We start from the raw sequence: 110,000 nt of genomic DNA, 5'->3' as shown, positions 1-110,000 counted from the left end.
TTACTTATGTGAATTATCCTTGCTAAAGGGTAATGTAACTCAAAAAAAAAAAAAGGGATAAAAATCATTTTCATACAACAACACCATCCAATTTAAGGCAACAGCTTTAAAAACTTAATAATGTCTAATCTAATCTTCAAAATCATAAGGATATAGGGTAAATGAAGTCAGCATTTCAAGCAATCCATTGATGGAAGGCTTACATGGTGGGCAAGAACAGATTGAGAAACTGAAGGGAATTCAACCTTGAATTGAGTTTCTCTCTCTTGGGTTTTTACCCCCATAGGGCTTTTGGAAGACGTTTAGTGGGAGATGAGCCAAAACCTCATGGGCATGTTTATAGTGTCCAGTCGAATGATGCCTACAAGTTCCTGGAGACCAGCCCAATCGTCTCTCACCCAGGAAGAGTGGCGGGAAATGTATGACGCTGTGAAAGTCAAGCTGCATTCCTTCTAGCCTGCCCTCAAGGCCAAGCGGGCCATTGAGGACCAGCAGGTCGCAGAGAGTAACTAATGTTTTGCATCCACTGTCACCAGGTTAACATTAAAGGAGGTTTTTTTTTTTTTGTTGGTCTTATATTGACAAGTAGGATTTGTGGGCATAATCAGTAGTTAACATGCTGTGATGAGTAACTTTACATTATTTTGTTGATCATTGTTGATTATTGTGTTGAACATCTACTATGCTAACAGTATAATGACAAACTGGCTATTGTTGACCTATCTTCTTGGAGTATACTGATGTTGTGGGTAGCAGGCAGGTTTTAAGGCTTCTGGTCTGCTCAAAGACTTCAATAGTTTAACTTTGTGCAGAGCTTGCAGGCACATGAGCTGATCTATATACATATGTATACGCTACAGTATTCATAAGTAATCATGTATAATCACAATGTGTGTTTTTGGTATGTCAGTTTCAGTATACTATCGCGTATAATTAGGTTAGAGCCATAGAGGAGGAGTTTAGAGCCATAGAGGAGGAGTTTAGAGCCATAGAGGAGGAGTTTAGAGCTATAGAGGAGGAGTTTAGAGCTATAGAGGAGGAGTTTAGAGCTATAGAGGAGGAGTTTAGAGCCATAGAGGAGGAGTTTAGAGCCATAGAGGAGGAGTTTAGAGCCATAGAGGAGGAGTTTAGAGCCATAGAGGAGGAGTTTAGAGCTATAGAGGAGGAGTTTAGAGCTATAGAGGAGGAGTTTAGAGCTATAGAGGAGGAGTTTAGAGCCATAGAGGAGGAGTTTAGAGCTATGGAGGAGGAGTTTCTAGCTATAGAGGAGTTTTAGAGCCATGAGGAGAGTTTCCAGGACCATAGCATTATTTGCTCATTTCACAGACATTTGTTTCCAGGACACAGACATTAGTTTATTCACAGATGAGAGCCCATTTCTCACAGATGATGAGCCTATTCACAGATATTTGTTTGGTATTCACTCGCATGGCTTATTTCCATCTCACAGATGATGAGCCCATATTCTCACAGATGATGGTTTATTCTCATGATGACACATGGTTTCATATTCATTGCATGATGGTTTGTATTCACAGACATTTATTTTAGAGCCATACCGATGAGCTTCTTAGATTACAGAGTGAGTGGAGCCAGAGTTCACAGAGGAGGAGCCTATCACAGAGAGCCGAGATTACAGAGTGAGGAGCCCAGGTTCTTATTTCATTTAGCTCCGCACCGTATTATTTTATCTTTCCATTCACTAGCATTATCTCCCGGTATTCACAAGATTACTATTCGCACCATATTTACGGCTCATCTCACGCATTTTTACTTATTCATTCCCATTGCATTATTTATCTTTCCATTACCATTCAACACATAATTCATTCCATATTCATATTCCACAGTATGATTTACTTGTCTATTCATGATGATGCTCAGGTGCATTATATTCAAGATCCGATGATGTAGCCCAGAGTTGCGTGATAGTTATTTGGCTATATTCACATATTTATTTCCATTCCACGTTTATATTCATTCTTTTTTATTTCCATGGAATATCTCATCAGATTATACTACCATATTCGCCATTATTTTATTCAGATTCGTTATTTATTTATTCATATTCACGTTATGACATTCCACCCAACCGCATGACATTATTCATTCCCATTGGCATATACGGCTCATGTTATCTACTCACAGATGCTTGATTGTCAGAGCCTATAGAGGAGGAGTTTAGAGCCATAGAGGAGGAGTTTAGAGCCTATAGAGGAGGAGTTTAGAGCTAAGTAGAGGAGGAGTTTAGAGCCATAGAGGAGGAGTTTAGAGCTATGGAGGAGGGGCTTAATGGCCATAGAGGAGGAGTTTAGAGCCAGAGGAGGAGTTTAGAGCTATGGAGGAGGGTCTTAATGGCTATAGAGGAGGAGTTTAGGAGCCATAGAGGAGGGTTTAGGGAGCTATGGGAGGAGGGTTGAAGTGGCCATAGAGGGAGGAGTTTAGAGCTATAGAGGAGGAGTTTGAGCCAAAGAGGAGGGAGTTTAGAGCTACGGGAGGAGAGTCTTAAGAGCCATAGAGGAGGAGTTTAGAGCAATATGGAGAGGAGGGTCTTAATGGCCATAGAGGAGGAGTTTAGAGCCATAGAGGAGGAGTTTAGAGCTATAGAGGAGGAGTCTTAGGAGCTATAGAGGAGGAGTTTAGAGCTATGGAGGAGTCTTCAATGGCTATAGAGGAGGAGTTTAGTTTCTTTATAGAGGAGGAGTTTAGAGCCATGGGATGGTTTCGGCTATTTTTAAGCCTATAGAGAACTTTGGCTATGCAGGAGTATTTTGACCGCGCTATAAGGAGGGGTTTAGAGCTATAGAGGGGGGGTTTGGAGAGCTATAGAGGAGGAGTTTAGAAACCATGAAGGAGAGATTGAAGGCTTGAGGAGGAGTTTAGAGCTATAGAGGAGGAGTTAAACTATGGGAGTGCTACCTAGAGGGAGGAGTTTAGAGACTATGGAGGAGGGGAGTTTAGAGCTATGGAGGAGGGTCTTAATGGCTATAGAGGGAGGAGTTTAGAAACTATAGTTTAGCTATGGAGGAGGGTTTTAATGGCCATAGAGGAGGAGTTTAGAGCCATAGAGGAGGAGTTTTAGAGCTATAGGGAGAGTTTAGAGCCATAGAGGAGGAGTTTAGAGCCATAGAGGAGGAGTTTAGAGCCATGGAGGAGGGTATGGCCATAGAGGAGGGTTTAGAGCTATGGAGGAGGGTCTTAATGGCTATAGAGGAGGAGTTTAGAGCTCATAGAGGAGGAGTCTTAGAGCATAGAGGAGGAGTTTAGAGGGAGGAGGAACAACAGAGGAGGGGATTTAGAGCCATAGAGGAGGAGTTTAGAGCTATAGAGGAGGAGTTTAGAGCCATGAGGAGGAGTTTAGAGCTATAGAGGAGGAGTTTAGAGCTATAGAGGAGGAGTTTAGAGCTATGGAGGAGGGTCTTAATGGCCATCAAGAGGAGGGAGTTTAGAGCTATGGAGGAGGGTCTTAATGGCCATAGAGGAGGGTTAGAGCCATAGAGGAGGAGTTTAGAAGCTATGGAGGAGGGTCTTAATGGCCATAGAGGAGGTTTAGGAGCTATGGAGGAGGGTCTTAATGGCTTAGAGGAGGGTTTAGAGCCAGAGAGGAGGAGTTTAGAAGCTATGGAGGAGGAGTTTAGAGCTATAGAGGAGGAGTTTAGAGCCATGGAGGAGGATTTAGAGCTATGGAGGAGGGTTTAAGGCTATAGAGGGAGGGTTTCGAGCCATAGGTTTACAGAGGAGGACTTTAGGCTGTTCTGGTTTAATTGGTCTATCCATTACATTTACTTATTCGCATTCCGCATTACTATTCATATTCATATTATCCGAGAATCTATATCCATTCCATCCCTCACCACTACTATTCATATCTCATCCACTACATATGGCTATATTCGAGATCTCACATTTACTATTCACATCCGCAAGATGCATTATCCATATTCACATTTACTATCTGCATTCACAAGATATTATATTCACTCACATGTCTTTATTCTGCTGACATTTCTTAGTTCATATTCCCTTAATTATTTGATCAGACCAGTTCACAGACATTTGTCTGTATATCTCCACAGACATGGATATTCATTCAAGATTATTGGTATTAGATGATGCATCCCAACCCACAAGATATTTCATATTCCAACCACAAGATGAGAACTATTCTATATTTTATTTATTCATTCCGCCAAGACATTATTCATATCGCCAAGATATTTATTTCAGATGTGCAGCATTATTTGCTGTATTGCATATTTGCTCATATGCCGCATACTTTTGATTCTCGATGCACCCCCAACCCACAAGATGACTTATTCACACTGCCAAGATGTGGTTTACATTCGCCGCATATTTGCCGCCGCAATATTATATTCACAGCCGGGCTATTATGATTATTCACCCGCAAATATACTATTCAAGACATTTATTACATTTGGTCATTACTTGCTTAATTAGTCTCATTCACATGACATACTCATTAAGATTTACTTATTCATACGCAAGAATTGGTTATCTCTCGCATATTACTATTCACAACATTATTCATTATTTGTTTCTATATTCATTATTCGTCAGCATTCGCAGATTCATTTCCGTCGCCGTTATTTACGTGGTTCTGGTATTCATCTGCCAGATGACTGTCTTATTCACTAGTTACTTGTCTGCTATTTCCAAAAACATTCACATTCTACATTATTTACAAGATTATTCTCGCAAGACATTATTATTCCCATTCGTATCCGTAAAATTTATTATTCGTATTCACAAGACACTATTCATTCACAAATATTTATTATTCATATGATATTTATTATCACATGCAATTATTTATTCCCATAGAGGATGATTTGCTTCAGAGAGGAGTTTAGAGCCATAGGGAGAGTTTAGTTTAGCTCATAGAGGAGGTTTAGTTGCCAGAGGAGAGAGTTTAGAGCTACAGAGGAGGAGTTTAGAGCTATGGAGGAGGGTCTTAATGGCTATAGAGGAGGAGTTTAGAGCCATAGAGGAGGAGTTTAGAGCTATAGAGGAGGGTTTTAGAGCCATAGAGGAGGAGTTTAGAGCTATAGAGGAGGGTTTAGAGCTATGGAGGAGGGTCTTAATGGCTATAGAGGAGGAGTTTAGAGCTATAGAGGAGGAGTTTAGAGCTATAGAGGAGGGGTTTAGAGCCATAGAGGAGGAGTTTAGAGCTATAGAGGAGGAGTTTAGAGCTATGGAGGAGGGTCTTAATGGCTATAGAGGAGGAGTTTAGAGCTATAGAGGAGGAGTTTAGAGCTATGGAGGAGGAGTTTAGAGCTATGGAGGAGGAGTTTAGAGCCATAGAGGAGGAGTTTAGAGCTATGGAGGAGGAGTTTAGAGCTATGGAGGAGGGTCTTATGTACTTCTGTTCTCTGCTGCTTATGAAAACTAACCTCAATCTAACAAAATGAAATTAAACTACAATGTTATACTAATGCATTGAGGAACCATGGTGTCTTAATATGTTCTCAAAGATAACCTAGGACTGACCTTGGCCCATTGTGTTCTACAAACTAAGGGTAAATGATAGTTAATAATACGTGAACCAGGGATTATCAGAGAAACTTCAGGAGAGAAATGTAGCTTGTGCTAAGGCTTACTGATGCTACGTCTGACCGAGAAATAGATGTTTATCCCTGGCTAGAAAAGCAAAATCAACATACTTGTTGAACCATGTGTCTGAGAATGGTGGGAATCCAGCTGCGTTCTGGGAAGGTAGTAGCATCTCTAAAACAACACTCCACCCTCTCATTACCCCCAGCAGGTTATGACAACTTCTGGTCCCATAACAGATAAGATGGACATTTGTGGTGTTTTTAATAACCACTTTGCCTAAGAGGGCAACCTATTTGATAAAAATAGCTTCTGAAAACTCTGATTAATGTAGAGCAGGTATTCCCAGACTGTGGTACCGGTGGTACTGGGGGTACGCACAATGCCGTTGGGGGTACGCCAAATAAAAATGTGATTCACATAAAAAAAAAAAATGAAAAAAAATTCAGACAGTACATTTATATTTTCCAACAGGGCTATATATTTGGGCAAGGTTTTTTTCTCGTCTGAGTCGGCCTCTTTTCACTGCCAAAAATAAAATTAAACCATCTAGTGTTCAGCTAAATAAAAACACAATGTCAAATACAGGTAGTCAAATAATTAACATCCAATCACATTAACCGTTACACTCTTGCGGGAATTCCACTAACGGTCTCCGTATGTAGCCAAATGTACAGTGGGGGAAAAAATGATTTGCATCTTAATGAGGGAAATAAGTATTTGACCCCCTCTGCAAAACATGACTTAGTACTTGGTGGCAAAACCCTTGTTGGCAATCAAAGAGGTCAGATGTTTCTTGTAGTTGGCCACCAGGTTTGCACACATTTTAGGAGGGATTTTGTCCCACTCCTCTGTGCAGATCTTCTCCAAGTCATTAAGGTTTCGAGGATGACGTTTGGCAACTCGAACCTTCAGCTCCCTCCACAGATTTTCTATGGGATTAAGGTCTGGAGACTGGCTAGGCCACTCCAGGACCTCAATGTGCTTCTTCTTGAGCCACTTCTTTGTTGCCTTGGCCGTGTGTTTTGGGTCATTGTCATGCTGGAATACCCATCCACGACCCATTTTCAATGCCCTGGCTGAGGGAAGGATGTTCTCACCCAAGATTTGACGGTACATGGCCCCGTCCATCGTCCCTTTGATGCGGTGAAAAACACCCCCAATAATGTTTCCACCTCCATGTTTGACGGTGGGGATGGTGTTCTTGGGGTCATAGGCAGCATTCCTCCTCCTCCAAACACGGCGAGTTGAGTTGATGCCAAAGAGCTCCATTTTGGTCTCATCTGACCACAACACTTTCACCAGTTGTCCTCTGAATCATTCAGATGTTCATTGGCAAACTTCAGACGGGCATGTATATGTATTATTGAGCAAGGGGACCTTGCGGGCGCTGCAGGATTTCAGTCCTTCACGGCGTAGTGTGTTACCAATTGTTTTCTTGGTAACTATGGTCCCAGCTGCCTTGAGATCATTGACAAGATCCTCCCGTATAGTTCTGGGCTGATTCCTCACCGTTCTCATGATCATTGCAACCCCACGATGTGAGATCTTGCATGGAGCACCAGGCCGAGGGATATTGACAGTTCTTTTGTGTTTCTTCCATTTGCAAATAATCGCACCAAATGTTGTCACCTTCTCACCAAGCTGCTTGGCGATGGTCTTGCAGCCCATTCCAGCCTTGTGTAGGTCTACAATCTTGTCCCTGACATCCTTGGAGAGCTCTTTGGTCTTGGCCATGGTGGAGAGTTTGGAATCTGATTGATTGATTGCTTCTGTGGACAGGTGTCTTTTTTTACAGGTAACAAGCTGCGGTTAAGGAGCACTCCCTTTAAGAGTGTGTTCCTAATCTCAGCTCGTTACCTGTATAAAAGACACCTGGGAGCCAGAAATCTTTCTGATTGAGAGGGGGTCAAATACTTATTTCCCTCATTAAAATGCAAATCATTTTATAACATTTTTGACATGTGTTTTTCTGGATATTTTAGTTGTTATTCTGTCTCTCACTGTTCAAATAAACCCACCATTAAAATTATAGACTGATCCTTTCTTTGTCAGTGGGCAAACGTACAAAATCAGCAGGGGCTGCTCAAATACTTCCCCCTTCCCCCCACTGTATACCATATGGCCAAAGGTAATAAGAGTACTGTATTGTATTTGCATTTTGGCCTACATGCAGTGGACAATTTTAGTATTTTTGGTCTGGAGACAAATAGGAGCTGGTCCAGGACGCAACGACAGGGGATGGACAGAACTTGGATTGGGCGCCTCCAAACGATAGATGCCTAAGGGCTTGAATGAAAAATATTAAACTTACTTTTGTTTATTTACCTGATGGGAGGCGCCATCTCGGGTGAGGTTAGATGAGTATCGTTTTTTTAGGGTGCTAGGAACGGGTGGGGGGGGCCGTGGGAGAGCCGCTCATGATAAATGTTTATTTATTTAATTATTTATGAATTCATTCTTATGTTTTTCAAGCACTTCCCGTTCATCCACCTCTGGCCTGCTGGCCTCCCTACCTCTGAGGAAGCACAGTTCCCGCTCAGCCCAGTCAAAACTGTTCGCTGCTCTGGCACCCCAATGGTGGAACAAGCTCCCTCACGACGCCAGGACAGCGGAGTCAATCACCACCTTCCGGAGACACCTGAAACCCCACCTCTTTAAGGAATACCTGGGATAGGATAAAGTAATCCTTCTAACCCCCCCCCCCCTTAAAAGATTTAGATGCACTATTGTAAAATGGTTGTTCCACTGGATATCATAAGGTGGACGCACCAATTTGTAAGTCGCTCTGGATAAGAGCGTCCGCTAAATGACTTAAATGTTAAATGTAAATGTAAATGTAAATGATGGCACTTATTTTATTGATATTTTTTTTTTTTTTATTCGTTAGTGTGGCTTTATGGTTTTACCTCATTTCTTGTATACTTTTATAGCCCTTATTTTGAGTTGAAAGCACTTATTTTTACAGTCAGCGTTGATTCGTCTACTGTGGATTTGTGTTTGGTTTAATATTATTATTGTTATTTTTATTTGTCTGTTGGGCGGTTCCCCTATTTGGTCCTCTCCTTTTCCCTTTATTTTTTCCTTGGATCCCGAATCTAACCCCTAGTTCCTAGTTCCTAATTCCCAATCCCAGTTCCTATACCTAAACCTAACCCCTAGACCTCAATACTCAACCCTAACCCCTAGTCCCTAAATCCTAGTCCCTATACCCTACTTTAACCCCTAGATCTGAATACTTAACTCCCAGTTCTCCAATCCTGATGCCCTATCCTAACCCCTAGACCCTTATACCTAACCCTAACCCCAGTTCCTAAAATCCTAATCCCCTACCCCAATCCCTAGATCCTCATGCCTAACCCTAACCCCATACCTAATCCTAATTTGACCCAACCCTGACGTTAACCCTAACTCTAACCCCAAGTTCCCAAATCCTAACCCTAATTTCCCACCCTAACCCCTACACCCCTTATCTAACCCTAACCCTAACCTCAACCCCTACACCCCCTTATCTAACCCTAACCTCAACCCCTACATCCCCTTATCTAACCCTAACCTTAACCCCTACATCCCCTTATCTAACCCTAACCTTAACCCTAACCCCCAGTTCCTAATTCCCCATCCTAACCTTAACCCTTATACCCCCTTATCTAACCTTAACCCTTGGAGCTCATTTACCTAACTCTAACCCCTAGACCCTCATACCCAACCCTAACTTCTGGACTATCGCTCTGACCTTGGCCCCTAATCCTTAGGATTGTATCCCTGGTTCTTAACCCAGGTTTTATTTTTCAATTATGATCCTGGTTCTCTTTTATCCCCCCCACCCCCCACCCTTTTTTTGTTGTCATTAAAGTATTTTTTATACAAAAGTGTTACCATTTATTTTAAAATGTTTTGCCAGTGCACATCAGATTCGTCTGTCATTATTAAACCTAACCCTAAACCCTTAACCCTGAAAGGTAAGTGTTTTATAGGTAAACATCCCTATGTGGATGGTTATGGTCAGGTACTTCTCTGAAGCTTTAACCATTAGCACTTGCTGATATGCGTGACTCATGTCCAATTTTGTGAACTGTTGCCACTTTGGGTTATGGGGTGATAACTCTATTTACAGTCAACTGGTAGTCACCGCAGAATCTGATGGATCTGGTTTGAGTATGGGAACAACTGGTGAATATGATGATCTGGTTTGAGTATGGGAACAACTGGTGAATCTGATGATCTGGTTTGAGTATGGGAACAACTGGTGAATCTGATGGATCTGGTTTGAGTATGGGAACAACTGGTGAATATGATGATCTGGTTTGAGTATGGGAACAACTGGTGAATCTGATGATCTGGTTTGAGTATGGGAACAACTGGTGAATCTGATGATCTGGTTTGAGTATGGGAACAACTGGTGAATCTGATGATCTGGTTTGAGTATGGGAACAACTGGTGAATCTGATGATCTGGTTTGAGTATGGGAACAACTGGTGAATCTGATGATCTGGTTTGAGTATGGGAACAACTGGTGAATCTGATGATCTGGTTTGAGTATGGGAGCAACTGGTGAATCTGATGATCTGGTTTGAGTATGGGAACAACTGGTGAATATGATGATCTGGTTTGAGTATGGGAACAACTGGTGAATCTGATGATCTGGTTTGAGTATGGGAACAACTGGTGAATCTGATGATCTGGTTTGAGTATGGGAGCAACTGGTGAATCTGATGATCTGGTTTGAGTATGGGAACAACTGGTGAATCTGATGATCTGGTTTGAGTATGGGAGCAACTGGTGAATCTGATGATCTGGTTTGAGTATGGGAACAACTGGTGAATCTGATGATCTGGTTTGAGTATGGGAACAACTGGTGAATCTGATGATCTGGTTTGAGTATGGGAACAACTGGTGAATCTGATGATCTGGTTTGAGTATGGGAACAACTGGTGAATATGATGATCTGGTTTGAGTATGGGAACAACTGGTGAATCTGATGATCTGGTTTGAGTATGGGAACAACTGGTGAATATGATGATCTGGTTTGAGTATGGGAACAACTGGTGAATATGATGATCTGGTTTGAGTATGGGAACAACTGGTGAATCTGATGATCTGGTTTGAGTATGGGAACAACTGGTGAATATGATGATCTGGTTTGAGTATGGGAGCAACTGGTGAATATGATGATCTGGTTTGAGTATGGGAACAACTGGTGAATCTGATGGATCTGGTTTGAGTATGGGAACAACTGGTGAATCTGATGATCTGGTTTGAGTATGGGAACAACTGGTGAATCTGATGATCTGGTTTGAGTATGGGAACAACTGGTGAATCTGATGATCTGGTTTGAGTATGGGAACAACTGGTGAATATGATGATCTGGTTTGAGTATGGGAACAACTGGTTAATCTGATGGATCTGGTTTGACTATGGGAACAACTGGTGAATCTGATGATCTGGTTTGAGTATGGGAACAACTGGTGAATCTGATGGATCTGGTTTGACTATGGGAACAACTGGTGAATCTGATGATCTGGTTTGAGTATGGGAACAACTGGTGAATCTGATGGATCCATCTGGTCTGAGTATGGGAACAACTGGTGCTGCCCACTCAGACATTAGCAGAGGATATTCCCGTCGAGCGTTTGTATATTTCCACTTCCACTTTAGGGCTTCATGGGACACGGAACTGACCTTGGCCCATTGAATCTGGGAGTAGCATCTGCAGCAACATGAATGGTAGCTTGGACAACCCTTTCATTCTCCCTAGCTCTTCTTTGAAAACACACTCACGCTTTGAAAGCACCTGCTGCAGTGTAAATGACATGTCTGATTTCATCCCAGTTAAATTGTATTTCCTCCAACCGCCCCCTCCTCTCCCTCGTAAACTGGGGGGCTGAGAGAGACAGACCTCTCTTTTGTCCTTTGATATTCCACTTGAACATCAGCGACTCCAATCCCAAGTGATCTTCTCACGCTGTGTACCTGTTGAGTCTAATGGGTGTGTTTTCCTATTATCCCACACGCGCATAACACTTTTCATGTTTGAATTTTCACAGTCAGAACTGAGACCGTGTTTTTTTTTCCCCTTCGCAACGACAACAGGCTCTGTTGACTGCTTCCACGCGGCTTTCCCTTTTCTTCCAAACTCGGCGAGCGCTCAGAGCCGCTCTGTTTCACTGTATGACACACAGTTGCACCCCTTGCCTGCTGATCCAGAGCATTTCTATGTGCGGACTCCATGGCCAGGGGACAGTAGGGTTGCATTCTTATTGAACGTGAGATTAGGCTCTTAATAACAACAAGCGTATTTGTATCCTGTCATCATTAATCCCACACACCAGCCGATCGCGTAGCATTTTGCGATAATGTATTCCCATAGTTACAGTCCAGTGCTAGTTTTCTCAACTCAGCCACGTTTGTTCCCCCCCCACCGATTCCCTAGGTTTTCTCAACTCAGCCACGTTTGTTCCCCCCCACCGATTCCCTAGGTTTTCTCATGCTGTGTAAGAGTTTTGCTTCCGTCCCACCTCCTCACCCATACCTGGGACCCGTCTGCACACATCAACAACTGACACCCTCGAAGCATCGTTACCCATCACTCCACAAAAGCCGCGGCCCTTTGCAGAGCAAAGGGAAACAACTACTTCAAGGCACTGTTGCCAACTTAGCGACTTTGTCGCTATATTTAGCGAGGACCACTCTAGCGACACATTTTCAAAAAAGCGACTTTGGAGACTCTGACGTGAAAGCACGGATCGTTCTTACTCTTCTCAACGAGCAGCGGGTGCTGTCATGGGCCCCAGCCCCGCCATGGGCCCCCCCAGCCCCGTCATGGGCCCCCCCAGCCCCGCCATGGGCCCCCCCAGCCCCGTCATGGGCCCCCCCAGCCCCGCCATGGGCCCCAGCCCCGCCATGGGCCCCCCCCAGCCCCGCCATGGGCCCCAGCCCCGCCATGGGCCCCCACAGCCCCGCCATGGGCCCCAGCCCCGCCATGGGCCCCCCCCAGCCCCGCCATGGGCCCCCCCCGGCCCCGCCATGGGCCCCCCTAGCCCCGCCATGGGCCCCCCCAGCCCCGCCATGGGCCCCAGCCCCGCCATGGGCCCCAGCCCCGCCATGGGCCCCCCAGCCCCGTCATGGGCCCCCCAGCCCCGCCATGGTCCCCAGCCCCGCCATGGGCCCCCCAGCCCCGCCATGGGCCCCAGCCCCGTCCCAAAGCACTCACAGGTGGCCCAGTCCTCGCGCTGCAGTCAGAGCAGGAGAAGTTCACCCCTCCGGCGTCCAGACTGCAAATGAATCGCGCCGCTGGCTGAGTAAACCCCGTATTGAATCAATACTGCCATCTATTGGTAAACATAATACTTAACATACATATATACCAGGTTACTACACTTTTGATATCATTATTTTTGTTTACGATTCTATACATTTTGTTTTCAACTGTTCGGTTTTTGATTTCAGCATCCATTATTTCCCTCTTTCTTCGAAAATATAATGTTTACATTTTCAACTTTATTTTTTTCGTGTTTACGATATATTATATTTAAAATTCAATACATACGGCGTGAAATTGTCCCCATAGAAAACGTTCCCATTCCTGGGTCAGATTGGGGTGGCAGGTGGTTAGTGTTGGGCCGGGAACTGAAAGGTTGCTGGATCGAATCCCTAAGCTGACAAGGTTCAAATCTGTCGTTCTGAACAAGGGTCAGACTGTTCCCCGGTAGGCCGTCATTGTAAATAAGTATTTGTTCTTTAACTTCATTGTCTAGATAAATAAATCAGAGAGGAAGAGCGTACCGACCTGGTGGAAGATCTGCCTCCAGCAGGTGGTGTAGTTTCGCTCACCAAGCAAGGAGTTTTTACACGGAGGTCAATTAGGGCACTCCGTTCATCCACCTCTGGCCTGCTCGCCTCCCTACCTCTGAGGAAGCACAGTTCCCGCTCAGCCCAGTCAAAACTGTTCGCTGCTCTGGCACCCCAATGGTGGAACAAGCTCCCTCACGACGCCAGTTACTCACGACGCCAGACAATTAGTGTCGAATTTGGTCAGCAAAAAAATAGATGGCTTGTTTGCTATGATCTTGTTTGCTGTGATCTTGTTTGCTGTGATCTTGTTTGCTGTGATCTTGTTTGCTATGATCTTGTTTGCTATGATCTTGTTTGCTATGATCTTGTTTGCTATGATCTTGTTTGCTGTGATCTTGTTTGCTATGATCTTGTTTGCTATGATCTTGTTTGCTATGATCTTGTTTGCTATGTTCTTGTTTGCTATGATCTTGTTTGCTGTGATCTTATTTGCTATGATCTTGTTTGCTGTGATCTTGTTTGCTGTGATCTTGTTTGCTATGATCTTGTTTGCTATGATCTTGTTTGCTATGATCTTGTTTGCTATGATCTTATTTGCTATGATCTTGTTTGCTATGATCTTGTTTGCTATGATCTTATTTGCTATGATCTTGTTTGCTATGATCTTGTTTGCTATGATCTTGTTTGCTATGATCTTGTTTGCTATGATCTTGTTTGCTGTGTTCTTGTTTGCTATGATCTTGTTTTCTATGATCTTGTTTGCTATGATCTTGTTTGCTATGATCTTGTTTGCTATGATCTTGTTTGCTATGATCTTATTTGCTATGATCTTGTTTGCTATGATCTTGTTTGCTATGATCTTGTTTGCTATGATCTTATTTGCTATGATCTTGTTTGCTATGATCTTGTTTGCTATGATCTTGTTTGCTGTGATCTTGTTTGCTATGATCTTGTTTGCTATGATCTTGTTTGCTGTGATCTTGTTTGCTATGATCTTGTTTGCTATGATCTTGTTTGCTATGTTCTTGTTTGCTATGATCTTGTTTGCTGTGATCTTGTTTGCTATGATCTTGTTTGCTGTGATCTTGTTTGCTGTGATCTTGTTTGCTGTGATCTTGTTTGCTGTGATCTTGTTTGCTATGATCTTATTTGCTATGATCTTGTTTGCTATGATCTTGTTTGCTGTGATCTTGTTTGCTATGATCTTGTTTGCTGTGATCTTGTTTGCTGTGATCTTGTTTGCTGTGATCTTGTTTGCTGTGATCTTGTTTGCTATGATCTTATTTGCTATGATCTTGTTTGCTATGATCTTGTTTGCTATGATCTTGTTTGCTATGATCTTGTTTGCTATGATCTTGTTTGCTATGTTCTTGTTTGCTATGATCTTGTTTGCTATGATCTTATTTGCTATGATCTTGTTTGCTATGATCTTGTTTGCTATGATCTTGTTTGCTATGTTCTTGTTTGCTATGATCTTGTTTGCTATGATCTTGTTTGCTATGTTCTTGTTTGCTATGATCTTGTTTGCTATGATCTTGTTTGCTATGATCTTGTTTGCTATGATCTTGTTTGCTATGTTCTTGTTTGCAATGATCTTGTTTGCTGTGATCTTGTTTGCTGTGATCTTGTTTGCTGTGATCTTGTTTGCTATGATCTTGTTTGCTATGATCTTGTTTGCTATGATCTTGTTTGCTGTGATCTTGTTTGCTGTGATCTTGTTTGCTGTGATCTTGTTTGCTGTGATCTTGTTTGCTGTGATCTTGTTTGCTGTGATCTTGTTTGCTATGATCTTGTTTGCTATGATCTTGTTTGCTATGATCTTGTTTGCTGTGATCTTGTTTGCTGTGATCTTGTTTGCTATGATCTTGTTTGCTATGATGCCAGTAGGACGCATCCCATCCCCTCAACTTCATCAACTCATCTTCCTCCACAGAATGAGGAGTACAGCATCTTCCTCCACAGAATGAGGAGTACAGCATCTTCCTCCACAGAATGAGGAGTACAGCATCTTCCTCCACAGAACGAGGTGAGGAGTACAGCATCTTCCTCCACAGAATGAGGAGTACAGCATCTTCCTCCACAGAATACAACAAATTATCATTTCAACATCCATTATTTCACCCTTCCTTGAAAATATATAATGTTTACATTTTCAACTTTATTTTACATGTTTATGATTTATTTTATTTTAAAATAAATACATATGGCATAGTTTTGATTCATCTCGCTCTGCAGAAACGGAGCACAAACTCTCGCGAGGTTTCCGCGCTTCGTGAACAGCCTTGTCGGTCTGGACGTAAATAAGCTGCTTGCGCATCTCAGCTGACGCGGCGGGAACGGGGAAGAAAGAGCTCGAGATCCCCGGCGGAGGTGAGTTGTGTCTCCGGTAATAGAGTTTGTAACGTGGTGATAGATCGGGTTAGAGTCCAGGGTACAGAGAGTTACAGCTCCGCTGGGAAACAGAGTGTGTGACAGGGCGGGGTGAGGAGAAGACACCGCAGGTCTGCAACTAAGTCACGGAGAATTGTCGTTCCTCTCTCCATCCCAGCCCGAGTCTCTTTTCCCTTAACGTGTGTATTGCATCTAACCCCCAACACCTTTAGAAGGATGTGTATTCATCAGTCGATCCGGTTCAGCTCCTGATGTAAAATAAAAGCCCGATTCTGTTCGCTCCTCGCCTCGCGCGGTGAAAGGCGACATTGTATTCGCGAGACCCAACCGGGCTGCTGCTGCTGCTGCTGCACGTGACTAAACCCCGCTGTAATATCGGTGTATCTGAACCCGTAACCCAACCATAATCTAACCCATCTGCTCTTATATCATCCGGCTGAAGATGAGACTGTCAGTCCCATGTTTCCTATGTGAGTGGTGTGGAACAGTGAGTAAAGGAATCCGACTAATAGTCTTATTTCATATTATTATTCTTCCTGGAGCATACAGACTCCTCCCATCTCATCTCTCCTCCCCTGTCGTCCTCTCCTCCCCTCCTCCCATCTCTCCTCCCCTCATCTCTCCTCCCCTCCTCCTTTCCTCCCCTCCCTCCTCCTCCCCTCCTCCCATCTCATCTCTCCTCCCCTGTCGTCCTCTCCTCCCCTCCTCCCATCTCTCCTCCCCTCCTCCTTTCCTCCCCTCCCTCCTCCTCCCCTCCTTCTCTCCTCCTCTCTTCCTCTCCTCTCTCCTGTCCTCTTCTCATCTCTCCTCCCCTCCTCCTCTCATCTCTCCTCCTCTCTATCTCTCCTGTCCTCATCTCTCCTCCTCTCCTCTCTCCTGTCCTCCTCTCCTCTCTCCTCCCCTCCTCCTCTCATCTCTCCTCCTCTCATCTTTCCTGTCCTCTCCCTCCTCCTCTCCCTCCTCCTCTCATCTCTCCTCCCCTCCTCTCTCCTGTCCTCCTCTCTCCTGTCCTCATCTCATCTCTCCTGTCCTCCTCTCCCTCCTCCTCTCATCTCTCCTGTACTCCTCTCCCCCCCTCCTCTCATCTCTCCTGTCCTCCTCTCCCTCCTCCTCTCATCTCTCCTCCTCTCCTGTCCTCCTCTCCTCTCTCCTCCCCTCCTCCTCTCATCTCTCCTCCTCTCATCTCTCCTGTCCTCTCCCTCCTCCTCTCCCTCCTCCTCTCATCTCTCCTCCCCTCCTCTCTCCTGTCCTCCTCTCTCCTGTCCTCATCTCATCTCTCCTGTCCTCCTCTCCCTCCTCCTCTCATCTCTCCTGTCCTCCTCTCCCTCCTCCTCCCATCTCATCTCTCCACTCTCTTCCTCTCCTCCCTCTTCTCTCCTCTGCTTCTAACTACAGAATAATGTGTGTGTGTACATCTCTACAGGAAGAGGAAGTGACTAGAGGTCGACCGATTATGATTTTTCAACGCCGATACCGATTATTGGAGGACCAAAAAAGCCGATACCGATTAATCCACCGATTTTTATTTTATTTATTTATTCATTTTTAATTGTATTTTATTTGTAATAATGACAATTACAACAATACTGAATGAACACTTTTATTTTAACTTAATATAATACATCAATAAAATCAATTTAGCCTCAAATAAATAATGAAACATGTTCAATTTGGTTTAAATAATGCAAAAAACAAAGTGTTGGAGAAGAAAGTAAAAGTGCAATATGAGCCATGTGAGAAAGCTAACGTTTAAGTTCCTCGCTCAGAACATGAGAACATATGAAAGCTGGTGGTTCCTTTTAACATGAGTCTTCAATATTCCCAGGTAAGAAGTTTTAGGTTGTAGTTATTATAGGAAATATAGGACTATTTCTCTATACCATTTTGTATTTCATATACCTTTGACTATTGGATGTTCTTATAGGCATTATAGTATTGCCAGCCTAATCTCGGGAGTTGACAGGCTTGAAGTCATAAACAGCGCAATGCTTGAAGCACAGCGAAGAGTTGCTGGCAAAACGCAGGAAAGTGCTGTTTGAATGAACGCTTAGTAGCCTGCTGCTGCCTACCACCGCTCAGTCATACTGCTCTATCAAATATCAAATCATAGACTTAATTATAATATAATAAACACACAGAAACACGAGCCTTAGGTCATTTAATATGGTCGAATCCGGAAACTATCATCTCGAAAACAAAACGTTTATTATTTTCAGTGAAATACGGAACCGTTCTGTATTTTATCTAACGGGTGGCATCCATAAGTCTAAATATTCCTGTTACATTAAACAACCTTCAATGTTATGTTATAATTACGTACAATTCTGGCAAATTAGTTTGCAACGAGCCAGGCGGCCCAAACTGCTGCATATACCCTGACTCTGCGTGCAATGAACGCAAGAGAACTGACACAATTTCACCTGGTTAATATCGCCTGCTAACCTGGATTTCTTTTAGTTAAATATGCAGGTTTAAAAATATATACTTCTGTGTATTGATTTGAAGAAAGGCGTTGATGTTTATGGTTAGGTACAGTCGTGCAACGATTGTGCTTTTTTAGCAAATGCGCTTTTGTTAAATCATCCCCGTTTGGCCGAAGTCGGCTGTCCTTTGTTAGGATGAAATAGTCTTCACACAGTTCGCTACGAGCCAGGCGGCTGACGAGGTAAAAATCTGTCGTTCTGCCCCTGAACAAGGCAGTTAACCCACCGTTCCAAGGCCGTCATTGAAAATAAGAATGTGTTCTTAATTAACTGACTTGCCTAATTAAATAAAGGTGTAAAAAAATAAAAAATAATAATAATAATAATCTAATAATAATAAAAATAATAATAAAATAAATAATAAAAATATATATATATATATATAAAAAAAAATAATAATCGGCCAAATCGGTGTCCAAAAATACCGATGACCGATTGTTATAAACTTGAAATCGGCCCTAATTAATCGGCCATTCTAGAAGGGACACACTATAGCTGCAGAGTTCAACACTTCCCCTCCTCCCCTCTCTCCTCCCCTTCTCCCTCTCTCCTCCCCTTCTCCCCTCTCTCCTCCCCTTCTCCCCTCTCTCCCCCCTCTCCTCCCCTTCTCCCCTCTCTCCTCCCCTTCTCCCCTCTCTCCTCCCCTTCTCCCCTCTCTCCTCCCTCTCCTCTCCTCCCCTTCTCCCCTCTCTCCTCCCCTTCTCTCCTCCCCTTCTCCCCTCTCTCCTCCCCTTCTCCCCTCTCTCCTCCCCTTCTCCCCTCTCTCCTGCCCTTCTCCCTCTCTCCTCCCTCTCCTCTCCTCCCCTTCTCCCTCTCTCCTCCCCTTCTCCCCTCTCTCCTCCCCTTCTCCCCTCTCTCCTCCCCTTCTCCCTCTCTCCTCCCCTTCTCCCCTCTCTCCCCCTCTCCTCCCCTTCTCCCCTCTCTCCTCCCCTTCTCCCCTCTCTCCTCCCCTTCTCCCCTCTCTCCTCCCTCTCCTCTCCTCCCCTTCTCCCCTCTCTCCTCCCCTTCTCCCTCCCCTTCTCCCCTTCTCCCCTCTCTCCTCCCCTTCTCCCCTCTCTCCTCCCTCTCCCCTCTCCTCCCCTTCTCCCCTCTCTCCTCCCCTCTCTCCTCCCTCTCCTCTCCTCCCTCTCCTCTCCTCCCTCTCCTCTACAGGAAGAGGAAGTGAAGGGTTCCATATTTAGGATGGTTGGAACAGAACTGTGAAGCTCAGTGTTTTAACCCAGACACCACTTCAGAAGAGATGGAATAATAATTACTATCTTTTTATCTGAGAGGGGCAGATACAACAACAACTGCAATAGTAAGAACAGTAGGAAAAATATCCCTAATAAAACATCTATAAAACAATAATACTAATAGTTGGAATGACAGCCACATAACCTTTATTATTAGTAGTAGTAATAGGTTATAGGTCCTTAGTGACATAGCCTTTATTATTAGTAGTAGTAATAGGTTATAGGTCCTTAGCTACATAACCTTTATTATTAGTAGTAGTAGTAATAGGTTATAGGTCCTTAGTGACATAACCTTTATTATTAGTAGTAGTAATAGGTTATAGGTCCTTAGCTACATAACCTTTATTATTAGTAGTAGTAGTAATAGGTTATAGGTCCTTAGTGACATAACCTTTATTATTAGTAGTAGTAATAGGTTAAAGGTCCTTAGCCACATAACCTTTATTATTAGTAGTAGTAATAGGTTATAGGTCCTTAGTGACATAACCTTTATTATTAGTAGTAGTAATAGGTTATAGGTCCTTAGTGACATAACCTTTATTATTAGTAGTAGTAATAGGTTATAGGTCCTTAGTGACATAACCTTTATTATTAGTAGTAGTAATAGGTTATAGGTCCTTAGCCACATAACCTTTATTATTAGTAGTAGTAATAGGTTATAGGTCCTTAGCTACATAGCCTTTATTATTAGTAGTAGTAATAGGTTATAGGTCCTTAGCTACATAGCCTTTATTATTAGTAGTAGTAATAGGTTATAGGTCCTTAGCCACATAACCTTTATTATTAGTAGTAGTAATAGGTTATAGGTCCTTAGTGACATAACCTTTATTAGTAGTAGTAATAGGTTATAGGTCCTTAGCCACATAACCTTTATTAGTAGTAGTAGTAATAGGTTATAGGTCCTTAGTGACATAGCCTTTATTATTAGTAGTAGTAATAGGTTATAGGTCCTTAGCTACATAACCTTTATTATTAGTAGTAGTAATAGGTTATAGGTCCTTAGCCACATAACCTTTATTAGTAGTAGTAGTAATAGGTTATAGGTCCTTAGCTACATAACCTTTATTATTAGTAGTAGTAATAGGTTATAGGTCCTTAGCCACATAACCTTTATTAGTAGTAGTAGTAATAGGTTATAGGTCCTTAGCTACATAACCTTTATTATTAGTAGTAGTAATAGGTTATAGGTCCTTAGTGGCGCGTGCGTACGTGCGTGTGTACGTGCGTGCGTACCAGGGTTTCTGTTAGGAAAATGTGTCTCTGGACATTTGAGACATTTACCGGACCCATATGCATTGGTCGGTAACCTGATTATGGCATCTACCCACAGAATCACATTTACATTATGGTAATTCATCCACAGTGCTCAGAATGACAGAATCACATTTACATTATGGTAATTCATCTACAGTGCTCAGAATGACAGAATCACATTTACATTATGGTAATTCATCCACAGTGCTCAGAATGACAGAATCACATTTACATTATGGTAATTCATCTACAGTGATCTGAATGACAGAATCACATTTACATTATGGTAATTCATCCACAGTGCTCAGAATGACAGAATTACATTTACATTGGTAATTCATCCACAGTGCTCAGAATGACAGAATCACATTTACATTATGGTAATTCATCCACAGTGCTCAGAATCACATTTACATTATGGTAATTCATCCACAGTGCTCAGAATGACAGAATCACATTTACATTATGGTAATTCATCCACAGTGCTCAGAATGACAGAATACCATTTACATTATGGTAATTCATCCACAGTGCTCAGAATAACATAATCACATTTACATTATGGTAATTCATCCACAGTGCTCAGAATGACAGAATCACATTTACATTATGGTAATTCATCCACAGTGATCTGAATGACAGAATCACATTTACATTATGGTAATTCATCCACAGTGCTCAGAATGACAGAATCACATTTACATTATGGTAATTCATCCACAGTGCTCAGAATGACAGAATCACATTTACATTATGGTAATTCATCCACAGTGATCAGAATGACAGAAATCCATTTACATTATGGTAATTCATCCACAGTGCTCAGAATGACAGAATCACATTTACATTATGGTAATTCATCCACAGTGATCAGAATGACAGAATCACATTTACATCATGGTAATTCACCCACAGTGCTCAGAATGACAGAATCACATTTACATTATGGTAATTCATCCACAGTGCTCTGAATGACAGAATCACATTTACATTATGGTAATTCATCCACAGTGCTCAGAATGACAGAATCACATTTACATTATGGTAATTCATCCACAGTGCTCAGAATGACTCACATTTACATTATGGTAATTCATCCACAGTGCTCAGAATGACAGTAACATTTACATTATGGTAATTCATCCACAGTGCTCAGAATCACATTTACATTATGGTAATTCATCTTAGCAGAACATGCAACTCCAGGAAGCAATGATGTCCTTCTTACCGAATTCCGATGAGCACTTTGAAGAAGTTAGTGTAACTGTCCACATTTACTTTTCCTCCAAGTAACGAACAGCAAAATCACTAGTCTGTCGACAATACTATCCCCAATAGTCCAAAAGTGGACCTATTCTATTGGTCAGCTTGTCATTCTGTGAGGAAATAAATCTCCTATTCCAAACCAACTCTGGGAGTATATCCCGAATTCACACCAGTAAGCCTAGGCTACACCCCAAAAAACATATTTAAAAGTAATGAGGCTGATGCAATTATTTCTTCACATTACAGCTGCGCAGCAATGCGCACACAGCAGTAGGCTACGCGCGAATGTTCGTTACATAATGCAATTGGTGGGAAACACCTGGTCAAAATCGCACTGCACATACGAGCGGTTTCATGGGACTTAAAAAAATCTGTTAGAAACTTACAAAGAGGGGAGATCTAAAGATGCAACAACTAGCATGGGTTGCTAATATGACTAGGATTATCATCAGCTAGCATGGGATGCTAATATGACTAGGATTATCATCAACTAGCATGGGTTGCTAATATGACTAGGATTATCAACAACTAGCATGGGATGCTAATATGACTAGGATTATCATCAGCTAGCATGGGATGCTAATATGACTAGGATTATCATCAACTAGCATGGGTTGCTAATATGACTAGGATTATCATCAACTAGCATGGGATGCTAATATGACTAGGATTATCATCAACTAGCATGGGTTGCTAATATGACTAGGATTATCAACAACTAGCTTGGGATGCTAATATGACTAGGATTATCAACAACTAGCTTGGGATGCTAATATGACTAGGATTATCATCAACTAGCATGGGTTGCTAATATGACTAGGATTATCATCAACTAGCATGGGTTGCTAATATGACTAGGATTATCATCAACTAGCATGGGCTGCTAATATGACTAGGATTATCATCAACTAGCATGGGTTGCTAATATGACTAGGATTATCATCAACTAGCATGGGTTGCTAATATGACTAGGATTATCATCAACTAGCATGGGATGCTAATATGACTAGGATTATCATCAACTAGCATGGGCTGCTAATATGACTAGGATTATCATCAACTTGCATGGGATGATAATATGACTAGGATTATCATCAACTAGCATGGGATGATAATATGACTAGGTTTATCATCAACTAGCATGGGTTGCTAATATGACTAGGATTATCATCAACTAGCATGGGTTGCATTTACATTTACATTTTAGTCATTTTGCAGACGCTCTTATCCAGAGCGACTTACAGTAGTGAGTGCATACATTTCATACATTTTTTCCCGTACTGGTCCCCCGTGGGAATCGAACCCACAACCCTGGCGTTGCAAACACCATGCTCTACCAACTGAGCCACACGGGACCATATGGCTAATATGACTAGGATTATCACCCAACTAGCATGGGTTGCTAATATGACTAGGATTATCAACAACTAGCATGGGTTGCTAATATGACTAGGATTATCATCAACTAGCATGGGTTGCTAATATGACTAGGATTATCAACAACTAGCATGGGCTGCTAATATGACTAGGATTAACATCAACTAGCATGGGTTGCTAATATGACTAGGATTATCATCAACTAGCATGGGTTGCTAATATGACTAGGATTATCATCAACTAGCATGGGATGCTAATATGACTAGGATTATCATGAACTAGCATGGGATGCTAATATGACTAGGATTATCATCAACTAGCATGGGTTGCTAATATGACTAGGATTATCAGCAACTAGCATGGGTTGCTAATATGTCTAGGATTATCATCAACTAGCATGGGATGCTAATATGACTAGGATTATCATGAACTAGCATGGGATGCTAATATGACTAGGATTATCATCAACTAGCATGGGTTGCTAATATGACTAGGATTATCAACAACTAGCATGGGTTGCTAATATGACTAGGATTAACATCAACTAGCATGGGTTGCTAATATGACTAGGATTATCATCAACTAGCATGGGATGCTAATATGACTAGGATTATCATCAACTAGCATGGGATGCTAATATGACTAGGATTATCATCAACTAGCATGGGTTGCTAATATGACTAGGATTAACATCAACTAGCATGGGTTGCTAATATGACTAGGATTATCATCAACTAGCACGGGTTGCTAATATGACTAGGATTATCATCAACTAGCATGGGATGCTAATATGACTAGGATTATTCCTTTGGCTACTGGACAATGAAAGAAAATTGATTTGAAAACCAATAAAACAGGTTACTGTTTTACAATGTCATATGTAAATCTTTATTTTTTAGTCGTTCAGCAGATGCTCTTATCCAGAGCAATTAGGGTTAAGTGCGTTGCTCAAAGGCACGTCAATAGGTTTTTCACCTAGTCGGCTCAGGGATTCAAACCAGCAACCTTTCGGTTACTGGCCCAACGCTCTTAACCACTAAGCTACCTGCCACCCTAAAATAAACGCCTCCACATTTATAGAAACGGATTTTGGCTCGGCTACTATGAAGCAAGGTAAGGCATGCCTCATAATTTGAAGTAAAACGTTAAGGTTTCACACAATGAAGTATGTTTTTAAAATGCATTCTGCATTCTGTGACACGCCGAAGCCTGCTTACCATTACCTAAGCGCTTGAATGCTTGAATGGGAAGCGCGCTTCAATTACCGTTTGAGAAATAAAAATAGTAGCTCTTTTTAATCGTGGCCATCAAAACTGTTTTTAACAAGCTATTTCAATGATTGGGCTTCTAGAAGCTTCAGTCCTGCAGCGACAGGAGCTGTAGCAGCAGCTCTCGCACTGCCTGACAGATTTTCCGCTCGGACTAGACAATTGGCCGGTGTCAATTTTATATCTCGGCTTTTCATTTTCTATTACCGGCTAACGTAAATCCTGGTGTGTGTGTGTGTGTGTGTGTGTGTGTGTGTGTGTGTGTGTGTGTGTGTGTGTGTGTGTGTGTGCGTGGAGGGAATGCAGGCCTCTGGCAGTTACCTGTGACTTTACAGGCTGAAGGTCCATAACTATAAATCAAATCTAATTTGATTTGTCACATACACGTGTTTAGCAGATGTTATTGCTGGTGTAGCAAAATGCTTGTGTTTCTAGCTCCAACAGAGCAGTAGTATCTAACTAAATGCTTGTGTTCCCAGCTCCAACAGTGCAGTAATATCTAACTAACCGTTCAGTACACCTGGTCATCACCTGGTCATCTCATCCTACTGCACGCTGTAGCCCTGTTAATAAGGGGATAATACAGACCGTTCAGTACACCTGGTCATCACCTGGTCATCTGGCAGCTGTCCAGCCTTAGCAGTCTAGACCGGTTAGGGTAGTGTCCAGCCTTAGCAGTCTAGACCGGTTAGGGTAGGCAGCTGTCCAGCCTTAGCAGTCTAGACCGGTTAGGGTAGGCAGCTGCCCAGCCTTAGCAGTCTAGACCGGTTAGGGTAGTGTCCAGCCTTAGCAGTCTAGACCGGTTAGGGTAGGCAGCTGTCCAGCCTTAGCAGTCTAGACCGGTTAGGGTAGGCAGCTGCCCAGCTTTAGCAGTCTAGACCGGTTAGGGTAGGCAGCTGCCCAGCCTTAGCAGTCTAGACCGGTTAGGGTAGGCAGCTGTCCAGCCTTAGCAGTCTAGACCCGTTAGGGTAGGCAGCTGCCCAGCCTTAGCAGTCTAGACCGGTTAGGGTAGTGTCCAGCCTTAGCAGTCTAGACCGGTTAGGGTAGGCAGCTGTCCAGCCTTAGCAGTCTAGACCGGTTAGGGTAGGCAGCTGTCCAGCCTTAGCAGTCTAGACCGGTTAGGGTAGGCAGCTGTCCAGCCTTAGCAGTCTAGACCGGTTAGGGTAGGCAGCTGCCCAGCCTTAGCAGTCTAGACCGGTTAGGGTAGGCAGCTGCCCAGCCATAGCAGTCTAGACCGGTTAGGGTAGTGTCCAGCCTTAGCAGTCTAGACCGGTTAGGGTAGTGTCCAGCCTTAGCAGTCTAGACCGGTTAGGGTAGGCAGCTGCCCAGCCTTAGCAGTCTAGACCGGTTAGGGTAGGCAGCTGCCCAGCCTTAGCAGTCTAGACCGGTTAGGGTAGGCAGCTGCCCAGCCTTAGCAGTCTAGACCGGTTAGGGTAGGCAGCTGCCCAGCCTTAGCAGTCTAGACCGGTTAGGGTAGGCAGCTGTCCAGCCTTAGCAGTCTAGACCGGTTAGGGTAGGCAGCTGCCCAGCCATAGCAGTCTAGACCGGTTAGGGTAGGCAGCTGCCCAGCCTTAGCAGTCTAGACCGGTTAGGGTAGGCAGCTGTCCAGCCTTAGCAGTCTAGACCGGTTAGGGTAGGCAGCTGTCCAGCCTTAGCAGTCTAGACCGGTTAGGGTAGGCAGCTGCCCAGCCTTAGCAGTCTAGACCGGTTAGGGTAGGCAGCTGCCCAGCCTTAGCAGTCTAGACCGGTTAGGGTAGGCAGCTGCCCAGCCTTAGCAGTCTAGACCGGTTAGGGTAGGTAGCTGCCCAGCCTTAGCAGTCTAGACCGGTTAGGGTAGGCAGCTGTCCAGCCTTAGCAGTCTAGACCGGTTAGGATAGGCAGCTGCCCAGCCTTAGCAGTCTAGACCGGTTAGGGTAGGCAGCTGTCCAGCCTTAGCAGTCTAGACCGGTTAGGGTAGGCAGCTGTCCAGCCTTAGCAGTCTAGACCGGTTAGGGTAGGCAGCTGCCCAGCCTTAGCAGTCTAGACCGGTTAGGGTAGGCAGCTGTCCAGCCTTAGCAGTCTAGACCGGTTAGGGTAGGCAGCTGCCCAGCCTTAGCAGTCTAGACCGGTTAGGGTAGGCAGCTGCCCAGCCTTAGCAGTCTAGACCGGTTAGGGTAGGCAGCTGTCCAGCCTTAGCAGTCTAGACCGGTTAGGGTAGGTAGCTGTCCAGCCTTAGCAGTCTAGACCGGTTAGGGTAGGCAGCTGTCCAGCCTTAGCAGTCTAGACCGGTTAGGGTAGGCAGCTGCCCAGCCTTAGCAGTCTAGACCGGTTAGGGTAGGCAGCTGCCCAGCCTTAGCAGTCTAGACCGGTTAGGGTAGGCAGCTGTCCAGCCTTAGCAGTCTAGACCGGTTAGGGTAGGCAGCTGTCCGGCCTTAGCAGTCTAGACCGGTTAGGGTAGGCTGCTGTCCAGCCGTAGCATTCTAGACCGGTTAGGGTAGGCAGCTGTCCGGCCTTAGCAGTCTAGACCGGTTAGGGTAGGCAGCTGCCCAGCCATAGCAGTCTAGACCGGTTAGGGTAGGCAGCTGCCCAGCCTTAGCAGTCTAGACCGGTTAGGGTAGGCAGCTGTCCAGCCTTAGCAGTCTAGACCGGTTAGGGTAGGTAGCTGTCCAGCCTTAGCAGTCTAGACCGGTTAGGGTAGGCAGCTGTCCAGTCTTAGCAGTCTAGACCGGTTAGGGTAGGCAGCTGTCCAGCCTTAGCAGTCTAGACCGGTTAGGGTAGGCAGCTGCCCAGCCTTAGCAGTCTAGACCGGTTAGGGTAGGCAGCTGTCCAGCCTTAGCAGTCTAGACCCGTTAGGGTAGGCAGCTGCCCAGTCTAGACCTGTTAGGGTAGGCAGCTGCCCAGTCTATTTCGGTTAGGGTAGGCAGCTGTCCAGCCTTAGCAGTCTAGACCGTTTAGGGTAGGCGGGTTTCTAGCCTTAGCACTCTAGACCGGTTAGGGTAGGCAGCTGCCCAGCCTTAGCAGTCTAGACCGGTTAGGGTAGGCAGCTGCCCAGCCTTAGCAGTCTAGACCGGTTAGGGTAGGCAGCTGTCCAGCCTTAGCAGTCTAGACCGGTTAGGGTAGGCAGCTGCCCAGCCTTAGCAGTCTAGACCGGTTAGGGTAGGCAGCTGCCCAGCCTTAGCAGTCTAGACCGGTTAGGGTAGGCAGCTGCCCAGCCTTAGCAGTCTAGACCCGTTAGGGTAGGCAGCTGCCCAGTCTAGACCCGTTAGGGTAGGCAGCTGCCCAGCCTTAGCAGTCTAGACCGGTTAGGGTAGGCAGCTGTCCAGCCTTAGCAGTCTAGACCGGTTAGGGTAGGCAGCTGTCCAGCCTTAGCAGTCTAGACCGGTTAGGGTAGGCAGCTGCCCAGCCTTAGCAGTCTAGACCGGTTAGGGTAGGCAGCTGTCCAGCCTTAGCAGTCTAGACCGGTTAGGGTAGGCAGCTGTCCAGCCTTAGCAGTCTAGACCGGTTAGGGTAGGCAGCTGCCCAGCCTTAGCAGTCTAGACCGGTTAGGGTAGGCAGCTGTCCAGCCTTAGCAGTCTAGACCGGTTAGGATAGGCAGCTGCCCAGCCTTAGCAGTCTAGACCGGTTAGGGTAGGCAGCTGTCCAGCCTTAGCAGTCTAGACCGGTTAGGGTAGGCAGCTGTCCAGCCTTAGCAGTCTAGACCGGTTAGGGTAGGCAGCTGCCCAGCCTTAGCAGTCTAGACCGGTTAGGGTAGGCAGCTGTCCAGCCTTAGCAGTCTAGACCGGTTAGGGTAGGCAGCTGCCCAGCCTTAGCAGTCTAGACCGGTTAGGGTAGGCAGCTGCCCAGCCTTAGCAGTCTAGACCGGTTAGGGTAGGCAGCTGTCCAGCCTTAGCAGTCTAGACCGGTTAGGGTAGGCGGCTGTCCAGCCTTAGCAGTCTAGACCGGTTAGGGTAGGCAGCTGCCCAGCCTTAGCAGTCTAGACCGGTTAGGGTAGGCAGCTGTCCAGCCTTAGCAGTCTAGACCGGTTAGGGTAGGCAGCTGTCCAGCCTTAGCAGTCTAGACCGGTTAGGGTAGGCAGCTGCCCAGCCTTAGCAGTCTAGACCGGTTAGGGTAGGCAGCTGTCCAGCCTTAGCAGTCTAGACCGGTTAGGGTAGGCAGCTGTCCAGCCTTAGCAGTCTAGACCGGTTAGGGTAGGTAGCTGCCCAGCCTTAGCAGTCTAGACCGGTTAGGGTAGGCAGCTGTCCAGCCTTAGCAGTCTAGACCGGTTAGGATAGGCAGCTGCCCAGCCTTAGCAGTCTAGACCGGTTAGGGTAGGCAGCTGTCCAGCCTTAGCAGTCTAGACCGGTTAGGGTAGGCAGCTGTCCAGCCTTAGCAGTCTAGACCGGTTAGGGTAGGCAGCTGCCCAGCCTTAGCAGTCTAGACCGGTTAGGGTAGGCAGCTGTCCAGCCTTAGCAGTCTAGACCGGTTAGGGTAGGCAGCTGCCCAGCCATAGCAGTCTAGACCGGTTAGGGTTGGCAGCTGCCCAGCCATAGCAGTCTAGACCGGTTAGGGTAGGCAGCTGTCCAGCCTTAGCAGTCTAGACCGGTTAGGGTAGGTAGCTGTCCAGCCTTAGCAGTCTAGACCGGTTAGGGTAGGCAGCTGTCCAGCCTTAGCAGTCTAGACCGGTTAGGGTAGGCAGCTGCCCAGCCTTAGCAGTCTAGACCGGTTAGGGTAGGCAGCTGCCCAGGCTTAGCAGTCTAGACCGGTTAGGGTAGGCTGCTGTCCAGCCTTAGCAGTCTAGACCGGTTAGGGTAGGCAGCTGTCCAGCCTTAGCAGTCTAGACCGGTTAGGGTAGGCTGCTGTCCAGCCGTAGCAGTCTAGACCGGTTAGGGTAGGCAGCTGTCCGGCCTTAGCAGTCTAGACCGGTTAGGGTAGACAGCTGCCCAGCCATAGCAGTCTAGACCGGTTAGGGTAGGCAGCTGCCCAGCCTTAGCAGTCTAGACCGGTTAGGGTAGGCAGCTGTCCAGCCTTAGCAGTCTAGACCGGTTAGGGTAGGTAGCTGTCCAGCCTTAGCAGTCTAGACCGGTTAGGGTAGGCAGCTGTCCAGTCTTAGCAGTCTAGACCGGTTAGGGTAGGCAGCTGTCCAGCCTTAGCAGTCTAGACCGGTTAGGGTAGGCAGCTGCCCAGCCTTAGCAGTCTAGACCGGTTAGGGTAGGCAGCTGTCCAGCCTTAGCAGTCTAGACCCGTTAGGGTAGGCAGCTGCCCAGTCTAGACCTGTTAGGGTAGGCAGCTGCCCAGTCTATTTCGGTTAGGGTAGGCAGCTGTCCAGCCTTAGCAGTCTAGACCGTTTAGGGTAGGCGGGTTTCTAGCCTTAGCAGTCTAGACCGGTTAGGGTAGGCAGCTGCCCAGCCTTAGCAGTCTAGACCGGTTAGGGTAGGCAGCTGCCCAGCCTTAGCTGTCTAGACCGGTTAGGGTAGGCAGCTGCCCAGCCTTAGCAGTCTAGACCGGTTAGGGTAGGCAGCTGTCCAGCCTTAGCAGTCTAGACCGGTTAGGGTAGGCAGCTGCCCAGCCTTAGCAGTCTAGACCGGTTAGGGTAGGCAGCTGCCCAGCCTTAGCAGTCTAGACCGGTTAGGGTAGGCAGCTGCCCAGCCTTAGCAGTCTAGACCCGTTAGGGTAGGCAGCTGCCCAGTCTAGACCCGTTAGGGTAGGCAGCTGCCCAGCCTTAGCAGTCTAGACCGGTTAGGGTAGGCAGCTGTCCAGCCTTAGCAGTCTAGACCGGTTAGGGTAGGCAGCTGCCCAGCCTTAGCAGTCTAGACCGGTTAGGGTAGGCAGCTGCCCAGCCTTAGCAGTCTAGACCGGTTAGGGTAGGCAGCTGCCCAGCCTTAGCAGTCTAGACCGGTTAGGGTAGGCAGCTGTCCAGCCTTAGCAGTCTAGACCGGTTAGGGTAGGCAGCTGCCCAGCCATAGCAGTCTAGACCGGTTAGGGTAGGCTGCTGCCCAGCCTTAGCAGTCTAGACCGGTTAGGGTAGGCAGCTGTCCAGCCTTAGCAGTCTAGACCGGTTAGGGTAGGTAGCTGTCCAGCCTTAGCAGTCTAGACCGGTTAGGGTAGGCAGCTGTCCAGTCTTAGCAGTCTAGACCGGTTAGGGTAGGCAGCTGTCCAGCCTTAGCAGTCTAGACCGGTTAGGGTAGGTAGCTGCCCAGCCTTAGCAGTCTAGACCGGTTAGGGTAGGCAGCTGTCCAGCCTTAGCAGTCTAGACCGGTTAGGGTAGGCAGCTGCCCAGCCTTAGCAGTCTAGACCGGTTAGGGTAGGTAGCTGTCCAGCCTTAGCAGTCTAGACCGGTTAGGGTAGGCAGCTGTCCAGTCTTAGCAGTCTAGACCGGTTAGGGTAGGCAGCTGTCCAGCCTTAGCAGTCTAGACCGGTTAGGGTAGGCAGCTGCCCAGCCTTAGCAGTCTAGACCGGTTAGGGTAGGCAGCTGTCCAGCCTTAGCAGTCTAGACCTGTTAGGGTAGGCAGCTGCCCAGTCTAGACCTGTTAGGGTAGGCAGCTGCCCAGTCTAGACCGGTTAGGGTAGGCATCTGTCCAGCCTTAGCAGTCTAGACCGTTTAGGGTAGGCGGGTTTCTAGCCTTAGCAGTCTAGACCGGTTAGGGTAGGCAGCTGCCCAGCCTTAGCAGTCTAGACCGGTTAGGGTAGGCAGCTGTCCAGCCTTAGCAGTGTAGACCGGTTAGGGTAGGCAGCTGTCCAGCCTTAGCAGTCTAGACCGGTTAGGGTAGGCAGCTGTCCAGCCTTAGCAGTCTAGACCGGTTAGGGTAGGCAGCTGCCCAGCCTTAGCAGTCTAGACCGGTTAGGGTAGGCAGCTGCCCAGCCTTAGCAGTCTAGACCCGTTAGGGTAGGCAGCTGCCCAGCCTTAGCAGTCTAGACCCGTTAGGGTAGGCAGCTGCCTAGCAGTCTAGACCGGTTAGGGTAGGCAGCTGCCCAGCCTTAGCAGTCTAGACCGGTTAGGGTAGGCAGCTGCCCAGCCTTAGCAGTCTAGACCGGTTAGGGTAGGCAGCTGTCCAGCCTTAGCAGTCTAGACCGGTTAGGGTAGGCAGCTGCCCAGCCTTAGCAGTCTAGACCGGTTAGGGTAGGCAGCTGTCCAGCCTTAGCAGTCTAGACCGGTTAGGGTAGGCAGCTGCCCAGCCTTAGCAGTCTAGACCGGTTAGGGTAGGCAGCTGCCCAGCCTTAGCAGTCTAGACCGGTTAGGGTAGGCAGCTGTCCAGCCTTAGCAGTCTAGACCGGTTAGGGTAGGCAGCTGCCCAGCCTTAGCAGTCTAGACCGGTTAGGGTAGGCAGCTGTCCAGCCTTAGCAGTCTAGACCGGTTAGGGTAGGCAGCTGTCCAGCCTTAGCAGTCTAGACCGGTTAGGGTAGGCAGCTGCCCAGCCTTAGCAGTCTAGACCGGTTAGGGTAGGCAGCTGTCCAGCCTTAGCAGTCTAGACCGGTTAGGGTAGGCAGCTGCCCAGCCATAGCAGTCTAGACCGGTTAGGGTTGGCAGCTGCCCAGCCATAGCAGTCTAGACCGGTTAGGGTAGGCAGCTGTCCAGCCTTAGCAGTCTAGACCGGTTAGGGTAGGTAGCTGTCCAGCCTTAGCAGTCTAGACCGGTTAGGGTAGGCAGCTGTCCAGCCTTAGCAGTCTAGACCGGTTAGGGTAGGCAGCTGCCCAGCCTTAGCAGTCTAGACCGGTTAGGGTAGGCAGCTGCCCAGGCTTAGCAGTCTAGACCGGTTAGGGTAGGCTGCTGTCCAGCCTTAGCAGTCTAGACCGGTTAGGGTAGGCAGCTGTCCAGCCTTAGCAGTCTAGACCGGTTAGGGTAGGCTGCTGTCCAGCCGTAGCAGTCTAGACCGGTTAGGGTAGGCAGCTGTCCGGCCTTAGCAGTCTAGACCGGTTAGGGTAGACAGCTGCCCAGCCATAGCAGTCTAGACCGGTTAGGGTAGGCAGCTGCCCAGCCTTAGCAGTCTAGACCGGTTAGGGTAGGCAGCTGTCCAGCCTTAGCAGTCTAGACCGGTTAGGGTAGGTAGCTGTCCAGCCTTAGCAGTCTAGACCGGTTAGGGTAGGCAGCTGTCCAGTCTTAGCAGTCTAGACCGGTTAGGGTAGGCAGCTGTCCAGCCTTAGCAGTCTAGACCGGTTAGGGTAGGCAGCTGCCCAGCCTTAGCAGTCTAGACCGGTTAGGGTAGGCAGCTGTCCAGCCTTAGCAGTCTAGACCCGTTAGGGTAGGCAGCTGCCCAGTCTAGACCTGTTAGGGTAGGCAGCTGCCCAGTCTATTTCGGTTAGGGTAGGCAGCTGTCCAGCCTTAGCAGTCTAGACCGTTTAGGGTAGGCGGGTTTCTAGCCTTAGCAGTCTAGACCGGTTAGGGTAGGCAGCTGCCCAGCCTTAGCAGTCTAGACCGGTTAGGGTAGGCAGCTGCCCAGCCTTAGCTGTCTAGACCGGTTAGGGTAGGCAGCTGCCCAGCCTTAGCAGTCTAGACCGGTTAGGGTAGGCAGCTGTCCAGCCTTAGCAGTCTAGACCGGTTAGGGTAGGCAGCTGCCCAGCCTTAGCAGTCTAGACCGGTTAGGGTAGGCAGCTGCCCAGCCTTAGCAGTCTAGACCGGTTAGGGTAGGCAGCTGCCCAGCCTTAGCAGTCTAGACCCGTTAGGGTAGGCAGCTGCCCAGTCTAGACCCGTTAGGGTAGGCAGCTGCCCAGCCTTAGCAGTCTAGACCGGTTAGGGTAGGCAGCTGTCCAGCCTTAGCAGTCTAGACCGGTTAGGGTAGGCAGCTGCCCAGCCTTAGCAGTCTAGACCGGTTAGGGTAGGCAGCTGCCCAGCCTTAGCAGTCTAGACCGGTTAGGGTAGGCAGCTGCCCAGCCTTAGCAGTCTAGACCGGTTAGGGTAGGCAGCTGTCCAGCCTTAGCAGTCTAGACCGGTTAGGGTAGGCAGCTGCCCAGCCATAGCAGTCTAGACCGGTTAGGGTAGGCTGCTGCCCAGCCTTAGCAGTCTAGACCGGTTAGGGTAGGCAGCTGTCCAGCCTTAGCAGTCTAGACCGGTTAGGGTAGGTAGCTGTCCAGCCTTAGCAGTCTAGACCGGTTAGGGTAGGCAGCTGTCCAGTCTTAGCAGTCTAGACCGGTTAGGGTAGGCAGCTGTCCAGCCTTAGCAGTCTAGACCGGTTAGGGTAGGTAGCTGCCCAGCCTTAGCAGTCTAGACCGGTTAGGGTAGGCAGCTGTCCAGCCTTAGCAGTCTAGACCGGTTAGGGTAGGCAGCTGCCCAGCCTTAGCAGTCTAGACCGGTTAGGGTAGGTAGCTGTCCAGCCTTAGCAGTCTAGACCGGTTAGGGTAGGCAGCTGTCCAGTCTTAGCAGTCTAGACCGGTTAGGGTAGGCAGCTGTCCAGCCTTAGCAGTCTAGACCGGTTAGGGTAGGCAGCTGCCCAGCCTTAGCAGTCTAGACCGGTTAGGGTAGGCAGCTGTCCAGCCTTAGCAGTCTAGACCTGTTAGGGTAGGCAGCTGCCCAGTCTAGACCTGTTAGGAGTAGGCAGCTGCCCAGTCTAGACCGGTTAGGGTAGGCATCTGTCCAGCCTTAGCAGTCTAGACCGTTTAGGGTAGGCGGGTTTCTAGCCTTAGCAGTCTAGACCGGTTAGGGTAGGCAGCTGCCCAGCCTTAGCAGTCTAGACCGGTTAGGGTAGGCAGCTGTCCAGCCTTAGCAGTGTAGACCGGTTAGGGTAGGCAGCTGTCCAGCCTTAGCAGTCTAGACCGGTTAGGGTAGGCAGCTGTCCAGCCTTAGCAGTCTAGACCGGTTAGGGTAGGCAGCTGCCCAGCCTTAGCAGTCTAGACCGGTTAGGGTAGGCAGCTGCCCAGCCTTAGCAGTCTAGACCGGTTAGGGTGAGGCAGCTGCCCAGCCTTAGCAGTCTAGACCCGTTAGGGTAGGCAGCTGCCCAGTCTAGACCCGTTAGGGTAGGCAGCTGCCCAGCCTTAGCAGTCTAGACCGGTTAGGGTAGGCAGCTGTCCAGCCTTAGCAGTCTAGACCGGTTAGGGTAGGCAGCTGCCCAGCCTTAGCAGTCTAGACCGGTTAGGGTAGGCAGCTGCCCAGCCTTAGCAGTCTAGACCGGTTAGGGTAGGCAGCTGCCCAGCCTTAGCAGTCTAGACCGGTTAGGGTAGGCAGCTGCCCAGCCTTAGCAGTCTAGACCGGTTAGGGTAGGCAGCTGTCCAGCCTTAGCAGTCTAGACCGGTTAGGGTAGGTAGCTGTCCAGCCTTAGCAGTCTAGACCGGTTAGGGTAGGCAGCTGTCCAGTCTTAGCAGTCTAGACCGGTTAGGGTAGGCAGCTGTCCAGCCTTAGCAGTCTAGACCGGTTAGGGTAGGTAGCTGCCCAGCCTTAGCAGTCTAGACCGGTTAGGGTAGGCAGCTGTCCAGCCTTAGCAGTCTAGACCGGTTAGGATAGGCAGCTGCCCAGCCTTAGCAGTCTAGACCGGTTAGGGTAGGCAGCTGTCCAGCCTTAGCAGTCTAGACCGGTTAGGGTAGGCAGCTGTCCAGCCTTAGCAGTCTAGACCGGTTAGGGTAGGCAGCTGCCCAGCCTTAGCAGTCTAGACCGGTTAGGGTAGGCAGCTGTCCAGCCTTAGCAGTCTAGACCGGTTAGGGTAGGCAGCTGCCCAGCCATAGCAGTCTAGACCGGTTAGGGTAGGCAGCTGCCCAGCCTTAGCAGTCTAGACCGGTTAGGGTAGGCAGCTGTCCAGCCTTAGCAGTCTAGACCGGTTAGGGTAGGTAGCTGTCCAGCCTTAGCAGTCTAGACCGGTTAGGGTAGGCAGCTGTCCAGCCTTAGCAGTCTAGACCGGTTAGGGTAGGCAGCTGCCCAGCCATAGCAGTCTAGACCGGTTAGGGTAGGCAGCTGCCCGGCCTTAGCAGTCTAGACCGGTTAGGGTAGGCAGCTGTCCAGCCTTAGCAGTCTAGACCGGTTAGGGTAGGTAGCTGTCCAGCCTTAGCAGTCTAGACCGGTTAGGGTAGGCAGCTGTCCAGTCTTAGCAGTCTAGACCGGTTAGGGTAGGCAGCTGTCCAGCCTTAGCAGTCTAGACCGGTTAGGGTAGGCAGCTGCCCAGCCTTAGCAGTCTAGACCGGTTAGGGTAGGCAGCTGTCCAGCCTTAGCAGTCTAGACCTGTTAGGGTAGGCAGCTGCCCAGTCTAGACCTGTTAGGGTAGGCAGCTGCCCAGTCTAGACCGGTTAGGGTAGGCAGCTGTCCAGCCTTAGCAGTCTAGACCGTTTAGGGTAGGCGGGTTTCTAGCCTTAGCAGTCTAGACCGGTTAGGGTAGGCAGCTGCCCAGCCTTAGCTGTCTAGACCGGTTAGGGTAGGCAGCTGCCCAGCCTTAGCAGTCTAGACCCGTTAGGGTAGGCAGCTGCCCAGTCTAGACCCGTTAGGGTAGGCAGCTGCCCAGTCTAGACCGGTTAGGGTAGGCAGCTGTCCAGCCTTAGCAGTCTAGACCGGTTAGGGTAGGCAGCTGCCCAGCCTTAGCTGTCTAGACCGGTTAGGGTAGGCAGCTGCCCAGCCTTAGCAGTCTAGACCGGTTAGGGTAGGCAGCTGTCCAGCCTTAGCAGTCTAGACCGGTTAGGGTAGGCAGCTGCCCAGCCTTAGCAGTCTAGACCGGTTAGGGTAGGCAGCTGTCCAGCCTTAGCAGTCTAGACCGGTTAGGGTAGGCAGCTGCCCAGCCTTAGCAGTCTAGACCGTTTAGGGTAGGCGGGTTTCTAGCCTTAGCAGTCTAGACCGGTTAGGGTAGGCAGCTGCCCAGCCTTAGCAGTCTAGACCGGTTAGGGTAGGCAGCTGCCCAGCCTTAGCAGTCTAGACCGGTTAGGGTAGGCAGCTGCCCAGCCTTAGCAGTCTAGACCATTTAGGGTAGGCGGTTTCTAGCCTTAGCAGTCTAGACCGGTTAGGGTAGGCAGCTGCCCAGCCTTAGCAGTCTAGACCTGTTAGGGTAGGCAGCTGCCCAGTCTAGACCGGTTAGGATAGGCAGCTGTCCAGCCTTAGCAGTCTAGACCGTTTAGGGTAGGCGGGTTTCTAGCCTTAGCAGTCTAGACCGGTTAGGGTAGGCAGCTGCCCAGCCTTAGCAGTCTAGACCGGTTAGGGTAGGCAGCTGTCCAGCCTTAGCAGTCTAGACCGGTTAGGGTAGGCAGCTGTCCAGCCTTAGCAGTCTAGACCGGTTAGGGTAGGCAGCTGTCCAGCCTTAGCAGTCTAGACCGGTTAGGGTAGGCAGCTGCCCAGCCTTAGCAGTCTAGACCGGTTAGGGTAGGCAGCTGCCCAGCCTTAGCTGTCTAGACCGGTTAGGGTAGGCAGCTGCCCAGCCTTAGCAGTCTAGACCGGTTAGGGTAGGCAGCTGTCCAGCCTTAGCAGTCTAGACCGGTTAGGGTAGGCAGCTGCCCAGCCTTAGCAGTCTAGACCGGTTAGGGTAGGCAGCTGCCCAGCCTTAGCAGTCTAGACCGGTTAGGGTAGGCAGCTGCCCAGCCTTAGCAGTCTAGACCCGTTAGGGTAGGCAGCTGCCCAGTCTAGACCCGTTAGGGTAGGCAGCTGCCCAGTCTAGACCGGTTAGGGTAGGCAGCTGTCCAGCCTTAGCAGTCTAGACCGGTTAGGGTAGGCAGCTGCCCAGCCTTAGCAGTCTAGACCGGTTAGGGTAGGCAGCTGCCCAGCCTTAGCAGTCTAGACCGGTTAGGGTAGGCAGCTGTCCAGCCTTAGCAGTCTAGACCGGTTAGGGTAGGCAGCTGCCCAGCCTTAGCAGTCTAGACAGGTTAGGGTAGGCAGCTGCCCAGCCTTAGCAGTCTAGACAGGTTAGGGTAGGCAGCTGTCCAGCCTTAGCAGTCTAGACCGGTTAGGGTAGGCAGCTGCCCAGCCTTAGCAGTCTAGACCGGTTAGGGTAGGCAGCTGTCCAGCCTTAGCAGTCTAGACCGGTTAGGGTAGGCAGCTGTCCAGCCTTAGCAGTCTAGACCGGTTAGGGTAGGCAGCTGCCCAGCCTTAGCAGTCTAGACCGGTTAGGGTAGGCAGCTGCCCAGCCTTAGGGGCCAGTCTAGACCGGTTAGGGTAGGCAGCTGCCCAGCCTTAGCAGTCTAGACCGGTTAGGGTAGGCAGCTGTCCGCTTAGCAGTCTAGACCCGTTAGGGTAGGCAGCTGCCCAGTCTAGACCGGTTAGGGTAGGCAGCTGTCCAGCCTTAGCAGTCTAGACCGGTTAGGGTAGGCAGCTGCCCAGCCTTAGCAGTCTAGACCCGTTAGGGTAGGTAGCTGTCCACCTTAGCAGTCTAGACCGGTTAGGGTAGGCAGCTGTCCAGTCTTAGCAGTCTAGACCGGTTAGGGTAGGCAGCTGTCCAGCCTTAGCAGTCTAGACCGGTTAGGGTAGGTAGCTGCCCAGCCTTAGCAGTCTAGACCGGTTAGGGTAGGCAGCTGTCCAGCCTTAGCAGTCTAGACCGGTTAGGATAGGCAGCTGCCCAGCCTTAGCAGTCTAGACCGGTTAGGGTAGGCAGCTGTCCAGCCTTAGCAGTCTAGACCGGTTAGGGTAGGCAGCTGTCCAGCCTTAGCAGTCTAGACCGGTTAGGGTAGGCAGCTGCCCAGCCTTAGCAGTCTAGACCGGTTAGGGTAGGCAGCTGTCCAGCCTTAGCAGTCTAGACCGGTTAGGGTAGGCAGCTGCCCAGCCATAGCAGTCTAGACCGGTTAGGGTAGGCAGCTGCCCAGCCTTAGCAGTCTAGACCGGTTAGGGTAGGCAGCTGTCCAGCCTTAGCAGTCTAGACCGGTTAGGGTAGGTAGCTGTCCAGCCTTAGCAGTCTAGACCGGTTAGGGTAGGCAGCTGTCCAGCCTTAGCAGTCTAGACCGGTTAGGGTAGGCAGCTGCCCAGCCATAGCAGTCTAGACCGGTTAGGGTAGGCAGCTGCCCGGCCTTAGCAGTCTAGACCGGTTAGGGTAGGCAGCTGTCCAGCCTTAGCAGTCTAGACCGGTTAGGGTAGGTAGCTGTCCAGCCTTAGCAGTCTAGACCGGTTAGGGTAGGCAGCTGTCCAGTCTTAGCAGTCTAGACCGGTTAGGGTAGGCAGCTGTCCAGCCTTAGCAGTCTAGACCGGTTAGGGTAGGCAGCTGCCCAGCCTTAGCAGTCTAGACCGGTTAGGGTAGGCAGCTGTCCAGCCTTAGCAGTCTAGACCTGTTAGGGTAGGCAGCTGCCCAGTCTAGACCTGTTAGGGTAGGCAGCTGCCCAGTCTAGACCGGTTAGGGTAGGCAGCTGTCCAGCCTTAGCAGTCTAGACCGTTTAGGGTAGGCGGGTTTCTAGCCTTAGCAGTCTAGACCGGTTAGGGTAGGCAGCTGCCCAGCCTTAGCAGTCTAGACCGGTTAGGGTAGGCAGCTGTCCAGCCTTAGCAGTGTAGACCGGTTAGGGTAGGCAGCTGTCCAGCCTTAGCAGTCTAGACCGGTTAGGGTAGGCAGCTGTCCAGCCTTAGCAGTCTAGACCGGTTAGGGTAGGCAGCTGCCCAGCCTTAGCAGTCTAGACCGGTTAGGGTAGGCAGCTGCCCAGCCTTAGCTGTCTAGACCGGTTAGGGTAGGCAGCTGCCCAGCCTTAGCAGTCTAGACCGGTTAGGGTAGGCAGCTGTCCAGCCTTAGCAGTCTAGACCGGTTAGGGTAGGCAGCTGCCCAGCCTTAGCAGTCTAGACCGGTTAGGGTAGGCAGCTGCCCAGCCTTAGCAGTCTAGACCGGTTAGGGTAGGCAGCTGCCCAGCCTTAGCAGTCTAGACCCGTTAGGGTAGGCAGCTGCCCAGTCTAGACCGGTTAGGGTAGGCAGCTGTCCGGCCTTAGCAGTCTAGACCGGTTAGGGTAGGCAGCTGCCCAGCCTTAGCAGTCTAGACCGGTTAGGGTAGGCAGCTGCCCAGCCTTAGCAGTCTAGACCGGTTAGGGTAGGCAGCTGCCCAGCCTTAGCAGTCTAGACCGGTTAGGGTAGGTAGCTGTCCAGCCTTAGCAGTCTAGACCGGTTAGGGTAGGCAGCTGTCCAGCCGTAGCAGTCTAGACCGGTTAGGGTAGGCTGCTGCCCAGCCTTAGCAGTCTAGACCGGTTAGGGTAGGTAGTTGTCCAGCCTTAGCAGTCTAGACCGGTTAGGGTAGGCAGCTGTCCAGCCTTAGCAGTCTAGACCGGTTAGGGTAGGTAGCTGTCCAGCCTTAGCAGTCTAGACCGGTTAGGGTAGGCAGCTGTCCAGCCTTAGCAGTCTAGACCGGTTAGGGTAGGCAGCTGCCCAGCCTTAGCAGTCTAGACCGGTTAGGGTAGGCAGCTGTCCAGCCTTAGCAGTCTAGACCGGTTAGGGTAGGCAGCTGCCCAGCCTTAGCAGTCTAGACTGGTTAGGGTAGGCAGCTGTCCAGCCTTAGCAGTGTAGACCGGTTAGGGTAGGCAGCTGTCCAGCCTTAGCAGTCTAGACCGGTTAGGGTAGGCAGCTGTCCAGCCTTAGCAGTCTAGACCGGTTAGGGTAGGCAGCTGCCCAGCCTTAGCAGTCTAGACCGGTTAGGGTAGGCAGCTGTCCAGCCTTAGCAGTCTAGACCGGTTAGGGTAGGCAGCTTCCCAGCCTTAGCAGTCTAGACCGGTTAGGGTAGGCAGCTGTCCAGCCTTAGCAGTCTAGACCGGTTAGGGTAGGCAGCTGCCCAGCCTTAGCAGTCTAGACCGGTTAGGGTAGGCAGCTGCCCAGCCTTAGCAGTCTAGACCGGTTAGGGTAAGCAGCTGGGTGACCACTTCTGCTAACAGAATAGGAAGAGAAAAGTCTAGATGCAGTCTGATTGTGGTCTGGGTGACCACTTCGGGAGCTGGTCAGGGATGCATTATGTGTGGATTTCTCCTCAGTCTGGACCAATCAGGCTACCGAAAGCACATACAGTGGGCGACGTCATCAGCACTTCGCCCACAAATCTACAGAAAACCTGTTTTGGGAGCGAGGCACCTTTTTTTCATTAAACTTTGGAGGAAATACATTCCTAGCATGTCACTTTGCAATCACTTTAGCTTTGCTAGCTGGCTGTATAGCTACATACGTTAGCTGGATAGTTAGCTGACGTAGTGGGCCAATCACTTTAGCTTTGCTAGCTGGCTGTCTAGCTACATACGTTAGCTGGATAGTTAGCTGACGTAGTGGGCCAGTCACTTTAGCTTTGCTAGCTGGCTGTCTAGCTACATACGTTAGCTGGATAGTTAGCTGACGTAGTGGGCCAGTCACTTTAGCTTTGCTAGCTGGCTGTCTAGCTACATACGTTAGCTGGATAGTTAGCTGACGTAGTGGGCAATCACTTTAGCTTTGCTAGCTGGCTGTCTCGCTACATACGTTAGCTGGATAGTTAGCTGACGTAGTGGGAAACTGCTATTAAGTTGTCGTGTTGTTATCAGATTTATCCTGTTCCACCGTTTGCAGAATGCGTACTGGCATTTCAGTCGAGGGAATCTGGACACAATGTGGAGAAAGTGGACACATTTAAATGTAGGTGTATGACATGTTCGGAATTCAATGATCAGAATACAAAAGCTGCATGAACCGTCAAGTCTAGAATTTATTTTTACATTTTAGTCATTTAGCAGATGCTCTATATCCAGAGCGACTTACAGTAGTGAACGCATAGATTTCATAGAATTATTTTCCTGTACTGGCCCCACCGTGGGAATCGAACCCACAACCCCTGGCGTTGCAAACACCATGCTCTACCAACTGAGCTACAGGGCTCACGGCCAGAGAGAGCGTGCAGGCTGTGGAGCAGGGCTCACGGCCAGAGAGAGCGTGCAGGCTGTGCAGCAGGGCTCACGGCCAGAGAGAGTGTGCAGGCTGAGCTACAGGGCTCACGGCCAGAGAGAGCGTGCAGGCTGTGCAGCAGGGCTCACGGCCAGAGAGAGCGTGCAGGCTGTGCAGCAGGGCTAGCGGCCAGAGAGAGCGTGCAGGCTGAGCTACAGGGCTCACGGCCAGAGAGAGCGTGCAGGCTGTGCAGCAGGGCTCACGGCCAGAGAGAGCGTGCAGGCTGTGCAGCAGGGCTAGCGGCCAGAGAGAGCGTGCAGGCTGTGCAGCAGGGATCACGGCCAGAGAGAGCGTGCAGGCTGAGCTACAGGGCTCACGGCCAGAGAGAGCGTGCAGGCTGTGGAGCAGGGCTAGCGGCCAGAGAGAGCGTGCAGGCTGTGGAGCAGGGCTAGCGGCCAGAGAGAGCGTGCAGGCAGTGCAGCTGGGCTAGCGGCCAGAGAGAGCGTGCAGGCTGTGCAGCAGGGCTCACGGCCAGAGAGAGCGTGCAGGCTGTGCAGCAGGGCTCACGGCCAGAGAGAGCGTGCAGGCTGAGCTACAGGGCTCACGGCCAGAGAGAGCGTGCAGGCTGTGGAGCAGGGCTCACGGCCAGAGAGAGCGTGCAGGCTGTGGAGCAGGGCTCACGGCCAGAGAGAGCGTGCAGGCTGTGGAGCAGGGCTCACGGCCAGAGAGAGCGTGCAGGCTGTGCAGCAGGGCTCACGGCCAGAGAGAGCGTGCAGGCTGTGCAGCAGGGCTCACGGCCAGAGAGAGCGTGCAGGCTGTGCAGCAGGGCTAGCGGCCAGAGAGAGCGTGCAGGCTGTGGAGCAGGGCTCACGGCCAGAGAGAGCGTGCAGGCTGTGGAGCAGGGCTCACGGCCAGAGAGAGCGTGCAGGCTGTGGAGCAGGGCTCACGGCCAGAGAGAGCGTGCAGGCTGTGCAGCAGGGCTCACGGCCAGAGAGAGCGTGCAGGCTGTGGAGCAGTGCTCACGGCCAGAGAGAGCGTGCAGGCTGTGCAGCAGGGCTCACGGCCAGAGAGAGCGTGCAGGCTGAGCTACAGGGCTCACGGCCAGAGAGAGCGTGCAGGCTGTGCAGCAGGGCTCACGGCCAGAGAGAGCGTGCAGGCTGTGGAGCAGTGCTCACGGCCAGAGAGAGCGTGCAGGCTGTGCAGCAGGGCTAGCGGCCAGAGAGAGCGTGCAGGCTGTGCAGCAGGGCTCACGGCCAGAGAGAGCGTGCAGGCTGTGCAGCAGGGCTCACGGCCAGAGAGAGCGTGCAGGCTGTGGAGCAGGGCTAGCGGCCAGAGAGAGCGTGCAGGCTGTGGAGCAGGGCTAGCGGCCAGAGAGAGCGTGCAGGCTGTGGAGCAGGGCTAGCGGCCAGAGAGAGCGTGCAGGCTGTGGAGCAGTGCTCGCGGCCAGAGAGAGCGTGCAGGCAGTGCAGCTGGGCTAGCGGCCAGAGAGAGCGTGCAGGCTGAGCTACAGGGCTCACGGCCAGAGAGAGCGTGCAGGCTGTGGAGCAGGGCTCACGGCCAGAGAGAGCGTGCAGGCTGTGCAGCAGGGCTCACGGCCAGAGAGAGCGTGCAGGCTGTGCAGCAGGGCTCACGGCCAGAGAGAGCGTGCAGGCTGTGCAGCAGGGCTAGCGGCCAGAGAGAGCGTGCAGGCTGTGGAGCAGGGCTCACGGCCAGAGAGAGCGTGCAGGCTGTGCAGCAGGGCTAGCGGCCAGAGAGAGCGTGCAGGCTGTGCAGCAGGGCTCACGGCCAGAGAGAGCGTGCAGGCTGTGCAGCAGGGCTCACGGCCAGAGAGAGTGTGCAGGCTGTGCAGCAGGGCTCACGGCCAGAGAGAGTGTGCAGGCTGTGCAGCAGGGCTCACGGCCAGAGAGAGCGTGCAGGCTGTGCAGCAGGGCTAGCTTGTGTGTGTGTGTGTGTGTGTATTTGGTGTTGCTATACTTCACAAGTAGTCTTAGGGCAAGTATTTATTAGAGTCAAATATGCCACGGACCAAATAACCCCCCAATCATATTCAAGACAAACAAATATTCCGCAGACCGACAATCATTCGTCCATGGACCGGCGCCGGTCCACAGTCCTGGGTTTGATAAAGACTGCTCTAGTGGTCTACAGTCCTGGGTTTGATAAAGACTGCTCTAGTGGTCTACAGTCCTGGGTTTGATAAAGACTGTTCTAGTGGTCTACAGTCCTGGGTTTGATAAAGACTGCTCTAGTGGTCTACAGTCCTGGGTTTGATAAAGACTGCTCTAATGGTCTACAGTCCTGGGTTTGATAAAGACTGCTCTAGTGGTCTACAGTCCTGGGTTTGATAAAGACTGCTCTAGTGGTCTACAGTCCTGGGTTTGATAAAGACTGCTCTAGTGGTCCACAGTCCTGGGTTTGATAAAGACTGCTCTAGTGATCTACAGTCCTGGGTTTGATAAAGACTGCTCTAGTGGTCCACAGTCCTGGGTTTGATAAAGACTGCTCTAGTGGTCCACAGTCCTGGGTTTGATAAAGACTGCTCTAATGGTCTACAGTCCTGGGTTTGATAAAGACTGCTCTAATGGTCTACAGTCCTGGGTTTGATAAAGACTGCTCTAATGGTCTACAGTCCTGGGTTTGATAAAGACTGCTCTAGTGGTCTACAGTCCTGGGTTTGATAAAGACTGCTCTAGTGGTCTACAGTCCTGGGTTTGATAAAGACTGCTCTAGTGGTCTACAGTCCTGGGTTTGATAAAGACTGCTCTAGTGGTCTACAGTCCTGGGTTTGATAAAGACTGCTCTAGTGGTCTACAGTCCTGGGTTTGATAAAGACTGCTCTAGTGGTCCACAGTCCTGGGTTTGATAAAGACTGCTCTAATGGTCTACAGTCCTGGGTTTGATAAAGACTGCTCTAGTGGTCTACAGTCCTGGGTTTGATAAAGACTGCTCTAATGGTCTACAGTCCTGGGTTTGATAAAGACTGCTCTAGTGGTCTACAGTCCTGGGTTTGATAAAGACTGCTCTAGTGATCTACAGTCCTGGGTTTGATAAAGACTGCTCTAGTGGTCCACAGTCCTGGGTTTGATAAAGACTGCTCTAGTGGTCTACAGTCCTGGGTTTGATAAAGACTGCTCTAGTGGTCTACAGTCCTGGGTTTGATAAAGACTGCTCTAGTGATCTACAGTCCTGGGTTTGATAAAGACTGCTCTAATGGTCTACAGTCCTGGGTTTGATAAAGACTGCTCTAGTGGTCTACAGTCCTGGGTTTGATAAAGACTGCTCTAGTGGTCTACAGTCCTGGGTTTGATAAAGACTGCTCTAGTGGTCTACAGTCCTGGGTTTGATAAAGACTGCTCTAATGGTCTACAGTCCTGGGTTTGATAAAGACTGCTCTAATGGTCCACAGTCCTGGGTTTGATAAAGACTGCTCTAATGGTCTACAGTCCTGGGTTTGATAAAGACTGCTCTAGTGGTCTACAGTCCTGGGTTTGATAAAGACTGCTCTAGTGGTCTACAGTCCTGGGTTTGATAAAGACTGCTCTAGTGGTCCACAGTCCTGGGTTTGATAAAGACTGCTCTAGTGGTCTACAGTCCTGGGTTTGATAAAGACTGCTCTAGTGGTCTACAGTCCTGGGTTTGATAAAGACTGCTCTAGTGGTCTACAGTCCTGGGTTTGATAAAGACTGCTCTAGTGATCTACAGTCCTGGGTTTGATAAAGACTGCTCTAATGGTCTACAGTCCTGGGTTTGATAAAGACTGCTCTAGTGGTCTACAGTCCTGGGTTTGATAAAGACTGCTCTAGTGGTCCACAGTCCTGGGTTTGATAAAGACTGCTCTAATGGTCTACAGTCCTGGGTTTGATAAAGACTGCTCTAGTGGTCTACAGTCCTGGGTTTGATAAAGACTGCTCTAATGGTCTACAGTCCTGGGTTTGATAAAGACTGCTCTAGTGGTCTACAGTCCTGGGTTTGATAAAGACTGCTCTAGTGGTCTACAGTCCTGGGTTTGATAAAGACTGCTCTAGTGGTCTACAGTCCTGGGTTTGATAAAGACTGCTCTAGTGGTCTACAGTCCTGGGTTTGATAAAGACTGCTCTAGTGGTCTACAGTCTTGGGTTTGATAAAGACTGCTCTAGTGGTCTACAGTCCTGGGTTTGATAAAGACTGCTCTAGTAGATTTAATGCTGTTTATCCTGCGTATCTTTTACAGCATGTCATTGCAGCCTCGTTGCTCCAGTGGTTTGCAAGTGATTTCCATTTTTTTCTAATGTTGTCAATTCTTTTGGGTCTTCATTTTAACTGTGCTCATCTCTCTTGTTTATGTCCTGTGCAACTATTCGCAATGCATCAGTGCAACAATGTTATCATGTGCGGCCAAAGTGATCACACCATCTCCTCAACTTTCCCAGACAGTTCATTCGACCTGATACTGTAGGCCTATTTTACGTTCAGCGATTGACCTTTCGCTAAGCACTGCCCAGAATTTTGGGGGAACCAATGGCAGTGCTCCGTTTGATAGCAACTGGCACTAACAATTCTTACCAGTGCTGCTAATGTAATGACTTTGTCCCTATATTTAGTTACTTTGTCTCTATATTTAGTGACTTTGTCCCTATATTTATTTACTTTGTCTCTATATTTAGTGACTTTGTCCCTATAGTTAGCGACTTTTCAGACCCCTCCAGTAACTTTGTCCCTATATTTAGCGACTTTTCAGACCCCTCCAGTGACTCTGTCTCTATATTTAGCGACTTTTCAGACCCCTCCAGTAACTTTGTCCCTATATTTAGGGACTTTTCAGACCCCTCCAGTGACTCTGTCTCTATATTTAGTGACTTTGTCCCTATATTTAGCGACTTTTCAGACCCCTCCAGTGACTTTGTCCCTCCTATATTTAGCGACTTTTCAGACCCCTCCAGAGACTTTGTCCCTATATTTAGCGACTTTTCAGACCCCTCCAGTGACTCTGTCTCTATATTTAGCGACTTTTCAGACCCCTCCAGTGACTTTGTCTCTATATTTAGCGACTTTTCAGACCCCTCCAGTAACTTTGTCTCTATATTTAGTGACTTTGTCCCTATATTTAGCGACTTTTCAGACCCCTCCAGTGACTTTGTCTCTATATTTAGCGACTTTTCAGACCCCTCCAGTAACTTTGTCTCTATATTTAGTGACTTTGTCCCTATATTTAGCGACTTTTCAGACCCCTCCAGTGACTCTGTCTCTATATTTAGCGACTTTTCAGACCCCTCCAGTGACTTTGTCCCTATATTTAGAGACTTTTCAGACCCCTCCAGTGACTTTGTCCCTCCTATATTTAGCGACTTTTCAGACCCCTCCAGAGACTTTGTCCCTCCTATATTTAGCGACTTTTCAGACCCCTCCAGTGACTTTGTCCCTCCTATATTTAGCGACTTTTCAGACCCCTCCAGTGACTCTGTCCCTATATTTAGCAACTTTTCAGACCCCTCCAGAGACTTTGTCCCTATATTTAGCGACTTCTCAGACCCCTCCAGTGACTCTGTCCCTATATTTAGCGACTTTTCAGACCCCTCCAGTGACTCTGTCCCTATATTTAGCGACTTTTCAGACCCCTCCAGTGACTTTGTCCCTATATTTAGCAACTTTTCAGACCCCTCCAGTGACTTTGTCCCTATATTTAGCGACTTCTCAGACCCCTCCAGTGACTCTGTCCCTATATTTAGCGACTTTTCAGACCCCTCCAGTGACTCTGTCCCTATATTTAGCGACTTTTCAGACCCCTCCAGTGACTTTGTCCCTATATTTAGCGACTTTTCAGACCCCTCCAGTGACTTTGTCCCTTAAGTTAGTGACTTTTCAGACCCCTCCAGTGACTCTGTCTCTATATTTAGCGACTTTTCAGACCCCTCCAGTGACTTTGTCCCTCCTATATTTAGCGACTTTTCAGACCCCTCCAGTGACTTTGTCCCTATATTTAGCGACTTTTCAGACCCCTCCAGTGACTTTGTCCCTATATTTAGCGACTTTTCAGACCCCTCCAGTGACTTTGTCTCTATATTTAGCGACTTTTCAGACCCCTCCAGTGACTCTGTCTCTATATTTAGCGACTTTTCAGACCCCTCCAGTGACTCTGTCCCTATATTTAGCGACTTTTCAGACCCCTCCAGTGACTTTGTCCCTATATTTAGCGACTTTTCATACCCCTCCAGAGACTTTGTCCCTATAGTTAGTTACATGTCAGACCCTTCCAGTAACTTTTACCTTATATTTAGTAACTTTGTCACTATAGTTAGCGACTTTTTCTCATGATTAGGTAATTACTGGAGTCGGGCGTGTTAGCTGGGGCAAACTGTGATACCAATCAGGCCCCTGGGACTGGAATTACCCACCACTGCACTAGCACCTAGGTTGTTAATGAGACCGTTGGTAATTTTCTATAATGCCTGCTACAAGAAGTGAGTCATTATTATGTGCATTAATTTTCATAGACAAACTTGAAAGCCAGACCATGCAAATAAGCAGGTTAAAGTATTTGTATTAAATTAATAAAATGATTAGTGGGTCTTATGGTTGTGGAAGTATAATTTCACAACTCTTGAATTCATTAGATTTATTGCTGACTGTTGAAAAACTACATTGAGAAATGATTTTTAGGCCACATCGTCCAGCCCTAAATTCAATGGTTGGATCAATAACCAAGCCCCGCACCCTTAAAACTGTATTATTGATTAGGCCCATGTTAGGGTTAGGGTTAACTAACTAACTAACTAACTAACTAACTAACTAATTAGCTAACCCTAACCCTGTGTTTTTAGACAAGAAAACAATTCTACCTCGGCTACAACCACACAATGCAATGAAGAAATGTATTATTGTCGTCAAGTGAGTAACACAATTATTGTCCAGGCTGTAAAATGCAGTTCTTTTTCTTTTGAAATCATTTTTAATGCCGAAATAACTGCCTAAAGCCCTGATTAGACAATCATTTGGATCAGTTCTGGATCAGTTCTGGATCAGTTCTGGATCAGTTCTAGTTCTGGATCAGTTCTGGATCAGTTCTGGATCAGTTCTGGATCAGTTCTGGATCAGTTCTAGTTTTGTAACGATGTTTGTGTATCAGTGTGTGTGTTTGTGTATCAGTGTGTGTGTTTGTGTATCAGTGTGTGTTTGTGTATCAGTGTGTGTGTGTGTATCAGTGTGTGTTTGTGTATCAGTGTGTGTGTTTGTGTATCAGTGTGTGTGTGTGTGTGTATCAGTGTGTGTGTTTGTGTATCAGTGTGTGTGTGTGTTTGTGTATCAGTGTGTGTTTGTGTATCAGTGTGTGTGTGTGTGTGTGTATCAGTGTGTGTTTGTGTATCAGTGTGTGTGTGTATCAGTGTGTGTGTGTATCAGTGTGTGTTTGTGTATCAGTGTGTGTGTGTGTGTATCAGTGTGTGTGTGTGTATCAGTGTGTGTGTTTGTGTATCAGTGTGTGTGTTTGTGTATCAGTGTGTGTGTTTGTGTATCAGTGTGTGTGTTTGTGTATCAGTGTGTGTGTTTGTGTATCAGTGTGTGTGTTTTAGAGGTCGGCCGATTATGGCCGATTAATTAGGGCCGATTTCAAGTTTGTGTATCAGTGTGTGTGTTTGTGTATCAGTGTGTGTGTTTGTGTATCAGTGTGTGTGTTTGTGTATCAGTGTGTGTGTTTGTGTATCAGTGTGTGTGTTTGTGTTTCAGTGTGTGTTTGTGTATCAGTGTGTGTGTTTGTGTATCAGTGTGTGTGTTTTAGAGGTCGGCCGATTATGGCCGATTAATTAGGGCCGATTTCAAGCTTTCATAATAATCGGTAATCTGCATTTTTTGGACGCTGATTATGGTCGATTACATTCCACTCCACGAGGAGACTGCGTGGCAGGCTGACCACCTGTTGCGCGAGTGCAGCAAGAAGCCAAGGTAAGTTGCTAGCTAGCATTAAACTTATCTTATAAAAACTATCGATCTTAACATAATCACTAGTTAACTACACATGGTTGATGATATTACCAGGTTAACTAGCTTGTCCTGCGTTGCATATAATCGATGCGGTGCCTGTTAATTTCTCATCGAATCACAGCCCACTTCGCCAAACGGGTGATGATTTAACAAGCGCATTGGCGAAAAAAGCAGTGCCGTTGTACCAATATGTACCTAACCATAAACATCAATGTCTTTCTTTAAAATCAATACACAAGTATATATTTTTAAACCTGCATATTTAGTTAATATTGCCTGCTAACATTAATTTATTTTAACTGGGGAAATTGTGTCACTTCTCTTGCGTTCAGTGCAGCAGAGTCGGGGTAAATGCAGCAGTTTGGGCCGCCTGGCTCGCTGAGAACTGTGCAAAGACCATTTATTCCTAACAAAGGCAGTAATTAATTTGCCAGAATTGTACATAATTATGACATAACATTGAAGGTTGTACAGTGTAACAGGAATATTTTGACTTAAATAATGCAAAAAACAAAGTGTTGGATAAGAAAGTAAAAGTGCAATATGAGCCATGTGAGAAAGCTAACGTTTAAGTTCCTCGCTCAGAACATGAGAACATATGAAAGCTGGTGGTTCCTTTTAACATGAGTCTTCAATATTTCCCAGGTAAGAAGTTTTAGGTTGTAGTTATTATAGGAAATATAGGACTATTTCTCTCTATACCATTTGTTAGTGCTACATTTAGCTGTGGTTTGGGTTTATGTGACATTATATGCTAGCTTGAAAAATGGGTGTCTGATTATTTCTGGCTTGGTACTCTGCTGACATAATCTAATGTTTTGCTTTCGTTGTAAAGCCTTTTTGAAATCGGACAGTGTGGTTAGATTAACGAGAGTCTTGTCTTTAAAATGGTGTAAAATAGTCATATGTTTGAAAAATGGAAGGTTTTGCATTTCTAAGGTATTTGAATAACGCGCCACAGGATTACACTGGCTGTTGAGTAGGTGGGACGTCCCACCTAGCCCATATATAACAGTGTGTGTGTGTGTGTGTGTGTGTGTATCAGTGTGTGTGTGTGTGTGTGTGTGTGTGTGTGTGTGTGTGTGTGTGTGTGTGTGTGTGTGTGTGTGTGTGTGTGTGTGTGTGTGTGTGTGTGTGTGTGTGTGTGTGTGTATCAGTGTGTGTGTGTGTGTGTGTGTGTGTGTGTGTGTGTGTGTGTGTGTGTGTGTGTGTGTGTGTGTGTGTGTGTGTATAACAGTGTGTGTGTGTGTGTGTGTGTGTGTGTGTGTGTGTGTGTGTGTGTGTGTGTAACAGTGTGTGTATCTGTGTGTGTGTGTGTGTGTGTGTGTAACAGTGTGTGTATCAGTGTGTGTGTGTGTGTGTGTGTGTGTGTGTGTGTGTGTGTGTGTGTGTGTGTCTCTCTGTGTGTGTGTGTGTTGTGTGTGTGTGTAACAGTGTGTGTGTGTGTGTGTGTGTGTGTGTGTGTGTGTGTGTATCTGTGTGTGTGTGTGTGTGTGTGTGTGTAACAGTGTGTGTGTGTGTGTGTGTGTGTGTGTGTGTGTGTGTGTGTGTAACAGTGTGTGTATCTGTGTGTGTGTGTGTGTGTGTGTGTGTGTGTGTGTGTGTGTGTAACAGTGTGTGTGTGTGTGTGTGTGTGTGTGTGTAACAGTGTGTGTATCTGTGTGTGTGTGTGTGTGTGTGTGTGTGTAACAGTGTGTGTATCTGTGTGTGTGTAGTGTGTGTGTGTGTGTGTAACAGTGTGTGTATCTGTGTGTGTGTAGTGTGTGTGTGTGTGTGTGTGTGTGTGTAACAGTGTGTGTATCTGTGTGTGTGTAGTGTGTGTGTGTGTGTGTGTATCAGTGTGTGTGTGTGTGTGTGTAACAGTGTGTGTATCTGTGTGTGTGTAGTGTGTGTGTGTGTGTGTGTAACAGTGTGTGTGTGTGTGTGTGTGTGTGTGTGTGTGTGTGTGTGTGTGTGTGTAACAGTGTGTGTATCTGTGTGTGTGTGTTCAGGGCGTCACCATGGGGGAAGTGGAGGTTGTTCAGCGTCTCTGTGGTTCTGGGTTCAGTCTTTATGATCCTGTTGATGATTCTCTACTGGGACGACGTTGGCGCCTCTCACCTTTACCTGCCCGCCCTCTCCCCCCCGGCCCGCCCCTCACCACCCCGCCACACACCCCTCCTTCCTCTCCGACATCAACGCCTTCGTAAACCAGTTCCTGGAGGGGACCAATGATCCTACAGATTCCGCCCCCCCAGACTCTGCCAACCAATCAGAGCGCGCCGAGGAGCGGTACGTGCCCGGAGGGAGTGGAAGGTCCATCTGACGCCCATCGACCCCGAGAAACGACTAGGACAGGTAACTCTAACCTCTAGAAACGACTAGGACAGGTAACTCTAACCTCTAGAAACGACTAGGACAGGTAACTCTTACCTCCCTCTAGAAACGACTAGGACAGGTAACTCTAACCTCCCTCGAGAAACGACTAGGACAGGTAACTCTTACCTCTAGAAACGACTAGGACAGGTAACTCTAACCTCTAGAAACGACTAGGACAGGTAACTCTTACCTCTAGAAACGACTAGGACAGGTAACTCTAACCTCTAGAAACGACTAGGACAGGTAACTCTAACCCCCCCTCTAGAAACGACTAGGACAGGTAACTCTAACCTCTAGAAACGACTAGGACAGGTAACTCTAACCTCTAGAAACGACTAGGACAGGTAACTCTAACCTCTAGAAACGACTAGGACAGGTAACTCTAACCCCCCTCTAGAAACGACTAGGACAGGTAACTCTAACCTCTAGAAACGACTAGGACAGGTAACTCTAACCTCCCTCTAGAAACGACTAGGACAGGTAACTCTAACCTCTAGAAACGACTAGGACAGGTAACTCTTACCTCCCTCTAGAAACGACTAGGACAGGTAACTCTAACCTCTAGAACACGACTAGGACAGGTAACTCTAACCTCCCTCTAGAAACGACTAGGACAGGTAACTCTAACCTCTAGAACACGACTAGGACAGGTAACTCTAACCTCCCTCTACAACACGACTAGGACAGGTAACTCTAACCTCTAGAAACGACTAGGACAGGTAACTCTAACCTCCCTCTAGAAACGACTAGGACAGGTAACTCTAACCTCTAGAAACGACTAGGACAGGTAACTCTAACCTCCCTCTAGAAACGACTAGGACAGGTAACTCTAACCTCCCTCTAGAAACGACTAGGACAGGTAACTCTAACCTCCCTCTAGAAACGACTAGGACAGGTAACTCTAACCTCTAGAAACGACTAGGACAGGTAACTCTAACCTCCCTCTAGAAACAACTAGGACAGGTAACTCTAACCCCTAGAACACGACTAGGACAGGTAACTCAAACCTCCCTCTAGAAACGACTAGGACAGGTAACTCTAACCTCCCTCTAGAAACGACTAGGACAGGTAACTCTAACCTCTAGAAACGACTAGGATAGGTAACTCTAACCTCTAGAACACGACTAGGACAGGTAACTCTAACCTCTAGAAACGACTAGGACAGGTAACTCCAACCTCCCTCTAGAAACGACTAGGACAGGTAACTCTAACCTCTAGAAACGACTAGGACAGGTAACTCTAACCTCCCTCTAGAAACAACTAGGACAGGTAACTCTAACCTCTAGAACACGACTAGGACAGGTAACTCTAACCTCTAGAAACGACTAGGACAGGTAACTCTAACCTCTAGAAACGACTAGGACAGGTAACTCTAACCTCTAGAAACGACTAGGACAGGTAACTCTAACCTCCCTCTACAACACGACTAGGACAGGTAACTCTAACCTCTAGAAACGACTAGGATAGGTAACTCTAACCTCTAGAAACGACTAGGACAGGTAACTCTAACCTCTAGAAACGACTAGGACAGGTAACTCTAACCTCCCTCTAGAACACGACTAGGACAGGTAACTCTAACCTCTAGAAACGACTAGGACAGGTAACTCTAACCTCTAGAAACGACTAGGACAGGTAACTCTAACCTCTAGAACACGACTAGGACAGGGAACTCTAACCTCTAGAAACGACTAGGACAGGGAACTCTAACCCCCCTCCGCTCTCTCTCCTCTCTCTCTCCCCTCCGCTCTTTCCCCCCTCCTCTCTCTCCCCCCCTCCTCTCTCTCCCCTCCTCTCTCTCCCCCCTCCGCTCTCTCCCCCCTCCTCTCTCCCCCCTCCTCTCTCTCCCCTCCTCTCTCTCCCCCCTCCTCTCTCTCCCCCCTCCGCTCTCTCCCCCCTCCTCTCTCTCCCCTCTCTCTCTCCCCCTCTCTCTCCCCCTCCTCTCTCTCTCCCCTCCGCTCTCTCCCCCTCTCTCCCCCCTCCTCTGTCTCTCCCCTCCTCTCTCTCCCCCTCCTCTCTCTCCCCCTCCTCTCTCTCCCCACCCCTCCCTCTCCCCCTCCTCTCTCTCCCCCTCCGCTCTCTCTCCCCTCCTCTCTCTCCCCCCTCCTCTCTCTCCCCACCCCTCCCTCTCCCCCTCCTCTCTCTCCCCCTCCGCTCTCTCCCCCTCTCTCCCCCTCCTCTCTCTCCCCCTCCTTTCCCACCCCTCCCTCTCCCCCTCCTCTCTCTCCCCCTCCTCTCTCTCCCCACCCCTCCCTCTCCCCCCTCCTCTCTCTCCCCCTCCTCTCTCTCCCCCTCCTCTCTCTCCCCCTCCTCTCTCTCTCCCCCTCCCTCTCCCCCTCTCTCTCCCACCCTCCCTCTCCCCCTCCTCTCTCTCCCCCTCCGCTCTCTCCCCTCTCTCCCCCTCCTCTCTCCCCCCTCCCTTTCCCACCCCTCCCTCTCCCCCCTCCTCTCTCTCCCCCTCCTCTCTCTCCCCCTCCTCTCTCTCCCCACCCCTCCCTCTCCCCCTCCTCTCTATCCCCCCCTCCTCTCTCTCCCCCTCCTCTCTCTCCCCCTCCTCTCTCTCTCCCCCTCCCTCTCCCCCTCTCTCTCCCACCCCTCCCTCTCCCCCTCCTCTCTCTCTCCCCTCCTCTCTCTCCCCCTCCTCTCTCTCCCCACCCCTCCCTCTCCCCCTCCTCTCTCTCCCCCTCCGCTCTCTCCCCCTCTCTCCCCCTCCTCTCTCTCTCCCCCTCCCTCTCCACCCCTCCTCTCTCTCTCCCCCTCCTCTCTCTCTCCCCCTCCTCTCTCTCTCCCCCTCTCTCTCCCCCTCCTCTCTCTCCAGGAGAGCGGCGGCAGCGTGTCCATGACCTCTGTCACCATGGTGATGACCTAGCTTTTCCGGGGAAGAACCGTTCATTTGACGACATCCCCAACAGGGAGCTGGATCACCTGATCGTCGACGACCGACATGGGGTCATATACTGCTACGTCCCCAAGGTACACACACACACACACACACACACACACACACACACACACACACACACACTGCTAACTTTATATTGACTGTAGGTGGCCTGTACTAACTGGAAGAGGGTGATGATCGTGCTCAGTGAGAGGCTAATATAACCTGTATATATTGTATATATATTTATATTGACTGTAGGTGGCCTGTACTAACTGGTAGAGGGTGGTGATCGTGCTCAGTGAGAGGCTAATATAACCTGTATATATTGTATATATATTTATATTGACTGTAGGTGGCCTGTACTAACTGGTAGAGGGTGATGATCGTGCTCAGTGAGAGGCTAATATAACCTGTATATATTGTATATATATTTATATTGACCGTAGGTGGCCTGTACTAACTGGTAGAGGGTGGTGATCGTGCTCAGTGAGAGGCTAATATAACCTGTATATATTGTATATATATTTATATTGACTGTAGGTGGCCTGTACTAACTGGTAGAGGGTGGTGATCGTGCTCAGTGAGAGGCTAATATAACCTGTATATATTGTATATATATTTATATTGACTGTAGGTGGCCTGTACTAACTGGTAGAGGGTGGTGATCGTGCTCAGTGAGAGGCTAATATAACCTGTATATATTGTATATATATTTATATTGACTGTAGGTGGCCTGTACTAACTGGAAGAGGGTGGTGATCGTGCTCAGTGAGAGGCTAATATAACCTGTATATATTGTATATATATTTATATTGACTGTAGGTGGCCTGTACTAACTGGTAGAGGGTGGTGATCGTGCTCAGTGAGAGGCTAATATAACCTGTATATATTGTATATATATTTATATTGACTGTAGGTGGCCTGTACTAACTGGTAGAGGGTGGTGATCGTGCTCAGTGAGAGGCTAATATAACCTGTATATATTGTATATATATTTATATTGACTGTAGGTGGCCTGTACTAACTGGTAGAGGGTGGTGATCGTGCTCAGTGAGAGGCTAATATAACCTGTATATATTGTATATATATTTATATTGACTGTAGGTGGCCTGTACTAACTGGTAGAGGGTGGTGATCGTGCTCAGTGAGAGGCTAATATAACCTGTATATATTGTATATATATTTATATTGACTGTAGGTGGCCTGTACTAACTGGTAGAGGGTGGTGATCGTGCTCAGTGAGAGGCTAATATAACCTGTATATATTGTATATATATTTATATTGACTGTAGGTGGCCTGTACTAACTGGAAGAGGGTGATGATCGTGCTCAGTGAGAGGCTGCTCCAGGACGGAGGCCCCTACAGGGATCCACTGGCTGTTCCTCAGGAGATGGTCCACAACAGCAGCCTCCACTTCACCTTCAACAAATTCTGGAAACGCTACGGGAAGTTCTCACGACATCTGATGAAGGTCAGTTCACTGCTAATCTCTCTTACCTCCGACGCTAAACCCTGGTGGTGGTCAGTTCACTGCTAATCTCTCTTACCTCCGACGCTAAACCCTGATGGGGGTCAGTTCACTGCTAATCTCTCTTACCTCCGACGCTAAACCCTGATGGGGGTCAGTTCACTGCTAATCTCTCTTACCTCCGACGCTAAACCCTGGTGGTGGTCAGTTCACTGCTAATCTCTCTTACCTCCGACGCTAAACCCTGATGGTGGTCAGTTAGCCCTGATGGGGGTCAGTTAGCCCTGATGGTGGTCAGTTAGCCCTGATGGTGGTGGTCAGTTAACCCTGATGGTGGTCAGTTAGCCCTGATGGGGGTCAGTTAGCCCTGGTGGTGGTCAGTTAACCCTGATGGTGGTCAGTTAGCCCTGATGGTGGTCAGTTAGCCCTGATGGGGGTCAGTTAGCCCTGATGGTGGTCAGTTAACCCTGATGGTGGTCAGTTAGCCCTGATGGGGGTCAGTTAGCCCTGATGGTGGTCAGTTAGCCCTGATGGGGGTCAGTTAGCCCTGATGGTGGTCAGTTAGCCCTGATGGGGGTCAGTTAGCCCTGATGGGGGTCAGTTAGCCCTGATGGTGGTCAGTTAGCCCTGATGGGGGTCAGTTAGCCCTGATGGTGGTCAGTTAGCCCTGATGGTGGTCAGTTAGCCCTGATGGTGGTCAGTTAGCCCTGATGGTGGTCAGTTAGCCCTGATGGGGGTCAGTTAGCCCTGATGGGGGTCAGTTAGCCCTGATGGGGGTCAGTTAGCCCTGATGGTGGTCAGTTAACCCTGATGGTGGTCAGTTAACCCTGATGGTGGTCAGTTAGCCCTGATGGTGGTGGTCAGTTAACCCTGATGGTGGTGGTCAGTTAACCCTGATGGTGGTCAGTTAGCCCTGATGGTGGTCAGTTAGCCCTGATGGTGGTCAGTTAGCCCTGATGGGGGTCAGTTAGCCCTGATGGTGGTCAGTTAGCCCTGATGGTGGTCAGTTAGCCCTGATGGGGGTCAGTTAGCCCTGATGGTAGTCAGTTAGCCCTGATGGTGGTCAGTTAACCCTGATGGGGGTCAGTTAGCCCTGATGGTGGTCAGTTAGCCCTGATGGGGGTCAGTTAGCCCTGATGGGGGTCAGTTAGCCCTGATGGTGGTCAGTTAGCCCTGATGGGGGTCAGTTAACCCTGATGGGGGTCAGTTAGCCCTGATGGTGGTCAGTTACCCCTGATGGTGGTCAGTTAGCCCTGATGGTGGTCAGTTAGCCCTGATGGTGGTCAGTTAGCCCTGATGGGGGTCAGTTAGCCCTGATGGGGGTCAGTTAACCCTGATGGTGGTCAGTTAGCCCTGATGGGGGTCAGTTAGCCCTGATGGTGGTCAGTTAGCCCTGATGGTGGTCAGTTAACCCTGATGGTGGTCAGTTAGCCCTGATGGTGGTCAGTTAACCCTGATGGTGGTCAGTTAGCCCTGATGGTGGTCAGTTAGCCCTGATGGTGGTGGTCAGTTAGCCCTGATGGTGGTCAGTTAGCCCTGATGGTGGTCAGTTAGCCCTGATGGGGGGTCAGTTAGCCCTGGTGGTGGTCAGTTAACCCTGGTGGTGGTCAGTTAGCCCTGATGGGGGTGGCCAGTTAGCCCTGATGGTGGTCAGTTAACCCTGATGGGGGTCAGTTAACCCTGATGGTGGTCAGTTAGCCCTGATGGTGGTCAGTTAGCCCTGATGGGGGTCAGTTAGCCCTGATGGTGGTCAGTTAGCCCTGATGGTGGTCAGTTAGCCCTGATGGTGGTCAGTTAACCCTGATGGTGGTCAGTTAGCCCTGATGGGGGTCAGTTAGCCCTGATGGTGGTCAGTTAGCCCTGATGGTGGTCAGTTAGCCCTGATGGTGGTCAGTTAACCCTGATGGTGGTCAGTTAACAGCTGACTCATTAGGGTTTATTTTTATTTATTTATTTAACCTTTATTTAACCAATCAGTCTCCAGATCCTTCATCAGTGATTTAAAAACACCAATCGGGACCAAGTTCTTCCAGTTTAACAGTATTTTGTAAGGCGTTTCCAAGGCGATGGCGCAGGGTACATAAAAGCCCTTTTATACCCAAATTCAGTTCGGACATTTGGAACAGTTAGCAGGATAAAGTCCAGCGAACGAAGAGACGACCCACCACATTACTGAACAATAAAAAAAATATGAATCTATTATATAAATGTGTAAGTGATGTATTCAGCGCATTCGGAAAGTATTCAGACACCTTTTCCCACATTTTGTTACGTTACAACCTTATTCTAAAATTTATTAAATCGTTTTTTTCCCCTCCTCATCAATACCACATAATGACAAAGCAAAAACAGTTTTTTAGAAATTCGTGCAAATATATTAAAAATTAAAAAATGTCAATGTCACATTTAAATAAGTATTCAGACCTTTTACTCTGTACTTTGTTGAAGCAGCTTTGGCAGCGATTACAGCCTCGAGTCTTCTTGGGTGTGACGCTACAAGCTCGGCACACCTGTATTTGGGGAGTTTCTCCCATTCTTCTCTGCAGATCCTCTGCAGCTCTGTCAGGTTGGATTTGGAGCGTCACTGCACAGCTATTTTCAGGTCTATCCAGAGATGTTCGATCGGGTTCAAGTCCGGGCTCTGGCTGGGCCCACTCAAGGACATTCAGAGACTTGTCCTGAAGCCACTCCTGCGTTGTCTTGGCTGTGTGCTTAGGGTCGTTGTCCTGTTGGAAGGTGAACCTTCGCCCCAGTCTGAGGTCCTGGATCAGGTTTTCAGCAAGGATTTCTCGGTACTTTGCTCCGTTCATCTTTCCCTCGATCCTGACTAGTCTCCCAGTCCCTGCCGCTGAAAAACATCCCCGCAGCATGATGCTGCCACCACCATGCTTCACCGTAGGGATGGTGCCAGGTTTCCTCCAGATATGAAGCTTGGCATTCAGCCAAAATAGTTCAATCTTGGTTTCATCAGACCAGAGAATCTTGTTTCTCATGGTCTGAGAGTCTTTAGGTGCCTTTTGGCAAACTCCAAGTGGGCTGTCATGTGCCTTTTACTGAGGAGTGGCTTCCGTCTGGCCACTCTACCATAAAGGCCTGATTAGTGCAGTGCTGCAGAGATGGTTGTCCTTCTGGAAGGTTCTCCCATCTCCACAGAGGAACTCTGGAGCTCTGTTAGAGTGACCATCGGGTTCTTGGTCACCTCCCTGACCAAGGCCCTTCTCCCCCGATTGCTCAGTTTGGCCGGGCGGCCAGCTCTAGGAAGAGTCTTGGTGGTTCCAAACTTCTTCCATTTAAGAACGATGGAGGCCACTGTGTTCTTGGGGACCTTCAATGCTGCAGAAATGTTTTGGTACCCTTCCCCAGATCTGTGCCTCGACACAATCCTGTCTCTGAGCTCTACGGACAATTCCTTCGACCTCATGGCTTGGTTTTTTGCTCTGACATGCACTGTAAACTGTGGGACCTTATATAAACAGGTGTGTGCCTTTCCAAATCATGTCCAATCAATTGAATTTACCACAGGTGGACTCCAATCAAGTTGTAGAAACATCTCAAGGATGATCAATGGAAACAGGATGCACCTGAGCTCCATTTCGAGTCTCATAGCGAAGGGTCTGAATACTTATGTAAATAAGGTTTTACTGTTTTTTATTTGTAATACATTTGAAAACATTTCTAAAAACCTCTATCAACTGGTACCTTTGTCATTATGGGGTATTGTGTGTAGATTGATGGGAGGAAAAAAGAATATTTGATCAATCTTAAAATAAGGCTGTAACGTAACAAAATGTGAATACTTTCTGAATGCACTGTGTATTTGGGTTAGGGGTTAGGGTTAGGGGTTAAGGGTTAGGGGTTAGGGTTAGGGGTTAAGGGTTAGGGGTTAGGGTTAGGGGTTAGGGTTAGGGGTTAAGGGTTAGGGTTAGGGGTTAGGGTTAGGGGTTAGGGGTTAGGGTTAGGGGTTAAGGGTTAGGGGTTAGGGTTAGGGGTTAGGGTTAGGGTTAGGGGTTAAGGGTTAGGGTTAGGGGTTAGGGTTAGGGGTTAGGGTTAGGGGTTAGGGTTAGGGGTTAGGGGTTAGGGTTAGGGGTTAGGTTAGGGTTAGAGTTAGGGTTAGGGGTTAGGGTTAGGGGTTAGGGTTAGGGGTTGGGGTTAGGGGTTTAGGGTTAGGGGTTAAGGGTTAGGGTTAGGGGTTGGGGTTAGGGGTTAGGGTTAGGGGTTAGGCTTAGGGGTTAGAGTTAGGGGTTAGGGGTTAGGTTTAATAAAGGTGGTTTGTTTGTTTGTCAAGGTGAAGCTCCAGAAGTACACCAAGTTCCTGTTTGTCAGAGATCCGTTCGTCCGCCTCATCTCGGCGTATCGGAACAAGTTCGAGCAGCCCAACGAGGAGTTCTACCGCCGATTCGCTCTGCCCATGCTCCGTCGCTACGGTAACCACTCTGAACCTCCCGCGGCAGCGGGCGATGCGTTTCCTGCGGGAATCCGCCCTTCCTTCTCAGAGTTTGTCCAATACCTACTGGACCCCCAGACGGAGAGCGAAGCCCCTTTCAACGAGCACTGGAGACAGGTCTACCGGCTCTGCCACCCCTGTCAAATACAGGTAATATATAACAACAATACTACATTTATTTATCCAATGTCTAAGAAGAAGAAGTGTTTTGGCAGAAGTAAACAACCAAGATCCACCTTCTGGTGGAAGAAGAGTGAACTCTTGTCATCTAACTAATGTGGAGCCCAACGTTCTGCATTTATTAGACCAGCAAACATCAGTCCCCACTACTTTACAAATAACATGGATTATACTATTCTACCAGTCTGCAATAGGGGGACAGGTCCATAAGACAGGACTGATTGGTCCTGGTCAATAACATGGATTATACTATTCTACCAGTCTGGAATAGGGGGACAGGTCCATAAAACAGGACTGATTGGTCCTCAATAACATGGATTATACTATTCTACCAGTCTGCAATAGGGGGACAGGTCCATAAAACAGGACTGATTGGTCCTCAATAACATGGATTATACTATTCTACCAGTCTGCAATAGGGGGACAGGTCCATAAGACAGGACTGATTGGTCCTGGTCCTCAATAACATGGATTATACTATTCTACCAGTCTGGAATAGAGGGACAGGTCCATAAGACAGGACTGATTGGTCCTGGGGCTCAATAACATGGATTATACTATTCTACCAGTCTGGAATAGGGGGACAGGTCGATAAGACAGGACTGATTGGTCCTCAATAACATGGATTATACTATTCTACCAGTCTGGAATAGGGGGACAGGTCCATAAGACAGGACTGATTGGTCCTCAATAACATGGATTATACTATTCTACCAGTCTGCAATAGGGGGACAGGTCCATAAAACAGGACTGATTGGTCCTCAATAACATGGATTATACTATTCTACCAGTCTGGAATAGGGGGACAGGTCCATAAAACAGGACTGATTGGTCCTCAATAACATGGATTATACTATTCTACCAGTCTGGAATAGGGGGACAGGTCCATAAGACAGGACTGATTGGTCCTCAATAACATGGATTATACTATTCTACCAGTCTGGAATAGGGGGACAGGTCCATAAGACAGGACTGATTGGTCCTGGTCCTCAATAACATGGATTATACTATTCTACCAGTCTGGAATAGAGGGACAGGTCCATAAAACAGGACTGATTGGTCCTGGTCCTCAATAACATGGATTATACTATTCTACCAGTCTGGAATAGGGGGACAGGTCCATAAAACAGGACTGATTGGTCCTCAATAACATGGATTATACTATTCTACCAGTCTGCAATAGGGGGACAGGTCCATAAGACAGGACTGATTGGTCCTGGTCCTCAATAACATGGATTATACTATTCTACCAGTCTGGAATAGGGGGACAGGTCCATAAGACAGGACTGATTGGTCCTCAATAACAGGGAAGACAAGCCTTTTCATCTACTAGAATATAAGGGAAGACAAGCCTTTTCATCTACTAGACTAGAATATAAGGGAAGACAAGCCTTTTCATCTACTAGAATATAAGGGAAGACAAGCCTTTTCATCTACTAGACTAGAATATAAGGGAAGACCAGCCTTTTCATCTACTAGACTAGAATATAAGGGAAGACCAGCCTTTTCATCTACTAGACTATATAAGGGAAGACCAGCCTTTTCATCTACTAGAATATAAGGGAAGACAAGCCTTTTCATCTACTAGAATATAAGGGAAGACCAGCCTTTTCATCTACTAGACTAGAATATAAGGGAAGACAAGCCTTTTCATCTACTAGACTAGAATATAAGGGAAGACAAGCCTTTTCATCTACTAGACTAGAATATAAGGGAAGACAAGCCTTTTCATCTACTAGAATATAAGGGAAGACAAGCCTTTTCATCTACTAGACGATATAAGGGAAGACAAGCCTTTTCATCTACTAGAATATAAGGGAAGACAAGCCTTTTCATCTACTAGAATATAAGGGAAGACCAGCCTTTTCATCTACTAGACTAGAATATAAGGGAAGACAAGCCTTTTCATCTACTAGACTAGAATATAAGGGAAGACAAGCCTTTTCATCTACTAGACTAGAATATAAGGGAAGACAAGCCTTTTCATCTACTAGAATATAAGGGAAGACAAGCCTTTTCATCTACTAGAATATAAGGGAAGACAAGCCTTTTCATCTACTAGACTAGAATATAAGGGAAGACAAGCCTTTTCATCTACTAGACTAGAATATAAGGGAAGACCAGCCTTTTCATCTACTAGACTAGAATATAAGGGAAGACAAGCCTTTTCATCTACTAGACTAGAATATAAGGGAAGACAAGCCTTTTCATCTACTAGACTAGAATATAAGGGAAGACAAGCCTTTTCATCTACTAGATATATAAGGGAAGACAAGCCTTTTCATCTACTAGAATATAAGGGAAGACAAGCCTTTTCATCTACTAGACTAGAATATAAGGGAAGACGAGCCTTTTCATCTACTAGACTAGAATATAAGGGAAGACAAGCCTTTTCATCTACTAGACTAGAATATAAGGGAAGACAAGCCTTTTCATCTACTAGAATATAAGGGAAGACAAGCCTTTTCATCTACTAGACTAGAATATAAGGGAAGACAAGCCTTTTCATCTACTAGACTAGAATATAAGGGAAGACAAGCCTTTTCATCTACTAGACTAGAATATAAGGGAAGACAAGCCTTTTCATCTACTAGAATATAAGGGAAGACCAGCCTTTTCATCTACTAGACTAGAATATAAGGGAAGACCAGCCTTTTCATCTACTAGAATATAAGGGAAGACCAGCCTTTTCATCTACTAGAATATAAGGGAAGACCAGCCTTTTCATCTACTAGAATAGAATATAAGGGAAGACAAGCCTTTTCATCTACTAGACTAGAATATAAGGGAAGACAAGCCTTTTCATCTACTAGAATATAAGGGAAGACAAGCCTTTTCATCTACTAGAATATAAGGGAAGACAAGCCTTTTCATCTACTAGACTAGAATATAAGGGAAGACCAGCCTTTTCATCTACTAGAATATAAGGGAAGACAAGCCTTTTCATCTACTAGAATATAAGGGAAGACAAGCCTTTTCATCTACTAGAATATAAGGGAAGACAAGCCTTTTCATCTACTAGACTAGAATATAAGGGACGACCAGCCTTTTCATCTACTAGACTAGAATATAAGGGAAGACAAGCCTTTTCATCTACTAGACTAGAATATAAGGGAAGACCAGCCTTTTCATCTACTAGACTAGAATATAAGGGAAGACCAGCCTTTTCATCTACTAGACTAGAATATAAGGGAAGACAAGCCTTTTCATCTACTAGAATATAAGGGAAGACCAGCCTTTTCATCTACTAGACTAGAATATAAGGGAAGACAAGCCTTTTCATCTACTAGAATATAAGGGAAGACCAGCCTTTTCATCTACTAGAATATAAGGGAAGACCAGCCTTTTCATCTACTAGAATATAAGGGAAGACAAGCCTTTTCATCTACTAGAATATAAGGGAAGACCAGCCTTTTCATCTACTAGAATATAAGGGAAGACAAGCCTTTTCATCTACTAGAATATAAGGGAAGACAAGCCTTTTCATCTACTAGACTATAAGGGAAGACAAGCCTTTTCATCTACTAGAATATAAGGGAAGACAAGCCTTTTCATCTACTAGACTAGAATATAAGGGAAGACAAGCCTTTTCATCTACTAGACTAGAATATAAGGGAAGACAAGCCTTTTCATCTACTAGACTAGAATATAAGGGAAGACAAGCCTTTTCATCTACTAGAATATAAGGGAAGACAAGCCTTTTCATCTACTAGACTAGAATATAAGGGAAGACCAGCCTTTTCATCTACTAGAATATAAGGGAAGACAAGCCTTTTCATCTACTAGAATATAAGGGAAGACCAGCCTTTTCATCTACTAGAATATAAGGGAAGACAAGCCTTTTCATCTACTAGAATATAAGGGAAGACCAGCCTTTTCATCTACTAGACTAGAATATAAGGGAAGACAAGCCTTTTCATCTACTAGACTGTAAGGGAAGACAAGCCTTTTCATCTACTAGAATATAAGGGAAGACAAGCCTTTTCATCTACTAGAATATAAGGGACGACCAGCCTTTTCATCTACTAGACTAGAATATAAGGGAAGACAAGCCTTTTCATCTACTAGACTAGAATATAAGGGAAGACAAGCCTTTTCATCTACTAGACTAGAATATAAGGGAAGACAAGCCTTTTCATCTACTAGAATATATGGGAAGACAAGCCTTTTCATCTACTAGACTAGAATATAAGGGAAGACAAGCCTTTTCATCTACTAGACTAGAATATAAGGGAAGACAAGCCTTTTCATCTACTAGACTAGAATATAAGGGAAGACCAGCCTTTTCATCTACTAGACTAGAATATAAGGGAAGACCAGCCTTTTCATCTACTAGACTAGAATATAAGGGAAGACCAGCCTTTTCATCTACTAGACTAGAATATAAGGGAAGACAAGCCTTTTCATCTACTAGAATATAAGGGAAGACCAGCCTTTTCATCTACTAGAATATAAGGGAAGACAAGCCTTTTCATCTACTAGAATATAAGGGAAGACAAGCCTTTTCATCTACTAGAATATAAGGGAAGACAAGCCTTTTCATCTACTAGATATATAAGGGAAGACAAGCCTTTTCATCTACTAGACTAGAATATAAGGGAAGACAAGCCTTTTCATCTACTAGACTAGAATATAAGGGAAGACAAGCCTTTTCATCTACTAGAATATAAGGGAAGACAAGCCTTTTCATCTACTAGACTAGAATATAAGGGAAGACAAGCCTTTTCATCTACTAGAATATAAGGGAAGACAAGCCTTTTCATCTACTAGAATATAAGGGAAGACAAGCCTTTTCATCTACTAGAATAGAATATAAGGGAAGACCAGCCTTTTCATCTACTAGACTAGAATATAAGGGAAGACAAGCCTTTTCATCTACTAGAATATAAGGGAAGACCAGCCTTTTCATCTACTAGAATATAAGGGAAGACCAGCCTTTTCATCTACTAGAATATAAGGGAAGACAAGCCTTTTCATCTACTAGACTAGAATATAAGGGAAGACAAGCCTTTTCATCTACTAGAATATAAGGGAAGACAAGCCTTTTCATCTACTAGACTAGAATATAAGGGAAGACCAGCCTTTTCATCTACTAGAATATAAGGGAAGACAAGCCTTTTCATCTACTAGAATATAAGGGAAGACAAGCCTTTTCATCTACTAGAATATAAGGGAAGACAAGCCTTTTCATCTACTAGAATATAAGGGAAGACCAGCCTTTTCATCTACTAGACTAGAATATAAGGGAGGACAAGCCTTTTCATCTACTAGACTAGAATATAAGGGAAGACCAGCCTTTTCATCTACTAGAATATAAGGGAAGACAAGCCTTTTCATCTACTAGACTAGAATATAAGGGAAGACAAGCCTTTTCATCTACTAGACTAGAATATAAGGGAAGACAAGCCTTTTCATCTACTAGAATATAAGGGAAGACCAGCCTTTTCATCTACTAGAATATAAGGGAAGACAAGCCTTTTCATCTACTAGACTAGAATATAAGGGAAGACAAGCCTTTTCATCTACTAGAATATAAGGGAAGACAAGCCTTTTCATCTACTAGAATATAAGGGAAGACAAGCCTTTTCATCTACTAGACTAGAATATAAGGGAAGACAAGCCTTTTCATCTACTAGAATATAAGGGAAGACCAGCCTTTTCATCTACTAGAATATAAGGGAAGACAAGCCTTTTCATCTACTAGAATATAAGGGAAGACAAGCCTTTTCATCTACTAGACTAGAATATAAGGGAAGACCAGCCTTTTCATCTACTAGAATATAAGGGAAGACCAGCCTTTTCATCTACTAGAATATAAGGGAAGACAAGCCTTTTCATCTACTAGACTAGAATATAAGGGAAGACCAGCCTTTTCATCTACTAGAATATAAGGGAAGACAAGCCTTTTCATCTACTAGAATATAAGGGAAGACAAGCCTTTTCATCTACTAGACTAGAATATAAGGGAAGACCAGCCTTTTCATCTACTAGACTAGAATATAAGGGAAGACCAGCCTTTTCATCTACTAGAATATAAGGGAAGACAAGCCTTTTCATCTACTAGAATATAAGGGAAGACAAGCCTTTTCATCTACTAGACTAGAATATAAGGGAAGACAAGCCTTTTCATCTACTAGACTAGAATATAAGGGAAGACAAGCCTTTTCATCTACTAGACTAGAATATAAGGGAAGACAAGCCTTTTCATCTACTAGACTAGAATATAAGGGAAGACCAGCCTTTTCATCTACTAGACTAGAATATAAGGGAAGACAAGCCTTTTCATCTACTAGAATATAAGGGAAGACAAGCCTTTTCATCTACTAGAATATAAGGGAAGACAAGCCTTTTCATCTACTAGAATATAAGGGAAGACCAGCCTTTTCATCTACTAGAATATAAGGGAAGACAAGCCTTTTCATCTACTAGACTAGAATATAAGGGAAGACAAGCCTTTTCATCTACTAGAATATAAGGGAAGACAAGCCTTTTCATCTACTAGAATATAAGGGAAGACAAGCCTTTTCATCTACTAGAATATAAGGGAAGACAAGCCTTTTCATCTACTAGAATATAAGGGAAGACCAGCCTTTTCATCTACTAGACTAGAATATAAGGGACGACCAGCCTTTTCATCTACTAGACTAGAATATAAGGGAAGACAAGCCTTTTCATCTACTAGACTAGAATATAAGGGAAGACAAGCCTTTTCATCTACTAGACTAGAATATAAGGGAAGACCAGCCTTTTCATCTACTAGAATATAAGGGAAGACCAGCCTTTTCATCTACTAGAATATAAGGGAAGACAAGCCTTTTCATCTACTAGACTAGAATATAAGGGAAGACAAGCCTTTTCATCTACTAGACTAGAATATAAGGGAAGACAAGCCTTTTCATCTACTAGACTAGAATATAAGGGAAGACAAGCCTTTTCATCTACTAGACTAGAATATAAGGGAAGACCAGCCTTTTCATCTACTAGAATATAAGGGAAGACAAGCCTTTTCATCTACTAGAATATAAGGGAAGACCAGCCTTTTCATCTACTAGACTAGAATATAAGGGAAGACCAGCCTTTTCATCTACTAGAATATAAGGGAAGACAAGCCTTTTCATCTACTAGAATATAAGGGAAGACAAGCCTTTTCATCTACTAGAATATAAGGGAAGACAAGCCTTTTCATCTACTAGAATATAAGGGAAGACAAGCCTTTTCATCTACTAGAATATAAGGGAAGACAAGCCTTTTCATCTACTAGACTAGAATATAAGGGAAGACAAGCCTTTTCATCTACTAGACTAGAATATAAGGGAAGACCAGCCTTTTCATCTACTAGACTAGAATATAAGGGAAGACAAGCCTTTTCATCTACTAGACTAGAATATAAGGGAAGACCAGCCTTTTCATCTACTAGAATATAAGGGAAGACAAGCCTTTTCATCTACTAGAATATATGGGAAGACAAGCCTTTTCATCTACTAGACTAGAATATAAGGGAAGACCAGCCTTTTCATCTACTAGAATATAAGGGAAGACAAGCCTTTTCATCTACTAGACTAGAATATAAGGGAAGACAAGCCTTTTCATCTACTAGACTAGAATATAAGGGAAGACAAGCCTTTTCATCTACTAGAATATAAGGGAAGACCAGCCTTTTCATCTACTAGACTAGAATATAAGGGAAGACAAGCCTTTTCATCTACTAGAATATAAGGGAAGACAAGCCTTTTCATCTACTAGAATATAAGGGAAGACAAGCCTTTTCATCTACTAGAATATAAGGGAAGACAAGCCTTTTCATCTACTAGAATATAAGGGAAGACAAGCCTTTTCATCTACTAGAATATAAGGGAAGACAAGCCTTTTCATCTACTAGACTAGAATATAAGGGAAGACAAGCCTTTTCATCTACTAGACTAGAATATAAGGGAAGACCAGCCTTTTCATCTACTAGACTAGAATATAAGGGAAGACAAGCCTTTTCATCTACTAGACTAGAATATAAGGGAAGACCAGCCTTTTCATCTACTAGAATATAAGGGAAGACAAGCCTTTTCATCTACTAGAATATATGGGAAGACAAGCCTTTTCATCTACTAGACTAGAATATAAGGGAAGACCAGCCTTTTCATCTACTAGAATATAAGGGAAGACAAGCCTTTTCATCTACTAGAATATAAGGGAAGACAAGCCTTTTCATCTACTAGAATATAAGGGAAGACAAGCCTTTTCATCTACTAGAATATAAGGGAAGACAAGCCTTTTCATCTACTAGAATATAAGGGAAGACAAGCCTTTTCATCTACTAGACTAGAATATAAGGGAAGACAAGCCTTTTCATCTACTAGAATATAAGGGAAGACAAGCCTTTTCATCTACTAGAATATAAGGGAAGACCAGCCTTTTCATCTACTAGAATATAAGGGAAGACAAGCCTTTTCATCTACTAGACTAGAATATAAGGGAAGACAAGCCTTTTCATCTACTAGAAACCTAGAATATAAGGGAAGACAAGCCTTTTCATCTACTAGAATATAAGGGAAGACCAGCCTTTTCATCTACTAGAATATAAGGGAAGACAAGCCTTTTCATCTACTAGACTAGAATATAAGGGAAGACAAGCCTTTTCATCTACTAGACTAGAATATAAGGGAAGACCAGCCTTTTCATCTACTAGACTAGAATATAAGGGAAGACAAGCCTTTTCATCTACTAGACTAGAATATAAGGTAAGACAAGCCTTTTCATCTACTAGACTAGAATATAAGGGAAGACAAGCCTTTTCATCTACTAGAATATAAGGGAAGACAAGCCTTTTCATCTACTAGAATATAAGGGAAGACAAGCCTTTTCATCTACTAGACTAGAATATAAGGGAAGACAAGCCTTTTCATCTACTAGACTAGAATATAAGGGAAGACAAGCCTTTTCATCTACTAGAATATAAGGGAAGACAAGCCTTTTCATCTACTAGACTAGAATATAAGGGAAGACAAGCCTTTTCATCTACTAGAATATAAGGGAAGACAAGCCTTTTCATCTACTAGAATATAAGGGAAGACAAGCCTTTTCATCTACTAGACTATAAGGGAAGACAAGCCTTTTCATCTACTAGAATATAAGGGAAGACAAGCCTTTTCATCTACTAGACTAGAATATAAGGGAAGACAAGCCTTTTCATCTACTAGACTAGAATATAAGGGAAGACCAGCCTTTTCATCTACTAGAATATAAGGGAAGACCAGCCTTTTCATCTACTAGACTAGAATATAAGGGAAGACCAGCCTTTTCATCTACTAGACTAGAATATAAGGGAAGACAAGCCTTTTCATCTACTAGAATATAAGGGAAGACCAGCCTTTTCATCTACTAGACTAGAATATAAGGGAAGACCAGCCTTTTCATCTACTAGACTAGAATATAAGGGAAGACCAGCCTTTTCATCTACTAGAATATAAGGGAAGACAAGCCTTTTCATCTACTAGAATATAAGGGAAGACAAGCCTTTTCATCTACTAGAATATAAGGGAAGACAAGCCTTTTCATCTACTAGACTAGAATATAAGGGAAGACCAGCCTTTTCATCTACTAGACTAGAATATAAGGGAAGACAAGCCTTTTCATCTACTAGAATATAAGGGAAGACAAGCCTTTTCATCTACTAGACTAGAATATAAGGGAAGACCAGCCTTTTCATCTACTAGAATATAAGGGAAGACAAGCCTTTTCATCTACTAGAATATAAGGGAAGACAAGCCTTTTCATCTACTAGAATATAAGGGAAGACCAACCTTTTCATCTACTAGACTAGAATATAAGGGAAGACAAGCCTTTTCATCTACTAGAATATAAGGGAAGACAAGCCTTTTCATCTACTAGAATATAAGGGAAGACAAGCCTTTTCATCTACTAGACTAGAATATAAGGGAAGACAAGCCTTTTCATCTACTAGACTAGAATATAAGGGAAGACCAGCCTTTTCATCTACTAGACTAGAATATAAGGGAAGACAAGCCTTTTCATCTACTAGACTAGAATATAAGGGAAGACAAGCCTTTTCATCTACTAGAATATAAGGGAAGACAAGCCTTTTCATCTACTAGAATATAAGGGAAGACAAGCCTTTTCATCTACTAGAATATAAGGGAAGACCAACCTTTTCATCTACTAGACTAGAATATAAGGGAAGACAAGCCTTTTCATCTACTAGAATATAAGGGAAGACAAGCCTTTTCATCTACTAGAATATAAGGGAAGACAAGCCTTTTCATCTACTAGACTAGAATATAAGGGAAGACAAGCCTTTTCATCTACTAGACTAGAATATAAGGGAAGACAAGCCTTTTCATCTACTAGACTAGAATATAAGGGAAGACCAGCCTTTTCATCTACTAGACTAGAATATAAGGGAAGACCAGCCTTTTCATCTACTAGACTAGAATATAAGGGAAGACAAGCCTTTTCATCTACTAGACTAGAATATAAGGGAAGACCAGCCTTTTCATCTACTAGACTAGAATATAAGGGAAGACAAGCCTTTTCATCTACTAGAATATAAGGGAAGACAAGCCTTTTCATCTACTAGAATATAAGGGAAGACAAGCCTTTTCATCTACTAGACTAGAATATAAGGGAAGACCAGCCTTTTCATCTACTAGAATATAAGGGAAGACCAACCTTTTCATCTACTAGACTAGAATATAAGGGAAGACAAGCCTTTTCATCTACTAGAATATAAGGGAAGACCAGCCTTTTCATCTACTAGACTAGAATATAAGGGAAGACAAGCCTTTTCATCTACTAGAATATAAGGGAAGACCAGCCTTTTCATCTACTAGACTAGAATATAAGGGAAGACAAGCCTTTTCATCTACTAGAATATAAGGGAAGACAAGCCTTTTCATCTACTAGAATATAAGGGAAGACAAGCCTTTTCATCTACTAGAATATAAGGGAAGACCAGCCTTTTCATCTACTAGACTAGAATATAAGGGAAGACCAGCCTTTTCATCTACTAGACTAGAATATAAGGGAAGACAAGCCTTTTCATCTACTAGACTAGAATATAAGGGAAGACAAGCCTTTTCATCTACTAGAATATAAGGGAAGACAAGCCTTTTCATCTACTAGACTAGAATATAAGGGAAGACCAGCCTTTTCATCTACTAGAATATAAGGGAAGACAAGCCTTTTCATCTACTAGACTAGAATATAAGGGAAGACAAGCCTTTTCATCTACTAGACTAGAATATAAGGGAAGACAAGCCTTTTCATCTACTAGAATATAAGGGAAGACAAGCCTTTTCATCTACTAGAATATAAGGGAAGACAAGCCTTTTCATCTACTAGACTAGAATATAAGGGAAGACAAGCCTTTTCATCTACTAGACTAGAATATAAGGGAAGACAAGCCTTTTCATCTACTAGACTAGAATATAAGGGAAGACAAGCCTTTTCATCTACTAGAATATAAGGGAAGACCAGCCTTTTCATCTACTAGAATATAAGGGAAGACAAGCCTTTTCATCTACTAGACTATAAGGGAAGACAAGCCTTTTCATCTACTAGAATATAAGGGAAGACAAGCCTTTTCATCTACTAGACTAGAATATAAGGGAAGACCAGCCTTTTCATCTACTAGAATATAAGGGAAGACAAGCCTTTTCATCTACTAGAATATAAGGGAAGACAAGCCTTTTCATCTACTAGAATATAAGGGAAGACAAGCCTTTTCATCTACTAGAATATAAGGGAAGACAAGCCTTTTCATCTACTAGACTAGAATATAAGGGAAGACCAGCCTTTTCATCTACTAGACTAGAATATAAGGGAAGACAAGCCTTTTCATCTACTAGACTAGAATATAAGGGAAGACAAGCCTTTTCATCTACTAGACTAGAATATAAGGGAAGACCAGCCTTTTCATCTACTAGAATATAAGGGAAGACAAGCCTTTTCATCTACTAGAATATAAGGGAAGACAAGCCTTTTCATCTACTAGAATATAAGGGAAGACAAGCCTTTTCATCTACTAGACTAGAATATAAGGGAAGACAAGCCTTTTCATCTACTAGAATATAAGGGACGACCAGCCTTTTCATCTACTAGACTAGAATATAAGGGAAGACAAGCCTTTTCATCTACTAGAATATAAGGGAAGACCAGCCTTTTCATCTACTAGACTAGAATATAAGGGAAGACAAGCCTTTTCATCTACTAGACTAGAATATAAGGGAAGACAAGCCTTTTCATCTACTAGACTAGAATATAAGGGAAGACAAGCCTTTTCATCTACTAGACTAGAATATAAGGGAAGACAAGCCTTTTCATCTACTAGACTAGAATATAAGGGAAGACCAGCCTTTTCATCTACTAGAATATAAGGGAAGACAAGCCTTTTCATCTACTAGACTAGAATATAAGGGAAGACCAGCCTTTTCATCTACTAGACTAGAATATAAGGGAAGACAAGCCTTTTCATCTACTAGACTAGAATATAAGGGAAGACAAGCCTTTTCATCTACTAGAATATAAGGGAAGACAAGCCTTTTCATCTACTAGACTATATAAGGGAAGACAAGCCTTTTCATCTACTAGAATATAAGGGAAGACAAGCCTTTTCATCTACTAGAATATAAGGGAAGACAAGCCTTTTCATCTACTAGAATATAAGGGAAGACAAGCCTTTTCATCTACTAGATATATAAGGGAAGACAAGCCTTTTCATCTACTAGACTAGAATATAAGGGAAGACAAGCCTTTTCATCTACTAGACTAGAATATAAGGGAAGACAAGCCTTTTCATCTACTAGAATATAAGGGAAGACAAGCCTTTTCATCTACTAGATATATAAGGGAAGACCAGCCTTTTCATCTACTAGAATATAAGGGACGACCAGCCTTTTCATCTACTAGACTAGAATATAAGGGAAGACAAGCCTTTTCATCTACTAGAATATAAGGGAAGACAAGCCTTTTCATCTACTAGAATATAAGGGAAGACAAGCCTTTTCATCTACTAGAATATAAGGGAAGACAAGCCTTTTCATCTACTAGAATATAAGGGAAGACAAGCCTTTTCATCTACTAGAATATAAGGGAAGACAAGCCTTTTCATCTACTAGAATATAAGGGAAGACCAGCCTTTTCATCTACTAGAATATAAGGGACGACAAGCCTTTTCATCTACTAGACTAGAATATAAGGGAAGACCAGCCTTTTCATCTACTAGACTAGAATATAAGGGAAGACAAGCCTTTTCATCTACTAGATATATAAGGGAAGACAAGCCTTTTCATCTACTAGAATATAAGGGAAGACAAGCCTTTTCATCTACTAGAATATAAGGGAAGACAAGCCTTTTCATCTACTAGACTAGAATATAAGGGAAGACCAGCCTTTTCATCTACTAGACTAGAATATAAGGGAAGACAAGCCTTTTCATCTACTAGACTAGAATATAAGGGAAGACAAGCCTTTTCATCTACTAGATATATAAGGGAAGACAAGCCTTTTCATCTACTAGACTAGAATATAAGGGAAGACAAGCCTTTTCATCTACTAGAATATAAGGGAAGACAAGCCTTTTCATCTACTAGACTAGAATATAAGGGACGACCAGCCTTTTCATCTACTAGACTAGAATATAAGGGAAGACAAGCCTTTTCATCTACTAGAATATAAGGGAAGACAAGCCTTTTCATCTACTAGAATATAAGGGAAGACAAGCCTTTTCATCTACTAGACTAGAATATAAGGGAAGACAAGCCTTTTCATCTACTAGACTAGAATATAAGGGAAGACCAGCCTTTTCATCTACTAGACTAGAATATAAGGGAAGACAAGCCTTTTCATCTACTAGACTAGAATATAAGGGAAGACAAGCCTTTTCATCTACTAGACTAATATAAGGGAAGACAAGCCTTTTCATCTACTAGAATATAAGGGAAGACAAGCCTTTTCATCTACTAGAATATAAGGGAAGACCAGCCTTTTCATCTACTAGAATATAAGGGAAGACAAGCCTTTTCATCTACTAGACTAGAATATAAGGGAAGACAAGCCTTTTCATCTACTAGACTAGAATATAAGGGAAGACAAGCCTTTTCATCTACTAGACTAGAATATAAGGGAAGACCAGCCTTTTCATCTACTAGACTAGAATATAAGGGAAGACAAGCCTTTTCATCTACTAGAATATAAGGGAAGACAAGCCTTTTCATCTACTAGATATATAAGGGAAGACAAGCCTTTTCATCTACTAGACTAGAATATAAGGGAAGACCAGCCTTTTCATCTACTAGACTAGAATATAAGGGAAGACCAGCCTTTTCATCTACTAGATATATAAGGGAAGACCAGCCTTTTCATCTACTAGACTAGAATATAAGGGAAGACAAGCCTTTTCATCTACTAGATAATATAAGGGAAGACCAGCCTTTTCATCTACTAGAATATAAGGGAAGACCAGCCTTTTCATCTACTAGAATATAAGGGAAGACAAGCCTTTTCATCTACTAGACTAGAATATAAGGGAAGACAAGCCTTTTCATCTACTAGAATATAAGGGAAGACAAGCCTTTTCATCTACTAGAATATAAGGGAAGACCAGCCTTTTCATCTACTAGAATATAAGGGAAGACAAGCCTTTTCATCTACTAGACTAGAATATAAGGGAAGACCAGCCTTTTCATCTACTAGACTAGAATATAAGGGAAGACCAGCCTTTTCATCTACTAGACTAGAATATAAGGGAAGACAAGCCTTTTCATCTACTAGAATATAAGGGAAGACCAGCCTTTTCATCTACTAGAATATAAGGGAAGACAAGCCTTTTCATCTACTAGAATATAAGGGAAGACAAGCCTTTTCATCTACTAGACTAGAATATAAGGGAAGACAAGCCTTTTCATCTACTAGACTAGAATATAAGGGAAGACAAGCCTTTTCATCTACTAGACTAGAATATAAGGGAAGACAAGCCTTTTCATCTACTAGAATATAAGGGAAGACAAGCCTTTTCATCTACTAGAATATAAGGGAAGACAAGCCTTTTCATCTACTAGACTAGAATATAAGGGAAGACCAGCCTTTTCATCTACTAGACTAGAATATAAGGGAAGACCAGCCTTTTCATCTACTAGAATATAAGGGAAGACAAGCCTTTTCATCTACTAGACTAGAATATAAGGGAAGACCAGCCTTTTCATCTACTAGACTAGAATATAAGGGAAGACCAGCCTTTTCATCTACTAGAATATAAGGGAAGACCAGCCTTTTCATCTACTAGACTAGAATATAAGGGAAGACAAGCCTTTTCATCTACTAGAATATAAGGGAAGACCAGCCTTTTCATCTACTAGAATATAAGGGAAGACAAGCCTTTTCATCTACTAGACTAGAATATAAGGGAAGACAAGCCTTTTCATCTACTAGAATATAAGGGAAGACAAGCCTTTTCATCTACTAGAATATAAGGGAAGACCAGCCTTTTCATCTACTAGACTAATATAAGGGAAGACAAGCCTTTTCATCTACTAGACTAGAATATAAGGGAAGACAAGCCTTTTCATCTACTAGACTAGAATATAAGGGAAGACAAGCCTTTTCATCTACTAGACTAGAATATAAGGGAAGACAAGCCTTTTCATCTACTAGACTATATAAGGGAAGACCAGCCTTTTCATCTACTAGATATATAAGGGAAGACCAGCCTTTTCATCTACTAGAATATAAGGGAAGACAAGCCTTTTCATCTACTAGACTAGAATATAAGGGAAGACAAGCCTTTTCATCTACTAGACTAGAATATAAGGGAAGACAAGCCTTTTCATCTACTAGACTAGAATATAAGGGAAGACCAGCCTTTTCATCTACTAGACTAGAATATAAGGGAAGACAAGCCTTTTCATCTACTAGATATATAAGGGAAGACAAGCCTTTTCATCTACTAGATATATAAGGGAAGACAAGCCTTTTCATCTACTAGACTAGAATATAAGGGAAGACCAGCCTTTTCATCTACTAGACTAGAATATAAGGGAAGACCAGCCTTTTCATCTACTAGAATATAAGGGAAGACCAGCCTTTTCATCTACTAGACTAGAATATAAGGGAAGACCAGCCTTTTCATCTACTAGAATATAAGGGAAGACCAGCCTTTTCATCTACTAGAATATAAGGGAAGACCAGCCTTTTCATCTACTAGATAAATATAAGGGAAGACAAGCCTTTTCATCTACTAGAATATAAGGGAAGACAAGCCTTTTCATCTACTAGACAATATAAGGGAAGACAAGCCTTTTCATCTACTAGAATATAAGGGAAGACCAGCCTTTTCATCTACTAGACAGATATAAGGGAAGACCAGCCTTTTCATCTACTAGATGATATAAGGGAAGACAAGCCTTTTCATCTACTAGACATATAAGGGAAGACCAGCCTTTTCATCTACTAGACTAGAATATAAGGGAAGACCAGCCTTTTCATCTACTAGACTAGAATATAAGGGAAGACAAGCCTTTTCATCTACTAGACTAGAATATAAGGGAAGACCAGCCTTTTCATCTACTAGACTAGAATATAAGGGAAGACAAGCCTTTTCATCTACTAGACTAGAATATAAGGGAAGACAAGCCTTTTCATCTACTAGACTAGAATATAAGGGAAGACCAGCCTTTTCATCTACTAGATATATAAGGGAAGACCAGCCTTTTCATCTACTAGACTAGAATATAAGGGAAGACAAGCCTTTTCATCTACTAGACTAGAATATAAGGGAAGACCAGCCTTTTCATCTACTAGATATATAAGGGAAGACCAGCCTTTTCATCTACTAGACATATAAGGGAAGACCAGCCTTTTCATCTACTAGACAATATAAGGGAAGACCAGCCTTTTCATCTACTAGAATATAAGGGAAGACAAGCCTTTTCATCTACTAGAATATAAGGGAAGACAAGCCTTTTCATCTACTAGACTAGAATATAAGGGAAGACCAGCCTTTTCATCTACTAGAATATAAGGGAAGACAAGCCTTTTCATCTACTAGACTAATATAAGGGAAGACAAGCCTTTTCATCTACTAGAATATAAGGGAAGACCAGCCTTTTCATCTACTAGATGATATAAGGGAAGACAAGCCTTTTCATCTACTAGACTAGAATATAAGGGAAGACAAGCCTTTTCATCTACTAGACTAGAATATAAGGGAAGACAAGCCTTTTCATCTACTAGACTAGAATATAATTGAAGACAAGCCTTTTCATCTACTAGACTAGAATATAAGGGAAGACAAGCCTTTTCATCTACTAGAATATAAGGGAAGACCAGCCTTTTCATCTACTAGAATATAAGGGAAGACCAGCCTTTTCATCTACTAGAATATAAGGGAAGACCAGCCTTTTCATCTACTAGAATATAAGGGAAGACCAGCCTTTTCATCTACTAGAATATAAGGGAAGACAAGCCTTTTCATCTACTAGACTAGAATATAACTGGGTTGGTAGTCAGGCTGCTCTGCAAAACTGTCTCAGCCAAATCATATGTTACAGACAGGTTAACTTTCTCTCTGTCCCCCCCCTCTCCCCTGCCCCCCCCTCTCCCTGCCCTCCCCTCTCTCCCCTGCCCCCCCTCTCCCCTGCCCCCCTCCCCTCTTCCCTGTCCCCCTCCTCTCCCTCTCTCTCTCCCCTCTCTCCCTCTCTCCCCTGCCCCCCCCTCTCCCCTGCCCCCTCCCCCCTCTCTCCCTGCCCTCCCTCTCCCCTCTCTCCCCTGCCCTGCCCTCCCCTCTTCCCTGTCCCCCTCCTCTCCCCTCTCTCCCCCCTCCCCCCTCTCCCCTCTCTCCCCTGCCCCCCCTCTCCCCCGTCCCCTCCCCCCTCTCTCCCCCTCTCCTCTCCCCCTCCTCTCCCCTCTCCCCCCTCTCTCCCCCCTCCTCTCCCCTCTCCCCCTCCACTGCCCCCCCTCTCTCCGTCCCCCCTCTCTCCCCCTCTCCTCTCCCCCTCCTCTCCCCTCTCCCCCCCTCTCTGCCCCCCCTCTCCCCCCAGTATGACTTTGTGGGTCAGCTGGAGACGGTGGAGGAGGATGCTGAACAGCTGCTGAGGGTTTTGAAGGTGGACAACGTGGTGGACTTCCCCTCCTCTCCCAGGAACCAGACGACCAGCAGCTGGCAGGAGGACTGGTTCAGCAGGGTGCCCCTAGTGGCCAGGAGGAATCTCTACAGGCTGTATGAACCGGACTTCAGACTGTTTGGTTACTCCAGACCAGACGCGCTGCTAGACTGACCGACTCCAACTACGCTCTTTAGAGAAAAAGTATTTTCTTGTCCCCATCGGAGAACCCCTTTTTTTGGTGGTGAACAAGGTTCTACTTAGAACCTTTTTAGTGATGAAACTGGTTCCACGTAGAACCTTGTATTAATTAAAGGGTTCCACTTGGAACCAAAAATAGCTATTGTCACGTGGGTTCTCCTATGGGGAAAATTGGGTAGTACATTATTTTCTAAGACCAGAGTGCTGGACCTTCTGCTCCGGTTCTGGACTCAGCAGGTCCAGAACAGAGGAACGTTAAGAGTTAGGTTACACTTCCTTTGGAGAAGAGTTTGGACTCCTGACTGCTGGAACCCTGGTGGAACCCTGGTGTCTGTCATGTCGTCATGGGAACCCTGGTGTCTGTCATGTCGTCATGGGAACCCTGGTGTCTGTCGTCATGGGAACCCTGGTGTCTGTCATGTCATCATGGAACCCTGGTGTCTGTCATGTCGTCATGGGAACCCTGGTGTCTGTCGTCATGGGAACCCTGGTGTCTGTCATGTCGTCATGGGAACCCTGGTGTCTGTCGTCATGGGAACCCTGGTGTCTGTCATGTCGTCATGGGAACCCTGGTGTCTGTCATCATGGAACCCTGGTGTCTGTCATGTCGTCATGGGAACCCTGGTGTCTTTCATGTCGTCATGGGAACCCTGGTGTCTGTCATGTCGTCATGGGAACCCTGGTGTCTGTCATGTCGTCATGGGAACCCTGGTGTCTGTCATGTCGTCATGGGAACCCTGGTGTCTGTCATGTCGTCATGGGAACCCTGGTGTCTGTCATGTCGTCATGGGAACCCTGGTGTCTGTCATGTCGTCATGGGAGCCCTGGTGTCTTGTCGTCATGGGAACCCTGGTGGAACCCTGGTGTCTGTCATGTCGTCATGGGAACCCTGGTGTCTGTCATGTCGTCATGGGAACCCTGGTGTCTGTCATGTCGTCATGGGAGCCCTGGTGTCTGTCATGTCGTCATGGGAACCCTGGTGTCTGTCATGTCGTCATGGGAACCCTGGTGTCTGTCATGTCGTCATGGGAACCCTGGTGTCTGTCATGTCGTCATGGGAACCCTGGTCACTACTGATCGTCCTATGAGGAGCCCTGGTCACTACTGATCGTCACAGTGACCGATGCCAACATTATCTCCCTCCTATAAGGAAGCCAGCAGGGTTATGTTGAAGGGAAGGGTTTTCTGAAACAGACTAATGACCAACCTAATGGGTGAGCTACTACTGGAAGCATGGGGGAAACATGTTACAGCATGTTACCGCTTCAAAAGAGGAAGACAGGGGGATAGACAGGGGGATAGAGGGTTAGACAGGGGGTTAGAGGGTTAGTGCTACTACTGGAAGCATGGGGGAAACATGTTACAGCATGTTACCGCTTCAAAAGAGGAAGACAGGGGGTTAGACAGGGGGATAGAGGGGTAGACAGGGGGATAGAGGGTTAGTGCTACTACTGGAAGCATGGGGGAAACATGTTACAGCATGTTACCGCTTCAAAAGAGGAAGACAGGGGGTTAGACAGGGGGATAGAGGGTTAGACAGGGGGTTAGACAGGGGGATAGAGGGGTAGACAGGGGGATAGAGGGTTAGTGCTACTACTGGAAGCATGGGGGAAACATGTTACAGCATGTTACCGCTTCAAAAGAGGAAGACAGGGGGATAGACAGGGGGATAGAGGGTTAGACAGGAGGTTAGGGGGTTAGACAGGGGGTTAGAGGGTTAGACAGGGGGTTAGAGGGTTAGTGCTACTACTGGAAGCATGGGGGAAACATGTTACAGCATGTTACCGCTTCAAAAGAGGAAGACAGGGGGTTAGACAGGGGGATAGAGGGTTAGACAGGGGATAGAGGGTTAGACAGGGGGTTAGAGGGTTAGACAGGGGGATAGAGGGTTAGACAGGGGGTTAGAGGGTTAGTGCTACTACTGGAAGCATGGGGGAAACATGTTACAGCATGTTACCGCTTCAAAAGAGGAAGACAGGGGGTTAGACAGGGGGATAGAGGGTTAGACAGGGGGATAGAGGGTTAGACAGGGGGATAGAGGGTTAGTGCTACTACTGGAAGCATGGGGGAAACATGTTACAGCATGTTACCGCTTCAAAAGAGGAAGACAGGGGGTTAGACAGGGGGATAGAGGGTTAGACAGGGGGATAGAGGGTTAGACAGGGGGATAGAGGGTTAGTGCTACTACTGGAAGCATGGGGGAAACATGTTACAGCATGTTACCGCTTCAAAAGAGGAAGACAGGGGGTTAGACAGGGGGATAGAGGGTTAGACAGGGGGATAGAGGGTTAGACAGGGGGTTAGAGGGTTAGACAGGGGGTTAGACAGGGGGATAGAGGGGTAGACAGGGGGTTAGAGGGTTAGTGCTACTACTGGAAGCATGGGGGAAACATGTTACAGCATGTTACCGCTTCAAAAGAGGAAGACAGGGGGTTAGACAGGGGGTCGGTCATAAAGGGATGACCTGTCTGTCGGTCATAAAGGGATGACCTGCCTGTCGGTCTTAAAGGTAGACAGGGGGATAGAGGGTTAGACAGGGGGATAGAGGGTTAGACAGGGGGTTAGACAGGGGGATAGAGGGTTAGACAGGGGGATAGAGGGTTAGACAGGGGGATAGAGGGTTAGACAGGAGGTTAGGGGGTTAGACAGGGGGTTAGAGGGTTAGACAGGGGGATAGAGGGGTAGACAGGGGGATAGAGGGTTAGACAGGGGGTTAGGGGTTAGTGCTACTACTGGAAGCATGGGGGAAACATGTTACAGCATGTTACCGCTTCAAAAGAGGAAGACAGGGGGTTAGACAGGGGGTTAGAGGGTTAGACAGGGGGTTAGACAGGGGGATAGAGGGGTAGACAGGGGGATAGAGGGTTAGACAGGGGGATAGAGGGTTAGACAGAGGGATAGAGGGTTAGTGCTACTACTGGAAGCATGGGGGAAACATGTTACAGCATGTTACCGCTTCAAAAGAGGAAGACAGGGGGTTAGACAGGGGGATAGAGGGTTAGACAGGGGGTTAGACAGGGGGATAGAGGGTTAGACAGGGGGATAGAGGGTTAGACAGGGGGATAGAGGGTTAGTGCTACTACTGGAAGCATGGGGGAAACATGTTACAGCATGTTACCGCTTCAAAAGAGGAAGACAGGGGGTTAGACAGGGGGTTAGAGGGGTAGACAGGGGGATAGACAGGGGGATAGAGGGTTAGTGCTACTACTGGAAGCATGGGGGAAACATGTTACAGCATGTTACCGCTTCAAAAGAGGAAGACAGGGGGTTAGACAGGGGGATAGAGGGTTAGACAGGGGGTTAGACAGGGGGATAGAGGGGTAGACAGGGGGATAGAGGGTTAGACAGGGGGATAGAGGGTTAGACAGGGGGTTAGAGGGTTAGACAGGGGGTTAGAGGGTTAGACAGGGGGATAGAGGGTTAGACAGGGGGATAGAGGGTTAGACAGGGGGATAGAGGGTTAGACAGGGGGTTAGAGGGTTAGACAGGGGGATAGAGGGTTAGACAGGGGGATAGAGGGGTAGACAGGGGGATAGAGGGTTAGTGCTACTACTGGAAGCATGGGGGAAACATGTTACAGCATGTTACCGCTTCAAAAGAGGAAGACAGGGGGGTTAGACAGGGGGATAGAGGGTTAGACAGGGGGTTAGACAGGGGGATAGAGGGTTAGACAGGGGGATAGAGGGTTAGACAGGGGGATAGAGGGTTAGACAGGGGGTTAGAGGGTTAGACAGGGGGTTAGACAGGGGATAGAGGGGTAGACAGGGGGATAGAGGGTTAGTGCTACTACTGGAAGCATGGGGGAAACATGTTACAGCATGTTACCGCTTCAAAAGAGGAAGACAGGGGGTTAGACAGGGGGTTAGAGGGTTAGACAGGGGGATAGAGGGTTAGACAGGGGGTTAGACAGGGGGTTAGACAGGGGGTTAGACAGGGGGTTAGGGGGTTAGACAGGGGGTTAGAGGGTTAGACAGGGGTTAGGGGGTTAGACAGGGGGATAGAGGGTTAGACAGGGGGTTAGAGGGTTAGACAGGGGGATAGAGGGTTAGACAGGGGGTTAGACAGGGGGATAGAGGGTTAGACAGGGGGTTAGACAGGGGGATAGAGGGTTAGACAGGGGGATAGAGGGTTAGACAGGGGGTTAGAGGGTTAGACAGGGGGTTAGAGGGTTAGACAGGGGGATAGAGGGGTAGACAGGGGGATAGAGGGGTAGACAGGGGGATAGAGGGTTAGTGCTACTACTGGAAGCATGGGGGAAACATGTTACAGCATGTTACCGCTTCAAAAGAGGAAGACAGGGGGTTAGACAGGGGGTTAGAGGGTTAGACAGGGGGTTAGACAGGGGATAGAGGGGTAGACAGGGGGATAGAGGGTTAGACAGGGGGATAGAGGGTTAGTGCTACTACTGGAAGCATGGGGGAAACATGTTACAGCATGTTACCGCTTCAAAAGAGGAAGACAGGGGGTTAGACAGGGGGTTAGAGGGTTAGACAGGGGGATAGACAGGGGGATAGAGGGGTAGACAGGGGGTTAGACAGGGGGATAGAGGGGTAGACAGGGGGATAGAGGGTTAGACAGGGGGTTAGAGGGTTAGACAGGGGGATAGAGGGTTAGTGCTACTACTGGAAGCATGGGGGAAACATGTTACAGCATGTTACCGCTTCAAAAGAGGAAGACAGGGGGTTAGACAGGGGGTCGGTCATAAAGGGATGACCTGTCTGTCGGTCATAAAGGGATGACCTGCCTGTCGGTCTTAAAGGGATGACCTGTCTGTCGGTCTTAAAGGGATGACCTGTCTGTCGGTCATAAAGGGATGACCTGCCTGTCGGTCTTAAAGGGATGACCTGTCTGTCGGTCTTAAAGGGATGACCTGCCCGTCAGTCTTAAAGGGATGACTTGTCTGTCGGTCTTAAAGGGATGACCTGCCCGTCAGTCTTAAAGGGATGACTTGTCTGTCGGTCTTAAAGGGATGACCTGCCCGTCAGTCTTAAAGGGATGACCTGTCTGTCGGTCTTAAAGGGATGACCTGCCCGTCAGTCTTAAAGGGATGACCTGTCTGTCGGTCTTAAAGGGATGACCTGTCTGTCGGTCTTAAAGGGATGACCTGTCTGTCGGTCTTAAAGGGATGACCTGCCCGCGTCTTAAAATGACCTGTCTGTCGGTCTTAAAGGGATGACCTGTCTGTCAGTCTTAAAGGGATGACCTGTCTGTCGGTCTTAAAGGGATGACCTGTCTGTCGGTCTTACAGGGTTGACCTTTATTGTCTGTCTTTTACGGGGTGAACTGTGTGTAGGTCTTAAAGGGATGACCTATCTATCGGCCTTAAAGGGATGGTGTCAGTGTTTTATGTACCTTGCTGATGCTATGTAATAGGGTTGTATAGGGTTGTGCACAATGATAGTCTGTGTTTACTGTGAACTGTTGTCTGTTATTTCATGATAATGATCTGTGCCACAAACCTCGTCATTCACAGAGTAGAATCTACATGTTGGGTTAGAGTGTTTCCATCTGACAGTACATCAACAGGAAGGAAACAGAATTCCCTGTTGTTCTAGAATCCCTCAGAGCAGAATCAGCATGTTGTTCTAGAATCCCTCAGAGCAGAATCATCATGTTGTTCTAGAATCCCTCAGAGCAGAATCATCATGTTGTTCTAGAATCCCTCAGAGCAGAATCATCATGTTGTTCTAGAATCCCTCAGAGCAGAATCATCATGTTCTAGAATCCCTCAGAGCAGAATCATCATGTTGTTCTAGAATCCCTCAGAGCAGAATCATCATGTTCTAGAATCCCTCAGAGCAGAATCATCATGTTGTTCTAGAATCCCTCAGAGCAGAATCATCATGTTGTTCTAGAATCCCTCAGAGCAGAATCATCATGTTGTTCTAGAATCCCTCAGAGCAGAATCATCATGTTGTTCTAGAATCCCTCAGAGCAGAATCATCATGTTGTTCTAGAATCCCTCAGAGCAGAATCATCATGTTGTTCTAGAATCCCTCAGAGCAGAATCATCATGTTGTTCTAGAATCCCTCAGAGCAGAATCATCATGTTGTTCTAGAATCCCTCAGAGCAGAATCATCATGTTGTTCTAGAATCCCTCAGAGCAGAATCATCATGTTGTTCTAGAATCCCTCAGAGCAGAATCATCATGTTGTTCTAGAATCCCTCAGAGCAGAATCATCATGTTGTTCTAGAATCCCTCAGAGCAGAATCATCATGTTGTTCTAGAATCCCTCAGAGCAGAATCATCATGTTGTTCTAGAATCCCTCAGAGCAGAATCATCATGTTGTTCTAGAATCCCTCAGAGCAGAATCATCATGTTGTTCTAGAATCCCTCAGAGCAGAATCATCATGTTGTTCTAGAATCCCTCAGAGCAGAATCATCATGTTGTTCTAGAATCCCTCAGAGCAGAATCATCATGTTGTTCTAGAATCCCTCAGAGCAGAATCATCATGTTGTTCTAGAATCCCTCAGAGCAGAATCATCATGTTGTTCTAGAATCCCTCAGAGCAGAATCATCATGTTGTTCTAGAATCCCTCAGAGCAGAATCATCATGTTGTTCTAGAATCCCTCAGAGCAGAATCATCATGTTGTTCTAGAATCCCTCAGAGCAGAATCATCATGTTGTTCTAGAATCCCTCAGAGCAGAATCATCATGTTGTTCTAGAATCCCTCAGAGCAGAATCATCATGTTGTTCTAGAATCCCTCAGAGCAGAATCATCATGTTGTTCTAGAATCCCTCAGAGCAGAATCATCATGTTGTTCTAGAATCCCTCAGAGCAGAATCATCATGTTGTTCTAGAATCCCTCAGAGCAGAATCATCATGTTGTTCTAGAATCCCTCAGAGCAGAATCATCATGTTGTTCTAGAATCCCTCAGAGCAGAATCATCATGTTGTCTAGAATCCCTCAGAGCAGAATCATCATGTTGTTCTAGAATCCCTCAGAGCAGAATCATCATGTTGTTCTAGAATCCCTCAGAGCAGAATCATCATGTTGTTCTAGAATCCCTCAGAGCAGAATCATCATGTTGTTCTAGAATCCCTCAGAGCAGAATCATCATGTTGTTCTAGAATCCCTCAGAGCAGAATCATCATGTTGTTCTAGAATCCCTCAGAGCAGAATCATCATGTTGTTCTAGAATCCCTCAGAGCAGAATCATCATGTTGTTCTAGAATCCCTCAGAGCAGAATCATCATGTTGTTCTAGAATCCCTCAGAGCAGAATCATCATGTTGTTCTAGAATCCCTCAGAGCAGAATCATCATGTTGTTCTAGAATCCCTCAGAGCAGAATCATCATGTTGTTCTAGAATCCCTCAGAGCAGAATCATCATGTTGTTCTAGAATCCCTCAGAGCAGAATCATCATGTTGTTCTAGAATCCCTCAGAGCAGAATCATCATGTTGTTCTAGAATCCCTCAGAGCAGAATCATCATGTTGTTCTAGAATCCCTCAGAGCAGAATCATCATGTTGTTCTAGAATCCCTCAGAGCAGAATCATCATGTTGTTCTAGAATCCCTCAGAGCAGAATCATCATGTTGTTCTAGAATCCCTCAGAGCAGAATCATCATGTTGTTCTAGAATCCCTCAGAGCAGAATCATCATGTTGTTCTAGAATCCCTCAGAGCAGAATCATCATGTTGTTCTAGAATCCCTCAGAGCAGAATCATCATGTTGTTCTAGAATCCCCTCAGAGCAGAATCATCATGTTGTTCTAGAATCCCTCAGAGCAGAATCATCATGTTGTTCTAGAATCCCTCAGAGCAGAATCATCATGTTGTTCTAGAATCCCTCAGAGCAGAATCATCATGTTGTTCTAGAATCCCTCAGAGCAGAATCATCATGTTGTTCTAGAATCCCTCAGAGCAGAATCATCATGTTGTTCTAGAATCCCTCAGAGCAGAATCATCATGTTGTTCTAGAATCCCTCAGAGCAGAATCATCATGTTGTTCTAGAATCCCTCAGAGCAGAATCATCATGTTGTTCTAGAATCCCTCAGAGCAGAATCATCATGTTGTTCTAGAATCCCTCAGAGCAGAATCATCATGTTGTTCTAGAATCCCTCAGAGCAGAATCATCATGTTGTTCTAGAATCCCTCAGAGCAGAATCATCATGTTGTTCTAGAATCCCTCAGAGCAGAATCATCATGTTGTTCTAGAATCCCTCAGAGCAGAATCATCATGTTGTTCTAGAATCCCTCAGAGCAGAATCATCATGTTGTTCTAGAATCCCTCAGAGCAGAATCATCATGTTCTAGAATCCCTCAGAGCAGAATCATCATGTTCTAGAATCCCTCAGAGCAGAATCAGCATGTTCTAGAATCCCTCAGAGCAGAATCAGCATGTTCTAGAATCCCTCAGAGCAGAATCATACAGAATGACTAACATTATTCTGATGTGGGTCCATGTCTTGATTTCACTAGTTTTATTGTATTTCAGAATGATGTATGTTTCATAAGGATATCATGTGAGAAATATAAACTAAGGCATGAACCAAGTCTGCTGCTGAGTTCTCCCCCTGACCCCTGACCCCTGACCCCTGACCCTGACTTGTTAAAGCCAGAACCACATATGGATCCTTCGGTGTTAGACTGGTGGGGATTGGGTCCATCCCTTAATCCAACACACACACTTTTACCCTCATCATATGCTGCTGTTACTCTGATCTTGGTTTGTTTTTTACTTTATATAGAGATATAACGACAAAAACAGGACAACCCCAGCCCCTCATTCTCCCCTCCATCCATCCCCTCCCTCCACACCACCCACCATCTATAGTACAACCCCAGCCCCTCATTCTCCCCTCCATCCATCCCCTCCCTCCCTCCACACCACCCACCATCTATAGTACAACCCCAGCCCCTCATTCTCCCCTCCATCCATCCCCTCCCTCCACACCACCCACCATCTATAGTACAACCCCAGCCCCTCATTCTCCCCTCCATCCATCCCCTCCCTCCCTCCACACCACCCACCATCTATAGTACAACCCCAGCCCCTCATTCTCCCCTCCATCCATCCCCTCCCTCCACACCACCCACCATCTATAGTACAACCCCAGCCCCTCATTCTCCCCTCCATCCCCCCTCCCTCCCTCCACACCACCCACCATCTATAGTACAACCCCAGCCCCTCATTCTCCCCTCCATCCATCCCCTCCCTCCACACCACCCACCATCTATAGTACAACCCCAGCCCCTCATTCTCCCCTCCATCCCCTCCCTCCCTCCACACCACCCACCATCTATAGTACAACCCCAGCCCCTCATTCTCCCCTCCATCCATCCCCTCCCTCCCTCCACACCACCCACCATCTATAGTACAACCCCAGCCCCTCATTCTCCCCTCCATCCATCCCCTCCCTCCACCCACCCACCATCTATAGTACAACCCCAGCCCCTCATTCTCCCCTCCATCCATCCCCTCCCCTCCACACCACCCACCATCTATAGTACAACCCCAGCCCCTCATTCTCCCCTCCATCCCCTCCCTCCACACCACCCACCATCTATAGTACAACCCCAGCCCCTCATTCTCCCCTCCATCCCCTCCCTCCCTCCCTCCACACCACCCACCATCTATAGTACAACCCCAGCCCCTCATTCTCCCCTCCATCCATCCCCTCCCTCCCTCCCTCCACCCACCATCTATAGTACAACCCCAGCCCCTCATTCTCCCCTCCATCCATCCCCTCCCTCCACACCACCCACCATCTATAGTACAACCCCAGCCCCTCATTCTCCCCTCCATCCATCCCCTCCCTCCACACCACCCACCATCTATAGTACAACCCCAGCCCCTCATTCTCCCCTCCATCCCCTCCCTCCCTCCCTCCACACCACCCACCATCTATAGTACAACCCCAGCCCCTCATTCTCCCCTCCATCCATCCCCTCCCTCCCTCCACACCACCCACCATCTATAGTACAACCCCAGCCCCTCATTCTCCCCTCCATCCATCCCCTCCCTCCACACCACCCACCATCTATAGTACAACCCCAGCCCCTCATTCTCCCCTCCATCCATCCCCTCCCTCCCTCCCTCCACCCACCATCTATAGTACAACCCCAGCCCCTCATTCTCCCCTCCATCCATCCCCTCCCTCCACACCACCCACCATCTATAGTACAACCCCAGCCCCTCATTCTCCCCTCCATCCATCCCCTCCCTCCACACCACCCACCATCTATAGTACAACCCCAGCCCCTCATTCTCCCCTATTCCAGGACCCTATTCCACACGCAACAAATCCCCTCCACGGAAGGACCCTATTCCACAAGCAACAGATCCCCTCCATTGAAGGACCCTATTCCACACGCAACAGATCCCCTCCATGGAAGGACCCTATTCCACACGCAACAGATCCCCTCCATGGAAGGACCCTATTCCACAAGCAACAGATCCCCTCCATGGAAGGACCCTATTCCACATGCAACAGATCCCCTCCATGGAAGGACCCTATTCCACATGCAACAGATCCCCTCCATGGAAGGACCCTATTCCACATGCAACAGATCCCCTATTCCAGGACCCTATTCCACATGCAACAGATCCCCTCCATGGAAGGACCCTATTCCACATGCAACAGAGCCCCTCCATGGAAGGACCCTATTCCACACGCAACAGATCCCCTCCATGGAAGGACCCTATTCCACACGCAACAGATCCCCTCCATGGAAGGACCCTATTCCACACGCAACAGAGCTGATCCCCTCCATGGAAGGACCCTATTCCACACGCAACAGAGCTGATCCCCTCCATGGAAGGACCCTATTCCACACGCAACAGATCCCCTCCATGGAAGGACCCTATTCCACACGCAACAGATCTGATCCCCTCCATGGAAGGACCCTATTCCACACGCAACAGATCCCCTCCATGGAAGGACCCTATTCCACACGCAACAGAGCTGATCCCCTCCATGGAAGGACCCTATTCCACACGCAACAGATCCCCTCCATGGAAGGACCCTATTCCACACGCAACAGAGCTGATCCCCTCCATGGAAGGACCCTATTCCACACGCAACAGATCTGATCCCCCTCCATGGAAGGACCCTATTCCACACGCAACAGATCCCCTCCATGGAAGGACCCTATTCCACACGCAACAGAGCTGATCCCCTCCATGGAAGGACCCTATTCCACACGCAACAGATCCCCTCCATGGAAGGACCCTATTCCACACGCAACAGAGCTGATCCCCCTCCATGGAAAGACCCTATTCCACACGCAACAGATCCCCTCCATGGAAGGACCCTATTCCACAAGCAACAGATCCCCTCCATGGAAGGACCCTATTCCACACGCAACAGAGCCCCTCCATGGAAGGACCCTATTCCACACGCAACAGATCCCCTCCATGGAAGGACCCTATTCCACACGCAACAGATCCCCTCCATGGAAGGACCCTATTCCACACGCAACAGATCCCCTCCATGGAAGGACCCTATTCCACACGCAACAGATCCCCTCCATGGAAGGACCCTATTCCACACGCAACAGATCCCCTCCATGGAAGGACCCTATTCCACACGCAACAGATCCCCTCCATGGAAGGACCCTATTCCACACGCAACAGATCCCCTCCATGGAAGGACCCTATTCCACACGCAACAGATCCCCTCCATGGAAGGACCCTATTCCACACGCAACAGAGCTGATCCCCTCCATGGAAGGACCCTATTCCACACGCAACAGATCCCCTCCATGGAAGGACCCTATTCCACACGCAACAGATCCCCTCCATGGAAGGACCCTATTCCACACGCAACAGAGCTGATCCCCTCCATGGAAGGACCCTATTCCACACGCAACAGATCCCCTCCATGGAAGGACCCTATTCCACACGCAACAGAGCTGATCCCCTCCATGGAAGGACCCTATTCCACACGCAACAGAGCTGTCCCCTCCATGGAAGGACCCTATTCCACACGCAACAGATCCCCTCCATGGAAGGACCCTATTCCACACGCAACAGACTTCCCCTCCATGGAAGGACCCTATTCCACACGCAACAGAGCTGGTCCCCCTCCATGGAAGGACCCTATTCCACACGCAACAGAGCTGATCCCCCTCCATGGAAGGACCCTATTCCACATGCAACAGATCCCCTCCATGGAAGGACCCTATTCCACACGCAACAGATCCCCTCCATGGAAGGACCCTATTCCACACGCAACAGATCCGGCCCTCCATGGAAGGACCCTATTCCACACGCAACAGATCCCCTCCATGGAAGGACCCTATTCCACATGCAACAGATCCCCTCCATGGAAGGACCCTATTCCACAAGCAACAGATCCCCTCCATGGAAGGACCCTATTCCACACGCAACAGATCCCCTCCATGGAAGGACCCTATTCCACACGCAACAGATCCCCTCCATGGAAGGACCCTATTCCACACGCAACAGACTTCCCCTCCATGGCAGGACCCTATTCCACATGCAACAGATCCCCCTCCATGGAAGGACCCTATTCCACACGCAACAGATCCCCTCCATGGAAGGACCCTATTCCACACGCAACAGATCCCCTCCATGGAAGGACCCTATTCCACACGGAACAGAGCTGATCCCCTCCTTGGAAGGACCCTATTCCACACGCAACAGATCCCCTCCATGGAAGGACCCTATTCCACACGCAACAGATCCCCTCCATGGAAGGACCCTATTCCACACGCAACAGATCTGATCCCCTCCATGGAAGGACCCTATTCCACATGCAACAGAGCTGGTCCCCCTCCATGGAAGGACCCTATTCCACACGCAACAGATCCCCTCCATGGAAGGACCCTATTCCACACGCAACAGAGCCGAGCCCCTCCATGGAAGGACCCTATTCCACACGCAACAGATCCCCTCCATGGAAGGACCCTATTCCACACGCAACAGATCCCCTCCATGGAAGGACCCTATTCCACACGCAACAGATCCCCTCCATGGAAGGACCCTATTCCACACGCAACAGATCCCCTCCATGGAAGGACCCTATTCCACACGCAACAGATCCCCTCCATGGAAGGACCCTATTCCACACGCAACAGATCCCCTCCATGGAAGGACCCTATTCCACACGCAACAGATCCCCTCCATGGAAGGACCCTATTCCACACGCAACAGATCCCCTCCATGGAAGGACCCTATTCCACACGCAACAGAGCTGATCCCCCTCCATGGAAGGACCCTATTCCACACGCAACAGAGCCCCTCCATGGAAGGACCCTATTCCACACGCAACAGAGCTGATCCCCCTCCATGGAAGGACCCTATTCCACACGCAACAGAGCTGATCCCCTCCATGGAAGGACCCTATTCCACATGCAACAGATCTGATCCATGGAAAAGACTAAATTCTCATATTTCAGAGTCCCATCTTTATGAGATTCTGTCTCTGCATAATGTATAGAGTCCCCTCCCTCTCTATCATAATACCTGGATCGTTCTTCACCATTATCTCTCCATATCCGTTCTTGCTTGGTTTGTTGTAACAGTATTTTTATTGGGAGTTTCACAATTTTCACCCCATATTAAGAGATACAACGACAAGGCAAAAAATAAAACCAGCCCTCACTTACACATATCCGTATGCTTGCACGCACACACACACACACACACACACACACACACACCATTTCTCTCCCCGCTCAGCGCTTCTCTCACCCCATCCCCCCCTCTCATTGCAAAAAAAAATAAATTAAAGCTCAGTTTAAACCATGAAATCGTGTTCTCCACACGGACCGTCCAGTGTCATTCTATAAATACATAGATCACCGTTCTAAGAGAGAATCCCCGCAGCGTTATATAGCTGATACTTCAGGTTCTAGGTAATGTAAGTAAAGGTTCCCAATACTCTGTAGAACTGATCTGTCGTAGAATGCAATGTACATGTACAGATATTCCAGCGGCGCCCATTTCAAACAGTATCTCTCATGCCGATCTTTAATAGAAGGATCTTTATCACTAATCCACTGTAAAAGGATGTGTTTTTTTTCCCCCCCTCCCTCGCTGCGAAGGTGAGGATGTTGTAAAGCCTCCTCTTATCCACAGAAGTTACATGCCTACTAGGGAGACCTAACAGTAGAGAAACTGGGTCCAATTCTAGATCGACCCGCTCTAGGATCTTTTCAATTTCCTTGCGAACACCAGACCAATATCTTTGTATTTTTTGGGGTACATGACCATAAACAATGTGTCAGGGTGTCTGAATCAGTTTTACATTTGAGACACTGAGGAGAAGAGGAAGAAGGGGCTAAAATGCATGTCTGCCATTTGGGGATGTATGCAATCTGTGTATTACTCTTAATTGAATTGCTCGCGTACGATTACAGATAGATATTGTCCTCCCACATCTCTTCGTTCAATAGCAACAGACAGTTCTTTCTCCCACACTTGTTTCACCCTCTGTGTGTCACACAGCGGGAAAGGGACCTTATAAAGCATCATAAAACAGACTTACAGACGTTTTCCTTTGAGGGGGAAGAAAAAAAGCATTTTTTTCCAATGACAGACAGATCAGGGTTGCCACGTAAAGGTGGTGCTCTTCAGAATATAATGTCTTACTTGTAGGAAACGGGAAAAAAAAGTCCTGCTTTTGGGAAGTTGATATTTCTCGACCATCTGCTCAAATGACAATAAAACATCTTATCAGCAAATAAGTCATTTAGTCTGCGTATGCTCTTATTAAGCCAAACGTTAAAGCCAGCATCCAGCAATCCTGGGGGCGAAATCTGGGTTGTTAAGAATTGGGGTAAGAGCAGAGGTTAGTTTGGACCTTCCCAAGGAAACGATGAACTGACCTCCATACTTTGAGTGTGTTAAGTTGTTGCAGTGATATTTTACAGACTTGAAACTTGTGAAAAAAATAAAAGATCATGTAAAAGGGGTATTTTGGAAGAGAAGTCTCAATGTTTAACCAAAATAGAGGAGTCATCGTTTGTGATCCAGTCTGAGATATAACATAGGTGGGCACACCACTGATAGAACCTGATATTGGGCAGATCCAAGCCGCCCATAGAACTTGACAGCTGCAATATTGCCATCTTAAGTCTTGGCTTGCGTTTACTCCATTATAAAGGAACTTAGCCATCCATTTACATCCTTTATTACCTTATCGGAGAGTAATACTGGGATAATTTTTTAGATTGGGTAGAGTAGCCTAGGTAAAATGTTCATTTCCAAGAGGGATATTCTACCCAACCATGAAAATCGGACGAGAGTTCCAGCGCTCCAGATCTCCTGTCTTATTGTGTCGAAACAAAGGGAACAAAATTGTGCTTTATGTACATTTGTTTGGGGGATTTTAAGAGTTACAAATATACCCAGATATGTAAAACCTCAGACTATTTAAAAGGGAAGAGGGGGGGGGGGAGAAGTATTAGATACAGAGTGAAGGTTACCAAGTGGCATAGCCTCCGATTTAGTGAGGTTGATCTTGTAGCCCCGAGAATTCGCTGAATTAACTCCCAATAATATTAATAAAAGAGATGTGATTGATTAGTCTCGGGATTCGAAAATGAATATCAGGACATCATCAGCGTACGAAGCTTATTTTATGGTGAACATCGCCAATGTATTAATAATATCGAGCTGTGGGGAACAAAATGGCGCCCGTAGAGAGGAACACGGTGTTTTCAGACGAGCTCGCGCGTTATTCGTACATTTTATATTCTTACATTAATCTCCTAGCTTGAAAAAAAGTGGTAGAATTGGCTAAAATAAGTTACCCTACAATGAGTCTTGGCGACTATTTCTCAACAAAAAAAAAATCTCCGACGACATGCCCAACAGAACTACTAAGAAGTCGACCAAAACCGCCATCCCTTGTAGATGTGCAGGAGGAGCTAGCTAACGTTAGCGAAGCTAACACCACTGCGGATCCGGGCGCAACGGGACCTGGTGATTCAAAGGATAAGAACGGTCCTGGAAGCAATAGCAGGCCATTCAGCCGAACTGCAGAGGGTTGTCAAACGGGTCGATGAGGCGGAAGGAAGAATATTTCTACTGTGGAAACTTCAGCTACATCCATGGACACTAAGATAAAAGCACTTGAGCTGCGCCTGGCAGTCAGGAGTCGCCAGAGCTGCCTGCACGAAAGGCTATTTTCCTGGTGCGCGAAAATGGCGGAGCACATTGACGACTTGGATAATCGAGGACGCAGATGCAATATCCGTGTTGTGGGACTCCCGGAATATTCTGAAGGGACACGTCCAGTAAAAATGTTTTGAGGAATGGATCCCTGGTTACCTACAAATTGACACTAAGGCTGGTCGTGTGAAGCTGGACAGAGCACATCGCTCTCAAGCACCGATACCTGGTCCCAACCAGCGCCCACGACCAGTGGTTATAAAGCACCGATACCTGGTCCCAACCAGCACCCACGACCAGTGGTTATAAAGCACCGATACCTGGTCCCAACCAGCGCCCACGACCAGTGGTTATAAAGCACCGATACCTGGTCCCAACCAGCGCCCACGACCAGTGGTTATAAAGCACCGATACCTGGTCCCAACCAGCGCCCACGACCAGTGGTTATAAAGCACCGATACCTGGTCCCAACCAGCGCCCACGACCAGTGGTTATAAAGCACCGATACCTGGTCCCAACCAGCGCCCACGACCAGTGGTTATAAAGCACCGATACCTGGTCCCAACCCGCACGACCAGTGGTTATAAAGCACCGATACCTGGTCCCAACCAGCGCCTACGACCAGTGGTTATAAAGCACCGATACCTGGTCCCAACCAGCGCCCACGACCAGTGGTTATAAAGCACCGATACCTGGTCCCAACCAGCGCCCACGACCAGTGGTTATAAAGCACCGATACCTGGTCCCAACCAGCGCCCACGACCAGTGGTTATAAAGCACCGATACCTGGTCCCAACCAGCACCCACGACCAGTGGTTATAAAGCACCGATACCTGGTCCCAAACAGCACCCACGACCAGTGGTTATAAAGCACCGATACCTGGTCCCAACCAGCACCCACGACCAGTGGTTATAAAGCACCGATACCTGGTCCCAACCAGCGCCCACGACCAGTGGTTATAAAGCACCGATACCTGGTCCCAACCAGCGCCCACGACCAGTGGTTATAAAGCACCGATACCTGGTCCCAACCAGCGCCCACGACCAGTGGTTATAAAGCACCGATACCTGGTCCCAACCAGCGCCCACGACCAGTGGTTATAAAGCACCGATACCTGGTCCCAAACAGCACCCACGACCAGTGGTTATAAAGCACCGATACCTGGTCCCAAACAGCACCCACGACCAGTGGTTATAAAGCACCGATACCTGGTCCCAAACAGCACCCACGACCAGTGGTTATAAAGCACCGATACCTGGTCCCAACCAGCACCCACGACCAGTGGTTATAAAGCACCGATACCTGGTCCCAACCAGCGCCCACGACCAGTGGTTATAAAGCACCGATACCTGGTCCCAACCAGCACCCACGACCAGTGGTTATAAAGCACCGATACCTGGTCCCAACCAGCGCCCACGACCAGTGGTTATAAAGCACCGATACCTGGTCCCAACCCACGACCAGTGGTTATAAAGCACCGACACCTGGTCCCAACCAGCGCCCACGACCAGTGGTTATAAAGCACCGATACCTGGTCCCAACCAGCGCCCACGACCAGTGGTTATAAAGCACCGATACCTGGTCCCAACCAGCGCCCACGACCAGTGGTTATAAAGCACCGATACCTGGTCCCAACCACCACGACCAGTGGTTATAAAGCACCGACACCTGGTCCCAACCAGCGCCCACGACCAGTGGTTATAAAGCACCGATACCTGGTCCCAACCAGCGCCCACGACCAGTGGTTATAAAGCACCGATACCTGGTCCCAACCAGCGCCCACGACCAGTGGTTATAAAGCACCTATACCTGGTCCCAACCAGCGCCCACGACCAGTGGTTATAAAGCACCGATACCTGGTCCCAACCAGCGCCCACGACCAGTGGTTATAAAGCACCGATACCTGGTCCCAACCAGCGCCCACGACCAGTGGTTATAAAGCACCGATACCTGGTCCCAACCAGCGCCCACGGCCAGTGGTTATAAAGCACCGATACCTGGTCCCAACCAGCGCCCACGACCAGTGGTTATAAAGCACCGATACCTGGTCCCAACCAGCGCCCACGACCAGTGGTTATAAAGCACCGATACCTGGTCCCAACCAGCGCCCACGACCAGTGGTTATAAAGCACCGATACCTGGTCCCAACCCACGACCAGTGGTTATAAAGCACCGATACCTGGTCCCAACCCACGACCAGTGGTTATAAAGCACCGATACCTGGTCCCAACCAGCGCCCACGACCAGTGGTTATAAAGCACCGATACCTGGTCCCAACCAGCGCCCACGACCAGTGGTTATAAAGCACCGATACCTGGTCCCAACCAGCGCCCACGACCAGTGGTTATAAAGCACCGATACCTGGTCCCAACCAGCACCCACGACCAGTGGTTATAAAGCACCGATACCTGGTCCCAACCAGCACCCACGACCAGTGGTTATAAAGCACCGATACCTGGTCCCAAACAGCACCCACGACCAGTGGTTATAAAGCACCGATACCTGGTCCCAACCAGCACCCACGACCAGTGGTTATAAAGCACCGATACCTGGTCCCAACCAGCGCCCACGACCAGTGGTTATAAAGCACCGATACCTGGTCCCAACCAGCGCCTACGGCCAGTGGTTATAAAGCACCGATACCTGGTCCCAACCAGCGCCCACGACCAGTGGTTATAAAGCACCGATACCTGGTCCCAACCAGCGCCCACGGCCAGTGGTTATAAAGCACCGATACCTGGTCCCAACCAGCGCCCACGGCCAGTGGTTATAAAGCACCGATACCTGGTCCCAACCAGCGCCCACGACCAGTGGTTATAAAGCACCGATACCTGGTCCCAACCAGCGCCCACGACCAGTGGTTATAAAGCACCGATACCTGGTCCCAACCCACGACCAGTGGTTATAAAGCACCGATACCTGGTCCCAACCCACGACCAGTGGTTATAAAGCACCGATACCTGGTCCCAACCAGCGCCCACGACCAGTGGTTATAAAGCACCGATACCTGGTCCCAACCAGCGCCCACGACCAGTGGTTATAAAGCACCGATACCTGGTCCCAACCAGCGCCCACGACCAGTGGTTATAAAGCACCGATACCTGGTCCCAACCAGCGCCCACGACCAGTGGTTATAAAGCACCGATACCTGGTCCCAACCAGCACCCACGACCAGTGGTTATAAAGCACCGATACCTGGTCCCAAACAGCACCCACGACCAGTGGTTATAAAGCACCGATACCTGGTCCCAACCAGCACCCACGACCAGTGGTTATAAAGCACCGATACCTGGTCCCAACCAGCGCCCACGACCAGTGGTTATAAAGCACCGATACCTGGTCCCAACCAGCGCCCACGACCAGTGGTTATAAAGCACCGATACCTGGTCCCAACCAGCGCCCACGACCAGTGGTTATAAAGCACCGATACCTGGTCCCAACCAGCGCCCACGACCAGTGGTTATAAAGCACCGATACCTGGTCCCAACCCACGACCAGTGGTTATAAAGCACCGACACCTGGTCCCAACCAGCGCCCACGACCAGTGGTTATAAAGCACCGATACCTGGTCCCAACCAGCGCCCACGACCAGTGGTTATAAAGCACCGATACCTGGTCCCAACCAGCGCCCACGACCAGTGGTTATAAAGCACCGATACCTGGTCCCAACCCACGACCAGTGGTTATAAAGCACCGACACCTGGTCCCAACCAGCGCCCACGACCAGTGGTTATAAAGCACCGATACCTGGTCCCAACCAGCGCCCACGACCAGTGGTTATAAAGCACCGATACCTGGTCCCAACCAGCGCCCACGACCAGTGGTTATAAAGCACCGATACCTGGTCCCAACCAGCGCCCACGACCAGTGGTTATAAAGCACCGATACCTGGTCCCAACCAGCGCCCACGACCAGTGGTTATAAAGCACCGATACCTGGTCCCAACCAGCACCCACGACCAGTGGTTATAAAGCACCGATACCTGGTCCCAACCAGCGCCCACGACCAGTGGTTATAAAGCACCGATACCTGGTCCCAACCAGCGCCTACGGCCAGTGGTTATAAAGCACCGATACCTGGTCCCAACCAGCGCCCACGACCAGTGGTTATAAAGCACTGATACCTGGTCCCAACCAGCGCCCACGGCCAGTGGTTATAAAGCACCGATACCTGGTCCCAACCAGCGCCCACGGCCAGTGGTTATAAAGCACCGATACCTGGTCCCAACCAGCGCCCACGACCAGTGGTTATAAAGCAACGATACCTGGTCCCAACCAGCGCCCACGACCAGTGGTTATAAAGCACCGATACCTGGTCCCAACCAGCGCCCACGACCAGTGGTTATAAAGCACCGATACCTGGTCCCAACCAGCGCCCACGACCAGTGGTTATAAAGCACCGATACCTGGTCCCAACCCACGACCAGTGGTTATAAAGCACCGACACCTGGTCCCAACCAGCGCCCACGACCAGTGGTTATAAAGCACCGATACCTGGTCCCAACCAGCGCCCACGACCAGTGGTTATAAAGCACCGATACCTGGTCCCAACCAGCGCCCACGACCAGTGGTTATAAAGCACCGATACCTGGTCCCAACCCACGACCAGTGGTTATAAAGCACCGACACCTGGTCCCAACCAGCGCCCACGACCAGTGGTTATAAAGCACCGATACCTGGTCCCAACCAGCGCCCACGACCAGTGGTTATAAAGCACCGATACCTGGTCCCAACCAGCACCCACGACCAGTGGTTATAAAGCACCGATACCTGGTCCCAACCAGCGCCCACGACCAGTGGTTATAAAGCACCGATACCTGGTCCCAACCAGCGCCCACGACCAGTGGTTATAAAGCACCGATACCTGGTCCCAACCAGCACCCACGACCAGTGGTTATAAAGCACCGATACCTGGTCCCAACCAGCGCCCACGACCAGTGGTTATAAAGCACCGATACCTGGTCCCAACCAGCGCCCACGACCAGTGGTTATAAAGCAGCGTGTCATGGATGCGGCCAGAAACATCGGTTCTGACGGTAGTCGACGTCAAGGTCCAAAAGGTCTCATTCTTCAACGATTATTCCACAGCGGTTGTACGAAGGCGCAAAGCGTTTGATGAGGTGGAAGCTCGACTCTAGAGAATGAAGATGGACTACAGCACTGCTGTGCCCGGCCACATTGAAGATTATGGTCAACGGATCGCCTAAAAAAACTCGACACATCTGAAGAGGCCGCTGCGTTTATCGACTCTCTCGGGTAAATAACCTTCTCCCGTTGGATAACGCTTTATTTTATTTTGAATCTGATCATGAAACAGTGGGGTGAGTTCTCACGTGCTCCTGTTCAGTAACATTCGTATCGTTATTATTTTTCTTGCTAAAGCAGCTCAGACTGAGATATGTGTGGACCTGTATTGGTGCCCAGGCTTGGTTTTATGTGGAAGAGGCTCAATCATCTTCTAATGGATTTTTAATATTCAACATATATATATAAAGGATGAGGCTATTGAGTGGCAATGCGGACTTAAGAGTCTACATTTGGAGAGTTGAAATCCCCTGCATGTTAGCTAGTAGGAAAACCCCTTTTTGGATCTTTACATGTTAAATTTTTTGGGGGGTTTAGTATAGTTCAGGGTTCAGGGTTCATATCGCTTGTTTATGCTCAGTGAGATAGAGGAGAGTTCAACACAATGGAAAAAGATACCACCCCATTTTTACAGTAGGATTCAGTCTGGATATTGATTGGTCAAAGCGCAATGCCAGGTAACAGACTACGTGTACATGGAACATTAGAGAGAGCCATAACCCCATTAAAAGGAAGAAGGTACTGTCCTTTTTTGAAGAAAAAAAAAGTAAATATTGATATTGCCCTGTTACAAGAAACTAAATTGAATGATAAGGAGCATCTGAAATTACAACAAGGGGGGATGTTTGGTCAAGGGTTTTTCTCATCATTTACATCCAGAAGTAGAGGTGTAGCAATTCTTGTGCAAAAAAGAACCTACCACTTCAGGTCGTGAAAGATAAATCGCTTTGTTATAATTTAATGGTACTTTACAAGGGCAGAACATTTCCATAGTGAATATTTACTCTGCCCACCCCCCCCCTGACTTCCTCACTAAGGTATCTCTAGACTTTTCAGAATTAAACTCAAGACACAGCAGTGGTTTGGAGGAGATGTTTAATTGTTTGGTTGAAATCCCCCTTAATGATAAGCTTCCCAGCGGTATAGCCTCACTCTCTCCTCAAAGCTAAGTCACTTACAGCTATTTGTGATGATCTGGGGGGGGGGGTTATGCTGATGTTTGGAGAGCTTTTCATCTCCTCCAACAGAGAGTTCACGTTTCTTTTCTCTCTGCACCTCATGGATGTCAGACTATTTTTTTAATGCCCAGGACGTCGCTGCAGTCTGTTTTATCCGCTTGAGGATAGGAAGCATAGTCATATCTGATCATGCGGAGGTGATCCTGGACATAGAACTCAACGGGGACATTCAATCAGTCAAGACATTGGAGGTTGAATACAACCATTCTTAACGGGGACATTCAATCAGTCATGACATTGGAGGTTGAATACAACCATTCTTAACGGGGACATTCAATCAGTCAAGACATTGGAGGTTGAATACAACCATTCTTAAAGACCATACATTCACATGTTTTGTTGACGTTGAGTGAGAGGTTGTTTTCCTGACACCACACTCCGAGGGCCCTCACCTCCTCTCTGTAGGCCGTCTCGTCGTTGTTGGTAATCAAGCCTACCACTGTAGTGTCGTCTGCAAACTTGATGATTGAGTTGGAGGCGTGCATGGCCACGCAGTCATGGGTGAACAGGGAGTACAGGAGAGGGCTGAATACACACCCTTGTTGGGCCCCAATGTTGAGGATCAGCGGGGTGGAGATGTTGTTTCCTACCTTCACCACCTGGGGCGGCCCGTCAGAAAGTCCAGGACCCAGTTGCACAGGGCGGGGTCGAGACCCAGGGTCTCGAGCTTAATGAAGAGTTTGGAGGGTACTATGGTGTTGAATGCTGAGCTGTAGTCGATGAACAGCATTCTTACATAGGTGTTCCTCTTGTCCAGATGGGTTTGCGATTGCGTCGTCCGTGGACCTATTGGGGCGGTAAGCAAATTGGAGTGGGTCTAGGGCGTCAGGTAGGGTGGAGGTGATATGGTCCTTGACTAGTCTCTCAAAGCACTTCATGATGACAGAAGTGAGTGCTACGAAGCGTTAGTCGTTTAGTTCAGTTACCTTAGCTTTCTTGGGAACAGGAACAATGGTGGCCATCTTGAAGCATGTGGGAACAGCAGACTGGGATAGGGAGAGATTGAATATGTCCATAAACACACCAGCCAGCTGGTCTGCGCATGCTCTGAGGACGTGGCTAGGGATGCCGTCTGGGCCGGCAGCCTTGCGAGGGTTAACACGTTTAAATGTTTTCCTCATGTTGGCTGCAGTGAAGGAGAGCCCGCAGGTTTCGGTAGCGGGCCGTGTCAGCGGCACTGTATTGTCCTCAAAGCGAGCGAAGAAGTTGTTTGGTTTGTCTGGGAGCAAGACATCGGTGTCCACGACGGGGCTGATTTTCCTTTTGTAGTCTGTGATTGACTGTAGACCCTGCCACATATGTCTCGTGTCTGAGCCGTTGAATTGCGACTCCACTTTGTCTCTATACTGACGCTTAGCTTGTTTGATTGCCTTGCGGAGGGAATAGCTACACTGTTTGTATTCGGTCATGTTTCCGGTCGCCTTGCCCTGATTAAAAGCAGTGCTTCGCACGCTTTCAGTTTTACGCGAATGCTGCCATCAATCCACGGTTTCTGGTTGGGGGAAGGTTTTAATAGACGCCGTGGGTACAACATCACCGATGCACTTGCTAATAAACTCGCTCACCGAATCAGCGTAGACATCAATGTTATCGTCCGATGCTATCCGGAACATATCCCAGTCCACGTGATCGAAGCAATCTTGAAGCGTGGAATCTGATTGGTCGGACCAGCGTTGAACAGACCTGAGCGCTGACTACAGCTTCACCCAACGTGACATAGTAATGAAATGCTGACTACAGCTTCACCCAACGTGACATAGTAATGAAATGCTGACTACAGCTTCACCCAACGTGACATAGTAATGAAATGCTGACTACAGCTTCACCCAATGTGACATAGTAATGAAATGCTGACTACAGCTTCACCCAACGTGACATAGTAATGAAATGCTGACTACAGCTTCACCCAATGTGACATAGTAATGAAATGCTGACTACAGCTTCACCCAACGTGACATAGTAATGAAATGCTGACTACAGCTTCACCCAACGTGACATAGTAATGAAATGCTGACTACAGCTTCACCCAACGTGACATAGTAATGAAATGCTGACTACAGCTTCACCCAACGTGACATAGTAATGAAATGCTGACTACAGCTTCACCCAACGTGACATAGTAATGAAATGCTGACTACAGCTTCACCCAACGTGACATAGTAATGAAATGCTGACTACAGCTTCACCCAACGTGACATAGTAATGAAATGCTGACTACAGCTTCACCCAACGTGACATAGTAATGAAATGCTGACTACAGCTTCACCCAACGTGACATAGTAATGAAATGCTGACTACAGCTTCACCCAACGTGACATAGTAATGAAATGCTGACTACAGCTTCACCCAACGTGACATAGTAATGAAATGCTGACTACAGCTTCACCCAATGTGACATAGTAATGAAATGCTGACTACAGCTTCACCCAACGTGACATAGTAATGAAATGCTGACTACAGCTTCACCCAACGTGACATAGTAATGAAATGCTGACTACAGCTTCACCCAACGTGACATAGTAATGAAATGCTGACTACAGCTTCACCCAACGTGACATAGTAATGAAATGCTGACTACAGCTTCACCCAACGTGACATAGTAATGAAATGCTGACTACAGCTTCACCCAATGTGACATAGTAATGAAATGCTGACTACAGCTTCACCCAACGTGACATAGTAATGAAATGCTGACTACAGCTTCACCTATCAACAATTTTGTATTTTATTTAAAGACAGTTAAAAATTGTTATCTACAATGACGGCCTACCCCGGCCAAACCAGGACGACGCTGGGACAATTGTGCGTCGCCCTATTTGACTCCCAGACTAGGAGGAAATACGTTAAGGATAATACAAATTAGCCCAATGGAATAAAACATATACAGTCAATTTAGAAAAGCAAGCAAAGTGAGGAATTACACAGAAATATACATTGGCTTTTTAAAAACACATTAAATACACATTAAATAGCAAAGTTGAGAGGCAGCCTGCAAAACGCATGCCATTCCCGGTTTGTGTGTGTGTGTGTGTGTGTGTGTGTGTGTGTGTGTGTGTGTGTGTGAGGTGTGTGTGTGTGTGTGTGAGGTGTGTGTGTGTGTGTGTGTGTGAGGTGTGTGTGTGTGTGTGTGTGGTCTGTGTGTGTGTGTGAGGTGTGTGTGTGTGTGTGTGTGTGTGTGTGAGGTGTGTGTGTGTGTGTGTGTGTGTGAGGTGTGTGTGTGTGTGTGTGTGTGTGTGTGAGGTGTGTGTGTGTGTGTGTGTGTGTGTGTTTGTGAGGTGTGTGTGAGGTGTGTGTGTGTGTGAGGTGTGTGTGTGTGTGTGTGTGTGTGTGTGTGTGTGTGTGTGTGTGTGTGTGTGAGGTGTGTGTGTGTGTGTGTGTGTGTGTGTGTGTGTGTGTGTGTGTGTGTGTGTGTGTGTGTGTGTGTGTGTGTGTGTGTGTGTGTTACAGCAGGTCTTGCTCCACCCAGACAGTCTTCCTCTGTTCCTCCTGGATTCTGTCTTTCACCACTCTGATGAGGTCATCAGGCCCAGCCCATTCCTCAGGCTCCAGACACGCATAGAGGCATGGGACGCTCTCCAGCTCTCTCTCTCTGCTGCGACACACTCTGACAAACTCTTCCTCACTGTCCACACGCAGGGGCAGCTTCCTGTTGGAGACAGAGGTCATGGGGTTAGAGGTGAGGGGTTAGGGACGCTTTCCAGCTCTCTCTCTCTGCTGCGACACACTCTGACAAACTCCTCCTCACTGTCCACACGCAGGGGCAGCTTCCTGTTGGAGACAGAGGTCAGGGGTTAGAGGTCAGGGGTTAGGGACGCTCTCCAGCTCTCTCTCTCTGCTGCGACACACTCTGACCTCCTCACTGTCCACACGCAGGGGCAGCTTCCTGTTGGAGACAGAGGTCATGGGGTTAGAGGTGAGGGGTTAGGAACGCTCTCCAGCTCTCTCTCTCTGCTGCGACACACTCTGACAAACTCCTCCTCACTGTCCACACGCAGGGGCAGCTTCCTGTTGGAGACAGAGGTCAGGGGTTAGAGGTCAGGGGTTAGGAACACTCTCCAGCTCTCTCTCTCTGCTGCGACACACTCTGATAAACTCTTCCTCACTGTCCACACGCAGGGGCAGCTTCCTGTTGGAGACAGAGGTCAGGGGTTAGAGGTCAGGGGTTAGGAACACTCTCCAGCTCTCTCTCTCTGCTGCGACACACTCTGACCTCCTCACTGTCCACACGCAGGGGCAGCTTCCTGTTGGAGACAGAGGTCAGGGGTTAGAGGTCAGGGGTTAGGAACGCTCTCCAGCTCTCTCTCTCTGCTGCGACACACTCTGACAAACTCTTCCTCACTGTCCACACGCAGGGGCAGCTTCCTGTTGGAGACAGAGGTCAGGGGTTAGAGGTCAGGGGTTAGGAACACTCTCCAGCTCTCTCTCTCCGCTGCGACACACTCTGACCTCCTCACTGTCCACACGCAGGGGCAGCTTCCTGTTGGAGACAGAGGTCATGGGTTAGAGGTCAGGGGTTAGGAACACTCTCCAGCTCTCTCTCTCTGCTGCGACACACTCTGACAAACTCTTCCTCACTGTCCACACGCAGGGGCAGCTTCCTGTTGGAGACAGAGGTCAGGGGTTAGAGGTCAGGGGTTAGGAACACTCTCCAGCTCTCTCTCTCTGCTGCGACACACTCTGACAAACTCTTCCTCACTGTCCACACGCAGGGGCAGCTTCCTGTTGGAGACAGAGGTCAGGGGTTAGAGGTGAGGGGTTAGGGACGCTTTCCAGCTCTCTCTCTCCGCTGCGACACACTCTGACCTCCTCACTGTCCACACGCAGGGGCAGCTTCCTGTTGGAGACAGAGGTCAGGGGTTAGAGGTCAGGGGTTAGGAACACTCTCCAGCTCTCTCTCTCTCTGCTGCGACACACTCTGACAAACTCTTCCTCCTCACTGTCCACACGCAGGGGCAGCTTCCTGTTGGAGACAGAGGTCAGGGGTTAGAGGTGAGGGGTTAGGAACGCTTTCCAGCTCTCTCTCTGCTGCGACACACTCTGACAAACTCTTCCTCACTGTCCACACGCAGGGGCAGCTTCCTGTTGGAGACAGAGGTCATGGGGTTAGAGGTGAGAGTACCTTAGCTTCCTGATGTTCTTGTCACAGATCTTGATGTGGATGATGATTGGGTAGATCTCTCTCCTCAGCAGGTCTTTAACACAGCTCACGTCAGCCTCCATCAAGCAGTGTTTACCCTGCGCCACAACAGACCTGGGATCAAATACTATTAACACAGCTCACGTCAGCCTCCATCAAGCAGTGTTTACCCTGCGCCACAACAGACCTGGGATCAAATACTATTAACACAGCTCACGTCAGCCTCCATCAAGCAGTGTTTACCCTGCGCCACAACAGACCTGGGATCAAATACTATTAACACAGCTCACGTCAGCCTCCATCAAGCAGTGTTTACCCTGCGCCACAACAGACCTGGGATCAAATACTATTAACACAGCTCACGTCAGCCTCCATCAAGCAGTGTTTACCCTGCGCCACAACAGACCTGGGATCAAATACTATTAACACAGCTCACGTCAGCCTCCATCAAGCAGTGTTTACCCTGCGCCACAACAGACCTGGGATCAAATACTATTAACACAGCTCACGTCAGCCTCCATCAAGCAGTGTTTACCCTGCGCCACAACAGACCTGGGATCAAATACTATTAACACAGCTCACGTCAGCCTCCATCAAACAGTGTTTACCCTGCGCCACAACAGACCTGGGATCAAATACTATTAACACAGCTCACGTCAGCCTCCATCAAACAGTGTTTACCCTGCGCCACAACAGACCTGGGATCAAATACTATTAACACAGCTCACGTCAGCCTCCATCAAACAGTGTTTACCCTGCGCCACAACAGACCTGGGATCAAATACTATTAACACAGCTCACGTCAGCCTCCATCAAACAGTGTTTACCCTGCGCCACAACAGACCTGGGATCAAATACTATTAACACAGCTCACGTCAGCCTCCATCAAGCAGTGTTTACCCTGCGCCACAACAGACCTGGGATCAAATACTATTAACACAGCTCACGTCAGCCTCCATCAAGCAGTGTTTACCCTGCACCACAACAGACCTGGGATCAAATACTATTAACACAGCTCACGTCAGCCTCCATCAAACAGTGTTTACCCTGCGCCACAACAGACCTGGGATCAAATACTATTAACACAGCTCACGTCAGCCTCCATCAAGCAGTGTTTACCCTGCGCCACAACAGACCTGGGATCAAATACTATTAACACAGCTCACGTCAGCCTCCATCAAGCAGTGTTTACCCTGCGCCACAACAGACCTGGGATCAAATACTATTAACACAGCTCACGTCAGCCTCCATCAAGCAGTGTTTACCCTGCACCACAACAGACCTGGGATCAAATACTATTAACACAGCTCACGTCAGCCTCCATCAAGCAGTGTTTACCCTGCGCCACAACAGACCTGGGATCAAATACTATTAACACAGCTCACGTCAGCCTCCATCAAACAGTGTTTACCCTGCGCCACAACAGACCTGGGATCAAATACTATTAACACAGCTCACGTCAGCCTCCATCAAACAGTGTTTACCCTGCGCCACAACAGACCTGGGATCAAATACTATTAACACAGCTCACGTCAGCCTCCATCAAGCAGTGTTTACCCTGCGCCACAACAGACCTGGGATCAAATACTATTACAAATATCTCAATTACTTTCACATACATTTACAAAATCAACAAGTGATTGATTATTGGAATGTACTTGGAAATACCCTTGGAAAAAGTATTGGCATGTATTTGAAAATACTAAAATACACAGATTTTTTAAAATCCCACTCAGGTTTCTGGAAGGCTGCCCACGTGCACCCTCTCTAGAAAGGTGGTGAACCCTGGGTAATGATCTCCTGATCTCTAAACTGTCTTGTCTCTCAGGTTTCTGGAAGGCTGCCCACGTCCACCCTCTCTAGAAAGGTGGGGAACCCTGGGTAATGATCTCCTGGTCTCTAAACTGTCTTGTCTCTCAGGTTTCTGGAAGGCTACCCACGTCCACCCTCTCTAGAAAGGTGGGGAACCCTGGGTAATGATCTCCTCATCTCTAAACTGTCTTGTCTCTCAGGTTTCTGGAAGGCTACCCACGTCCACCCTCTCTAGAAAGGTGGGGAACCCTGGGTAATGATCTCCTCATCTCTAAACTGTCTTGTCTCTCAGGTTTCTGGAAGGCTGCCCACGTGCACCCTCTCTAGAAAGGTGGGGAACCCTGGGTAATGATCTCCTGGTCTCTAAACTGTCTTGTCTCTCAGGTTTCTGGAAGGCTGCCCACGTGCTCCCTCTCTAGAAAGGTGGGGAACCCTGGGTAATGATCTCCTGATCTCTAAACTGTCTTGTCTCTCAGGTTTCTGGAAGGCTGCCCACGTGCACCCTCTCTAGAAAGGTGGGGAACCCTGGGTAATGATCTCCTCATCTCTAAACTGTCTTGTCTCTCAGGTTTCTGGAAGGCTGCCCACGTGCACCCCCTCTCTAGAAATGTGGGGAACCCTGGGTAATGATCTCCTGGTCTCTAAACTGTCTTGTCTCTCAGGTTTCTGGAAGGCTGCCCACGTCCACCCTCTCTAGAAAGGTGGGGAACCCTGGGTAATGATCTCCTGGTCTCTAAACTGTCTTGTCTCTCAGGTTTCTGGAAGGCTACCCACGTGCACCCTCTCTAGAAAGGTGGGGAACCCTGGGTAATGATCTCCTGATCTCTAAACTGTCTTGTCTCTCAGGTTTCTGGAAGGCTACCCACGTCCACCCTCTCTAGAAAGGTGGGGAACCCTGGGTAATGATCTCCTGATCTCTAAACTGTCTTGTCTCTCAGGTTTCTGGAAGGCTGCCCACGTGCACCCTCTCTAGAAAGGTGGGGAACCCTGGGTAATGATCTCCTCATCTCTAAACTGTCTTGTCTCTCAGGTTTCTGGAAGGCTACCCACGTCCACCCTCTCTAGAAAGGTGGGGAACCCTGGGTAATGATCTCCTCATCTCTAAACTGTCTTGTCTCTCAGGTTTCTGGAAGGCTGCCCACGTCCACCCTCTCTAGAAAGGTGGGGAACCCTGGGTAATGATCTCCTGGTCTCTAAACTGAACATTTTAGAATCTTCAATCAACAGCTTAGATCTTTTCTAGCTTCAAAATGTACTTCAGTTGTGGCTGAACAAGGACGTGGTAAATATAAATCTAGCAGTTTTTCTTTCTGTACATTGGCTGGTAGTCTACACTTAGATTTGACTTGATTCAATTGTTTTGTTTATAAAGCCCTCTTGTGAAAACTTGTGTCTGCAGAGCTGTCTGCACCTTGATGCCCCGGGGCCTCCAGGGCAGTTCAAGTTGTTAATGGAGGACCTCAATGGAATGATCTGCAGAGCTGTCTGCACCTTGATGCCCCGGGGCCTCCAGGACAGTTCAAGTAGTTAATGGAGGACCTCAATGGAATGATCTGCAGAGCTCTCTGCACCGTGATGCTCCGGGGCCTCCAGGGCAGTTCCAGTAGTTAATGGATGGACCTCAATGGAATGATCTGCAGAGCTCTCTGCACCTTGATGCCCCGGGGCCTCCAGGACAGTTCAAGTTGTTAATGGAGGACCTCAATGGAATGATCTGCAGAGCTGTCTGCACCTTGATGCCCCGGGGCCTCCAGGA

General features: G+C 47.3%; 1 protein-coding gene and 1 pseudogene across 1 annotated transcript in view; one reads left to right on the top strand and one right to left on the bottom strand.

The window, feature by feature from the left end:
• The first annotated feature begins 12,354 nt into the window (after positions 1 to 12,354).
• On the top strand, positions 12,355 to 80,714 carry LOC106596022 (carbohydrate sulfotransferase 12-like; annotated as a pseudogene).
• Positions 80,715 to 104,614: 23,900 nt separating this feature from the next.
• Positions 104,615 to 110,000, bottom strand: part of LOC106595170 (caspase recruitment domain-containing protein 11) — a 152,258-nt gene continuing 146,872 nt past the window's right edge. Inside the window, exons 27-28 of the mRNA XM_045712666.1 lie at positions 106,415 to 106,530; positions 104,615 to 104,941 (exon numbers count right to left, since the gene is read on the bottom strand). Coding sequence (XP_045568622.1) covers positions 104,737 to 104,941; positions 106,415 to 106,530 — 321 coding nt within the window. The 3' untranslated portion in view covers positions 104,615 to 104,736. The remainder of the gene's footprint in view (positions 104,942 to 106,414; positions 106,531 to 110,000) is intronic.

The sequence above is a fragment of the Salmo salar genome, unplaced genomic scaffold, assembly GCF_905237065.1.
Source record: "Salmo salar unplaced genomic scaffold, Ssal_v3.1, whole genome shotgun sequence".
In the NCBI taxonomy this organism is placed as follows: domain Eukaryota; kingdom Metazoa; phylum Chordata; class Actinopteri; order Salmoniformes; family Salmonidae; genus Salmo; species Salmo salar.
This window is presented reverse-complemented; position numbering and strand designations above follow the sequence as displayed.